General features: G+C 44.2%; 6 protein-coding genes and 1 non-coding gene across 16 annotated transcripts in view; 4 read left to right on the plus strand and 3 right to left on the minus strand.

The window, feature by feature from the left end:
• Positions 1-6,472, minus strand: part of AKAP14 (A-kinase anchoring protein 14) — a 15,608-nt gene extending 9,136 nt beyond the window's left edge. Inside the window, exon 1 of the mRNA XM_033943928.1 lies at positions 6,135-6,472. Within this exon, the coding sequence (XP_033799819.1) occupies positions 6,135-6,188 (54 nt within the window). The 5' untranslated portion in view covers positions 6,189-6,472. The remainder of the gene's footprint in view (positions 1-6,134) is intronic.
• Positions 6,473-17,737: 11,265 nt separating this feature from the next.
• Positions 17,738-23,903, minus strand: NDUFA1 (NADH:ubiquinone oxidoreductase subunit A1). Its single transcript, XM_033945538.1, has 3 exons — positions 23,719-23,903; positions 21,180-21,269; positions 17,738-17,870 (listed from the first exon to the last, which is right to left on the minus strand). Exons 1-3 carry the CDS (start codon positions 23,818-23,820, stop codon positions 17,832-17,834), a joined length of 231 nt encoding a protein of 76 aa, XP_033801429.1. The 5' UTR covers positions 23,821-23,903; the 3' UTR covers positions 17,738-17,831.
• Positions 23,904-23,971: 68 nt separating this feature from the next.
• Positions 23,972-70,337, plus strand: UPF3B (UPF3B regulator of nonsense mediated mRNA decay). 3 transcript variants are annotated; one of them, XM_033945537.1, is made up of 11 exons: positions 23,972-24,121; positions 25,083-25,200; positions 39,160-39,266; positions 40,574-40,680; positions 40,774-40,872; positions 42,485-42,595; positions 55,169-55,212; positions 55,835-56,026; positions 64,282-64,442; positions 65,521-65,821; positions 69,125-70,337. In XM_033945537.1, the coding sequence occupies exons 4-11, from the start codon at positions 40,587-40,589 to the stop codon at positions 69,269-69,271; spliced, it is 1,149 nt and encodes a 382-aa protein (XP_033801428.1). In that variant the 5' UTR covers positions 23,972-24,121; positions 25,083-25,200; positions 39,160-39,266; positions 40,574-40,586; the 3' UTR covers positions 69,272-70,337. The 3 variants fall into 3 exon arrangements, with proteins under 3 accessions (XP_033801428.1, XP_033801427.1, XP_033801426.1); XM_033945536.1 differs by lacking the exon at positions 25,083-25,200 and having other exon boundaries at positions 23,976-24,121; XM_033945535.1 differs by lacking the exons at positions 23,972-24,121; positions 25,083-25,200 and adding an exon at positions 34,537-34,746.
• A 10,028-nt stretch (positions 70,338-80,365) lies between these two features.
• On the plus strand, positions 80,366-85,278 carry RPL39 (ribosomal protein L39). The gene is made up of 3 exons (XM_033947285.1): positions 80,366-80,430; positions 80,635-80,738; positions 85,061-85,278. The coding sequence occupies exons 1-3, from the start codon at positions 80,428-80,430 to the stop codon at positions 85,107-85,109; spliced, it is 156 nt and encodes a 51-aa protein (XP_033803176.1). The 5' UTR covers positions 80,366-80,427; the 3' UTR covers positions 85,110-85,278.
• On the plus strand, positions 82,717-82,846 carry LOC117361690. Its single transcript, XR_004539724.1, has one exon. It is a non-coding gene; the product is annotated as a small nucleolar RNA SNORA69 (small nucleolar RNA).
• Positions 85,279-92,163: 6,885 nt separating the features above from the next.
• SOWAHD (sosondowah ankyrin repeat domain family member D) lies at positions 92,164-94,151 on the minus strand. Its single transcript, XM_033944392.1, has 2 exons — positions 93,995-94,151; positions 92,164-93,698 (listed from the first exon to the last, which is right to left on the minus strand). The coding sequence occupies exon 2, from the start codon at positions 93,625-93,627 to the stop codon at positions 92,833-92,835; it is 795 nt and encodes a 264-aa protein (XP_033800283.1). The 5' UTR covers positions 93,628-93,698; positions 93,995-94,151; the 3' UTR covers positions 92,164-92,832.
• Positions 94,152-129,004: 34,853 nt separating this feature from the next.
• Positions 129,005-143,667, plus strand: part of SEPTIN6 (septin 6) — a 97,595-nt gene continuing 82,932 nt past the window's right edge. For 3 of the 8 annotated variants that reach the window (XR_004539512.1, XR_004539511.1, XM_033945100.1), the window contains exon 1: positions 129,066-129,455. Coding sequence is in view for 4 of the 8 variants with exons in the window: in XM_033945100.1 (XP_033800991.1) it covers positions 129,426-129,455 (30 nt within the window). In the remaining 4 variants the exon portion in view is untranslated. Of the gene's footprint in view, positions 129,024-129,065; positions 129,456-143,667 lie in introns of those variants that run through there. The other 5 variants (XR_004539513.1, XM_033945102.1, XM_033945103.1 and 2 more) reach the window with 3 other exon arrangements.

Raw genomic sequence — 143,667 nt, forward strand, 5'->3', positions numbered from 1 at the left:
ATGCAAAAGCGGTTACACAGTTGTTATGGGAGACTTCAACTATCCTGGGATAGACTGGAGTCTTGGAAGCTCAAGATGCGCTAGGGAGACAGAATTCCTGGAGGCTATACAAGATTGCTTCATGGAGCAGCTTGTTAGAGAACCGACGAGAGGAAATGCCACTCTGGATTTAATCCTAAATGGACTAAGGGGACCTGCAAAGGAAGTGGAAGTAGTGGGACCGTTGGGAAACAGTGATCATAATATGATCAAGTTCAAGGTTGAAGTAGGCATACCGAACGGAAAGAGAACCATAGCGACATCTTTCAACTTCAGGAAAGGAAACTATGAAGCAATGAGGGAAATGGTAAGGAAGAAACTTAGGAACACTTCCAAAAAATGGCAAACAGTAGAACATGCCTGGTCTTTTTTCAAAGACACAGTGAGCGAGGCACAAAATCTGCACATCCCCAGATTCAGAAAGGGGTGCAAAAAGGGTCGAACAAAAGACCCAGTATGGATGACTAAAATAGTGAAGGAAGCGATAGGCAATAAGAAAAATTCATTTAGGGAATGGAAAAAGGACAAAACTGAAGGGAACCAGAAGGAGCACAGGAAGTATCAAAAAGAATGTCACCGTGTGGTTCGAAAAGCCAAAAGAGAGTATGAAGAGAGGCTAGCCAGGGAGGCGCGAAATTTCAAACCGTTCTTCAGATATGTTAAAGGGAAACAGCCAGCTAGGGAGGAGGTAGGACCGCTGGACGAAGGAGACAGGAAGGGAGCGGTGAAGGAGGAGAAAGAAGTCGCAGAAAGACTCAACATGTTCTTCTCGTCTGTATTTACAAACGAAGACACAACCAACATACCGGAACCTGAACAAATATTCAATGGAAATCAAGCAGAAAAATTAACATCCATGGAAGTGAGCCTTGATGATGTACACAGGCAGATAGAAAAACTTAAAACTGACAAATCCCCGGGTCCGGCGGAATCCATCCCAGGGTTCTGAAGGAATTAAAGGAGGAGATAGCGGAACTACTGCAGCAAATATGCAACCTATCCTTGAAAACAGGCATGATCCCGGAGGATTGGAAGATAGCCAATGTCACGCCCATCTTTAAAAAGGGATCAAGAGGTGACCCGGGAAATTACAGACCAGTGAGTTTGACCTCGGTTCTGGGGAAACTGACGGAAGCACTAATTAAAGAACACATCGATGAACATCTGGAAAGAAACGAACTTTTGAAAACAACCCAACATGGTTTCTGCAGGGGGAGATCGTGCCTAACGAACTTATTGCACTTCTTCGAAGGAATTAACAAACGGATGGACAGAGGAGACCCCATAGACATCATATACCTTGATTTCCAAAAAGCCTTTGACAAGGTGCCTCACGAACGTCTACTCCGGAAACTGAAGAACCATGGAGTGGACGGAGACGTACATAGATGGATCAGAAACTGGTTGGCGGGTAGGAAACAGAGGGTAGGGGTGAAGGGCCACTACTCGGACTGGATGGGGGTCACGAGTGGGGTTCCGCAGGGCTCAGTGCTCGGGCCGCTGCTATTTAATATATTCATAAATGATCTAGAAACAGGCACGAAGTGTGAGATAATAAAATTTGCGGACGATACAAAACTATTTAGTGGAGCTGGGACTAAAGAGGAATGCGAAGAATTGCAAAGGGACTTGAACAAATTGGGGGAATGGGCGGCGAGATGGCAGATGAAGTTCAACGTTGAGAAATGTAAAGTATTGCATGTTGGAAACAGAAACCCGAGGTACAACTATACGATGGGAGGGATATTATTGAATGAGAGCAACCAAGAAAGGGACTTGGGGGTAATGGTGGACATGACAATGAAGCCGACGGCACAGTGCGCAACAGCCGCTAAGAAAGCAAATAGAATGCTAGGCATAATCAAGAAGGGTATTACAACAAGGACAAAAGAAGTTATCCTGCCATTGTATCGGGCGATGGTGCGCCCGCATCTGGAATACTGCGTCCAATATTGGTCTCCGTACCTTAGGAAGGATATGGCGTTACTCGAGAGGGTTCAGAGGAGAGCGACACGCTTGATAAAAGGGATGGAAAACCTCTCATACACTGAGAGATTGGAAAAACTGGGTCTCTTTTCCCTGGAGAAGAGGAGACTTAGAGGGGATATGATAGAGACTTATAAGATCATGAAGGGCATAGAGAGAGTAGAGAAGGACAGATTCTTCAAACTTTCGAAAAATAAAAGAACAAGAGGACACTTGGAAAAGTTGAAAGGGGACAGATTTAAAACGAATGCTAGGAAGTTCTTCTTTACCCAACGAGTGGTGGACACCTGGAATGCGCTTCCAGAGGGAGTAATAGGGCAGAGTACAGTACAGGGGTTTAAGAAAGGATTGGACAATTTCCTGCTGGAAAAGGGGATAGAGGGGTATAAATAGAGGATTACTGCACAGGTCCTGGACCTGTTGGGCCGCCGCGTGAGCGGACTGCTGGGCATGATGGACCTCAGGTCTGACCCAGCAGAGGCATTGCTTATGTTCTTATGTTCTTAAATCGGTTTGCGTACCTTAATAAAAGGACCCCCTAGTATGCTTTACAAAGTCCAAGTAAAAAACCAAAAATCTGAAGAGTGAAATAGATAACCACGTTAACCCCCCTCTTTTTTTTTCTTAAACGATATGTACCAATGACAGGAGCAATGTTACAATATGGGAATTAAAACAAAGATTAAATTGAAATTTTGATTTAAAATTTGAAGCCTCCTTTTACAAAGCTGCGGTAAATGCTCCAACACCCATTCAAATCCTATGGGCATCGGAGCATGTACAATGCTAGCCCGCGCTCTCGAGCTTGATAAAAGAGGTCCTTAAATTTTTGAAAATATCAGAAGAGCCCTGAGTAGTGACCGTTAGTCTTAAACCATGGCCTTAGAAGCTTTAAAATTGGGTACCTCTGATGGGTATAAAAGCATATAATCCAGTGCCATATGAGTTCACTGGAGCCCACTAGAAGCCTACAAGTCAGCTGTTCTAGCCAACACAAATATAATTGCTCATCTCATGCAGCAACTAATCACACAGGAGCCCTTTTACTAAGCTGTTTGAAGTGTAAATGCACACGGCACAAGGTGTGCTAAAGCGTTCTGCCTTAGTTTTGCCATTTAGGGGTGCTAAGTGCACTTTTGTTTTGAAGGGGGCATATCAGGGGTGGAGAATAGGAGTGGAAGCGCTATTTAGTTAACTCGCTGACATTACCACTGTACTAACTGGGAAATGCATCTATGACAAGGAAGCCCTTAGGGGCTGATTCTGTAAGTGGAGCCAGCCGTGGCAAGCATCTAGAAAATAGTTCCTGCTGCAGGTCGATCATGGACAGGTGCTGCTTACAGAATAGATGTCTGCACGGGAACAGGGATTGTGGGAATCCCGTGGGTCCCACAGGACTCCCGCAGGGATCCCTCCCAGGTCTATGGGACTCTCGCAGGGATCCCCCTCCAGGTCTATGGGACTCCTGCAGGGATCCCCCCCAGGTTCACGGGGATGGAACCAGGATTCCTGAGGCCTGGAAAGAGAATTAGTAGAAGATAGACAAAAGCAGAAACTGGGACCAAGATGATGGAAAAACAAAATGTCCCACCAGCTACAGCAAGGGAGATATTCGTTTTGAGGGGGGACTAAGATCTCATGATTATGCCACCAATTGTGTTTAGTACAAAATGAAGTACTGTGTTTCCCTGAAAATAAGACCTACCCCGAAAATAAGCCCTAGAATGATTTTCGGGGTAGGTCTTAATATAAGCGCTACCCCCAAAAAATAAGCCCTAGTGCCTCTCAGTTCTGCTTTAAATGATTTTGATGTTGTATTGTTTGATTCTTTACTCATTGCTGAATTAAAAACCATTTGTGGATCTTAGAAGGACCTCTCACAAGTTACCGCTGCCAGATGGTGGAACCAGCTTTGTTCTACAGAAATGAGCTTTTTATTGCCAAAAAATCCAACTCTTTTATTTCTTTTAACAAGACATGGTCGACTCTACAGTCACATGACCTGTCTATTCTAATTCTTTCAGTGATGTATTTTCACTGTTATTTTGTTTATATTGTATTTTATTGTTGGTTTAAATAAACTAAGACTAAAAAAAAAACCAATCAAAACCGTTAGAAGTAATTGCTGCTTTTTATGGGGGACAGATAACTTTTATGGGGGGACGGGTGAAGACAGAGGAGATTCCTCGCAGGGTCGGGTGGGGACGGAGGCAATTCCTTGCGGGTTAGGCAGGGACGGACAGGATTTCTGTCCCTGCGCAACTCTCTATTACAGAACCATGGCTAGCAAGGACCCTGGGCGTCAGAAATGTAGCCCAGGGTTTTACAGGTCTACATTTGCATAGAGAATGACACAGGGACAAATTTGTCTCTGTCCAAACAGGAACTCAGTTTCCCCATCCCGTCCCCACGAGTTTAGTCTGTCCCATTTTAGAAAACTCTGCCTTAACCACACAAGCCTTAAATATTTATGATTTTTAAGTATTTGAGGCTTGTGCAGATGAGGACAGAGTTTGCAGACGCAGGGACAGGAAAACTTGCTGGGATGGGATGGGACAATGAGTACCCTTGGAGATGGGGAAAAATTTGTCCCAACTTCTCTACTCTAAATCAAAACCCCTTATGGAAACAGATACCCCCTCTGCAACACTAAAAGGCCTTAAGTACACACAAACCACCTATCACGCAACATATAACAGCAGGAAAAGAAGAAAAAAGAAGTGGAGAAAAGGCCTCAGTTCAGCTTCATCTGGCAAAAACTCCACTTCTTCAAAATAAACACTCCTGCACACCCAACAAAATGTAGAAAAAAAGCACTGTGGTAGCCTGTCCCCCATGTCATTCTCTACTTAGAACAGTATAGAAAATTGAATAAATAGTGTGTGAAGAATTTCAGCCTCTGATAACCAGGCCAGAGCTGGTATTGTGACATCATAAAGCCTCATTTCACCAATGCCTAAGAGCCAGCCTAAGAGTGAAGTCACAATGGCTTGATTGTCCTTTACTTGGCTCACTTTTACTACATTTTGATTTCTAGTGATGCAGTAATCAGAGAATGACACAGGGACAAATTTGTCCCTATCCCTGTGAGTTTTGTCATTGTTCTGTCTCTGCCCCATTCCAGTAAGCTCTGCCTTAACCGCACAAGCCTTGAACACTTATGATTTTAAAGTGTTTGAGGCTTTTGCAGATGAGGACAGAGCTTGCATGTTCTTAAATAATGAATGAGGGGGGGGGGCCTTGCTATATAATCTTGAAACTGTGCCCCCTGTATACAATGTTCTGATTGTGTATTTGTGTTAATAAGATATGAAACTTACTGAAGAATATTGAACTTAAGACACAATGGCAGTAATTCTGCCTCTTCTGGGGTGCTGTTGGTAACCTTTCTGCCGGCCCTCACTGGTGCCATGGGTCCTGCATGTATCAGAAGGGCCGCATTGAGGTGAAGGAAGACATCTTTTTTCTTATGGGTCCCACGGCGACAAAAGGGCATCTGCTAAAACTCAGGGGGGGGAAGATTTAATGGGGTCACCAGGAAATACTTCTTCACCGAAAGGGTAATTGATCGATGGAATGGTCTTCCACGTCAGGTAGTGAGGCCAGTAACACGCTTGACTTCAAGGGAGGATGGGACAGATGGGTGGGGGTCGCTCTAGAGGAATGCTTAAAAGATGGATTCTGGAAGGAGGGAGGGTTCTTGAGTGGGCAGAACCACCATCGGCGCTTTTCTGCCCTCATACTCTATGTTTCTATGAAGTGCTCTCCCTAGAGGAATTTACACATTAAATTTTATGGGAGAGATGAATCTTACCTAAAGATATTATATGCTCCGTTTGCTCAGCAGCTGCTATTACATTTCCTCCCTCCCCCCCCCCCATTAAGGTCTCATTGGTACCTTTCAGCGTTGTGAAACATGCCCCTAACTATCAAAAATATGAATTTACTATCACGGAAAAACCTCGGCTCTTGCTAGAATGAACCTATTAAACGGCCCATTTATCCTTAATTTTGTCTCTGCATTCTAGGAAAGGGTCTGACCAAGTTGTCCTTCTCAAGGCTAGGAACGCTAATCGATGGCAGAACAGCTCTAAAAGCGAAATACCCACCTGTGCCGATCGTTTGGCCATTTGGGTATTCTGCGCTGACGCCTGTCTCGCCATCGAGCCTTATTTTGCAGGTTACAGGGGGGGAAATGGTCGGATTCAGCAGTAACCAAGGCGACAGGACAACTATCCAACAGCAAACAATTGTGCCGGGACTGCGTTGAGCAGCAGAGGCGGCTGGCAGTCACAGGAGGGCCGTGGGAAGGGCAGGCGAGAAAGTGAAAGTGCTGACCGGGGAGCGGTCTCTGCTCTGGGGCACAATTGTGTTTTACGGGAGCGGGTGGCTCTGTTCGGGTTGTTCCAAAAAGTCTTTGAAATTCGGATCGGTTCCCCTCGTTCTCTGCCCCGCTGCCTCTTTCTTGACTTCAGAGACCTTTTCACTTTCTGTCCACCAGCTCCAATGTGAGGCTGTTCTGCAAAGCAGGGATTCTGAGTTTAATCCTTGGATTCTGATTTTCAGAATACTGTATACACAAGGAAATCATAGGTAGGGTGACGCTTTTTTGTTTGGGGGAGCCCCACAAGCTCCGCCCCATAATAGTACTAATTGGAATACCATTTTTTCCATATCTATACATAGATCTCCGGTATGAGGAACGGCTGAAAAGATTACAGCCATACTCACTCGAGAAACGGAGAGAGAGAGGAGACATGATTGAAACGTTTAAATATATCACGGGCCGTATCAAGGTAGAAGAGGATATCTTCTTTCTTAAAGGTCCCTCGGCCACAAGAGGGCATCCGCTGAACATCAGGGGTGGGAAATTTCATGGCGACACCAGGAAGTATTTCTTCACTGAAAGGGTGGTTGATCATGGAATGAACTTCCACTTCAGGTGATTGAGGCCAGCAGCGTGGGATATACATGTGGGAACTCTAGGGGGGTAATGTCATGGGGGGTGGGTCATTAGAGTGGGCAGACTTGATGGGCCATGGCCCCTTTCTGCCGTCAACTTCTATGTTTCTATGATATAATCTTATTAACAGTATATAATGGTTAACCACAAAATTAAACTACACAAAGCATACTGTATGTGTGCTTCTCAATATTCATTCCTACCAGAACACAGATAATCCCTATGCAAATATGGGACCATAAACTAAAAGTACTACTCTTCTCCCTCCATATTTACGGTTTCAGCAATTGCATTTTCTATTATTCACGGTTTTTAGGTTGCTGGCTCCTCCCCCCCCCCCCCCAAAAAAAAAAAAAATTACATCAGCTTGCAAAGAGAAATCGCTGATTCCAAGTGTTTACAGAGGTACTTTCTTCACCGTGTTTTGCCTCTCCTTCAGGAACAGGCCAGGTTCCCACCATGTTATTTGCGATTTCACCATATTCATGATGATTTTTAATAGAAAACATCGAATAACATATGAAAAAGTTATTCACAGTTTTTCTGTATTTTTGGTTCTGTTAATCCCCTATCACAGCGAATACGAAGGGAGAAGTGTAATATAAAGGAAACCCTAAGATTCAAGACCCTGCATGCAGTACAACCACAGAGAAATAGAAACAAATGCATTTCTTCCTTAACAGTACAAAATACAGACAGCAGATGCAAATTCTCAAAATTGACACAATTCAATCACTAAATTGAAAATAAAACCATTTCCCCCATCCTATATTACTTCTCTCTGGGGTTGGCGGTGGTCCCCGACACCCAGAGTATTATTTGGTTTCTATGATATTGTCACTCCTAAACCAAAAAGCCTTTCAGCTGTTGTGTCAGGAGCAATTTTGCTTGGAAAAAAAAGCAATTTTGACACAGTGGCTGGCCAAGGATGCTCCGACTTACAAGTCAGTGGAGATCTTTGATGATCATGCATGCCTCCTTGGAACGTAGACATTGTACTGATCTCGACACTGGGCCGGGTCAACAATTTACTTTGATCTGGGAACTCTTTTGGATGACTCTTACAGCTATGGCCCGGAGTATACTCTTGAACCTGTAATTTGTGTTGTGCTTCGCTCCCTGTGCTCACGGATTATTATGTTTATGTTTCTATTCGGGGGAATGGGGTGGGTAGGAAGGATTGTATTTGTGCACAAATGTAAGAACTCTGTTGTGTTTTGCTATGGATGTTTCTATGCACGTTGAAAATTAATAAATATATTTAAACATAAAAAACCATTTCCTCTACCTTTGTTGTGTGGTGATTTAATTAGTTTCTGGTTGGACTTCCTACTGACTGTACATCCAACATTTTTTTCTTTCTGCCTCCTGCATGCTTCCTCTCCTCTGGACCTCATTCCCTTCCCCAACCACCTCTCTCTGCCCCTCCATGAGTACAATTGTTCTTCCTCTCTCCTCCACCCCTATTGGCAACATGTGTCCCTCTCTCTCTCCTCTGTTATGATCTTGCATCTCTCTGTTCTTCCTCAGGGTCTCTCCCCTTCTGACTCGTCTGGCTTCACCTCCCATAGTCCAGCATCTGCCTCCTGTCTTTTCCCTTTGCTCCAGGTCTCTCTCTTTCTCTCTGTCTTTCTTCTGCTTACAACCCATTCCCCGTCCTATTGGCAATGTCTCCTCTCTCCCTCCTCTGTTATGATCTTGCATCTCAATGTTCTTCCTCAGGGTCTCTCCCCCTCTGTCTCTTCTTTTTGCATCTCCCATAGTCCAGCATCTGCCTCCTGTCTTTCCCCTTTGGTCCAGGCCTCTCTCTCTCTCTTCTGCTTACACCCCCCCACCCCCCAGCATTTGTTCTCCTTTCTTCCAGGTCTTTCTCTGCTTCTCTCTCTCTTTCCTTCCTCCCTGGTCCAGAATCTTTCCACCTCTCTGCAGTCTCTTTCTCTTCCCTCTATACACCCCCAAGTCCAACATCTGCTCCCCTCTCTTCTGCCTCCCCTTTGTTCAGGTTTCTCCCTCTATCTTCCTTCTGCTAACATTTTGAGTCCTCCCACCTTTGATCCTGGTCTTTCTGTCTCTCTCACTCTTTGTCTTCCCCCTCCCCAGGGCCTGGCATCTCCTCGTTTCAGGGTGTTTCCCCTCTCTAACCCCTCTAGTACAGCATCTGCCTTGTCTTCCGTTCAAGTCTGCTTTCCTGTCCCTCAAAGTCCTTTTCTGTCCCCACCCCCAGTGTCCAGATCCAGCGTCTCTGGCAATCCCCATCCTGCCAGGGCCTTACCTCCGCTGCTTCCCACGCTGTGACCACAGCCTCCTCTGACATAAGTGGCAGGACTGCAGCAGAGGGGATGTGCTGCAGAGACTGACGGCAGCCTGCTAGGTTCACTCTGCAGGCTGCCATAATTAGCTTTAAAGGGGGAGAATCTGGAGGACGCTGAAGGGGAAGCCGAGGAAGACAGCCTGAATCCTAGTCCACAGTCCGTGAGGCTTAGCCGCAGGAGGGAGGGAAGGAAGCTGGGGCAGTGCCAATTTTGGGGGAGGCCACAGCCCCTATGACCCTCCCCCCTCCGTTACAATGCCTATGAAAATGCATGAGACAAAAGTGATGTATGCAAATCTCTATCATGCATATTCCTTGAAGATATCCTCAAAACTCAACTAAGAACCACTCATCAGATTACTCCCCCTCTCTTATCTGATCACTCCTTGTTCCAAAGCTCCTTGTCCATTGTAAGAAGTTCATCTTCTGTGCCTTTATACATTAGAGGTGTTTAAATGTTCCCAAAGTATCTCCCCAATCTCAACCTCCTCTAGGACAGATGTTAGGGATGGGCGACCCAAACTTTTGCTACAATGGTGCAAAATTTATTGAAGTGTGCACTTATCCCCAATGGTTTGTATATGGTGGAAACAAAGCACAATATAATTTTTTTCACTTTAATGACATTTCCTATGTTATTGCAAATGACAGCCTATCCCTAATAACCATATTTAAACCTTTAAGAGTGTTTCAATTTGTTTTATAATGAAGATTGCTGAGGAGACCCCATCTAGTTTATATCCACTCGAAGGTATGATCTCCAGAAATGCACAAAGTACAGCAACTGAATGAGGTCACAGTAGAGACTTATAGAAGCACTATTACCTCCTTTTTCCTGTTGATCATTCCTCTTCCTATGCATCCAAGCTTCCTTTTTGGCTTCTACCATTGCCTTTGCTACTTGTTTGACCATTTAAAGCTGATCAGTCACTTCACAATCCTGCTTGTTTTCATACACAGAACTTAGCCCCATATAGCATACTGCTTCCTCGGGATTTATCAACAATGCTTGGCACTGCACTTATAACATTAAATCTTTAATTGCCAAATTTTACTGTTTTTCCAGGCTCTAGTGGATCCCTACTATTTTTCCACACTTGCTAGGGTATCTACCAAAATGCATTCCTCAGGGTAGGCTTTCTATTGTACTGTTTATAAAAATGTTAAAAAGAACCAGACCAAAAAGCAAGACTACTGATAATTCCATCTTTCCTTGAAATTATGGTGTGTGATGAGGGGACAGCACCAGAGGATTAACAGGGGCAAGAGGGTGCATGTGCTCACTCGTATCATGTACTGGTGTACAGACAAAGAACGAAGCAGTGCAGTCTTGGTGAGTTTGGGCATGCTATCTAAAGAGAGCCAGCCAATGGGAAGAATCTCTTCCATGTTCCGATAGCAGGGCTCAGGCTCCCTACTACCCTCTGACTTTCTATTTTTAAATTTTTTCCCCCCTACAGACTATCCACAATAGGCACTCATGTTTTTCTGTGAAATATACTTAAAAACACATTTTTCAATGTATGTTTGTACACCAGTACATGATATGAGGGCGAACTTCATGAAAAGTTTCCATCCTGACAAAGAGCAAGATTAGCATTGCAATCCAGCAGATGGCATTAACAAACATCTATGGTAGTGGCTCTACAAAGACCAATTGAGGAGGGGGGGGGTAAATTTCCCCAATTTTTATAGGTATCATCAGGCCTATATCATGCGCCAAGGTATGTATTGGGTCCTCCCAGAGCTTTTGGAACAACTACCAGAATGGTTATGGGTGGAGAGATCACTTATATTTCCACTCAGGCTTGATCTTCTTCTTAGTATAAAAATGCCTAGAATACGTAAAGACAATAGAGTATTAATGGATACTTGGAAAACATTAAGACTTATAGACAAATTAACTCCTGATTCTATTTTAAAATCGACACAACAATCTATTTGGGTAAACTCCAAGATACAAATAGGCGGGTTTAAGGTTGTCTGGAAGGATTGGATTAAAGCAGGTATAAGATCCTTAAAGGAAGTAATTGATAATGGTAAGCTGCTTGATTTTTCACAATTGCAACATAAATATGGTCTGAATAAAAAACAAAGTTATAAGTGGTTGCAATTGAAGCAGACTATTCAGGTGGGGTTCCCTGAATGGAAATCTTTAAATGTTCATTACAGCTTAGAATTCTTATGTTTCCAGGCAGATTTTCTGGGACACCAGACCGCAAAGTGGTATAAAATTATATCTAATTATTTGAATAAGAAACCTAAAAATGGATTAAGAGATATTTGGAGCATTGAGATTAAGCATCAGATTAATGCATCTCAATGGCCACGTATTTGGTCTTGGAGAATTAAAGGTACGATGTCGGCATCTATTAGGCAAACATGGTTCTTCTTGTTGCATAGAACATTCTGGACCCCTACTAGATTACAAAAATTAGATTGCTCTAAGTCTAATAGATGCTGGCATTGTAAAATTGAAGTTGGAACTTTAGACCATCTTTTATTCTATTGTCCATGTATTCAGGCATTTTGGTTGTCAATTTGGGATCAAGTTAACCTAATGATGGAAAGTCATGTGGCATTGTCCTATGACATAGTGGTTTTTGGAATGTGTATGAGGGCCAAATATCTGCAGCAAACAATAAATTACTGATGATTCTTACTGGTGTGGGAATTCAGCAAATAATGGCTAATTGGAAAGACTGTTCTAGACTGAATTGTAGTTTCTGGTGGAACTCAGTATGTAATATGTATAAGATGGAAAGACTAATTGCAGTACAGAAGGGTCATTTTAAAAGATTTCAGGAGGTGTGGAGGCCATTAATTGAATATTATAATGATTAAGGTTTATTCTTTATCCTTATGGGATAATTTGGAGAAATGGGGGGGAGGGGGGATAGGAAATTTTAATTAAATAGCGGTATATTTTAACTGATTAATGCATATAAGAAATATGGTATATATGTATGAACAGAAAAGGAAAGAGGGTAAATTTATTTGAAAATATTGTTAGGAAATTTTAGGGGATATATGTAATATAATGAGTTATATTTATTGTGCATTTATTTATATAATACAATGAACAAAGAGTTTGAGGAAGAAAGGGTGGGGGGAGGGATAGGTTAATGTAAGATTAATTGTAATATAGAAGAGAGATGTCGACATTGAAAAAGGAGATAGGTTGGACCAAAATGGCGGTGATGTAGAGGAGCTGCGAGAGACGCTCTCAACAAGTTCCTAATCTGCGTTTTTCAAATACCTTATACGGATGCCTCCTAAGAGGAAAGGGGTGCTTAGGGCTTCTGCCTCGTCGGCCCTGATGTCCACCCCGACTCAGCAGACGATGGACCGTTTCTTCGCGCCTTCTCCGGCGCTCACACAGGCTGGAGTGGAGAGCTCGGCGTTGGGCGGTGACGGGAGGGAGTCACTGGCCCTTTCGGGCATTGAAACATCGTTGTCTCCTTCAGCTCCCACGACGCCTCCGTGTCCGGCTACAGCCGTAACGCTGTGGCGAGAGACACACGCTTCCGGAAGTGAAAGCGTGGGGTCTCCCGGCGAGGGCTCAGCGTTGTCGGCGGGACGGCAGATGGAATCAACAGCAGAGAGAGGGGATTTTTCCCTCTCTCAAACGGAGGTTTCTTTGAACAGCATCTGGCAATTGTTGCAGAGGATGGAAGGGAAAATTGAAAAATCAACTGATGAGGTAACAAAATTAAATAAAAAACTGGAAATTTTGACTGGGTCAGTTGAATCTATGAAAATGGAATTTACAGGCCAAGCCAAGCAAATGCAGGGGGATATACAACAATTGCAACAATTCAAATTGGCTTCAATTAAAGATAGCTCTATCATTCATAAGAAACTAGAACAATTTGAAAATTTTAACAGGCGTTTGAACCTCCGCTTTCTAAATTTTCCTCAAATTTCAGGAATGTTACCTATTGATTTGCTGAAAAGATACCTCATTGAGAATTTGGAAATTTCTTCAAATTGTATTCCTCCAATTAATAAAATTTATTATTTACCAAATAAAAAGATGCCTGATGGAAATGGAAAAGGAAAGGTAAATGAAGATGGGAATGAGATTTGGAAAGTAAGAGAAGGAGAGACAAATGTGATAGATTTTGCAAATGTGACGGCTTTATTGGAACAAACGATAACATCTGAAATGGACAGAGCAACATTACTAGTATCATTTGTCTTTGAACAGGATGTGAATATGATTATGAAATTGTTTTTCAAAAATTCCCAAAAATTATTTGGGGGACGGAAAATATGGATATATCCTGATGTAGCTAAGACTACACAAGAACGGAGGAAAGATTTTCTTGCAATGCGACAACAGACTATAAATATTGGAGCAACATTTTTATTGGTGTATCCCTGCAAATGCCTGGTTAGGTACTTAGGTGTTAAATATGTTTTTTTCTCTCCTAACCATCTGAAGGAATTTCTAGATGTTAAGCAGATCATCAAGGATTAAGGATTAAGGGATAATAATAATTGGGCGCTAGATACATTATGCCTTTCTTTTTTGTATTATTCCTTTAAATTTCTCTCTAATTTTAGTTTTGGTCAACCCCTGTTTATTGTGGTCTAAGAAGGGGTTTATTATCATCATTATGATGATTGTGGCAAAAGTATTATTGCGTTAAAATTTTCTTTCCTGTATTCAATGTACAAGAATTAATTCTTGTAAAATAAGATTGTATAATTATAAATAAAAATTACAAAAAAAAAAAGAAGAGAGATGTCTAGATATGTATATGTTTGGATAGATTATTTTGTGGATATGGAGAGGGATGGGAGGTGGGTGAGGGGAATTAAAATATGTATAATAATGCTGTTTAAGAATGTCAAGTGAGTTATGTGAATCATTTGTAATAATATTGTACACTTGTTGAAAGAAATAAAATGAATAAAGATTAAAAAAAAAACAAAAAAAAAAACATCTATGGCTAGATTTTCAAGTCAGTTTGATGTCTAATTTTGTCTTACCAGCCTTTTAAAGTGAACCACCATTCCATTTTATAAAAAATGAACAAAATTGAGTATCACACCATGATAAAATTCCTCCATTTGAAGGGAAAATCATCTACTAAAATTAAATCCTGAGTTAAGATGCAATGTATGGTGATACATCTCCATTTTCAATGATGAAGGTGTGGGCTGCTGAGTTTAAATGTGGCTGGATAAGCATTATTGATGAAGAATGCTCCGGTTGTCCAAAAACAGCAAAGAACGATGAAATTGTTGATAAAGTTAAATGCATTGTGATAGAAGATTGCCAATTGATCCCAAGTTAACAAAGACTGCTGGCATTTCATTAGAACATGTACACATCGTCCTACATGAATATTTAGGCATGAGGAAGTTGAGTGCATGATGGGTGCTGCGCTTGCTAACTATTGACCAAAAATGAGTTTAAATGGACATTTTGAATAACCCCCCCAAAAAAAACAACAACCCCAAAACCAGTCCAAACAATGGACTACAAGAGATGAACAGACTCCCTAGAAAGCAAAAATTGCTTCGTCAGCTGGGAAAGTAATAGTGACCTTTTTTGGCATTTCCACGGGATATTTTTTATTGACTATCTGGAAAACGGAAAAACCGTTAAAGGCGAATACTTGCTGGATTATTGCAGTGTCTAAGCACCAAAATCAAGATGAAACCCTCATCTGATCAAGAAAGCTCTCTTCCACCAGGACAATGCAATGGCTCACACATCAACAACTGTGATGGTAAAATTGCATGAATTGTGCTTTAAAATTAATTCCCCATCCATCATACTCTCCGGATTTGGCCCTGTGCAACTTCTGTTTCCGAACCTGAAAAAATGGCTGTCTGGGAATAAATTTTCTTTGGATTCTGTGGTCATAGATGATGTAAATAGCTATTTTTCCAGTTTAGACATTTCATATTTTACTGAAGTAAAGAAAGGTTTGGAAAAACATTGGAGCAAATGTATTGAGTTAAAAGGAGACCATTGAAAATAAATTTAATTTCCTCCCCTAAAATATATTTTCTTGATTAAGCCGGAAACTCTTCAGTTGACCCTCATAGTTACCTGCAAGTATTGCATAAGCTTGACCTGTGCATTGTGACACATATCTGCTCAGGATCGAGTACATCTATTAGCTGATAGTTGTAAACCAGCACTAATCAGAACCTAGAAACAAAATACTATTATATACTGTACATAACCATTTGAGAAGATTGTATCCTATGAGGTAGAAAACATCCAGCAGTACTGGGAGAGAGTTCTCCATGCCCTTTCCTCTCCCCCTCACCCCATCCACACCAAGGCATCATGACCACCTTCCCTCCCCTGGCTTCCTTCCTTTCCCCTCTCTGAAATACTTCCAAATGACAAGAGGAATTAATATCAGGGAGTAAGAAGTGCTTCTTGCCCATCTCCTCTGCTGACTTTTCTCTGAAATCAAAACTATGCAGTGCTCCAGTCTCATCAGCTCAGAGGTAGACTATTAAACTACCCTCAGGAACCTCTCTAAATATAGATAAAACCTCCAAGGTCTCCAACCTAAGACAAAAAAACCTTCTATAGCATGAGACAACTAAGACTAATCAGATCCTTCTTCCATAATCATCACTTTGCCATACTGACATGGATGCTTGTTATCCCAATTAGACTACTGTAACTCTCTCTATGCTGCAATTAACTCTATACAATAACCTCATGTACAAACTACAACTGATACAAAAATAAAGCAATGAGACTAATATTCAAATTGATTCCATCTCACCTTACAACAATAGACTGCACTGACTATTAACATTCACATCACCTTCAAACTATTGTACAATGTTCCATATCTTACGTGTATATGCGAACTCCACAGAGCCACTTATAAACCTTTTCATCCACTCCTGGTCAATATCAGCCAGAAAACTTAAAACATTTCAATTGATCCTTCCCTCTCCCAAAGGTGTAAAATACAAGCACATATTTAACTCACTACTCACCTACCTCAGCATCCAGACTTGGAACAATTTTCCAGTTATCAAGACAGAACCTACCCACCCAGTTTTTTTTAAAAACCTGAAGACTTTCCTTTTTGAGAGCATATACTTCATCAAGACTTAGCAACTTACACAGCATTTCACCCTTCAAAAAAACCACAAGAGCTCCCTCCCCAAACTCAACATAATCATACAAATCTACTTGTATCTAACTCAACTGTATTGTACTTCAAACTGCTGTACTGTAATTCTAATGACAGCTTAATGTTCACCTCTATTGAATAATTACTACCCATATTATCTCATATCTCTCGTAACTACCTCATAGTATCCCTGCTTATTTTCATTGCTGTAACTCCTAAACATAATGTAAACTTCTTGATTTTAAGTCGTTTTGAACCTAGATAAGCATAGAGTGACCCAGAAATTGAAGATTAGATTACACTTCAGAGAAAAGCAAATAGTGGCACCAGGTAAAATGTGCTATTCACCGACTCCTACCAGCTGGAGGAGATAGCATAAGGAAGACCAGGAGAATGGCCACACCACAGGGGTCTTAGGGTCCATATTAGAAAATGACATGAGGAAGGGTAAACCACAGTAAATCCGCAGTAAAAAAAAAAAACACAAAAAAAAAAACCAAGTTTTTTACCGTAAATGGTTTATGGTTTATTTATAATCCGACTTGTGGGAGCAAAGCCTTGCCTTTCTGGGAGAGGGGCACCACACTTACCACTCTCCAAGTCTTCTGTCCTCCCTTCCTCCCTCTGTGCCTGCTGCCACGCATACCTTCCAGAGCCAGCTGATCCACAGGCCTGTTTGTGGCCTTCCCTCTGCCAGGTCCTGTCCTTATGATGCAACTTCCTTCAGGAGTCTGACTACATCCAGATGAGCTGCCAGCGAACCCTTTCCCACTTGAGCTCTAAAAGCTCAAAAGACCTGCGACTTGTACTTTAAGGGAGCTAACCGACAATCCCTCGTCAGAGCAGATCAGAAAACACCTTCTAAGTTTGCTTGCAGAAGGAAAAAAACTGAAGGTGGCAGTACAGTCCACTGAGGAGGCGAAGCTGAAAGATGCGATTGACATCCTTCTGCAACAGTTCGCAGAAAGTGGTATTCACCTATAGTCTGGATTCCTTTGCTCAACAAATTTAAATTAATCCATTTGAAACAATATTACATTTATTAATTCACCTTATACAGAGTACAACATTTTGAAAAACAGCCTCCTCTATTATTTTCAAATAATTTCCTGTGCATGAAGGGACAAAAAAGAACTAGTAGGAGAAAAAGCATGGACTTAGTAGTGTAAACCTTTCAATTTGGATGGCTATATGGACAGAAGATGTCAACTGCTTTTTAAACAGAATACCAGAAAGAGCTGATGTGATCCTCTTTCCTAAGCTAACTTGACTCCAAACCCACATGCCTCCTAAAATCACATACAAGTCACATAACTGAAACAGGTTGTTTTATTTTCCAAGTTTTATTAATTAGTTTATTTATTATTTATTTATAGAAGTGATGAACCATTTTGTTTGTTTCTTTTTATTTTGAAGAGTCTCCAAAGTCCAGGTTATCCAATCCCTAGAATACAAAAAAAAAAAACAGAAAAATTAAGAGAGATATCCTATACATCTACCTGGAACCTTGTATATAATCAAATTTCAAAAAGAGGGAAAACATTTAGCTGCTTATTTTATTATTATTTTTTTTTTTTTGGTGGGGGGGGGGGTGCAAGGAAAACAGAAATTAGGGGAGGGTAGTTTCTTTCTGCTCCTTTGGGCTGGGATCCACAAGTAACCATGATCTGGAAATGGTTTTCCTCTGTTTTGGTTTAAAAAAAAAAATCCCCTCCTAATTCACCTAGCTCAGTTATTGTATGAAAAGTCTTCAACTGGGGGACCATGCACCAGGCTTCATCTGGAGATCCTGCTATCATGGACCCTACATGAGACCACTGTACGGTGACCGACTGACTCCCTTCCTTTCAGGGGCTTTGACTACAGCTTTCCCAGTTGACCAGTTAAGAGGTGATAGGCTCAGGAGTAATCTAAGGAAATGCTTTTTTACAGAAAGGGTGGTAGATGGGTGGAACAATCTCCCATAAGAGATGGTGGAGAAAGACATTGTGTCTGAATTCAAGAAGGTATGGGATAGGCATGTGGGATCTCTTAGAGAGAAGAAGAGATAATGGTTACTGCAGATGGGAAGACTGGATGGCCATTTGGCCTTTATCTGCCATCATGTTACTATGTTTCTATAACCATAAAGTTCTATGACCTCACAATGTAGGTGTAAAATGCCTTAGCCTATAGGGAGAGGAGATAGTGGATGCTGCAGATGGGTCATTTGGCTTTTATCTGCTCTCATGTTTTTATATGGTGGAGCATAGCACTGCCACAGTTGCAAAGTCAGACTTCTTTATATTTCATATATATGTTCATTCTTTATATTTTGGAATAAAATGTTTTTTTCTTCTACAGTTGCAGATTTATTTAAACTTAATATATTGTACCAAAGGTAAAAACAGAGGTGTACAATCAATACAAAACCATAAAAGGGTGAAAGAAACACCATCATTGATAGGAAAGTACCCCACCCAAAAATCACCCCCAGAAACAAATTACACTTTCAAAGCACACTACTTGACCTGAGGAGACAGCGGAAGGCACCGCAGCAGGCGTCGGAGTCGAAGCCGGCATGAACAAGGCAGGCTTGAGCAGACTCGAGGCCGAAGATGTTGAAGCGGAAGTCGAAGGCGTGGCGCTCTGCGATGAGGGCAGCTCCGGGGATGCCTCCATGCTAAACAGCGACTCCCACAAAACACAGCGACCTTAAAAGCATGTGCTGTAAGTGTGGAGCAAGGCCGGCACGATTTCGGAAGATGTTGAGGGCCAAGACACTGAAGACAGTGTCGATGAGGGTCTGTCAACGAAATCGCGCGCTGGCACTTGACACTTTTTAAAACCGATAACAGGCCAGGACATAGGCCGAAAAAGCTCCGCGGCCACGCGACCTGCCCGGTCGAACGATCAAAATAAATTTTTTTTTTTAAAAACAAGAAAACGCAACGTGAGCCAACGATAATGAGCCCCAAAAAAACCTCAAAACCGCAGGCACAGAAGGCACAAGTAAAGAACTTTGCGCAGAGAGTCGAAGACAGACTTCTCAGCTCCGCGGAAGAGAAAGAAATGAGGAGACACGCCCGGTGCATCGGGCGGGAAGGCACTCGCGCATGCGCGATGTGAACTACTAGAAACTTCTAAAAGTTTCTACAAGCAAGTATGCTTGTGAGATGTCCGCATCGGGGCTCCGTTGGATGACGTCACCCACTAGTGAGAATACCTGCCTGCTTGTCCTGGGATAATGCACTGAATGCTACAGAAACAAGAAAATAAGGGCCCTTTTACTAAAGCTTAATGCTTTATTTGATACTTTGATTTTCTTAATATTTAGTGCACACTAATTCCATTAGCACACATGGAGGGGAATAATCAAAACAAACGTCTTAAGTCCGTTTTGGGCCTAGGATGCTAGTCATCCAAAGTTGGCAGCATCCAAAGTTCATTCTCGAAAAATATGTCCAAAAATTTTTTCACAAAAATCATCTACTTCTACATCCAGCCATTTGATTGTTCAGACTGCTAGTATGTCTATCTTTATACTACATTCTCGTATAAAAAATTGTCCAAGTCCCAAATGCCTAGAACAAGATGTTTTGGATGTGGGAGGGACCAGAAAAGTGATGGACTGGCCACCCAGTAGTGGGGCACCTTACAGGGCACTGCTGTGAATTTCATAAAAAGGTGCCACATAAACATCCTACCACAACTTCCTTGCAGGTCGTGGTGAGCCCCCCAAAACCTACTATACCCACCTGTCTACAACCCCAAAAGCCCTTATGGCTGCAGGTGCCACCTACATGGCAGTACAGTAGGGTTTGGGGGAGTTTTGGTGGACTCACATTTTTCATCATGAATGCAGTGGTTAGAGTGGCTTATGGGCCTGGGTCCTCCTCTCTATGGTTCACTAGCCCACCTCCCAGACTATTTAAGCCACCTCTTTACAGCTCTACTTGGCTTTCCTATGCTAGGTGCTGATGTTCTGGAGGCAGGTATATACATTTGTATTCTGATTTTTATGGCATTGGGGGAGTGGGGGGGGGTCAGTGATCACTGAGGGAGTGTGTGAGGGTCTGTACTTTGTCCCTGAAGTGGTTATCTAGTCACTTTGGATACCTTCTGGGCACTTATACCTGTTTTTAGATCACCTAAGTTGCAATGTATAAGTTCCGTCTAGGGCGCAGTGCCGTTAAACTTTCGATTATTGCTGCAGGAGACTAGGTCGGCCCACATCCCACTCTAACCACTCCTTCAGAAATACCCCTTTCAGCTCTGGGCACACAGCGGGAATCAGGCCTGCAAAGTCTCTGGATACGTTTAAAAACCTGTTTTGATTATCAGCACTCGGACAAGCTGTCTTTTAGGTTGTCCAAGTGCTGATTTGGGCAGGTTTTTAGACATATTTCTGCTTCAATTATGAGCCCCATAAGCTTTAGTAAAATGGCCCTCAGCAATTTATCCAGGTTTCATTCAGTAGAGGAATGGCTACTTTTTCTATCTGTTGTGAAAACTGAGAGTGCAACTGAACCTGGACTTACACAATAAAACTTCTGCATATAAAACTTCCAGATATTAGGCATTAAAAGTTTTGCAAAGATGCAAAAGAGTGAGCTAACTTGAAGACCTATTGGCGGGGAGTGGAAAAGAGAGAAAGAGGAGACTGGGGACAAGAGGGATTTCTGATTATTGTACAGTAAATAAATAAATAAAAATTATGCAGTTTTTGCATATTAAAAATCATGGGTTTATAAATTCAAAGGCACAAACTCACCTTTGATTTATAATATATGTTAACACCAGAAACTCGTCGATCTCTTTCCATTAGATACCACTGGTACTCAAATCGTGCAATTCTTTTCTCCTGTATGAAAAAAATACAATCCAGATTAATATGACTTATTCCATATAATTAACCTTCAAAATTTAACTGAAGTTGCTCAACCAAAGCAAAAGTGAAATGTAAAACTTTGTTATGTTCTGTTCTGTTATTTGTGATGTTATATCCTGCTACATCCTCTGCAGTGGAATTTGACACAGGTTACAGAGGCATTTCATTAGACAGAAATAAGCATATAGTGTGTAGTTGGAAAAGACATACAATGCATAGTTAAAATGAGATTAAAACTCCTAACATAGACGTCTGATATAACTACCCACTTCCTAGAGGTAGTTCCTAGAGATAGTTCTACAGTGTAAACCTACTTCCTAGACAGTGTAAACATCATATGCCAGTAAGCCCTTAACCAGGATTTCTGAAAAAACCTTGTTTTTAAGGTTTTGTTTTTTTAAAACAGATCATATTTGTTGGTAGTATGAATCTCAATAGGTAGAAGATTCCAGACTTTTGCAGTTTGATAGTTAAATTAATTATAGTGAATCTTCTTGTATTTTACACCTTTCAGAGATGGAAAAGATAATATCAAAGGATCAGTTGCAATATTCAACAGATATGCCTAGATCTGGGGAAGCTATAGGTGTCTTCTCCATACAGAATCTTAAATGTCCTGTCCTGCCTATACAGGAACAGGAAGTCGCTGCAGAATGAAGGCTTCTGGGGCAGGCCGACATCAGCAGACTCACCTTGCTACTCCTGCCAGCTGGCCCAAACATTAAATATTCGGCAGAAGAGGTAAGTGGGAGACAGGGGAGAGGAAAACCGAACAAAATTTAGAAACACATCTAGACACCCGGACAGTCCTCTAAAGAGGACATGTCCAGGTAAATCCGGATGTCTAATAACCCTACCACTGGGAATTAATGGGCTTCATGGCTATTGCCGTGTGGCTTTATACAAGGGGGAAGTACATCACTATTTATTTATTTGTTCATTCTTATAGTCCATCCTCCCCAGGAGCCCAGAACAGGTTACAATAAAATAAAGGGGTCCTTTTACTAAGGCGCGGTAGCCATTTTAGCATGCGAACATGTCCATGGAATATAATAGGCGCATTAGTGTGCGCTAATATTTAGCGGGCACTAAAACGGCTAGCGCGCTTTAATAAAAGGACCCAAAAATTTAGGTACTTAGAACGTGCCTAACTGTCCCGAAGGCTGACAATCTAGCTAAAATACCTGAGAAAACAATTATTAAATAGTATAACAATTCAAATATTAAAAAAAGAATAAAATTAAAGTAAATTTTAAAAAAAACCCTCAAAGTCCCAAAGCAGTTCAAGCAAGATAGAAGTCCAATTTAAATAATACCCATGACAATATTACATTACATTAGAGATTTCTATTCCGCCATTACCTTGCGGTTCAAGGCGGATTGTAAAAGAGCTATAGAAGGTGGGTTACAAAAGAAGATCACTGGTCATTTCTGGTGAAGATAAAGAGTAGATCAGGTACTATCGGTGAGTCGGGAAGAAGGAAGGTATTCGTGGTGTTAAGTTTCAAGTTTCAAGTTTATTAAATTTTGATTTTACGCAATATCCAATATTTCAATGCGTATTACATAATTGTAAAAGCCAGGGATGACAAATACAAATAAGACTATTATACAGACTAATCATTATATTCTATTATTACAAACTGAAACAAGTAGGTAAAAGGGAGAAATATTATTTATACAATTTATAAAATTAATTAAAAAAAGAATTTAAAAAAAACAAAACATTTAAGGTTTGTACATAAGGGTAGGGTCAATTTAGAAAAAAGAAAAAAAGTATGAAGAAAATTAATTGATAGAAAGAGCTTCAATTATTTTAAAATGATTCATGGAAACAGGTATTGTTAGGGATAATTAATCTGTTTAAAAGTAGATAATTTTAATATAAAGAATAAATAAAGATCCAGATTAGTATTAATGATCTTTGAATGAAGAGAAAAAAGAGGATTAAGATTAAAATTAAAAAAGCACTTATAGTATCCATGTTGATTTTTTTCAGGGATTTCTCGAAGAATATGGTCTTTATTTCTTTTCTGAACATCTTGTAGTCTGGGGTTGTTACCAGTAGAATGGATTCATGGAATTAATTTACCAAAAAATGTAAACATTGCATGAATATATTATACAGCCTCATGTTACATAATTAAAAACTAATCCTTATTTCATGATGAATAACTTTTGGACTATAATGAATCTTAAATGTTTTTTTTAAACCCTACCTTTAGATTTTCTCTAAAAAATCATTTTATTTAAAAAGAGATCCAATTTAAATTTAAAAAAAAAAAATCCGATTTCAATACCAAAAAAAGGCCGAACGTGAGTGACCGAATATCGTCGCCTTTCTGCTCTGCTGGCACCTACGGCTCAATGTGTTAAGAAGCTGGGCCTCGGCCTCAGGGGTCAGGCTCTCTCTCTCTCTCACCTTGCCGCCGTTAGTCCAGCGGTGAATGTAGGAAGTGGTTATCCCGGGGATCATTAAACAAATGGCCATGATGCCCATACCGGGCAGAATCTCATACCACATAACCTCCGGGATCCCCGCTCGCTCGCTCGCTCTGAGGGTCACCGTCCGGCCCACTGCGCCTGCGCCTCCAGCTCTCGCGAGAATTCCGGAAGCGGAAGCGGGGTATGAGAACTGGGGACCACAAGGCGCAAAATTGAGAGGATGAAACAGCCCGAAGAGACCAGTTCTGTGTCCGCGATATAACTCGAGGAAAGACTGAAGTATAGTCTTGTTTTGCGAATGCAGAAATCTGTGTGGAATGGAATTTGCCTTTCTTTGTAGCGTCTGGAAGAAATATGAGTAAATTGCTCGCCACTTACAGGTTAAAAGTCTCAGCTCAGAGGATGTTCGTTAGATGGATATCTGTTTTCTAACAAGTCTGTTTAGCTGACGCTCCTTCTCGGGTCCCTTCCCCCTCCCCAGTAGCAGCTCCTGTTTTATGGACTTTGGTCGAGATTCACTAAACTCACCGGTCTGGATCGTTGTTGGGCAATGCGCGGCCGACTTCTGCCGGGCGACTGATTCACTAAAGAGTCCTCATGCAAATTATCTGATCAAACGCACGCTCCCCCCCCCCCCCCCCGGATTGCTGCAGAGCGATCGCGACGCACGCGCAGACCATCCTGGTTGGCTGTAGATGGGATCCGCGCATGCGCTTGCTTTCCGAGGTCAAAACAAAGGGGGAGGGGGGGGCAATAGGTACAGACAGCAGCTCCCGAAAGGAATCATTTAAATTTGTGCAGGCAGAATGGAACAGAACACGTTTTAAACATGCGGGTTAAAACCGTGGGCTCGCATTGCGCTTTTTGCACAGTATATAAAAAGGGGGGGAGTATGCATATGTACAGTTTTTTTATTTTTTATGTTGATAAGAACATAAGAATTGCCACTGCTGGGTCAGACCAGTGGTCCATCACACCAAATAGTCCGCTCATGCGGCTGCGCCCAAGTCAAAGACCAGTGCCCCAACCAAGACCAGCCTCACCTGCGTACATTCTGGTTCAGCAGAAACTTGTCCAGCCCCGTCTTGAATCCCTGAAGGGTGCCCTCCCCCACGACATACTCCGGAAGAGCATTCCAGTTCTCCACCACTCTCTGGGTGAAGAAGAACTTCCTTATGTTTGTACGGAATCTATCCCTTTTTAACTTTAGAGAGTTTTCAGAGCGGCAGAGAGCAGGGAGATTTCAGGGCAGAAGAGTCGGCAAGGACAGTAACGACTGGTCCTCAGCAGTCGCTTCATTTAGGATTGGCAAACCCATTCAGTGTTCCTTCTTCTGTTTAGTGAATCAATGGCTTCCTTATGCATGGCATTTTCCCTCATTTGCGGATCGGAGATTGATTGCACAGCTGGTTAGTTAAACCATCGGTACACGATCGGCAAAACCATCAGTACACGATCGGTAAGTTTTGTGAATCTAACCCTTAAGACCACTAGCAAATGTATCGATCCACAGCACCCTATAACCTCCCCATGAAGTCAATGAGGAACATGTAAGATAAGTGAATCTTATTGAACATACTCTTGATTGTCTATGTAGAGCTATTTGATTTAGGAGGCAGGGAGGGTGTTGTGCCATGAGGTAACACCATCAATCTCATTTTGCCAGTGGCATCACATGGTGTTTATTCACTGAGCACAATTATTATTGTGTAGTGTATGATCTGAATTTATGAAATACTCTACTATAAATAGGGTTACTAGCTGTACGAGAAAATTCAAACATCTCTTTTTAGAGAACTGTCCAGTTACCCGGATGGACTTTCAAAACCTGGCAGTTTGGATTTTGGAAGGCCCCGAGCTCGGGGGCCACATCTGGAGGGCTTTCAAACAACTGCGGATGCAATGTGATAACATCACGTACATGTTTGCATGTGTGTGACATCATTGCATCACATCTGCACATGCTCGGAGGCCCTCCAGATGCGGCCCGGTCTCGGGGAAGAAGCGATGAGGTTTGTTGGGGGTATGGCTGGAGGTGGAATAAGGTTTGACCACATGTCCTCTTTTTTCAAGAAGAAATCTGGTAAACCTAACCATAAACAAATGTATTTCAGTTTCCCAAACAAGCTGAAAGTGCACTCTATTCAGCATTAGCAAGGGTTTTCAATGGGTGAATTGCACTGGTTGAGCAGAAAATGCTATGTTAAAGTTGCACAGGGATATCTGAATTTATGGTTTTAGCCATGAACATAATACAGTGCCATGAAGAAAAGTAAGTATATGTAAATTTTATGGACACAGAATTTTCATGCTAATTAAAGAAGGGGGAGCATTTTGGACACCTGTTCACAAAGGTTTTGTAGTAAATTCAGCTTCTTGTGCATATGGAATAAAAACAGAAGTGCCTGCACAATATATAAATATCAGCCTCGCAAAAAGTTTTTGTGCATAAAATTTTTTGAGACTGATACTTATGTGCAGACAAACTGGTACTGATGTGTGCTGATACTTTTGTTTTTGTTCTGGCATGCATACAAGTTCTGTTACTGACTGTCAGTCTTTTAAACTTGTTGTCAGAGTGGCACAAGGGATAGTAGAGCCCTAAGCCAACTTGCTTTGGCAGGCCTCCTCACCCCTGGTTCAGTCTCTCCCTACCCTCCTTTGACCCTCTCCTTGCAGGTCTGGCACTGCTCCCTCACCTCTCTCATTTCCCCCAGTCCTGTTGGTCATTGGTGGCGGCAGCAGCAGCAGCATGACAGGCTGCTTTTGGCCAGCCCCTGTAGCTTCCTTCTGCTGCATCCTGCCCACAGGACCCCCAGCAACTAATCTACTTTACAGGACCAAAGGGGAGTGAGAGGAGCAGTGCTGGACTGGTAGGAAGGGGGAAGAGTGAAGGGGAGAGAATGAAATTTGGTGGGAGAAGAGAGAAGCAGCTTTATCTATAGACCTGGTGAGGTCGGAGATTGGGTATTTGGGGCCAGAATCACACCTGGTCCAATAGTTGTTGGCTCTGCTTGCTGATACTTATTTCTGATTGCAGAAGACGACAAAACTGGTCATTAAATATTAAAAACTAATCTTAAATCCTCTTTGCTAACCCTTCTACATTGCCCTAAACATGGCAAAAAACTTCTCATGTTGTCTAAATGTCAAAACCACTTTTCCCTTCTCTGTATTACTGTAGGACACTTAATGGCCTAATTATTATGGGTCCCTTTCTATCAAACCACAGAACAGCATTTTAGCGCGGGCCAGCAGAGTAAATACTCCCAACACTCATTCAATTCCTTTGGGTATCAGAGCATTTACCTCACCAGCCCACATTAAAAAAAACTCTACTGCGGTTTGATAAAAGGGGTCCTACACATTTTAATGCAGTGTGTGGCTATGTCTGAAAGTTTTATCAGTATTTATTCTGTGAAGTTTTTAGTTTTTATTTAGTAAATTTTTATTTTGATATTTATGGTTATGTGTTTTTTGTTATACACTTTAAGTCGGGAGCAGGAGGGGTGCTTAGTCAGTCCCTCCTGCTCCTCCACCGTCAGCAATGTGGGCCTTAGGCCCCCCCCCCCCCCCCGGTGCATCATGTGATGCACGGAGAGGGTCCTAAGGCCTTGATTGGCTCAGGGGCCTGAGGCATCTGAGCCAATCAGTGACTTTAGGGAGGAGCCTAAGGAAGTCCCTGATTGTCTCTCTTTTCCTGTTGCTGCTGCCCCTTGCCTACCTGCCCCCTTGCCCAGGATCACAGTTCCACTTTCTTTCTATAAATAAGGAGATATTGGTAGTTCTTCACAAGGACCAAATTTGAACTGAGGCTTTGATATATTGCATTATTTTAAATTGTGCATAGATGTTGAATTTGTACATTTTCATTATGTATGTGAATTTGTAATCTGCCTAATTGATAGGCGGACTAGAAATTTTTTTAAATAAATAAAAATTAAAAAATAGTTGTTTGTATACCGCCTATTAATTGTCTAAATGGTTTACATTCAGGTGCTCAGTCATTTTGTCCCTATCCTAGTGGGCTTACAATCTATCTAATCTACCTGGGGCAATAGAGGACTGAGTGACTTTCCCAGAGTCACAGGGAACAGTGCGGGGCTTGAACCTATAAACTCAGAGTGCTATCTCCCTCTGCTATCACTAGTCAAATTATTATTTTTTTTTTTTAATATATTTAATTCTCTATTAAATTTTCAAAATTATTTTCCAAGCTTAAACATCTTGTACAGAAAGTGCAATCTAAGACAAAGCATTTCTTAATACACTCAAGTCCTCATAAGTGATCCAAGAAGTAAGAAATAATGAAGATATGTATATCTGCTGCTGAAACCAAAAGCATGTTTAATTATACAGGAGTTGTTACACCTTCATTCTCCAAGCGTTTTAGGGAGAGAAAACTAACTAAATGAGAAGGGTCTACAAAAACATATTTTAAAGAGCAGTATCTTATAATACACTTGCAGGGGTAACGTAAAAAGAAAACACCCCCTATTTGGGTTACCCCCTGGTTTCAAAATTAGAAACTCTCGTCTTCTCTTCTGCGTTTCTCTCGAAACGTCAGGGAAAATCTATATTTTGAACCCCAGGAAGTCCTTTGATCAATTTTTGAAGAACAATTTTAGGATCCAATCTTTGTCTAGGGATAAGGCAACAGTTATCAATAAAGTAGATGAAACAGCTGTTTCAGTGACGGATTCCTCCAAGATTGCGGTAACATCTAAGGGACCTTCCTGATGGTCACGATGCTGATTTTGAGTTTCTTGAAACTTTAAAGGTAAATAATAAGCCCTTGTTAGGGGAGGTAATGAATTTTCTGGTATTCCCAATACCTCGATAAAGTAACGTCTGATCATATCACGAGGAGTAATCGAGAGGACCTTAGGAAAATTTATCAGCCGCAAATTATTAGCACGATTACTGTTCTCAAGTGCCTCAAGCTTCCTCCTCGGGATAATATTCTCTTTCACCATTAAGTCTTGATTTTGTTTAATTGTTATCTCTTTTTCCCTTTTTTGACCATCTAATGTCACCAAAGATAAGTCTTGTTTTAAAAGCTTAATTTCTTCTTTCTGAGTTTTTAATTCTTTGTCCAAATGCTCTATATGTGGACTGAGAGTTACCTAAATTCATCACCAAGTCCCAAAGTGCATCTAGGGTAACCTCCGGGGGTTTAAGTACAGAAAACACTGTTGCAGGTGTAGAAAGATACTGTTCTTTGGATTGTTTTACCTCCTGAGGCGCTTGTGCCTCTTTAGCCTGAGATGTTCCAGCCGCAGTTCCGTCCAGAGGGGAAAAACCTCTCCGAGTTGTTTCCACTGGCAAGCCCTCCAAAGTACTGGCTTCCGAGAATGAGAAGACTTCCTCTTCTGTGCTAATCTCATCTTGCGGGGAGCTTGCTTTTTGCGGAGCCGGCTGCAGAGGCGGAGTCCTGATGTCGGGGCTCAGAGTAACATCGAGCCCAGGGATAGCCGCGGCGGCATTACTCTTTTCCGGTAGCTCCAGCGGGCGATTCCCTGACAATAATTGCCCTTGTTGGAGGCGTCTGAGAAAGTCGTCTATTGTAATCAATGGCGGTTCTGAGCGTCGGAAGGTTCCACCAACGCTTTTCCCCCTTCTCTTTGGCATAAATGAGAAATACTTCTCACCACTTGCAAGAAAATAGAGCCACAATCAGAGGCCTCCTCCCAGCTAGCAGGTAGTGGGGTCCATCTTGGATCTCCAGGCCGCTATCTCAAATTATTTTATATATTGCTGCAAACTGCTTAGTTGTTTTGTCAAACAGAGCTAAAGGAAATCTCAATAAATATGAACATGTGACTCACCATTAGCAGGGGCAATTCCTATCCTATCTTGGTGGTTCCTCAGGCTATCCACAGTGAAGCAGGTAGGAATAGCCTTGTGATTAGAGCAGAAGGCTAAACCAAAGGAAGCCAAGATTCAAAATTCCGCTTCTCCCACAGACATTCTTTGTATCCGTGGGCAAGTCATTTCATTCACTACTGCTTCAGGTGTAAACTTAGTGAAAATAGTGGGCTTGCAATATTTAATATGTTGATAATCTGCATTGATGTGTAATAACATGTTAATCCATAGTAGTACCATATTTTTACGCATATAATGCGCATACGAGTATAACGCGCCCACACATATAGTGCGCGGGAACAAAGCATTTATGTAAAAAATTTTCTTATAGCGCGCCCACACGTATACCGCGCTCCTCTCCCCTGTACCTTATTTTAGTTTCTCCAGTGCAGCTTGACAGGCCTGTTCCTCCATGTCCTGCCTGCTGTGGGGGCTGAGGCAAAGGGAGTCAGAGGAGTGGCGGTGGAGGTGGTTGAAGCCCAAATGTGCCGTCCAGCGCTGCCATGGGGGAAGGGAGGGAGGAGAGCGGGAGGCTGAAACTAGCCACTGCTGCTACTGTTGCCTTGTCGTAGCTGCTAACTCTCTTGTCAGGGCCGCCATGCCGGGACTCTCAGTGGCTTCTGGTTCTGAAGGCTGCTGCTTGGGTCCGGCCCGCGGGGAAGATGATGTTCGTGTGGGAAGCAGGACTCGCTGTCTCCAACTGCCTCCGTAGCAGCAGAGCGGCACGCAAGGCTGCCTGCCTGGTTGGCTGACGTGGCTGCCTCTTCCCTTCTCTAGCGACAGAGTGGCAATGTTAAAAAAAAAAAGTATAACGCGCTCACGGATATAACGCGCATGGTTATTCCGTGTTTGTAAAATTTTGTATAGCACGTGCGTTATATGCGTAAAAATACGGTAAATCTAGCCCTTAAATTGTAAGCTCTCTGGGTAGGAAATGTTTGCATACTAGTAACTCAAATTCAGCTTTTCTTGAGTTTGAATTTGGAAAGGTAATTTAAAATCCAAATCCAGTGAATATAAATGAATACATGTGTATATTCATTGTGGATATATATTTATTCTCTGCTGATTGCACCAGATGTAGATACAGTATCTGCTAAATAATTAATCTACGTCAAGTATCCCAGTGAATAGTTTAATTCTGAAATAAAAAGATCCCGGTGGGGTCTCAGGATTTTTTTTCCTGTATGATATCAAGACCCTAACCCTATGAACCCAAAGGTATTATTTCTCTGCCTAAACTGCAGTGAGAAACCCAATTCTGTGCAGCACCCAGATGTGAGCAAGTGCAAAGTGATGCACACACATATAGGAAAGAGGAATACAAACTTTAGCTAAAAGATGCAAGGTTCCAAATTAGGAGTCGGTGCCCAGGAAAAGGATCTAGGTGTCGTTGATGTTATGTTGAAACCCTCTTCTCGGTGCACAGCAGCAGGTAGAATGTTAGGATTTATTAAGAAAGGAAGGAAGAGAAAAAAACGTGAATGTTAACATGCCTTTCTATTGCTCCATGGTGCTACCACACTTCAGTTCTGCTCATTGCAGCTCAAAAAAGATATAGCAAAATTAAAACAGGTACAGAGAAGCATGTTGGAAAATGATAAAGGGGATGGGATGACTGCCTATGAGGAAAGGCTAAGTGTTTAGGGCTCTTCAGCTTGGAGAAGAGACGGTTGAGTGGAAATAAGACAGCAGTATATATATTGCTGTCTTATTTCCACTCAAAAAGGAGTGGTGTGGAACTGGTAAATGTGAATAGCTTGTTTACTCATTCCAAAAATACAAGGAATAGGAGACACACCTGAATGGTTGTGACTATCCTATAGAACAGTTCATAAAAATATTGGGAGTGATTTTAGATCGACACCTTACCTTAGAACAACACACAGATTTGTTACTCAGAAAATGTTTCTCAGTTCTTTGGAAATTCCGAACCATTAAGAAATATTTTGATACAGCTTCCTTTCATTTGTTAGTTCAGTCATCGATACTGAGTATCCTTGATTATTGTACCTGGGCGCCTATAAGAAAATCTTCATAAAACTAAGAGTGGCTCAAAACACTGCTGTCCAACTCTTTTTCGTCTGAACAAATGGGAGCATGTTACTCCTTATTACCAAAAATTACACTGGCTACCGATTGAGACTAGAATTTTATTAAAATTTGCATGTATTTGCTTCAAATCAATCTTCAGTATGTCCCCAGGTTACCTTGTTTCCCATTTCTCTTTAAATCACTCCAATAAGCCCACACGCGAGTCCAGTTATTCACATATCCTACTGTCAAATTGTGTCTCTTGAAGAGATTTCTCGAGAGAACTCTCTCTTTCCAGACAACCAAAATGAACGCCTAGTTTGGCAAAATCATGCCAGGAGTCTCATCCTATTATTTTTTTTAGAAAACTATTAGACACAATTATTTGACAAATATGTAACCCAAGCTTCCTAATTGCTTTTTAAATATAACATGTATTGTGTACATTCTAGAAATTGATGTATAATTTTTGAACTGTATATTCACTTGATGTTCAGCCTTATCTGATGTGAACCGCCTAGAACCATTCATGGTCTGGCGGTATATAAGAATAAATTATTATTATTATTCTAAGCAGTAAATTTAAAACAAATCAGAGAAAATATTTCTTCAGCATAGTAAAATCAGCTGCACAATGTTTAAAACAGGTTTGAACAATTTCCTAAAAGAAAAGTCCATAAGTCATTATTAAGATGGAGTTGGAAAAATCCACTATTTATTTGTAGGATGAATAGCATAAAAATGTTTTACTCCTTTAGGATCTTGCCAAGTGCTTGTGACCTGGATTGTCCACTGTTGAAAACAAGATACTGGGCTTAGAACATAAAAATAGCTATACTGGATCAAACCAATAGACCATCCAGTCCAGTATCCTGTTTCCAACAGTGGCCAATCCAGGTCACAAGTACCTGGCATAAACTCAAATAGTAGCAATGTTTATGTTCTTATGTGTTTGCAGGAACACTTAGACCCTTTTATCAAGCCATGTTAGGGGTTTTTAAATCACAGGCCGCTGCGGTAAAAGCTCTAATGCACATAGAAATTCTATGAGTGTCAGAGCTTTTAGCGCAGTGACCGGCGATAAAAACCCCTAATGCGGCTTGATAAAAGGGGGCCTCAGTTAGGGAAAGACTGAATATGAAGATAACAGTAGCCATGAGCTTGGAGCTTAAAATTTTAAATGATCTATGCTGCATATTAAGCAAAATACATATCTAAGTGGTTTATAATAAAATAGTAGGGGGAAAGGATTATGGGGATGAACACAGAAGGAGGCCTAGGCTGCACTTCAAAATAATCTACAGCATCAAACAGTTTACCTGAACATTAAAATAGTATTATACTTGTAAGAGACACAACGTAGGGCATGAAAGTCACACACCTGTGAAGAAAGGGAGTAGTGACACTGCTGCCTGTGCTTGGTCACTGAAAAAGGGTAAGTAGCATGTATGGGACAGCAAAATTGTGGGTAAATGAGCCTGCATGAAATAATAGATTTACAATGCTGTCTTAAATTTTAAGAAAGAAGTCTCAAGACAGATGTATGAAGGGGAGTGGTTGCAGAAGATAGGAGTCATCACACAAAAACAAGACTATCTTGAGAAATCAATCCGAGCATTAGATTAGGACAGAATTGCCACTAGATTATGACTAGAAGATCCAAAAGAAGGAGAGGAGACAAAAACAACAACAGATTTATTATGAAAAGAGGACAAACAGAAAGCCTGATCTGCAATTTCTATGAATTTTGTAGAGGAATGACTCATCTGACCAAGGTGATTGCTACAAGAAAGGGATCCTTGCAAGAGAGATATTTAAATGTTATTTACGCCATTAGTTTGAAAGGAGGATGGAAGAGTGGAGCAACTATCATCTTTAAAAGAAAGGCTCAGTTTGGACCTTCTGGTCTACATATTTCACTGACCCCAGCTGCAGCAATTGCCAAATGTATATTTATCAGGAGAGTCAGGTTAATAACTCCCACAGCAAATAACACAATGGTAAAAGGCATTTTTATTACAGCTTAGTAAGTATTCCTTATTACTTGTAAGCCTCTAGAACTAGGGAAAATCCTGAAATGTAACTTGCCATAAGCTACTAGTTATAATTACCAAAAAAAAAAAAGACAAATGAATCCCTGAACATTTATTTAATCATTCATTTATTCCACACTTTCTATACCGCTATAGGACAAACTTATTTACAAAACTAATAAAGGAGTGCCAGTGGTAACTGATCCAAGGTAAGCTTATCTCTCTTTTAAGTTGGATTTATTTTTGCAACCAAGAAATTTGGTATGAATCTTTAAAAGAGCCTTAAAACTTTTGGGATTAATTGCTCTTGAAGGATTTTTATCTCCCTGATCTTGTATTTTTGGTCACGGAGTTATGTTACTACAGACCAGCTATTTAAACATCCAGGGGGAGAGTCTGCCTCGAAGCTACTCGTACACACAAGCTTCTTTGCTGCTTGTCTTAGAGAGACTACTGCCTGGTTGCTTGTACATGAATACCCAAGATCCAAACCCAGGTAGAACATGGGAGGTCACTAGAACAAACTGGTTGAACAAATGAGCCCTTTAAAAACTCGTGTGATCTCACTCAATCGGTGACTGGGAAGTGAGTGAGAATCTGTTCTGGGGAAAGAAGAAAACACTCTAAAAATTGACAGTCCAGTTCACTGTTGAATATCCCCAAAGGCTTATATTTAGAAGCAAACTACTTGAACAGTCTTATCATTTGGAAAGCAAAGCAGGTTACATTTCAAAGGCGGCTAGACCCCCTTGGCTCGGTTTCCAGTAAATGACTACCCCACTAGGTTTTGGGAACTCCCCTCCACTGAACGTGTTCATGTCCCTTTAAGAACCAAGTCTCGCGCGATCTTGTATTCGCAGGCTAGCGCGATGGCGGCTCGGACGAGCGGGCTCGATGCCTGAGCCCACTGCGGACCCCACTCCAGCGGAGGAAAAGCGCCCCTCTGTTGCAACGCAGCCATGAAGGAAGACAAGGAGAACGCGAAACCCAAAGAGAGGAGAGCGGAGGTGCGGGTCGAGGACCTAGAGAAGCCGGAGAGGGTGAAGGAGAAGAAGGAAACTCTGAGTAAGGTGAGCGGCGGGCTGAGGCGAGAGCAGGCCGTTCCTCGGTGACGTCACGGAGGGGGGCGGAGCTAGAGGCGGAAGATTCTCTGGTAGAGCCTTGGGGGAGCAATCAATGGGAATTAAACAAGAGAGAGCACGCACTGGTCAACCATAATAGTGATCGCAGTAGCACTGTGTTTGTTGCTTTGCACAAGATAAACAGCTGATTTCACAATTCAAGCTTTTTTTTTGTGGTTAACTTTTCTTTCGTTTAACTGGGGATTATCCAGTTTTGGCTTTCGGGGATGGGATGAGACACGATCTTGACTGTTGGAGGGAGACTTCTGGCTAAAGCTGGGTTTCCGAATTTCCTGTGATTGCGTGTGATATTTAGAGGCCTGCACTTTCAGTGTAAGCCCAGTGTGTCCTAAGTTGTCTAATCAGGAGGGAAACTTAAAAGTATATAAATATCCCTTCAAAAACGGGGATGCGGTGTCTCCTCCCTGTCTCTGAGCTCTGGCCCTGTCAACTCTGTCCTTATCTACACAAGCCTCAAACAGGAAGGCTTTTTTTTTTTTTTTTTTTGAATTGGCATTTAACATATCGTTGTCCTGAGGGGTATGGTTGCTGTGGGGGGGCCCCCGTAACTATAGTATGACACAGCCTTGTTCTTGAGAGATTGTCTACTTGTGTTATATGACTGGTCTCTTTCTTTTCTATCTGAATTGGTGTTCTTTTCTGTTTTGTTTTGTTATTATTTTTATTTATTTTAAGCATTTGCATACCACTTATAGCCTAAATGGTTTACATTCAAGTACTCGAGCATTTTCTCCTACCTGTCCTGGTGGGCTCATACTCTGTCTAATGTACCTGAGATAATGGGGGATTAAATGACTTACTCAGGGTCACAAGGAGCAGCACAGAATTTGAACCCACAACCTCAGAGTGCTGAGACTGTAGCTCTAACCCAGTGGTTCCCAAACCTGTCCTGAGGGACCCCCAGCCAGTCAGGTTTTCAAGATATCCCTAATGAATATGCATGAGAGAGATTTGCATACCTGTCACTTCCATTATATGCAAATCTCTCTCATGCATATTCATTAAGGATATCTTGAAAACCTGACTGGCTGGGGGTCCCCCAGGACAGGTTTGGGAATCACTGCTCTAACCACTGTGCCACACACTCAGTCACGGAGTTATGTTACTACAGACCAGCTATTTAAACATCCACTTAGACCTTTTTAAGCATATGCAGGATATCAAATATTTTAATAAGCATAAATATAGCTTATATTTCATTAATTTGCATTACATTTTCTTATTGTGCATATTATGTTATATTTATGTATTCATATTTCCTAGTCGCATATTCCATAACAGGAAAACCTATGGTTATAATGTTCTTATAAGCCAAGCTTCTAGAAAGTACAGATTCCCTTTTTTATTCATAAATGCACACATGACACAGCCATTGGTCTAAGTCTAACAAGTTCTCCTATATCTGAAAATCCCTCATCTCAGTCTGGAAGTGTGGTTAGGCAGTGAAGTGAATGCTGGAAGGATCTGTGGGATTTGGCCTCTGAGGCTCCTGCTTCAGGCTGCCTTAGGCACCTCTCTCTGTATCCAGGATACTGAGGGAGATACCTAAGGCCTGATTGACTCAGATACCTAAGACTCCTCCACTTGGGAGGGGCCTTAGCAACTGAACCAATCAGGGCCTTTGGCTCCTTCCTATGCATCACATGATGCACCGGGGAGAGGAAGGCCTGTCATTTAGGACTGGTGGCCTGAAGCAGGAACTTCAGAGCGAGCTTCTTGCTTCCAACTTTTTTAAAAAGGTTCTGGGGGGCAGCTGCGGCTGGTGGCAAAAGGGAGTGGGCATCCCTTCTGCCATTTTTGGGGGGTTTGGGAGGGGACAGTGACTCAGGGATGCCTGGCCTGGTGGGGTGGGGGCTTTTTTTTTTTTTACTGGGACAGATTGTGTAACACACATTTAAAAAAAAAAAAGCTCTAACAGCAGTGACAGGAGGCTGCTTCCCCTGTCACTGCTGTTAGTGCTGTGCGAGTGTGTCAATCGCTCCGTGCAAATCATTTGCATGTAAACTGGAAAGCAAATCGATTGCTGTTGGAGAATCGACCAACAGCGATCCAGTCAGTATCTTTAGTGCATGTAACCCATAGTGCAAGGGATACAGGATACAGTGCTGGGATCAGTGATTAAATGTTGGAAATAACAGAAAGCTTATGATTTACAACTAAACCTAAGTGCACACATGATGCAGATTAGTGGAGGAGTGGCCTAGTGATTAGCATGGTAGGCTGAACAAAGGAAGCCATGGTTCAAATCCCACCAACATTCCTTGTGATCTTGGACAAATCACTTTAACTCTCTATTGCGTGTGGTTCAAATTTAAAATTCTAAGTTCTACAGGAACAGGGAAGTATTTACTGCATGAGCACAACTTGTCCTGAGCTGCTATTGAATAATTATGAACTAAATCCAAGTAAATAACTGGATATATATTTTTAAATTGATGATGGATATCACAAGAGTAAAGTCTGAGGACTTGCTAATTTGTGCAAGAGCACAACTCAAATCTCTTCCCTCTGTTTGTATACAAAATGTTTAAAAAGGTTTGGATAATTTCCTAAAACAAAAGTCCATAAGCCATTATTGAAATGGTTTGAGGAAATCCACTGCTTATTTCTAGGATAAGCAGCTTAAAATCTGTTTTACTCCAGGTACTTGTGACCTGGGTCGGCCATTGGTATGTCCCAGTATAGCAACTCTTATGTTCCTGAGGACTATTTCTGACTGAGTAAGGTTCTGCACTCTGCTCCATGGGGCCTTTATTCTTCAGACATAGGCATAGAAAATAAAACTCTGGTCACAGATCATAGGGGCCTGGCAGCAAGTGTCCGTAACAACCTCTCCTCAGAGACTTGACAGGGTGACTACTGTTGACGTAAAGCTAGTCTTATGCCAGGCTATTTATCTTCCACTGCTCTGCCTTGCTGAGTTAATCATTATAGAGTTCCTGTAGGGGACAAGAGATATATAATTAAGCAGAGGCACAGGTTTGAAATCTTTGGACTATATCAGAATCTGGAGACAACAGATCCCTTTCTGTGCTCTGCTTGGTCAGTAGCATAGTACAATTCTGTGAGAAAATATCAGGCTGAAACAGCTATGTGGAGAAGGGTTGTAGGTGTCCTTAAACCACAATTAATTTCATGGCTGCACTTGATGACAGACATGAAAGTATGAGGTGATTACACAAAGAGCAGGGTAGGAGGGTACTATATTAGGAATATTGCTTTTTACAGGGCACATTTGTATCCCCGATGATCAGGCTATAATTAACTTCATTCTAGGTGTTTAAGCTTGAAAAGGATGAATAAGAAAAAAATCTCTGAAATTGTATAAAGATGCAAAATCTGTTTCATACCTCATGGATAATCAGATCTTATTTGTACTGAGATAGAAGAAACATTCAGTCCCCATCGTAACTGTATAAATAAAAAGAAGGACTCACTGATTATAAGTTGTCTTTTGTTCCTTTGATTTCTCCTGCTCCTCGGTCAGACCCAGTCTGTACTTGGGGTGGGGGGTGTCCTCCACTCCTTTAGCTCAGCAATCAAACTGCAGCTCTTTTTGGAACCTCAATCTGGTCACCAGGTATCCCTGTCATGTAGTGCTTGAGACAGGGGGTCTCTCAGGGGGTTACCTCAGCAGTAATCTCCATCAGCTCAGGGAACAGAATCTGGGTCTCCTGCATTTTGATTCATAAACATGATTCATTCAAATTGTATCAGATTTACACAACTATTACATAACCTATTACAAGTATTCCCTTGACACAGATACCAGAGGAATTAAAATACAACTCATCTTGGACACTTTTACTTTTACAAGGTGCCTCTGTAAAAGTGTCCAAGATGAGTTGTATTTTAATTCCTCTGGTATCTGTGTCAAGGGAATACTTGTAATAGGTTATGTAATAGTTGTGTTGGTACAAGTTAATGGAGATTCTCCTTTGGTCAAACTGCACAACTGTCCGTCTGTCTTATAAAAATTTATAAAGCCTTTCGTTGACATTGAAAAATGTCAATCAAGATGGTGTACAATCATACAACTTTAACAACACCAGTTAACCTTATGACAAATGAGTGACAAGCTTAAGAACTTGCTGAGAAAGTTAATTTATTGTGGCAGAAGTTTATTAGTAAAATAAAAACTGTACCAGATTTACTTCAAGATGGAGACCAACATTTCTATTTTTAAAATGCACTTCATTTATAATAAATCAAAGCATGACTATAATGCCAGGGCACACTTCCTGCTGGAGTAGTTGTTTCTGTGAGTTATCCGGAAATGACTTTTAGGACAGAAAAAGAAACCATGCTCTTTCTTACCATTGGGTGTTTTGTTTCATGAAGGTGGTGATTCGGCGCTTGCCCCCCAGCCTGACCAGGGAACAACTTGAAGAGCACCTCCAGCCTTTACCTGAGCATGACTACTTTGAATTTTTTTCTAATGACTCAAGGTAAGCAAAAGGTCTCTTGGCTATCATGAAATACAGAGGTAGAAGCAAACTAAAAATGTGTGTAGTTCAAGCAAACATAGAAAGATACACAGAGTAATGGTAATAACCAAAGACTGAATAGAGTCTCAGCCTCTCAGGCAGTGTCTTGCAAACCGTCCGGCAAGCGGCATACTAAATCCAGTGCCCTGGCTGGAAGTGCACGAACATTGATGAGATAATGTCATGTGCATGTGTGACATCATTATGTTGACGTTCGCACATGCGCAGAGGCCCATCTGGCTGCGGTGCAACCCGCTTCGGTGGAGGGATCCAGGAGGTGCGGGGAGAGGAGGAGAGAAGCTGGCCAGGAGGAGAGTCATCTGCACCAGCTGACTTCCTACAGGACATGCCTCACGCCACAAGAGGCACGTCCTGTAGGCAGTCAGCTGGTGTGGACGACTCTCCTCACCAGTGTGTGTGCCACACACTGGTCTAAGGCAATGGTTCTTAAGTTGGTCCTTGGAAGACATCTAGTCAATTGGGGCTTCGGGATATCTACACAGTGATTTATTTGCATGTATTGCCTCATCTTGTGCATATTCATTGTGAATATCATGTGAACCTAACTGGATGTGTTTGTCCCAAAGACTCGGTTGAGAAGACCTGATCTGTGGTGACAAGAGTGACTGGGCATGGCTGGGTGAATCAAGGTCTCAAAATCTCACTCATTAGTGATTTGAGCAGGTTACAAGCTTGGGAACCAAAGATCTCTGAATATTATGTTATGTATTTGAAAGGATTTTTTCCCCTTTCTTCTTTGCCCCCTCCCTCTCTTTTTCTGTTCAGCATATGAAGAGCATTGTGGCAACAGCAATTAGCAAATTCCTTAGCATCAGCACCAGATCAGTCCAGAAACCTGTGGATGTTGTGTCCATCAGCTTGTAGGGTGGATACAACATTCATAGGTTTTTAGACAGATCTGGTACTACTAAAGGAAAGAAAATTAGGAAGTAAGCTTTAATTTACCTTCTATAAAGCAGTTTTTTGTGTTGGTGGGTTGTTTTTTTTTTTTTACCAAAACTAAAGTAGGGCCATGCACAACCTCCTCCCTATTCAGTGAAGTATAACAGATCCTTTCTGTTGTGTTGCTGTATTGTTCATCCACGGATAATTTTCAGTCAAACATCTCTTGATTGTTCCATAAGAAAACTAAGGACATGGCCATTTGTTGTGTTAAATCTTTTAATGCTGCCTTTTTCAGCTTACGAATAGTGTCCATCAATAAGATTGTTTTGCAGTAGTTCTAAAATGTTGATTTCTTTCCACAGCTTGTTTCCTCACATGTTTTCCAGAGCATATATCAACTTTAAGAATCAAGATGACATTGTTTTGTTCAGGGATCGCTTTGATGGATATGTTTTTATTGATCAGAAAGGTAAACTTAGAGTTCAAGAGTGTTAACATTTTGAGATTGGGAGGTTGTGTAGGACAGTGGAATATCATCTGGATTTGAATGTTTGTCTAACAGGTCAGGAGTACGCCGCCATAGTAGAATTTGCACCATTCCAGAAAGTTGCCAAAAAGAAGAGTAAGAAAAAGGATGCCAAATGTGGAACCATCGAAGAAGGTATGATGATATTGGATCGTAGTGAAAAGAGCTTCTTTACCTGTTTTCACATAGATGGTATTCTGCTGTGACAGATGCTTTACTCTTGCTAAAAGTGTCCTCTGTGCTTGGCACAGAATATTAAAGGAATGCTCCAACACGGCTAGCTTTTTCTAGATTTAACATTATATCAAAAATGATGGTAGAACTCCTTCATATTAAACAAATTGTACCGGGCTGTGGTGAGTTTGAACCTTGACAGGAGAATTGTGATTACCTTGATAATCTACTTGGATAAGTGGAAATGAGTCAACAAACAAGTTGTACATCGTACTGTTTTAGGATGTAATACTTTTAGTGATATAAACCAGCACCCTGGATGAAACAAGAAAAAGAACATTCAACATAGTTTTTAAGGTAAAATCAACAGCAAGTTTAACAGGGTTTAAAAAAAATTGTTTTCACACCCTCCCCCCCTATATCTGCCACATAAGATACAAGAACTTCCCCATTGCCTCTGAATCAATGGAGAATACAGTTGGTGCAATCCTTATTGGAGAAATCCAGACAGAAAATTCCATCCAAGTACTCCCCCCCATCTAGATACAAGAGAACCCTTACCCACCTAATACCAAAACCATTGAAGGTTGGATTCTTATGCCCTCCGTGATAAATCCCCTTTCCCACCTCACCTGATCTCTACTCCCTCTTCTCTCAAGTATCCCTACCTTCTTCCCCCTTCCATTTTTCATTCCTTAAGGTCTCTGGTAACTGCAGTAAAGGAAGGCTCTTTGTGGTGTTCTGAGAGGCTCTCCAGCTTATTCAATATCTGTTATCAAATATAGGATTTGTATTTAGGGTTCCCATATCTTGAAAATACTGTTCCTTCGCTTAAAGGACCACCTCGTCTCCTTCCAATTCTTACATCACAACACAATGAAACATATTCCTCCTGTACCAATAAGAGGGAAGATCCTTTTTTATTGGACTAACTTAATGTACCACCTTCAACTTGGTGGTTGACTCATTTTTGCCCAGAATTGATAGAGGAAGAGAGGCAGCACTGATCACCATAGTTTTCTTTTTTATGCTAGTAAAAGAGAGTATGTAAAAGGGAGTGATGGATACTAGTGTGATAGAAACTCAGCAAAGTGGCTAATAACAGAGTACTGATTTGGCCTTCTTTATGTTGTGGCCTTTGACTATCAGGTTTGAAAGGTAACATGAGAAATCTATTGGCTAGCTGATGAGCATTTCCTCCGTTCTAGATGATGGGAAAGAATACTGAAATTTCTCATAGCAAGAAATGTCAGCTAAACATTAACCTTTTTTTTCTTGAATCATTATTAGGCACGTTAACTGTTTTAGTGCTTGCTAAATATATGTAAATGCTAACGCGTCCATAGACTAACATGCATGCGTTAGCATTTGGCGTGCCTTTGTAAAAGGACCCCTTTGTCACAGTTTAGGCTGATAAGAATATATTTATGAAGTAGGTTTGCCTCGGCATTTGTCACCCCCCTCCCTTGAAGCTCCCTCGTTTTGAGAATTTCTTGTGGATCACTACACGATCATGTTAGAGCGTCTTCTGCCTCTACAGGTCATGGTAAACTGTTGCCATTTTCCTCTGTAGATCCCGAATACAGAAAATTTTTGGAGAACTACAGTGCAGATGATGAGAAGTTGGCCTGCACCCCTGAAACTCTGCTGGAAGAAATAGAGGCACGAAACAAAGAACTAATAGGTAGTTTTACTATGAGATGTTAATAGATTAGATTTTATGTATGTTTTCTCTTCACTATGTTCTTATTGGAGGATGATTTTTTTTTTTAATTATTATTATTGTAAATTTATAGGCAGTATATCAAGCCAATAAACGAGATGAAATGATCTAAAATGATCTTGCAGAAGGGGAAATAGGTTGCTTACTGCCTGAGTGTATTTGGTTTTCTCGGACTGCTATGTCCTGTATTAAACATTTGAGAGAGAGGGCCAGCTGACCAAAGTATTCATTCATTGCCATAACATAGAAAACCCTTGGTATGCCTGGCTCTGGGTAATTTGCAAATGTTAACCCACATGGAGCAGGACTTCTGAAGGATGGGCGATCTGTTGTAGATAAAGGATCTGCTGCATTAGTAGTCGTGAGACTTTCGTGATGCAGTCATCCTCTGTGAAGGTCTCCCTTCAGCCTGAACTTTCTTATCTCTATTCTGTTTTTTATAATTGCAGTTTATAATTCAGCTGTTGTGTTGTGGTGGTTTGTTGGGGTTTTTTTTAAATTAAATTTAATGTCCCCAGTCATCTGTTATACTTGGTCCTTTATCTGATAATTCTGTTGTGCTGTTTGCTTTGGCTTGTGCTCTACTTGATTAACATTACCAAGCAGATGGGGCAGAGCTTTAGCTTTTGCTCTGCTTTTGGGCAGAACTGGATGGGGAGGTTGGAAGAACTTTGTTGTGATTTTTAGTTTTCACAAAAAAAAAATGTTTGTGTGAATTTGCAGAGTTTAACACAAAATCTATATCCCTCAGAGCTATTTGAATATACTGTAGGCACTATTTAATACCGATTTGGGGTCTAAGATATTTGACTTTGTTATAAGTGATCTCATGTTAAGCCATGTTATTAGGTCTATATTGTATTTTATTTATTTTTATTATGTTTTATACAATCGCCTCACAATGTAATTCTTAGAAATACAGAAATATGGTAACAATAATTCAGCAAGTGAAAATTAATATTCACTATCGCTCACATATCAAAGGCAATTGAGACCAAGAAAAGGAAATTTAAATTTTAAAAGATGTTTTTTTTCAGAGCAGAAACCTAATTAGGGAAAATGTCTCAGCCAGCTCTGCAGTATACATTATGTAGAGACAATCATGCAATCACTTTCAGTTCTTTTTTAGAAACCACAAAATTCAATAAATGTCCTAAAAAAAATATAACAGTACAAACAAGGAAATCACAAAGACATTCCCAGAACCTGCACCATAAGGCACAAACCCAGAAACTTCTGCTGTCTTTCTGGGTACACTTAGAAATATCAGGAAATATTCTGACTTTGGAACCCAAAAACATTTGATTCATATAACGAAGAAACAATTTCAGAACAACATTCCTGTCCAAATCTAAAGCAAAGGTCACAAAGATGACTCCAAAAATTCAGTTAAATTTAATCCCATTTCAGATGATACATTTGGGCTAGCTCTGTCCCATGGCTTTGACAGATAAATAGTAAGCCTTTTCCTTGTTATATATGTGAACATGAACATTCAGAGCTCTCTTCACATTAGAAATCTCAGAAGAAATATTAGTAGCCACTTCTATCGAAGAATTCAACATTTGTATGGCATCCCATAGTGCATCCAAAGTCACTATATTCGTCCTTGAGCACAGACACCACTTCTACAGTCATTCCTTTCTCTGAGGGAGTTGGTAATTTCTGCTCCTCTGAGTCTTCCCCTTGTCCAACGATGTTCCTGGGTTGAAATCCAAAGTCAGAAGGCCCTCCAAGTGAGACCCGGTAAAGATTCCTTCCTGGGCAAATCACTACCTCCACTGGCACTGGAAAAATGTCCTGGTTGTGGCAGGGCCAATACAAGAGCGGGGCTCAGGGAGACCCTGTCTATACTGCTGCCAGATGAATCCCACCAACAGATGAGCTGAAGAGTCCACTTTACCTGAACAAGTCGAAGTACAAAAGCCTTCTAAATTGAACTGCTTCAGCTGCGGGGTAGAAGTCTGTGCAGGAGGGAACTGACACACTTTCCCCCTTCTCTTCCCCATCACTAAACAAAAGGGAGGCCACCAAAGCCTTCAACTTCGATAAGCCATGGAGCTCCGGCTCGAGCAACTGTTCATAACACCATCTTAGTCTTCATGTGGGACACTCTTCATCCCTGAGGAGAAACCAGTCTAATAATGGGAGCCCTACAACATAACCCTCCGAGTCATTGAAACACACAAGCCCCTCCACCACTACAAGTAATGCCAATATAATGCCGATATAAGAAAAAACACCACCATAAAAAAACCCCTTCGGAGGGGTCGGTAGTGTTTTTAAATGAACCAGTAACATGTAAAAAAAAATTTGCATATTTCCACAACATCTTACAAGTTAGTGAATCCTCTTCCTGGTGATAAATAAATAAGATATATATAAAAAAATAAAGGGAAAGCTAAGTAAATAGCAAGAGACATCTTTGAAAGTACTAAGTGCCACTACCTGAAATGTAACTGTGGCCTTTTTTCCTCCAGAATAAAGAAATTTTGCTTTACTAAGGGGAAATCACAGTGTCTTTTTAGTAATTATTAGATATTAATGGTCCCATTGGATATAAATTAGACTTTTAGAGCAGGCTGAAAAATCCTGATCCCTTGGATATCTGTAATTAACCCAGGCATATCCTGGAGAATGAAATTCGGTGGGTTATACCTGAATTTGATCCCAGATTTTTCTAATATTCAGAGTAGACATTTTCAGTCTCTGGGTTCCAGGGGACTTGTAAGAGAAGAATAAAAGCATGGCTATGGTTACTAAATCAGGGTGCTCAAAAAGGATAAGGCAGAGCAGCAGGATGAGAGCTGTGTGTGGCTTGTAGCATTAACGGTAGGGAACAGCACATACTGTACTGGAAATTTGTGTGCTGGGTACTGTTTGGTTATAGTTGGAGAGAGATCTGAATGGAAACAGCAACCACAGATTAAGGCACAGGTGTCAAACTCAAGGCCCGTGGGCCAAATCCCCCTGGTCGTTGTATGCAGCCCTCGGTCTGATGCCCCCAGTTTTACCTTGTGACTGGCTCCCTCCTCCTCACAGCCATAATGTGCACGGAGCCACGTGCAGCGGCTCCTTGTGCGTCCCACATTTCAGAAGCATTCCCTCTGATGTTGCAACGTCAGAGAGAAGGCTTCCGATTCAGGTGCAGGACGCATGAGGAGTCGCATGCGGCAATGTGCACACTACGGCTGTGAGGAGGGAGCCTGCCATAAGATGACACCGAGGGGCATTGGACCGTGGGCCGCATAAAACGGCCAGGTTTGAGCCGGCCAGAAGGTTAGACACCCGCCGGAGGGAGGCACAGCTTGGAGGGAGGGAGACAACAAAGGTAGGGGGAATGCTTTTACTTTCAAGTTAGTGTCTGAATTGAGCTTTGAACATTTTAATCTGCTATCTTTTGCACTGCTCAGGAAGAAATAAATTTGTTTCTTTTTCTCTGGGGGTTGTACTGCATGCAGAATCTTGAATCTTAGGGTGTTTTTTAAAATATACAGTCAAACCTTGGTTTGCGAGTGTTTTGCAAGATGAACAAAACATTCTCGCAAAGCGTGACTCGCAAACCAAGCGTTGACATGATTTGTGAGCATTGCTTCCTCCCGCGCGTGAACCTGCATGCCCCCCCCCCCGTTCACGAACCAGCATCCTCCGCTCGCCCGCCCGCCCGCCCAGAAGCCGTACCTCATCTGGCACCAGCACGCAGCCCACAGAATCTCAGAGAGAGCAAGAGCCAGAAGGCACTGAGCATGCGCAAATGCTCAAGGCCCAGGCAACAGGAAGGATCTTCATTCACCGGCACCAGCATGTCCTGGGGCTGCGTGCCGGTGCCAGATGGGATAAGGCTTCTGTTTGGGCTGGCGGGGCATGCTGATTTCACGCGGGGGAGAGCGATGCTGGTTCTTTGGGGGGGGGGGGAGCAGCGCTGGTGGCCTCGGGGGGGGGGGGGAACGAATCAAGCGAGTTTCCTTTACTTCCTATGGGGAAACTTGCGTTGATATACGAACAATTTGGTTTACGAGCATGCTTCTGGAACGAATTATGCTTGTAAACCAAAGTTCCACTGTATTAGTACTTTTATTTTTTGGTCCCATATTTGCATAGGGGTTATCTGTGTTCTGGTAGGAATGAATGTTGAGAAGCATACAGTGTGCTTTATGTAGTTTAATTTTGTGGTTAACCATTATGTGTAATAAGATTATGTTGTGTGTGTGTATGTATATATATATATATATATATGAAAAATGAATGGAAAAAATTGAGTTATAATTAGTATTACACTTCTTCCTCCGTATTCGCAGTTTCAGCAATCGCGGTTTCGATTATTTGCGGTTTTTAGCTTGCTGGCTCCTCCCCCCAAATTACATCAGCGTGCATAGTGAAATCGCTGATTCCAAGCGTTTACAGAGAAAATCGCTGATTCCCAGCACTTTCTTCACCGTGTTTTGCCTCTCCTTCAGGAACAGGCCAGGTCTCCCACCATGTTATTTGCGGTTTCACCATATTCACAATGGTTTTTAATAGAAAAACAGCGAATAACATGTGAAAAAGTTATTTGCGGTTTTTCTGTATTCGCGGGTCTGTTAATCCCTTATCACAGCGAATATGAAGGGAGAAATATATCATGGGGGCGGGGTCTGGGCAGGGTCTGGCCCGCGACTTAGCCTGTGTTTGGATTGAGTTTGACACCCCTGGATTAAGGCATCAGAAACTGCCTCCACTCCATTCGACAGTACCCTGTCTGTTCCCATCTGCTCGGTTTCTTTAGATGAACTCTTATTTATAGTCTTTAAATAGTATGATTTGTGCAAGCATCTATTTTACTTGCATGCCCAGCTTCATAAAGGTTTGCTTAGAAAATGATGAGAATGTTATAACCCAGTTTGATGTTTTTGTTTATTTGAAATTCGTCCTGGAAGCAGTTTAGTATTTTTGCTTGTTTTATTGTGTATGTATTTTTTGTTTTTTGGCTTGGGTAAAAGTGGTTTCTAAATAATAAATATAAATCCAGTGATCAGTGATGCGGCAGGGGGAAGGCCGCGCTGCTGCTGTTTTGGAGGCCTCGGAGCAGAGGTATGTCAGTCTCCTGGTGGGAGGGTCAGTGGGGTTCTGCTGCACAGGGGGATGGGAGGGAGGGAGGGATAGAAAGATGGTGCAGAGGGAAGGGCTGGCCCCAGTGAGGAAAACTGCGAAGCAACCCGTTCACAGTGCTGCTGCCGCCGCTGTTTTTGGAGGCCTCAGAGCGGAGGTATGTCAGGTCTCACCGGGGTGGGGGTTGCTGAATTGATGAGCCTGATTTTTTTTTTTTTTTTTTACAGTGAATCAGGCAGCACTAGTGTCAGGGATGGAGTCAGGTGGGAGCTTTAGGGGGTCGATCTTAACTAGGGCTTATTTTGGGGGTAGGGCTTATATTAGGTGCATCTTTAAAAATCATGCTAGGGCTTATTTTCGGGATAGGTCTTAATTTTGGGGAAACACAGTAGTAATGTGGCATTTCCTTTCCAAAGTGGTTAATAAATCCCAATAGATTAGGATTTATTTATCACAAATGCAGAGAGACCAATTACATGAACCAGTAACACCCACTGAAGTTCTAGGGGCTATCAAATCCTTATCCCTTGGGAAAGATCTGGGTTTAGATGGTCTGTCAGTAGAGGGGGGGGTTTGGGGGGAGGGGGTTAAACTAGATCTTCGTTGTTGAATTAGTCCCTCTGCCTTTTAGGATAATTTACAGAATACAGTCTGATGAACCCATTCCCAGATCAAGTGGGATTAGACGCACTGTGGCAGGCCTTGGACAATATTTGCAGAATGATTGATTTAATAGACATTTTATAGAAACGTCTTATCTTACTAAGAATTTGAGGCAGAAAAAGCATTTTATAAAATCTACTTGGAGTTCCTAGATTCTGTTCTATCAAAAGTAGGGTAGTTGATTAGTTCAGAAAATGGGCATGTGGACAGTATTTAGACTCTAGAGCTTATGTTAAGATAAATGGGAAACTGGAGGATGGAACATCTAGTGAGATCATCAAGTTCGCAGATGACATAAAGCTATGCTGGGCAATCAAATCACAGAAGGATTGGAGCCGATTGGAGAATTGGGCAGATAAATGGCAGATGAAGTTTAATGTGGAAAAATGCAAAGTGATGCACTTAGGCAGAAAAAACAAGGAACACAAGTATAATATGCAACTCTGGGAAAAACCGAACAGGAAAAGGACCTGGGCGTATTAATCGATAGGACCCTGAAGCTGTCGGTGCAATGTGCAGCGTCAGCGAAGAACACGAATAGAATGCTAGGCATGATAAAGAAGGGAATCATGAGTAGATCGGAGAAAGTAATACTACCGCTTTATAGAGTGATGGTCAGACCACACTTGGAATACTGCGTCCAACATTGGTTTCCATACCTAAAGAAGGATTTAAAAATACTCGAGAGGGTACAGAGACGAGCAACGAAGCTAATAAAGGGCATGGAGAACTTGAAATATGAGGAACGACTTAAGAGATTAGGATTGTTCTCCCTTGAGAAGAGGAGACTACGAGGGGATGTGATCGAGACTGTCAAAATACTGAAAGGAATCGACCAAATAGAGCAGGATAAAAAATTATTTACAATGTCCAATGTGACAGTTCAGGACAAATATTAGGACAAGTTCAGGACAAATATTAGGAAGTTCTGCTTCACGCAACGAGTGGTGGACACCTGGAATGCTCTCCCAGAAGAGGTAATTGAGGAATCCACCGTTCTAGGGTTTAAGGGTAAGTTAGATGTACATCGCCTTATGAGAAGCTTAGAGTGATATGGGGACTAACACTATGCCAGAGTACACCTGGCAGGGCCTCCGCGTTTACGGATCGCCGGACTTGATGGACCTAGGGTCTGTTCCGGAGATGGCACTACTTATGTTCTTATGTTATGTTAAACATTGGTAGTTCAGATATGTCCTCTCTTAGGAGGCATCTCTGTCTAATCTCCCTTCCATCATCACCAATTCACCCTAGTAATGGATTCATATATTAAGGGGATTCAATTTATGTATGCAGGAGTTCAAGATGGGTCCATTTGCAGATGGCATTTTGTTGTCTTTAACATCCCCAACAACCAGCCTGCCAAATTTGATTAAAGATACAGATAAGTACTTTAAAGTCTCTGGTTTCAAAGTCAGTAAAGGGAAAGCTGGAGTGTTTTATTCTAGACACTGTTGGGAGCTTTGTTTGACACCATAGCTTAAAGTTTCTGTTGTACATTTTTTATGTATGTTGATTTTAATTTTTAAGCGATTGGTAAGGATATGGATTTTCAGTTATCTTGACCTATGCCAATCAGTGAAAACCTAATCTTTCAACCAGGTTTGGGCCTAGTGTCTAAAAATGGTGAGGTCAAGTTAATAAGTGTGAGAAACTTTCTTGCACCTGTACATCCAGATGACAATGGACCCTGATGCAGGTAGACACTCTGAAACATAGCCTGTTAGGTCCTTTCTTTATGAATCTTATGTACATGATTGAATTCTCAGTAAATACTGCTGAATCACATAGACCTTTTTTCAGAGGTTTTTTTGGTTTGGTGATCTCTGCTCTTTTTTTCATTTATATTAATCTAAATGGAGCCACACTACATATTGTGAAGAACTCATTCCCTTTCAGGTGAATGAAGATCATAAAATCCCTGGGGATTCATTTGACCAAAGCACAGGCGGGGTTGTTCAATTCTAACTACCCCAAACTATTTAAAGAAATGGGAACGACTGATGTTATATCTTGGTTTGGTAAGAACCATTATTAAAATGAACATACTTCCTGAAAATGGTACAGCCGTCTAGGATCTTCCAGTTTCAGTTCCCAGGAAGAATGTCCTGTTTTCCCTTCAGGACAAGCAGTTTAAATTTATTTGGAACAATAAAAGACCTGGAATTTCAAGGCAGCTACTTTTTTAAAGATAGGAAATTGGGGTTTGGATTCCAGACTTGTATCACTATCATAAAGCAACAGTCTAGAGCTGTGATGAGTGATTTCAGAACCATGAACATAAGCAATAGATAAAAACTGTTGTTGGTGGTGGACACATAACATTTTTTTTGATAAGGCTACCTAAAAATTACAGAACCTTTGAAGGAGGGAATCTGCCCCACAGTTAACCATACCCTGGGATAACTGAAAATCCATATCCTTACAAATTTTGTCTTGACCTATGCCATCGGTGAAAACCTAATCTTTCAACCAGGTTTGGGCCTAGTGTCTAGAAATGGTGAGGTCAAGTTAATAAATGTGAAAAACTTTCTTGCACTTGTATTTCTACGCTCCTTAACTAATAGCATAGAAAAACTGATTGCATAGAAAAATAAGGCCATTTGTAAGTAGGGGTGGTGGTGGTTTGAAGGCCCTTTTAGGGGAACAGATTAGAGATGCAGCAGTTTACTTAATGAAAGATAAATGTGTCTGCCGTCGGTTATGTGGGAGTGTGGGGTAGTGGTTAGAGCTACAGCCTCGGCACCCTGAAGTTGTGGTTCTAGCCCTGCGCTATTCCTTGTGACCCTGGGCAAGTCACTTAATCTTCCACTGCTCCTGGTACATTAGATAAACTGTGAGCCCACCAGGACAGATAGGGAACATGCTTGAGTATCTGATTTGTAACCCATTCTGAGCTCCTTTGGGAGGATGGGCTAAAAAATTGAATGACTAAATAAATTATATCCTGCCAAATCCTCACAAGTGGAGTTCTAGGCAAGTTACAGATAAGTCTAAAAAACTACAGTGTTAGTATATTCCCCTGTGTTCAGCCTGGACAATTGGACTCCCCATTTGTGTAACATTGGTAACTTGGGACATTTTTTTCTCTTTCTTTCTTTTTTTTCTCCTGGTCTTACATATTTACTTAGTTGTTTAGCTGTAATAGAGGAATGGGATGGGAACTTTAATTGGGATGAATAGTCTTTGTATTCAGTAGAGGATTTTTTTTATTTTTACAATCCTAACTTTGTTGCTTCAAGGACTATAGGGATATTAGATATACAGTAAAACCTTGGATTGCAAGTAACTAGGTTTGCAAGTGTTTTGCAAGACAAGCAAAACATTTTAATAAATTTTGACTTGGTATACAAGCAATGTCTTGCAATACAAGTATATACAGTATACAAACATCACAACTGAGCCGATGGTTCGTCTTTCTCTGACGCTGCAAGAGTGTAGTGACTGTTCTAAACGAGCAAAGTCTTGCAATACGAGTACATACAGTATACACGCATCACATCATCACAACTGAGCCGATGGTTCTACTCTCTCCGACGCTGCAGGAGTGTGGCGACAGCTATATTAGTGACAGGAAAAGAAACAAAGATGGGATAGTACGCCTGAAGCAATCGGACGGTAACTTTGCGGAATCAGATTCTGAGAAGGCAGAACTACTAAACAAATACTTTTGTTCAGTGTTCACTGGCGAAGCGCCGGGAGCTGGTCCACAGCTGCAGACGGTAGATAACCAGAAAGACCCGTTTCAAGATTTCGAATTTACGCCCAGTAGCGTCTATGACGAACTATCAAGACTCAAAGTAAACAAAGCCATGGGACCGGATAACCTACACCCCAGAATGCTCAGGGAGTTAAGGGAAGTCCTGGCAGAACCATTATCTGTTCTTTTCAATCTTTCCCTAAGCACAGGAAGGGTCCCCTTGGACTGGAAAACCGCCAACGTAATCCCACTCCACAAAAAGGGCTGCAGGACAGAGACAGCAAACTACAGACCAGTGAGTCTCACGTCTATAGTGTGTAAACTCATGGAAACACTGATCAAACAGAATCTTGACACAATCCTAGACGAAGAAAAACTGCGTGATCCACACCAACACGGGTTAACCCAGGGTAGATCCTGCCAATCCAATCTGATTAGCTTTTTTGACTGGGTTACTAGACAACTGGACGCCGGAGAGTCACTGGACGTGGTATATTTGGACTTCAGTAAAGCATTTGATAGCGTCCCTCATCGAAGATTACTGAACAAGCTGAAATCGATAGGATTAGGAGACACTCTAACTACATGGGTTGAGGATTGGCTGAGCGGTAGACTTCAGAAGGTGGTGGTGAACGGTACCCCATCCGAAGCATCGGACGTGATCAGTGGAGTGCCGCAGGGCTCGGTCCTGGGCCCGATTCTATTTAACTTATTCATAAGAGATATGACGCAAGGACTTAGAGGAAAAGGTATCACTGTTCGCCGACGACGCCAAACTTTGCAACATAGTAGGCAAAAGCTTATTACCTGATAATATGACACACGACCTACTGTTGCTGGAACAATGGTCAACTACTTGGCAGCTAGGCTTCAATGCTAAAAAATGCAAGATAATGCACCTGGGTAAGAGAAACCCGCGTAGAACTTATGTACTAAATGGTGAGACCTTGGTTAGGACCACGGCGGAACGCGACCTAGGGGTGATCATTAGTGAGGACATGAAGGTTGCCAATCAAGTGGAGAAGGCTTCCTCCAGGGCAAGACAAATGATGGGGTGTATCCGCAGAGGTTTCGTCAGCAGGAGACCTGAAGTTATGATGCCTTTGTACAGAGCCATGGTGAGGCCTCACTTGGAGTACTGTGTTCAGTTTTGGAGACCACACTACCGAAAGGACGTGCTGAGGATCGAGTCGGTTCAGCGAACGGCCACCAGGATGGTCTTGGGGCTCAAGGATCTCACGTATGAAGAAAGATTAAAAAATTGCGGCTGTACTCACTTGAGGAAAGAAGAGAACGGGGAGATATGATTGAAACATATAAGTACATCACGGGACGCATCGAGTCAGAAGATGATATCTTCTGGCTCATGGGACCCTCGACCACCAGAGGGCATCCGCTGAAAATCAGGGGAGGGAAGTTTCATGGCGACTCCAGGAAGTACTTCTTCACCGAAAGAGTAGTGGATCATTGGAACAGACTCCCACTCCAGGTGATAAAGGCCAGCAGCGTGACGGATTTTAAGAGAAAATGGGATCCTCACGTGGGATCTTTAAGGGAGTAAATTCAGGGGAGGAGATACTTGGAATGGGCAGACTTGGTGGGCTATAGCCCTTTTCTGTTGCTTTTTTCTATGTTTCTATGTTCTAAACGAGTGAGGTTTGCAATATAAGTGCATATAGTATTTTGTATTAAAGTTTTTGGGTTGTAGAACGAATCGTCTGAGTTTCCATTATTTCCTTGTTTTTGAATTCTTTATTCATTTTTGCATAGTACAACAAGTGTAGTAGATAAAATCATATGAACTTATAAATACACACTTGATTAACTCTCATATAACACTTTAAGTACAACATTTCATTACAAATTCATATTCTATAATATTTTGAATATTATGTAATACACCTAATATTTAAACTATTCTTATTAAATAGAAAATCCTCCCATCACAGTATTACATACAAGTACCATTACAATGAAACTATTGATATATTCATATATTAAAAAATAAAACCCACCCAATTCCCCTCTAATCAAATATCTTACCTTGGGAAAAATTTATCATTCATAACAAAAATCTGTTAATGTTCCCCAATGGTCTCATATTTTTCCATTATTTCCTATAGGGAAATTCGATTTGATATATGAGTGCTTTGGGTTACAAGCATGCTTCTGGAACGAATTGTGCTCGCAAACCAAGGTTTTACTGTAGTTTTGTTGGTGTTATATGTGTTAATTAAATGTACAAGCTTTACTCATTTTGAAACTTTGTATATTTTGCTGAATCTAAATAAAAAAGACCTCTTTAAACGTTTTTTTTAAAGGTAGAAACTTGAAAGAAACACCTACCTTATCCTCTACAGAACTCCTTTCTCTGCTTCCATGTGCACGAAACTAACACCCACTCCCTCCATTTACTAAACCACACTGAATGCTCCACGCTGCTTCCAACACTCATAGAGTTCCCATATTAACTGAATAACATAACATAAAAAATGTCTTTATATACCAAAAAACTGTGAAGTTCTATATGGTTAACAAAACAGAAAAAATACTGAACAATCTCAGCAAAAATACAAAGCATTAAACTTTTAAAAATTTAGCAAATAAATAGGTCTTTTAACAATTTTTCTAAAATGCAGATAAGAAAAAAGAAAATGTCAAACAACTAAAATCTTTATCCCAAGTTGCAGTCTGGAGTGAGAGTATCATTGAAAATGGAAAAACAAATAAAGCAATTTTACACTGTGAGTGTCTTGAAACTAGCGAATACAAAATGAGCCACTAAATAATTAGGTTCAAGACCATGCACCTTATAGCATAAACAACCAAACTTAAACATAACTCTCACCTCAACTGGTAACCAATGCAATTTGAGACATGATCTGTTGTTTTTAAGATTACACATTATTCATTGCACTGCAATTTGCTTGATTTTTAATCTGTGAAGATTTTTTTTGATTGCCTGCAAGATGAAATTATATTGCAGTATTCCAGAATGCTAAAAGATTGTACCAGTAGTCTAAAGGAAGAAGTGTTTGAAATATGATCTAATCATTGATTTAATTTGTTTTCCTTTTATGTAGCTAAAAAGACAACACCACTTTTGAACTTCTTGAAGAACAGACAGGTATGATTTCTACAGTAATGCCTTTCCAGTTTGCAAAATGTATGTATGTGAGAAACTGGGCCTTTTCTCCCTCGAACAGAGGAGATTGAGAGGGGACATGATCGAAAACATTCAAGGTACTTAGTAGATAAGGACAGGTTGTTCACCCTCTCCAAGGGAACGAGAGGGCACTCTCTAAAATTGAAAGGGAATAGATTCTGTACGAACATAAGGAAGTTCTTCCTCACCCAGAGAGTGGTAGAAAACTGGAACGCTCTTCAGCAGTCTGTCATAGGGGAAAACGCCCTCCAGGGATTCAAGACAAAGTTAGACAAGTTCCTGCTGAACCAGAATATACACAGGTAGGGCTAGTCTCAGGGCACTGGTCTTTGACCAGAGGGCCGCTGTGTGAGTGGACTGTTGGGCACGGTGGACCACTGGTCTGACCCAGCAGCAGCAATTCTTATGTTCTTATTAGGCAGTGTATGTCTATTTATTTTAGCTCCATTTGTGGGATATTAACTTGTCACCAGTTTCCTTTACAAATAAGTTGAACAAACTTGTATGACATATTTTACTAAACCTTGTAGACGTTTCGTTGTTCACATGTCAGTATCTACATCTCTGGTTTTTTTTTTCTAAGAGAATAAGAGAAGAAAAAAGAGAAGAGAGGAGGAGGAGGGAACTGGAAAGAAAACGACAGCGGGAAGAAGAGAGGAGGAAATGGAAAGATGAAGAAAGAAGGAAAAGGAAAGAAGCAGAGAAGCTGAAGAAAGTAGAGAAAGGCCTGGCGGAGACAGAAAGAGAGAAATCAAAGGATGAACCCAAGATTAAGGTCTGTATTGTTTTCCTTTTTGAAGAGGTCACTTGGTAGAACATTGTCTCTTAGCATTAAGGCTCAAATTCTGTAACTGGCGCCTAATGTTAGGCACCTATTTTGGAGGCGCCTAAAGCCCAATTAAGCTTTTTAATCAGCAATAATTGAAACTTAGGCACCCATCAAGAAAGAGCGATTCTGTAACAAGGCACCTAACATGCATAGCGCCTATTTGAAGGTCGCCTAAATTTTTAGAGGCGCCTGTTACAGAATCGCTGCTCTTAAGCGCTCGCATGGGCGCCTAAGTTGGCCTATTTATTGGGGGCCTCAAAAATAAGTGCCGCTCAGCGTGATTCATTAAACAGCACCCAATTTTACTTGAATTGCGCTGAACGGTGCCTAATTCGGCACCTAACTTTTGGGCGCTTCTTATAGAATTTGCCTCTCAGAGCCAGCCGTGTTTGATATCCAGGTCCCTTGATCCTCAGACTGGCTGAACTTTTGGATGTTACTTGCAGAATCTGTAGCTCCTATGGAGGAAGGGCTCCTGACCCATTGGCTAATATAGGACACACTGGATTGGGCCCCAGTGGGATTTTGTTATGAGGGCTAAGAACAGGGGTCTCAAAGTCCCTCCTCGAGGGCCACAATCCAATCGGGTTTTCAGGATTTCCCCAATGAATATGCATGAGATCTATGTACCTGCGCTGCTTTCAATGAATATTCATTGGGGAAATCCTGAAAACCCGACTGGATTGTGGCCCTCAAGGAGGGACTTTGAGATCCCTGGCTAAGAAGGTGAGCTGGGGAGTGGAAATATGAGGAAAACCTGCTGGCCTGTGTATGAAGGCTTACAGTGCCCAGCCTAGTACACTTCTCCCTCCGTATTCGTGGGGGTAGAGGCAGAACCGGCCTGCGAATGCGGAGAAATTGCAAATAACTATTTCTATGTACTTGCCCAGACTCTGCTCAGCTTTGCACTCTTCGCCACCCTCCTCAGCAGCTGTTTAAAAATACGAGGACTGTTTCTAATTCCCCCTTGTGCCATGGAAGGGGAGAAAGGGAGGCAGGGGGAGGAAGGAAGCTTTGCTGTTTGTCGCGTGCACCTCAGCCCTGTTCCAGGAAAAACCTGCCTCACCGCGTGCATGCTGCATTCTGGGAGCCAGCAGGGAGAGGGAGACGAAACGGGCTGTTTGGACATAGCCAATCAGAGACGGAGAGCCAGGGCCGGAAGGGGCGTGATGACACCGATTGGCAGCCACCCTAGCCAATAAGATGTCAGCACTCCGGGGCTAACTCCACGACAGGAAGGAAGAGGGAGGGATGAAAGGCTTGACAATCGGAGCTTTCTGCAAGCCAAAGGCAAGAGAAACAGCGTGCCGTCCGACAGCCAGGCTAGGAAAAAGAAAGCTCATTGCTGTGGGCGTGGGACCAGGGCGGGGGAAAGCCAATAAAACAAAAAATGTGACTAATCAAAATTGCGAGTGTAGAAACCGTGAATACGGAGGGAGAAGTGTAAACCTGTTCTGAGCTACATGCTCACATTGCAGTTGCTGGGCAAGAAAGCACAGTTACTTACCGTAACAGGTGTTATCCAGGGACAGCAGGCAGATATTCTTAACGTATGGGTGACGTCACCGACGGAGCCCCGATACGGACCTTTTTAACTAGAAAGTTCTAGTTGGCCGCACCGCGCATGCGCGAGTGCCTTCCCGCCCGACGGAGGAGTGCGTGGTCTCCAGTTAAGATAAGCCAGCTAAGAAGCCAACCCGGGGAGGTGGGCGGGTCGTAAGAATATCTGCCTGCTGTCCCTGGATAACACCTGTTACGGTAAGTAACTGTGCTTTATCCCAGGACAAGCAGGCAGCATATTTTTAACGTATGGGTGACCTCCAAGCTAACAGAGAGGGAGGGGGGATGGTTGGCCATTAGGAAAATAAATTCTGTAACACAGATTGACCAAAGTGTCCATCCCGTCTGGAGAAAGTATCCAGACAGTAGTGAGTGGTGAATGTGTGAACTGAAGACCAAGTGGCCGCCTTGCAGATTTCCTCAATAGGCGTGGAACGGAGGAAAGCCACAGAAGCAGCCATAGCTCTGACCCTATGGGCCGTGACAGCTCCTTCCAGTGACAGGCCGGCCCGAGCATAACAGAACGCAATACAGGCGGCAAGCCAATTGGATAGCGTCCGTTTAGAGACAGGACGACCCAGGCGGTTGGGATCGAAGGACAGAAAAAGCTGAGGAGAGGAGCGGTGAGCCCTGGTACGGTCAAGGTAGTATGCAACGGCACGCTTACAATCCAGCGTGTGTAACGCTTGTTCCCCAGGATGAGAATGGAGTTTTGGGAAGAAGACAGGCAGCACAATGGACTGGTTGAGGTGAAAGGCTGAAACCACCTTGGGGAGGAATTTAGGATGGGTACGCAGAACCACCTTGTCATGGTGAAAAACAGTGAACGGTGGATCGGCGACCAGTGCATGCAGCTCACTGACCCTCCTGGCAGAGGTGATGGCAATGAGGAAAAGCACCTTCCATGTGAGAAGTTTGAGCGAAGTAGTAGCAAGAGGCTCAAAGGGAGGTTTCATGAGGGCTGACAAAACCACATTGAGATCCCAGACGACCGGAGGAGGCTGTAGGGGTGGTTTGATATTGAAGAGGCCTCTCATGAACCGGGAAACCAGAGGGTGAGCCGTGAGAGGTTTTCCGAGGATAGGCTCATGAAAAGCAGTGATGGCACTGAGGTGGACTCTGATTGAGGTAGACTTGAGACCAGCATTGGACAGAGAGAGCAAATAATCCAGTACGGTCTCCACCGCCAATGAGGTGGGATTGTGATGATGCAGGAGGCACCAGGAGGAAAACCGGGTCCACTTCTGATGGTAACATTGGAGTGTGGTGGGTTTCCTGGAGGCATCCAAAATGCGACGGACAGGCTGAGACAGGTTCTCTGGAGAGGTCAGCCCGAGAGAAACCAAGCTGTCAGGTGGAGGGAAGACAGATTGGGATGCAGTAGAGACTGACGCTGCTGTGTAAGCAGAGTAGGAAATACAGGAAGAGGAATGGGCTCCCTGGAGCTGAGCTGAAGCAGGAGGGAGAACCAGTGCTGTCGGGGCCACCGAGGGGCGATGAGAATCATGGTGGCCCTGTCCTTGCGGAGTTTGAACAAGGTCCGCAACATCAGAGGAAGTGGAGGAAAGGCATAAAGGAACCGATCCGTCCAGTCGAGCAGGAATGCATCCGGGGTCAGACGATGCGGAGAGAAGAGTCTGGAACAGAACTGGGGCAGCTGATGGTTGTGAGGAGCTGCAAATAGGTCCACCTGCGGAGTGCCCCAGCGAGCAAAGATGGAGTGGAGTGTGGGAGGGTCCAGAGTCCACTCGTGAGGTTGAAGGATGCGGCTGAGATTGTCGGCCAGGGAGTTCTGTTCGCCCTGGATATAGACAGCCTTGAGGAAGAGACTGCGGGCCGTGGCCCAGGTCCAGATGCGGAGGGCCTCCTGACAAAGGAGGTGAGATCCGGTGCCGCCTTGTTTGTTTATGTAGTACATGGCGACTTGGTTGTCTGTGCACAGGAGAAGAACCTGAGGGCAGAGAAGGTGCTGGAAGGCCTTGAGAGCATAAAACATGGCTCTGAGTTCCAGGAAATTGATGTGATGCCGACGCTCCTGAGGGGTCCAGAGTCCCTGGGTGCGGAGATCGTCCAAGTGAGCCCCCCATGCATAGGGGGAAGCATCCGTGGTTATGACCATGGAATGAGGGGGTAGATGAAAGAGAAGTCCCCTGGAAAGATTTGAGGAGTTCAACCACCATTGAAGAGATTGCTGAAGAGACGATGTCACAGAGATGGGATGAGAAAGAAGATTCGTGGTCTGTGACCATTGGTTGGCAAGGGTCCATTGAGGTATCCTGAGGTGGAGTCGCGTCAGAGGAATCACATGGACTGTCGAGGCCATGTGGCCCAGAAGGACCATCATTTGCCGAGCAGGGATGGATGGATGGAGGAGCACCTGTCGACAAAGGTGAAGCAGGGTGCGGCGCCGGTCGGCAGGAAGGAATGCCCTCATCTGATTGGTATCGAGAACTGCTCCGATGAACTGAAGGCGTTGTGTGGGGAGCAGATGCGACTTGGGATAATTGATCTCGAATCCCAAGAGATGGAGGAAAGAGATGGTTTGATGAGTGGCTTGCAGTACAAGTGGGGATGTGGTTGATTTCACCAACCAATCGTCCAAGTAGGGGAACACCTGTAGGTTGTGGGACCTGAGAAAAGCCGCTACCACAATCAGGCATTTGGTGAACACTCTGGGTGATGATGCGAGACCAAAGGGCAGTACTTTGTACTGATAGTGGTGATTCTGTATCTGGAATCGAAGGTAGCGACGCGAAGCCTGATGGATTGGAATGTGAGTGTAGGCCTCCTTGAGGTCCAGGGAACATAGCCAGTCGTGTTGAGATAGAAGAGGATAAAGTGTGGCAAGGGAGAGCATTCTGAACTTTTCCTTGACCAAACACTTGTTGAGGTTCCTGAGGTCTAGGATGGGACGAAGATCTCCCGTTTTCTTGGGTACCAGGAAGTAGCGGGAGTAAAATCCCTGACCTCTTTGGTCTGGAGGAACTTCTTCGATGGCATTGAGGAGGAGGAGGGATTGGACCTCCCTGAGGAGGAGTGGAATTTGGGAGGAGTGAGAAGCAGACTCTACGGGAGGATGGTCTACAGGAAGAGTCTGGAACCTTAGTGAGTATCCGTGACGGATGATGTTGAGAACCCACAGGTCTGATGTGATGGCCTCCCAGCGGTTGAGAAAGATGGCGAGGCGACCTCCGATAGGTTGAGGAAGAGGCATCGACGGTTGAAGACTGGCTATGCCCTGGAGAAAGGAGTCAAAAGGGCTGAGGAGGTTTAGTCTGAGGGAGAGGCTTGGTCGCCTGGTGAGACTGAGAGCGAGCCTGGGTGTGCTGTTTTTGGCGAGGCCGACGGGATTGCTGTTGAGGAGGATTAAGCGGCCTAGCAGAGAAGCGACGTTGGTAAGAGGACTGAGGTCTGTATGGTCGCACAGGTGGAGTCTTCTTTTTAGGCTTAATGAGGGTGTCCCATCTCGTCTCATGAGCCGAAAGTTTTTGTGTTGTGGTATCTAGAGACTCCCCAAAAAGTTCATCACCAAGGCAGGGCGCGTTGGCGAGGCGGTCTTGGTGGTTCACATCAAGATCAGACACCCTCAGCCAGGCAAGGCGTCGCATGGCTACTGCCAGTGCAGAAGCTCGGGAAGTGAGCTCGAAGGAATCATAAATCGAGCGCACCATTAATTTTCTGAGCTGAAGGAGGGAGGAAATTTGCTGCTGAAATAGTGGGACATTGCGTTCAGGTACATATTTTTGTAAAGCAGAAAGTTGTTGTACCAGGTATTTCATATAAAATGAAAAATGAAAGGTGTAGTTGTTGGCTCTGTTAGCCAGCATGGCATTCTGGTACAGGCGCTTTCCAAATTTGTCCATTGTCTTTCCCTCTCTGCCAGGAGGGGTGGAGGCATAAACACTGGACCCTTGAGATTTTTTGAGAGTGGATTCTACTAGGAGGCTCTCATGGGGCAATTGGGGTTTATCAAATCCCGGAATAGGGATGACCCGGTATAAACTGTCCAGTTTCCTAGGGGCACCTGGAACAGTAAGGGGATTCTCCAAATTTTTATAAAATGTTTCCCGTAGGATATCATGTACGGGCAGTTTAAGAAATTCCTTGGGAGGTTGGTCGAAGTCCAAGGCTTCTAAAAAGGCCTGGGACTTCTTGGAGTCGGACTCAAGTGGTATGGAGAGAGCCGCAGACATCTCCCGAAGGAATTTAGTGAAGGAGGATTGCTCGGGCTTGGAGGTGGATTCAGCCATGGAGGGTTCCTCATCTGTAGAAGAGGCATCCTCCTCGGTACCGAGTGGGGATTGCTCCCATAAGTCTGGGTCCCTGATGGCCGGCTCAGTATGGCGGGTTTTAGAAAGGGACTTGCCAGATCGCATGGATACGGTGCCGGGAGATGAAGACCGGCGTCGATCCCTGTCCTGGGAGGAGTGGTGCCGATCCCGGTCCCGAGACGACCGGTGTCGATCTAGGGGCCGGGAGGGGTCCTCTGCAGTGCAAGTCTGAAGTGCAGGCTGGGCAGATAAGACCGGCATGGAAGTGTCCATCGGTACCGAGGGGGTGGACACCGGTGGAGTGGTGCGAGGCTCGGGCCGGACCGGTACCGGAAGGAGCGGTGCCAGTAGGGTCGGAAGGAGCTGTTGGAGTTGCTGTTGAAGCTGCTCCTGGAGTTTGTCCTGGAGAATGGCCGAAATGCGGTCCTCCAATGGGGGCACCGGTACCGTTTTAGTTTTCTTCGGTACCACAGGTGCTGCTCAACGCTCCGGCGATGAGGAGGCCGATGACGAGGCACTCACCGAGATCGGAGCGGAGCGTTTACGGGGTCGGCGGGACGCCGGAAGGACCGGGGTCACCGCGGTAACTGGAGGGCGCTCAAGGGAAGTGGAAGGCTTCTTAGCCGGCTTACCTGGCGCTGTCGACCCCGAAGGAAGATCAGGCGTCGTCGATGTGGTCGGTGCCGATTTAGGCGGTGCCGTCGACGTCGGGGCCTGATCCATGGTAGAACCGGTACCGAAAAGAATATTTTGTTGTATTTGCCGGTTCTTGAGAGTGCGTTTCTTAAGGGTAGCACAGCGGGTGCAGGTGTCAGCCCGATGCTCTGGACCCAAACACTGAAGGCACCAGTTGTGTGGGTCAGTTAGAGAGATCGGGCGTGCACACCGCTGGCACTTCTTGAAGCTCGGTTGAGGGGGCATGAAGGGAAACACGGCCTCCGCGAAATCAAACCCGGAGGCTTGGATGATTACAACAGGCCCCGCCGGGGCCGGCTGCAAAAGCAAAGAAAAAAGACACGAGGTTTTTTTTTTTTTTTTTTTTTTAGGAAATTAAATCGAAAGACAAGAAAAATTAGAACAAAAAGGAATCAAAAATCGCGAGCGGGAAGGCAAAAATAGAGTTTTCAACGGCCGTTGAAAGCACATGCGTCTTCTTCGCTCCGCGGAAACGAAGAAACTGGAGACCACGCACTCCTCCGTCGGGCGGGAAGGCACTCGCGCATGCGCGGTGCGGCCAACTAGAACTTTCTAGTTAAAAAGGTCCGTACCGGGGCTCCGTCGGTGACGTCACCCATACGTTAAGAATATGCTGCCTGCTTGTCCTGGGATAAACAAGTTTTTTGGTAAAAAAAAAAAAATTTTAATTGAGGGGTTCATTTAGGTTTTGGGGGTTTTTTTGTTGTTGTGGTGGTGGTTTTTTTTTCTTATATCGGCATTACTGTAATATGTCAGTAATCCTTTGCTGGATAATCAGGTGTTACACCACTGAACTTATCTTACAGTCTCAAGTTTCCTCTTTAACTTTTAAATATAGCTTTCAAATTTAGAAAATACCAGCCCAAGCAGCACAAAGTTAATCTGGTGCTTAGAAATTTTGTGCTAATAAATGGCTCAGTTATGATTGTTCTTCCACACTTCTATTTTCTGTGCCACCTGGGCACTAGACGTTATCACGATGACATACTGGCCAGTTCAGTTTCTTGTGCTGCAGGAGTGTTGTAATTATGCAACTGAATTAAGCTGAACAAGACTTGCCTGCTTAGTAGAACCTTATCTAATCTAATCTAGTCTTCGATTTATATACTGGGTCATCTCCCAACGGAGCTTGACTCGTTTACAAGTAATTAAAGATCAGCAAAAAAACAAACAAGAGTATAGGAGAAAATAAGTATTGTAGGGCAATCAATTCGTTGAATCTTTAGGTAAACGGTTCAAGTATTGTGTAAATAATAAAGTTTTTTGGACTTTACAAAATTGTTGTAACTGACCTATCAATCTGACAGTCAGGAAGCCCATTTCACATTTCTACCAGTTTATAAGCAAAAGATTGACTGAGTTTCCTGGCCGATTTAATTCCTTTGAAGGAAGGGAACAGTAGTTTATATCTCTGTGTATTCCTCGAATGGCAAGATCTAAGGGTATTCCAGTATAAAGGGACCAAATGGCCAAATATTCCATAGAGAAGCTTATGGCAGATTGCTGTTCTCTAGTGTGATACTTCTAGGGCAGGGTTCACTCCTCATTGTGCCTTCTAGTCAAGATTGTTTTATAATGCCCCTTATGATATTGTGCTTGAAGAATTCATTGCAGGATTGTGTACAGGAACAAGTCTCAGTCCTGTTGTACTTAGAATGCATGCTTTTCTTACAGCTGCTGAAGAAGCCAGAAAAAGATGATGAAAGGGATTTGGAAAAAAAAAATAAATCAAGAAAGTCTGAAAAGGAGAATCTGAAAGAGGAAAAGATTACAACTGGACAAAGTACAACTCTGAAGCGATCAGATGGAGAAATGAAAGAAGAAAAGATAAAGAAGTTAATATCTCTGCACTTCCTAGTGTTTTCAGCAGGCTGTATAGAGCTTTGAGTGTAGGGCTGTCAAAGAAATGACCAAATGCAGAACAGAGAATAGAAAGGTTTGAAAGCATGGATTCCCAAACCTGTCCTGCAGCCAGGTGGGTTTTCTTAAAATCCACAATAAATATATACGAGATAAACCTGCATACACTGGAGACCCAGAAAAAGCAAATTTATCCACTATATAGTTAATGGGGGTATTCTGAAAACCCAACCAGATTTGCTGTCGCCGAGATGAATCTGGAGTTTTGTTTTTAATTTCTGAGTGCGTTATTTGCCTGAAGTACTATTCTTGTTGCATGCTGAAAGTTCCCCACATCTCCCAAGATGGTGTTGGCACTCACAAAGCATATTTTCTGGGCTGCTGTTGTAGGTCAGTGGACATCACAAGAAGACTTTGAATGTTTTTGTTTGTTGAGCTTCCCAAATCTGTTCTAATGATTCCATAGCCATAGTAAATATGCATGAGAGAAATTTTGCATATGCTGGATATCCAAATATACCGAATACAAACTTCCATCATGCATATTTATTTCGGATGTCCTGAAAACCCCACTGGTTGTGGGATCCCCACGACAGGTTTCAGAATCACTGTTCATCTGTGAAGTGGCATTTTGCTGTAATATAAAGAGCAAAGTGCTTGTTGATGCTTTCAGTAGAAGTCCACCAGTGGTGAATAGAAGTTTTTGTTTGACTAGTGAAATAAGCCATTAGGTGTTTAGTCCAGAGAGTCAGATTTAGCAGCTTGGGTTTTTCATAAAGATTGTTCAGTCTTTTTTTTTTTTTTTTGCCACTGACCTGTCTCCTCAGTTGTTAGAGGAATGGAAATGGAGTGTACGTCATATCTGCTGTGAATGTTTTCAGTTGGTGTTGACCTTCCTTCCCTGCCTTTCAATAACTCATGGTGCCATAACTCGATGGCCATCATAGGCAACAGGCTCCCGTGCAGTCCTGATTTTCGTGCAGTGCAGCATGCTTCCATCCCCAGGCTAAAACCATCATCTTCCCAAATCCACTCATTTTATTGTATCCACAGAACTGAAGAGGACTATGGAAGAGATTATCGGGAGAAAGACTATGAGCGGGAAAGACGCGTAAGAGAGAAAGAGAAACTGAGACGCCTAGAGGAAGATCGTCACAAGCAGAGGGAGCGATATGAGCGAGACAAGACGTTCCGAAGAAGAGAGGAGGAATTTAGAAAGGAAAGGGACTTCTACAAGGAAAGGCCAAAGAAAGAGGAGTTTGCAGACTTTACAATAAACAGCGATAAAACTGAAAGAACCACCAAAGACGACAGAAAAGAAGAAACAATTAAAAGGGATCGAATAAGAAACAAGGTGCTGTGCTTTCTAGTTTTCTATATGTACATTAAGGAAATAAGCTGTTTTTCTATAAAGTTTAAGGCTTTTGATGCCTTATATTTTGTGCTTGTATTTCTGGGAGAGAAGTTATGCTAGATGAACCATTGGTCTGACCCAGTATAGCTGTTCTTATGTTCTTGTATATTACTAATGGCACTGAAGCTTAACTTGCCCTATCCCAGAAAAGTGGTTGAGGTGACTAAGATGGTATATAATCAAAAATAATAGAAAGTAGAAATTCATAAAAAAAACAAAAAACCGGGCAACACAACCTTTCAACAATGCCTTGTGGGGGTGGATGGAGAGGCTTCTATGTTTTGCAGAGAAGAGCGAGAACAAAACAAAATATCTTTCTAAGCTGCCAGGATAAATGAATTATAGTGATTTGGTTCTGTACTTTTCTATGGACATTCACTTAGGAGCCACCTCTCTACCCCTAACTCATTCAAGCCTATATATCACCAAAAACTAGCAATCAAAGACAAGCAGAGCTTTTAGGCAAATTTATTTTTTGTCTCCAGGTATTTGACCTTTAGCATATACATCTGAGTCGCTGGTTTGAGGTATTGCATGTAGTCCCTAGAACTGTGTTTCTCAACTTTGTCCCAGAGAGCCCCCTTGCCAATCAGGTTTTCAGGATATCCACAGTGAATATGCATAAACTTGATTTACATACACTACCTCCATTATATGCAAATTTCTTTCAAGCATATTCATTGTGGATATCCTGAAAACCTGACTGGCACGGGGGTATTCGAGGCATGAGTTGAAAATCACTGCCCTAGAATATATCAGTATGAGCCCTCACCTGTTCACCAAGGGGCTCATTTTCAAAAAAGATAGATGTCCAAAAGAAAGCATAGATTGGCACTTGGACATCTTGCTAGTTAAAACGTCCAAGTGGGCATTTTCAAAACTGACTTTCCAGATGTCTCTCTGGTTGTTTTGTCTCCAGTGCATCTAAATCTTAAGGGGGGGGTGTTTTGGGTGATCTTAGGACTTAGATATTTTGCAGGGATAACCAAACCATTAACAAAACGCCCAGGGCTTTTTTAAAGATGTTTGGCATTAGACCTGCTTTGAAAATGAATAAGGGTCAAAAAGGTGCCCAAACCGACCAGATGACCACTGGAGACATTAAGGTATGATCCTTCCTTACTCCCCCCAGTGGTTACCGACTCCCCCTCCTACCACCCAAAGATGTGAACCTCCCCCCCAGTACATTCTAACCTGTATTACGAGAGGGTGCTGAAAAGTTCTCATCCCTAGCAACCAACTTCCTAAATTGAGAGTTATTTTGCCACTGTAGCTGAAAAGAGTGTTTTCTTATTTCGTTAAGTGCCAATTTGCAGAAACAAAATTCTGTGTTTTGATATTGTTTCAGATCATTGATTGAAACGTCCATGTCATTCTCTTCTTGGTTGGGCTGAGAACCTTTCAGCACCCCCTCTTACAATTTCAGGTAGCCACACAGACAGCTGAGCCAAGCAGATGGGCACTCTAGTGGGTACTGCAGCGAATGTTGCATTTAAAAATCCCAGGTACACATGTCACTATAACCTGCTTATGCTGTATATAGTGAGCCCTCCAAAACCTACTGTACCTACATAAAGATGACACCTGCAGGCATAAGGACTATTGTTGTGTACAGGTGGGTACAGTAGTTTTGGGCGGATTATAGTGACACGTGTACCTGGGACTTTTAAATGAGACATTCACTGCCGTACCCCCTAGAGTGCCCTTTTTATCTGCCCGGATGTCTGTGTGGCCAGTTTGCTAAGAATGCTAGCTATTTGGATGTCCCAAAAGCTTAAGTTTGTGAGTGTTTTATTTGGACATCTTTGTATTTGAAAATGGTCAAAACGTCTAGACCGGTCATTTAAAAAAAAAAGACGTCTTGCTGTTTTGAAAATAGACATTTTCTCTACTGGATTTCTGGATGTCTCTCCCAAAATAGTTGTTATAAGAAATCTGTGCTAATCCTGTGTAAGGTAGAATTAGACTCTGAAAAGATACATGGCCATAATAAAAACACACATCAGAACACACTAAAAATATGAAGAAAAGTTGCCAGTGAGCAAAAAGGAAAGGAGACCTTGACATAAGACAATGGAGGGGCATTTTCGATAGGACGTCTTAAGTCTGAGTTTGGACGATATAACACCACCCCAGTTAATGAGACCCACTGGGCAGTACATCTTTACAAAATCTTAAAACAATTATCTTCTTAGAAATGTAAAAAAAAAAAAAAAAAATTATAAAGAATTTTATTTGTCTAAGGGGCATTTTGCAAAATCAAAACGGTAAATGGAGGATGGCCCTCTGATTCTGATCTGATAAATAAATTGAGGAAAAGTTGGGTTGTCCTGCTTTGATTCCTAGCTCCAACAAGAGCTGTGTCTATAGTCATGAGTTGTAAGATGCGAGGGGAGAAATGCCTGCCCTGAGGTTCCTTTCTATATATTTCTGGCATTATTATAACACTGATAGCATGAAGCCTCATAATGTTATTAAATCTCAGTCCTTCTGTCGTCTTTGCTTGGAAATTGTATTGAAAGATCAAATGTGAGCAATACAGGCAGCCTTTAATCTTATGTATCCATTTAAGAAGCAAAAATAGAAACCCAAATTGACATGTACATATAACAAATGGCCTTGCAATGTATTCTTATCAATAAGTAACTCTTCACAAAGACAATGCAAGATGTTTATGAAATATTTACTACACCGACAGGCCTGAAATATAACCCCGGGGGTGGAAAAACCCTCAGATGACGGACCCTCCCACCATCCACAAAGTGGTGTTAAGGTGTTTAGGCTAAACCTCATTGTACCGATCATCTTTCTGAGATAAGTTGATTTTTTTTTTTTTCATCTATCTTTGCTTGGTTTCTCATTTTGCACCGCACAGAGCCTGTTTTTTGCAGTCCAGGGGTGGTTTTTTTTTTATACCAATTAAGTTTAGCCTGAACATCTTAACACCACTTTGTGGATGGTGGGAGGGTCTGTTATCTGAGGCCTTTTCCACCCCTGGGGTTATATTTCAAGCCTGTTAGTGAACATTTCATATACCTCTTGCATTGTCTTTGTGGAGAGTTATTTATTGGTACTGTTGGATTTTCACTATATCTGAGTTATTTTGGCTTGCAATGTATTCTGCAGTTCTGTCCATTTCAAAGTATGTAGTCTATGTAATTATGAAGGTTTTGAATTGGCTGTGTAGTTTTTTTTCTTATTTCCTGCAAAGCTTGTGGTACTACATGTATTTGTTTCTTGTAGGATCGTCCTGCGATGCAGCTTTACCAGCCTGGGGTCCGGAGTCGGGGTAGGATAGCACACTGTGAAGAGAATGCCCCTAAGTTGGCAGAGCAAGGTGCAGACAAAAAGCAAGAATGTGAGACACATGAGATAAAAGAAGAAGAGTGAGGACCTGAGAACTTGGCTTCTTCCACAGGTTTACACTGCCAGACACCATGGACACAGCGAGCCAGAAGTGCCTTCAACAAGAAGAGAAGAGGAAAGAGGCAGGCAAAGATGTCTTGCTGCTCGGAGCCCTACAGAGGAAAGCGTAAAGTGCTCTAGAGATGACGTGGGAGTAATATGAATCCTTAATTGTAAAAGTCGGCATTTGTCAGCCTTTGGAGCTTCTGGCTTTGCTATAAAAGCAAAAGAAGTATTTTCAGGGTGCAACACAGAAATCTTATGTGGCCTTAACAAGAAATGCTAGTATCCTCAATCTTGGCATTAGGATCTGACAGCGGGCTCTTTGGATTGCTGCATTGTGAGTCAGTGCTCGGTACCCTGAAAATGTAACATTTCTGCAATGCTGAGCAGCACTCTCTTACAAAGTACTTTGCACTTGGGCCAGTTTGGTCCTTTTGGGGTAGTCCATTTCCATACATGTAGTTGCCAGAAAGAACTGAATAGACCACTCTGACCAGTAGAGTCTTCTCCAGTGTGGAAATCTCCTCGGGGGATACAAACCAGGCCAAACTATCAAGTCCAGCCCAAAACATGGTTTCTTCCAGCCACTACAGTTTTACCAAATGAACACTATAACTCCTGCAGTAATCAGCACATGGAAATGTTCTTAGTAACATCTGAGCTTGTCAGTGTTGGATTCCTTAAAACTATTTCTTGTGTCTGAATGCTCATGTTATATACCTGCTTACTGTCGCCAGGTATCTGGGTTCATAGCCATGCTAGCAGTCGGCTTTTTTTTTTAAACCAGATAATTGTTCCCTTTCCAGAAGACTGAGAACTGATATTTTTCTGTTTCGTTTTTTTTCAGGTGGTACATTTTGCAGTTTTGTTTTTATAGGTGGTTTGCTGTTGGGCAGGATGACAGGTTTTGTTTCCTGCTTATACTCCTTGCTAAGTACTTCACAGCCCAGGGAAATGTTACTGGTATTGACATTCTTTACTTTATCAAATACTAGCTTTAATAATTTTGTACTACATAACAATAAAAGTTATCTATAATATAAAAATACCAGGAAGTTGTTCATTATTTCTGCTTGGCTGAGCTAAAATAGGTATTAAATGTTATTTTCCATAGTTACACATTTGTTTGAGGGTTGGTTTGTTTTTCAATATAGCTTTTTTGGCTCAATATTCAAATGCTGTGTTCACTTTTTTGTTCCTATGTGCTATATCCAGTGCCTCTGGTTTCACAAATCTGATGATGCAAAAAGGCCTGCAAAATTCAGCCATTGCCATGAAATTTCTTTTTTTTTTTTTCCAGTAAATTCATGCTAGGGAACTAAGGACCAGTTAGAACTGGGATGGCAGCAATGCTCTGGGAATTAGAGAATGACATGGTGACAAAATTCATCACCGTTCCCATCCCCGTGGATAACTGCGGGAAATAATCCCATGTCATTTTTTAGTGTCTATTTCAACCTCAGTCCTTCTACACCAGCATTCTTCAAAGCAAAGCTTGTGGGTCAGTGGTTGTGGCCATTCATACTCTGATTCTTATGTGAGCCAAGGATAATGAAGCCATTGTGACATCACTGATGTGATTGGCTCTTAGGCACTGGTGGAATGAGGCATTATGACATCTCAATATCTGCTCTGGATACCAGAGACTGACATTCTGTAGTGTCTGTTTCAACCTCGGTCCTTCTACACCAGCATTCTTCAAAACAAAGCTTGCGGGTCAGTGGTTGTGGCCATTCATACTCTGATTCTTATGTGAGCCAAGGATAATGAAGCCATTGTGACATCACTGATGTGATTGGCTCTTAGGCACTGGTGGAATGAGGCATTATGACATCTCAATATCTGCTCTGGATACCAGAGACTGACATTCTGTAGTGTCTGTTTCAACCTCGGTCCTTCTACACCAGCATTCTTCAAAGGAAAGCTTGCGGGTCAGTGGTTGTGGCCATTCATACTCTGATTCTTCCCTCTCTCCTTAAAGAATGTCATGAAGATGGTTTCCCGCGGTTATCCGCGGGGACGGGAACGGTGATGAATTTTGTCACCGTGTCATTCTCTACTGAGAATCTCTTCCCTCATCTGTGTTGCTGTAAGTCTTCAGGCTGTTTTCTCTTCCTCTGCTGCCTCTGTGTACAGTTCAAAAACTTCAAGTCCTTGGCAGAAGAGGAGGCATACCAAGATGCGGTATAATTGCTGTCCCTCTATCGCCAGGTGGGGCTGGGAATAATCACAAGGAGAGGAGAGGATGAGAGCGATGGGTTTTAATGAGTGTGTGAGATGACAGGAGGCAATGAGACAGTGGACCATTTCTCCTTCCATTTCCTGATCCAATGACCCTCCTTTTTTTTTTTTTTTTTTTTTTTACTTCTCCCTTTTCTTTCTGGGGTGCACAAAATGTCAGAAAAATGTTGTGAAGTAATATGCACATTTTATACTAATGTGCAAATCTAGGCAAATTTAGTGCAAATATGTCACTAGCCACCAATTTCAGAATTTTTTTTTTTTTTTTTTTTTTTTGTTAACCTTTATTAACACCCTCTCTGGGTCATTGATCCAACTCCTAACATCAACCCAGAAACCCTCTTCTATGGCTACTACTGCTACTTATCACTTACATAGCGCTGAAAGGCGCATGCAGCACTGTACATTTTCAAAACAGAGAATTCCAACTGGTCTGCAGTCAAAGGCAGACACAGAACTAAAAAAGAGTTAATTATTTGGATTACAATTTTATATATAGTTTTTGAATAAACATTCCTGAACCTTGTACATTCTTTCTGCACTATACATTTTGACATTTATAGACGGTCCCTGCTCGGAAGAGCTTACAATCTTAACTTGGACAAACAAACATGACATATAGGGTTGTGGATGCAGAACCCAAGGTGAGAGGCGTTAGGAGTCTAAAGCACTCTCAAAGAGGTGGGCTTTTAACTGGGCCTTGAACACTGCCTGAGATGGAGCCCACCATAGAGATTCAGGCAGCTTGTTCCCACATACTCAAACTATCTTTCCCCTCGTTAAAAGGCATCATGTATGCAGGTAAATTTGGGAAATCCCTTTTCTTCAAATTCACTGAGCTTTGGAATAACCTCCCTGCCCCGCTGTGGAATCTAGGCTCATTCCAATTATTCCGAAAGCATCTCCAAAATGTAAAGCTATCTATTTAAAATGTAAAGCTATCTATCCTCTTCATAACCTCTAATTTCTTTTTATGTCCTTCCCTCATTTATTGAATTACCTGTAAACTGTTCCACACTCTAACTTTATGGAGATGATGCGATATACAAACTTAAGGTTTAGTTTAGTTTAGCAAGGCAGAAGGGACAGAGTCTGGAATTGGCAGCTGAAAAGGGCACAGAAAGGAAGGACTTACCAGTTGAGCAGACTCATAGGTGGATGGGGGGGGATCATAGGGGGAGATAAGTGAAGAGTGTCTGTGGTAGTGCTATGCTATTGTTAGTGACATGCAGCAAACGCATCCCTTGCTGTGTGATAATAGTCAAGTGCGCAAAACCTAGGCCTATTGTTAAGGAGATGGAGCACTGGAGGTCTGGAAGTGTGTGTGCGAGGTGCAACACTGACGTCAGTGGCTCAGATAAAGACAATATAGTATACAGGCAAACTTTGGGGTTTTAAGAACATAAAAATAACCTTACTGGATCAGACCTATGGTCCATCTAGCCCAGTATCCTGTCTTCACGGAGGCCAATGCAAGTCACAAGTACCTGGCAAAAAGCCAAATAGTAGCAGCATTCCATGCTACTGATCCAGGGCAAGCAGTGGCTTCTCCCATGTCTGTCTCAACAGTGTATAGAGTTTTCCTCCAGGAACTTGTCCAAACTATTTTTAGAACCAGCTACGTTAACCGCTCTTACCATATCCTCTGGCAATGCATTCCAGGCAAAGTGCTGTGTATGCCAGAAGTGTTCACGGTGTCTCCTAGGTCCATTTTTCAGCAGGCTGCAAGTAAGAGTTTATAGTGTCACCCATTGATAAATATTTGCTACTGCCTAAATTGCATAATGGTTACGGCTATGCCCAGCCGACATGCAGACTCGGGTTCAAGTCCCACTGCAAGTTCCACAAACCCACCTTAACTGTGAACTTACATGTATCCAACCCACCCACTGATAGATTATGAGACACCCACTGATACAGAAATGACTCGCATGCAGCTTTACATTTTCTATGTGCTACTTGTTAACATGGCCATGGTGTGGGTGCCTACATTTGAAGATGTCAATTTGGCATATGCACAGTACCATTAAGTACTTGTTAACATAAACAAAGGATGATGTGTCTATGGTATGGGCACCTACATTTGCTTTGCTTGTTGAGTTTAAAATGTTTTATGCAGTGTGTAGAGAGAAGGGTTTTCTCTATGTTGACACCAGTGAGAAATGGCCCCAGTAAGTAAGTTTCCTTCCATTTCTCAAAATCTAAGTCGATTTCCCCCCCACCCCCTCTTCCATGATCTCTCACATCACAGCTTGCTTTGCATGGGTGAAAGCTTCAGGATACCAGCCTCGACACATCATGATAACCTGGGACTTCTGTAAAGAGCATTGTATGAGGCAGGGCAAAGAGTGACTGTGCAGGCAGTGAAATCGCTGAACCTACATTGATCCCCATTGGACGATGAAAGCAATGCTGTAGGTCCCATAATGCACTAAGATGAAGTGGGCATAAATCCTGGAACAGACCAATGTCTCCTTACTGGAATGGGTCACTTCACAGCTTTGTGAACAACATAACTACATTGTGTTCCATACTATGTGTACATAGGAAGACGGGAAATTTACAACCTAGGTTGTTAGCAGACAAAACACAATTCATCCTGCAGAGATCTCACATCAGAAGCATTGTACACCTATGTCCCGAGGTAAGCGAGGTTCATAAGCTAAGGATATACTGAGTATAGATATCAAAGCAGTACTAATTGTTAGGAAATGTTCACCATTTCACTTACCTATGGGTCAACTGTACCCATGCCTGCCCTCTTCAAATTGCTGGAAGGGGGCTGAGTGACACAGGATATAGAAATCATGAGTGGACCCTGGAAACCTAGTGTATGGTCAAACATTTTTATTGAAGGAATAAAGTAAAAATACATTCATATAATACATAAATATATTCCTACAAATTATTTCACATATTTTAAAATTCTAATCCATATAATCTATAAAATATGATCATTTTTCCAAACATTTTATAAGACAAACCATAGTCCCCCATTTCACCCCTCCTTCCCCTCCTTCCTACCCTTTCCCCCTTCCCTCCCAGGATGAAAGGTGACAAAATCAGCCAGGTTTTGGAATGCAATGAAGGCAACCATAGCTTCAATGTAATTCATTAAGAGTTAAACTTCTTGCTCTAAACTAAACCTTAAGTTTGTATACCGCATCATCTCCATAAAGACAGAGCTCGGCACGGTTTACAGGTAATTCAATAAATGAGGGAAGGACATAATAAGAAATTAGAGGTTATGAAGAGGATAGATAGCTTTACATTTTAAATAGATAGCTTTACATTTTGGAGAAAAACCAGGTTTCCAGATGCTTTCAGAATAATTGGAATGAGCCTAGGTAAAAGATTTTGAATATATGGGTCCCAAGTTTTCAAAAAGAAATTAGTTCGTCTAGGTCAGATCGATGAACCTCCCAAACCTCAAATAAAAGTATACAATAAAATTGATTCCTCCAATGCCAAAAACTAGGAGGTTATGTCTTTAACCAATATTGTATAATACATTTATGACCTACCATACAATCTTTCTGAAATAACAGGCATCTTCCTTGTCCATATGCCCCACAATCCCCCCCCCCCCACATGCCTTACCAAAAAGTACTCCCCTTGGAGATACCACCACAGGACTATCCCATAATAAACCCAAATATAAACCTAGTGTAAACCCCCTAGTGGTGATCATCACAATTGAATTATTACAATTAAAAGTATGAGGTGTTATAATCACGGTCACATGTTTCAATAGGTTTCCCTTTTAATTCATAGTAACATAGAGGTTAAATATTTGGGATTATTTGTTGTAACTTAAATTTTAAAAAACAATAACTATTGAGGGTGAAAGGAAGCTAAATAGGTATGTCCCCAACAATTGTTAGATGTTGTTTAAACATGGTAAATTAAATTTAAATGAATAGCAAAGCTAATTTACTATTCATGTGTGATCAAGTTGATAACACCATTATAGTTAGTGATAATATTCAAACCTCAAATATGTCATGCCTTTCAGTTTAATACCAACTTTGTTCTAGGTCAGGATATCCAAAGCCAGAGGTAAGTATTTGACTAGGACTAGGTGACTAAAACTAGGGTTACCATATGGCTTCAGAAAAAGGAGGATGGATTGAGACATCTGGGTTTTACTTCCATTGCTTTCAATGGAAATAAAGCCTAGCTGTCTATCTGTCCTCCTTCCATTGTTTTGTTTGTTTGTTTTTTTTAAATTCTTTATTCATTTTTTAATCTTACAAGTGTACAAATAATAAAACATTTAAAATTAAATACATCACTTGAATTTCTTTCTAGTATAACATCAAATAAATAAATTTATTCCCTTCCCACCCACCCTTTCCTTTAGCATTCAATCAAAAATATACAAATATAAATATTCTTTACTATTGATTAAATCTATAGTAAAAACTTTAATTCATCCTCCTCCCCCCCATTTGCAAATATACTTTCAATAGAAAATGGTGTCTACTCATTACAATAAGTCGTCAATGGCCCCCAGATCTTTTTAAATTTATTATAATACCCTTTTTGAATAGCAATTTTGCTTTCCATTTTATAAATGTGACATAACGAATTCCAGTAGAATTTTCAGTAGAAGTAAAACCTGGATGTCTTAATCTGTCCTCCTTTTCCTGGAACCATATGGTAAATCTACTTCAAACCAGAGAGTGTTTCTCAGTCCCAAAGTCTGCTAGATTGGCTGCTTACTTCCCTTCTCCAAGTTGGATCAGGTTCCTTTCTGGCAGGCCCATCTTCTCTTCTGGGCTGCTACTCCCTCTCGAATTGACTTCATCTGCTACTCCTTTCAGGCGCATGGTGTAATGGCTGCCGCTGCCACTCCCTCTCCTCTGCTGCTGGCTATGGCTGCCGGTCCCTCTCCTGCTGGCTCCTCCAGCCACCAGCAGCTTGCATAGTAGACCTCCCTTTCTGCCTTCATTGCCTCCTCTCCCCCCTCCATCACCCGGGGGGCAGCAGCACTTCTGTGTTCATGGGGGAGTTGCCAGCAGTTTTATTCTTTGTTTCAGCTACTGGCCCTGAAGGTGGCAATCCCTCCCCTTTCCTATTTACATTAGCATCATTATAAACCACCTGCACATTTAGAGAATGAAAATGTTTATAATTGTGACAGATCACTTCCCTTTCACTGGGCATGCAATCAATTGCTCCCATCATGTGTGATAGCCCTGTGATATTGTGAAACTGGTCACCCAGGGCCTCCCACTGTTGTCTAGTGTAGATGTAGTTCCTAACCTGGCCCATCATGGCATGATGGAGACAACGAGACACATAGGAAGAACCCATTTCACCAACTGTGGCCAGAGATGGTTGAAAACTGCTGGAGCAAAAAAAAAAAAAAAGTAAGATGATCAGTAGTTTTGCAAGGCCTGGAATAGCATGGAACCTGTCTGTAATGCAGGGGTGTCAAAGTCCCTCCTTGAGGGCCGCAATCCAGTCGGGTTTTCAGGATTTCCCCAATGAATATGCATGAGATCTGTTTGCATCCACTGCTTTCATTGTATGCTAATAGATCTCATGCATATTCATTGGGGAAATCCTGAAAACCCGACTGGATTGCGGCCCTCAAGGAGGGACTTTGACACCCCTGCTGTAATGGGATCAAGCTCTGCCTGGGTCCACTCCTTTTCAACATATTCATAGGGGATCTGACTCAAGGGCTTCAAGGTAAAATAACACTATTCGCCGATGATGCCAAACTATGTAATATAGTAAGTGAATGCAGTTTACAGAATTATATGGCGCAGGACCTGCTTACATTGGAAAGTTGGTCCTCAACCTGGCAGCTAGGCTTCAATGCTAAGAAATGTAAGGTCATGCACCTCGGAAGCGGAAATCCATGCAGGACGTACTTCTTGAACGGAGAAACTTTAACTAGGACTTCAGCAGAACGAGATTTAGGAGTAATCATCAGTGCAGACATGAAAACTGCCAATCAAGTGGAGAAGGCTTCATCTAAGGCAAGGCAGATATTGGGTTGTATCAATAGAAGTTTCGTCAGCCGAAAGCCTGAAGTCATAATGCTGTTGTACAGGGCCATGGTGAGACCTCATCTGGAGTACTGTGTGCAATTCTGGAGGCCACATTACAGTAAAGATGTGCACAGAATTGAATCGGTTCAACGGATGGCCACCAGGATGATCTCGGGGCTCAAGGGTCTCTCGTACGAAGAGAGACTGAACAAATTGCAGCTCTACACTCTCGAGGAACGTAGGGAGAGGGGAGACATGATCGAAACATTTAAGTACCTCACGGGACGTGTCGAAGTGGAAGATGATATTTTCTTTCTCAAGGGATCCTTGGCCACAAGAGGGCACCCGCTCAAACTCAGGGGCGGAAAATTTCATGGCAACACCAGAAAGTATTTCTTCACAGAGAGAGTGGTTGATCATTGGAACAAGCTTCCAGTGCAGGTGATCGATGCAGACAGCGTGCCAGACTTTAAGAATAAATAGGATACCCATGTGGGATCCCTACGAGGGTCAAGATAAGGAAATTGGGTCATTAGGGCATAGACAGGGGGTGGGTAAGCAGAGTGGGCAGACTTGATGGGCTGTAGCCCTTTTCTGCCGTCATCTTCTATGTTTCTGTTTCTATGTTTCATACAATTCCCTAATCGCAGCTGAGCTCACCCAGTACATAGTAACCACCTGATCTTCCCACTGCCCTTGCAGTGCCCTACGTAGGGGAACATGCGAGGGTGACGTGGATGTTCCTCTCACCTACGAAGGTGGCGCTGCCTCTGCACCAGCTGCTGCTTCTGTCCCTGTTGTGCTGGTGCTGCTGCCTGTGCCTAGACCAGTGGTTCCCAATCCTGTCCTGGAGGACCACCAGCCAGTCAGGTTTTCAGGATAGCCTTGATGAATATGCATGGAACAGATTTGCATACCTGTCACTCCATTACATGCAAATCTCTCTCATGCATATTCATTAAGGCTATCCTGAAAACCTGACTGGCTGGTGGTCCTCCAGGACAGGGTTAAGAACCACTGGCCTAGACTAGTGACTAGCCCTAATCAGGTACTTAAGTTGGGGCTTGCCCTGCAACTCAGCATTTTTTTCAGAAAGAATAATGGCCAGTGGCCCAGCATGACTGTATCAAGCCATAATGGGAAACTACATTGGTGGGTATCTACTTGCCTTTTATTGGCTGAAAACTGTGTATAGAGGTGGAGCTGTTTGGCACACGCTACCATGCACTATTTTCCAGACATGTAGTGTGGCTGAAAATACATTACCAACACGCTAACATACTTTTGTACATGCCTAGCCATACCTATTTCTCCACCGAACTCCACCCAGGCATAGGTAGCGGAATGCTTTTTTGTTTGGGAGGGGCCCAAAAGCTCTGCTCTAGACCTCTCTCTCTGGCTCTTGGCTCCTCCACATACCTTCCCACCCTTGTCATTTTAAATCTTTGGGCAGCCATCAGCAGCAATGAGCAAGCCTGCTGCCATTAGCCTGCCCCAGAAGTCATTCTGCAGCAACGTCCTGTTCCCATGAAGGCGGAATGCTGCAGAATGAAGACTTCCAGGGCACGTTGACGGCAGCAGGTTGACTCGCCACTGATGTCTGTCCAAAGATTTAAAATGACAGTGGCCAGGGAGGAGTTAGGTGGGGGAGTCGGGAGAGCTGCCTGCCAATTTTTGGCGGGCCTATGGCCAGGGCCGGATTTAGATGAAAAAAGGCCCTAGGCTATTCCACTTATGAGGCCCTTTCACCTCCCATTTTTAAGTTTGTAAATTACATGAGAGATAATAAAATACATCATTACTGTGATATATATCAATATGTTAAATGAAACATATTGTTATTGGTACTAACCTTTATAAAAAATGTGACACGGATAATAAATAAAAGTCGAGAACACTTATTTGGACATTTATTCTCAGCACCATATATAGTACTTGTAACAATAACTAATCAAACATAACACACAACATTGCCCCTTCCTATGTCCATAGTGCCCCCAGTGCGTCCTTCCTCACCTCACCCCCCTCTCTGATGCCTGCCTGCCTCCCATCCCCCTTCCATTGAACACCCCCCCCATGCATCCTGCCTGCCTGCCTTCCATTAAAACCCCCTCACCCCCCTCCGATGCCAGCCTGCCTGCCTCCTATCCCCCTTCCACTGAAACTCCCTCCCCCCCCCCCGATGCCAGTCTGGGCCGCCCTGTCCTGACGGATCCACGTTTTGCCTCTCTCTCCGCAGGGCTGGGCTTTGCCCAGCTGTTTCCGGACTAACGTCTTTCCCTCCCCGATCCTCCTCCCAGGGCGAGAAAAAGAAAGGGAGAAGCCGAGTCGGCGCTTCGTTGTGGCCGGAGCCGGTTCTGATCCCGAAGCGTAGAATTTCTCCTTATTTTCAGTTCAGTGTTTTAGTGTTCACTGTTTTTAGAACAGTGTAATTTTAATTTTGCTAACAATTTGAATGTAGGCCCCTCTTGATCTTGAGGCCCTAGGCTAAGCCTAGTTAGCCTATAGGAAAATCCGGCCCTGCCCATGGCCTCTGTGGCCACCCCCGTTTCAACACCTATGCGCCCAGGGAAGTGTTATATGCATGTGCATGACACGTGTTAATGCACTTTTTACCACAAATATTCCCTAAGGCGGACAAACACAACAGTTCTCATATGCTAATCCCTGCGCTTATGGCCTAACACAGCTTAGTAAAAGGAGGCCTTCATCATCGCAATATTTTGCGCCCTTTCTCAACACAGTGGGTAAATACCACTAGGTGGCGCGCTTCTCGCCGGTGCTTGCCCATCAGAGAAAGCTCTATGGCCCATGCTTTAACCTTTCACCTCCCGTACGTTCTCTCTTTTCAGGCTCCGCCATTGTGTTGTGTGGCTGGGGGGGTCGTTCGCTATGGTGAGTGAATCGGTGTCCATCCTGTGCCCTTGGTAGTCCCGGTCTTGCTTGAAAGCCCCAGTTAGATTCTTCCCGCTGTCACTGACGTGGCCGTTGAGGAGCCGAGGCAGGAAATGAAACGCTTTTCCTGTGCCGGGCTGGGGCCTACGGCCTGGAGGTTTCGAATGCTGCTCTTTTATCTCTCTCTGCTTTTTTTTTTTTTAGTCGTCCCACAAAACCTTCAAAATCAAGAGGTTCCTGGCTAAAAAGCAGAAACAGAACAGGCCAATCCCTCAGTGGATCCGCATGAAAACTGGCAACAAAATCAGGTAATGCCAAGAACATCCATCTGCTGCTGCTCTTTGCCCGCAAAAGGTCCCCTTTTCTTAACTGGAGACTCCTTAACTGAGGTCTGCCTTGATGGTTGTTTCTTGTGCTTCAGTGGCGTTTTCTTTTGCGCCTTGTGAACTCGAACCCTTTGCAGGGCCACATTTGGGACTTGTAGATACTTGGAGGGCCTCAGAAAAAAAAAATAGTTAATATCCTAGCTTGATTTTAGAAAATTGTTAAAGACTCAACTCTTTGATAGGCTGGTATCTTAATGCATTCTGCTTCATTTTTTCAATCAAGTTCCTTATATTCAATTTGATGTATTTTATCTTTTCTATGTATTACTTCTTTCCGGTATGTTCTGCATTGTATTGTAAATGCTTTCTGTTTTTAAGTCCATTATTCTAATTTGTATTTTATCTGTATCCCATGTATTAGCTCACCTTGTTGTGAACCGCCTAGAACTTTTTTGGTATGGCAGTATATAAGAATAAAATTATTATTATTATTAAAGAAATTACAATTTTGCATGAGGTAAAACTCTTAATAGTTTATAAATCTTTCCTTTTGGCTAAGTCTTAATAATAATATTATTTATAGCTAAAGAGATATATGATCAAGAAACTGTTTTATTTTACTTTTGTGATTATGATAAACATACTGAGGGCCTCAAAATAGTACCTGGCGGACCATGAGTTTGAGACCACTGTCGTAAGACATCCCTGAGTAAGGAATCAAAAGTTGTAAATCAGAAACTATCTAGAACTGGAGCTCATCATGCAAAGTCTCTGGAAAGAGTACTGAATTAAGAGCCATTAAGGGTTACACTAGATATTTTTCTAGGAGTCACACTATGGCAAACCCACTAGTACATAGGTGTTGGAACTGGGGTGGGGGGAAGCCATGGGTTGCATGGCGCCCCCCTCCAAATCCAAATGATCTCCACACCGACACCGCAATTGGAACAAATAAACACCAAAACATGACAGACCGTGGGGCTAGCCGCCGCCAAGAGAAAACGATACTGGTTGGGGTTTTTTGGGGGAGTCGCAGCCCTTGTTCTCCAAACAAAAAGGGGTTCCGCTGCCCCTGCACCAGTATATCTGACCTTTACTATTAGCGCTATTCTTGTTTTATGAATCAGGCCAACCCTTTAATCTGCATTCCTTATTTTATTAGACATTGTTATTCCCATTTCACGCCTGTAGAATAATCTTTATAACAAACTTGTTTACTCATTACTGGACTCAAGATAGGCTCAGAGTTTTCAAGCCTGTGGTTGTTCCATAAGTTAGGAGCCAGGAAATAAAAAAATAATCTTCCAGGATTCATTTGTGCTAAGCCAGTCCCACAGGAAGTTTAACATTTTTACTTAAGATGCAATTTTTAATGGCATTTCTTGACTGCTTTGTAGGAATGGTTCTTTCTTGGTTTAACCATTGGCATTCTTTTTATTTGTAAACAGCATTGTCCTGCCTGTCAGCTAAAATGGTATATCAAGACTGGACTAAATAAAATAAAACACATTGCATGTAAAGAGCATTCATAACCACTGTGAATTACTCTGTGACTGAGAAAACATTTCATTGATGCATAAGTTACACATGGTACAACACTGTTCACAGCAGATTAACCACCACCCCCTCCCCCAACTGTATCCACTCTGGCTTCCTGTCTTGTCTGTTTAGATTGTAAGCTCTTTCAAGCAGGGACTGTATCCTTCATAGCTCTGAACAGCGCTGCATGCATCTGGTAACACACTAGAAATAATTAATAGTAGTAGTAGATGTGAGGGCCACAAATTATTTGTTTAGAAGCTATTTTGTAATCTGCTCCTTCCCCTCAATGATAAATGCACTGCTGCCTTTCTGTTGATATATTCTCCTAGGTCCTCTAAATGCCATAATTGCTGAGCAAATAGATGGGAGCTCACCCCAGCATTATTGGGGTATTATGTTTTTCTGGTCCATTCCTGTTAGAGCAGGTTGCAATTACAGTGCTTCATCTTGTGGGAGTACTGCCATTAGCCTGCTAAGAGTAAAGCTTCCACTACATGCTGGTTTCACTTTTCTGTGGGTGGAATCATTGGTTGTTGGTATCTACAAGTAGGTTACAAGAAAAAGTTGTTTTAAAATAAGAAAACAGTTCAGTTTACAAACTTTCCAAGCCTAAGAGCAGTTTTTCCTTGGAAGGTCAGCATAGAAGGGTTCGTGTCCTGTATAGAAACTTCTAGCTGCCTATTTCCATTGAAGATAGAGAAAAAGCTGCATCATAATCCTTGGACTAGCCAAAATTTATTTTGTGGTATTTCTAGCAATCTAGCATAATGCTTGTGATTAGAGAATGACACCGGGACATATTTTTCCCTGCCTCACAGGAACTCATTTTCCTGTCTCGTCCTAGTGAGTTTTTATTTCCTGTCCCTACCCCATTCCTGCAAGCTCAATCCTCATCTGCACAAGCCTCAGATATTTAAAAAATCATAAGTGTTGGAGGCTTGTGCGGTTAAGGCAGAGCTTACAGGAATGGGGCAGTGACGGCGACAAAACTTTCGGGGACAGGGAAATTGAGTACCTGCAGGGATAGCGATAAACTTTGTCTTTGTGTCGGAGTTGAAAATTTTCAGCATAGTAGGCAGCAGGGTGGATTTGATTTAAATCCATATTTTTACAGAAAGATTTATTCTTGCTGGTATAATCTTAATATTTACAACAATATTAAGGTTTGCATTTTGCACACATGCCTGCCTTACCCATAGGCAGAGGAATTTCATTAAAATGTTCCCAAACTGGTTTTGGTTTACAGCCTGCTGCCATCATAGGTTTTCTTCTTCAAGAACAGAATAATATGATAAACATCAGGCTATACACACAAAGATCCCAAGATTTGTGGAGTATTCTGCTCAAAAGGTTTCACTTTTATTTTTACTGCTTGCTCCTCCCTCCTCATATTTAACTCCATGAGCAGATACAATCAAACCTCGTTTTGTGAGTGTTTTGCAAGACGAGCAAAAGACTCAAGCAAATTAACTCGCAAACCGAGCATTGACTCGATTTGCAAGCCCCCACCCCGGGAACTGGCTTTGTTGCTCCCCCGAGGCCACCGGCGCTGCTCCCTCCCTTTGCAACCGTGATCTCCTCCTCCTCCACTGATCGGCCCTGTCCTTACCTGTGTGCTGGTGCTGAAAGTGCCTGCTACCAGTTCTGTGCTGGGCTGCTGCGGGGCCTTGAGCATCTGCGCATGCTCATGGCCTTCTGCCTCTCACCTTCTCTGAGATTCTCATGATATCTTGAATCTCGGAGAGGGTGAGAGCCAGAAGGCCTTGAGCATGCGCAGATGCTCAAGGCCCGGCGGCAGGCACGTTCAGCACGGGTGAGGACAGGGCTGGTCAGTGTGGGGGGGGGGGGGGGCGGGGAGCAGCGCTGCTGGCCTCGGGGGAGCAACAAACCCGGTTCCTGGGGTGGGATGTCAAAGTGGAAGACAGCAGTGGGAGAAGAAAGAATGGGTCAGGTGTCGGCTCAGGCAGCTGTGTGGGGAAGTTAAAAGCACACAGTGAGCTGCCACCAAGGCTATGGAGTCGGAGTCGGAGGAAATTTCGGGTACCTGGAGTCTGAGTCAGAAGTACAAAAAACTGAGGAGTCGGAACATTTATCTACCGACTCCGTTTTTGAACTTGGCATACCAATCACGAACGATTCTTTCAGCTATAGCACCCACTATATACACAGCACAAATGTTGCGAGCAGCTTCTGCGGCCTTAGAACCTTGATTAAAAGCAAAAAGAAGGTGGTGTCGAAAATGCTCATTTCTCTCAACTTGACATTCCATTTTAACGATCTGAAAATTAACCAGTGCTGTGGAGTCGGAGGAAATTTTGGGTACCTGGAGTCGGAGTCGGAAGTACAAAAAACTGAGGAGTCAGTCGAACATTTTATCTACCGACTCCACAGCCCTGGCTGCCACTATGGAGAGGTACTGCTGAACCAGTGATTCCCTCAGGCAGCCTCAAGGCCTTGGCTAGGCTGGCCCACCTCTGATGATGCAAAGGGCACACTTTTTAAATGTAGAGTTACATAAAATACATTGAATAATATCCTGCGCTATTTTTTTGATCAATTTTGTAATTCTGTAAGAAACCTAGAGATGGTTTTCTCTATTAAGGTTCTTCACTCTCCACTGACGCCTTGACCCTCTCTGTAGGTGATGCCAACAAGGCAACTGAACTCTACCTCACTCTTGTGTTAATGGAAGTTTATGTTGGACAAATTGCACAGATTCTTTTCACCTCTTAACTTTGCTCATAATTTTTCTGTTTTTTTAGGTACAACTCTAAGAGGAGGCACTGGAGAAGGACCAAACTTGGCTTGTAAAATATTCAACATTTTGAATGGCACATTATGTCCTCTAAACCATATGATCTGCTAGACTTGTCAAACTACAGAAGATAAAAAGACAATGCAAAGTGTCATTTATATTGGTGACCTCTTGTGTGTAGTAGACCTTGCAATTGAATCCTAGTAAATTGTCCTTTGTATTCTACACCTGGTAGTCTTCTTGCTAAGTGTGAAAGAACGTGTGGCTGTGTGTGTACCTTAGTGGAAATTCACTGGCTAATTAGAACTAAATGCTGAAATAATGGGTAACAAGTAAAGCTTAAAACCTGAATGGATGCTGGAATTTAATCCTCTGCTGAATGCTAATCTCTTTAATTTCTGGAGTAAAAAAAACTATGTTGATTTTTATGAGTCAAATTCTCCATCATAGGTCTTTAAAAACACCTATGAACTATGAAGTTCCATTTATAATCATCAATCGTGAACTTACAAGAACTTTCCAGTCTATATATTACATTACATTATATTCCGCCTTGCAATCTGTCAATTCTGCCGTCGGAGAGGAAGTTCTGGGCCAGCCAGGCAGCGATTGGCCCGAAACTTCCTGTCCGAAATTAGAATGGACGTCGGGCAGAGGAAGGCTGGTTGGCTTGGACCATCTGCATCCTGTTTACCGCCTCGGGATGCAGGTAGAATGCAAAGGCAAGGCGAGTCTATTACGGAGCCTGGGATGGGCTCAGCAATCGACTCGCATTGCCTTTGTGATCTACTGGTCGATTGCGATTGACCTTTTGGGCACCCCTGGTCTAAATCCACAGCACAGCTCTTAATGAACCAGGGCAGCATATGCTGTGGGTTTTTTTTTGTGGACTTAAGAAAGAAAGGAAGTTAATCTTGCTAGCAACACAAATTTTAAGTGACTTTGGGCTAGATTCACTAAGCTCACTGATCAAGTCCCGACCTGATTCACTAACCTTCCTCCTGATCTGTGCATGCAAATGAGGGGAAGGGCATCCAAAAGTAGGAAGGCAGCCATTCACATTAAAAAAATTAAGAAACACCAACTGGGCTGCCTGATCAAAAAAGAAGTGACTGCTGAGGACCAGTCATTCATGTCCTTGCTGACTCCTGAGCATTTTCTACTATGGGTCCTCTGGTATCTCTCCTACTCTCTGCCGCCCTTCCCCGCAGTGCGAGCTTGTGGTTTTAAAGCGGGGCTGCACTGCGGGGAAGGGTGGCAGAGAGCAGGAGAGTTGGGGTGGCATGGTCATTTTGCTCTTCTTGCTTCGGTCTCTGCTTAATGGGCAACTTGCATTAACCATGGGCTCGCGAAGGAGCACGGAGTGCATGCGCAGACCAGCTACAGGCAAAGAAGATGGTTTGCGCATGCGTCGGGATCACTCCGCAGCGATCTGTGTGGTCGGTGGACCAATAGTGAATTGGTCGGCCTACCACGGATCGCACAGGTTAGTGAATCTAGCCCTTTGAGACCGTAGTTACCGATTCATCAAATGGAGAAAGCTGTTGAGAAGGAATGGAAAGTTGGCTGTTAGGATAACTAGTAAACTGCTTCATTTTACCAAGGATCCATCCAAAAACTCTTTATTGCCTATGTCTATTCAGAATAGTCATATTTGTGAAAAAGTGTCGCCTCAGGGAGAGAAGATCATCATTATGTCCCAGGAGTGGCATTGGACAATGTAGAAATGGGAGGAGAGTGTGGTGCAATTGGTTAGAGCTAGAGCTTCAGCACCCAAAGGTTGCGAGTTCAAACCCCAAGCTTCTCCCTGTGACCCTGGGCAAGTCACTTAATCCTCCACTGCTCCATTGTGAGCCCACCGGGCAGATAGGGAAAATGCTTGAAGTACCTGCATGTAAACATCTTTGAGCGTGGTGATAAAACTACAAAAAGGTGGTATATAAATCCCAATCCCTTTCAGTTACTTCAAGGTTGGCTTCCGGGTTTGGTACAGATGCTTTTAAAAGTTTTCTGAACCAGAGATAGTGATCACACGATCATAGTGGCTCTCTAAATATGAAACCAACTGAGAAATGATATGAAGGCCATGGAATCTTGACCAAAATAATATGGGCTAGTGAGATGTGGTGCCTTTCTCTCTTCAAAGGTATCTAGTAATAATAACTTTATTTTTATATACACTTCTCCCTCATTCGCGGGGGATAGGGGCAGAGCCAGAGTGCGAATGGTGAAAAACTGAATATCCGGCTCTGACCCACCCCCGCCTCCCCCTGGCATCCCGGCCTTACCTGGTGGTCTAGCTGGTTTTTGGGGCAGGAGCGATCTACGCTCCTGCCCCGTACAGATAGCCATTAAGAAATGGCTGTGGGGAGTTCCCGTAGTCTCTCAAGAGACTACGGGAACTCTCCACAGCCATTTTCTAATGGCTATTTGCACGGGGCAGGAGCGTAGGAAGATCACTCCTGCCCCGAAAACCAGCTAGACCACCAGGTAAGGACGGGATACCGGGGGGAAGACAAAAATATGGGTGTGTTTTTTCCTCCTCCTCCCCCCCCCCAAAAAAAATTGCGATTATGTGAAATTGCGAATGGGGAGGGGGAAGTGTACCGCCATACCACAAACAATTCAAAGCGGTTTACAAGGGAAGAGACTGTATACAGACAGCGACATTACAGAGAACTTTTGAAATTACATTGGCATGTTAAGATAACTATTTATTTACATACTGCAAAACCGTGAAGTTCTATGTGGTTTACATTTACAAATACGTAGTTTAATATACAATAGACTGAAGAGAATTGGAAAGTTAAAACCAATGAGTAAAAAAACCCTAAAAGATCTGATTATTGCATAATAAAAATTTTACAAATTACCTAAATATTTCAAAAACAGATGTGTTTTTAAATGTTTTCTAAATTCCCCATAAATTTCAGTAAGCCTAAGCAGTTGATCTAACTCTTTGCCCCTGCCTGGTATGAAAGAAGTTTACATTTCCCCCTCCGTATTTGTGAATTCCATATCTACGGATTCGCTTATTCACGGTTTGAAACCAAAAAAATTCATTTTCATTTTTCAGGCTATTTTAAGCCCTGTAACACCCCCCCCCCCCCCTAAGCCTTACCTAGTCAAGTTTATTTGGAAGTACATCGACGTTGAAGAGGGGTCAGAGAAATTTGTCAAAGAGAGAAGTTTTGATTGACTTCCTACACATTTGAAAGCTACACTCTCTCCATGCGAATAGTAGGCAGAAACCATGCTGCTGTATATCCAGCACCTTCAGTAATGGAAAACCACATAATCCATTTGCTCAAACATGGAACCCTGGCCCGCGAGTGGTAGTTTGATAGTTCAGACCAATTCTTTGAGGGATATTTGTGCATGTTTCAACATCAAGATCTGGTCCTCAAAGATAAATGAATAATCCAAGTTTTATATATCTTCTCCAAGTAAATAAACAACAAAACATGAGCTCTTACTGCCTACCATCCTAAATCTGATTTATGCATCTTTATTTTGATTAAAACCAAAAAAATAAACAGTATATTATTTGCATGGGTTATCTGTAGACTGGCCCATCCTCCACATTGCTCTGGTTTTCGTGCTATAGCTGTGAATATTGGCCTGGGTTCTCAAACTGGCGCCAATATCAGTGGCTGCCACTTGTGTGTCAATCGCGCATCAGCACCAGTTTCAGAATCATACCGACGTGAAAAATGGGAAAAGGTTTTCTGGACCTACATTTCCAGCACTTATCTTTGTGTGAATCACATTGGCCACACCTACTTTGGCGGCCATCAGCCTAAAGTGGCTACATAGGTAGGGAGAACGAGAGGGCACTTTCTAAAATTGAAAGGGGATAGATTCCGTACGAACGTAAGGAAATTCTTCTTCACCCAGAGAGTAGTAGAAAACTAGAATGCTTTTCCAGAGACTGTCATAGGGGAAAACACCCTTCAGGGATTCAAGACAAAGTTAGACAAGCTCCTGCTGAACCAGAACGTACGCACGCAAGGCTAGACTCAATTAGGGCACTGATCTTTGACCTAAGGGCCGCAGCATGAGCAGACTGCTGGACACGATGGACCACTGGTCTAACCCAGCAGTGGCAAGTCTTATGTTCCTAATTCACATGCCAATTTTCAAGGCACGGGTATGCACCTCAAATTGCAGTTAAAAACACCAATTGGACTTTGGTTTTTTTTTCTAAGTTCAAGTATTTTTATTAAGTTTAAAACAGAAAAAGTATACAAATATTGAATAAAACAAATCAACTGTACAAATGCGTATTATATGTATAAAATGTATATAGCAGATATATAAAACCAGTACACGCATTATCAGTAAATGGTATGCATGCAGACATAAGTGGACTTTGTTGTTTAATGGAGGTATGGGCGCCTACCGATGCCTAGAAAATCAGCGCCAGTTCGAGAATCTGGGCCATTGTGCCTACATCTGGAAAGTTACAGGACTTCACATCCATGTAGTACAGAAATAATCCTGAACAGCCCAAAATGGTCTGATTCTCAGAGGGGCAGTTATCATTGAAGGCAGTCTAAGGGACATAGGAGAGGGAGGTCAGACTCCATATAGGAATCTACCCAAAGTTCCCAGATCACTGCTAGGGCTACCGTGGCTATTGGTCTGATGCCGCAACTGAGTTTACATGACTAATTTTTCAGCTTTCTTCAGGCTTAAACATCAGTCCAACAAACTCAGGATTAGAGAATGACACAGGGACAAATTTGTCCCCGCAGAAACTCAATTCTAAACCTACCATGACAGACAAACTTCACCAAACACTTGAAGCAGTCACAACCTGGATGGAAAATCACAAACTAAAACTCAACCAAGACAAAACCAAATTCATCCTCCTAGAAACTGACAAGATCCAAACCACAACCAGCCTAGACATAAACACAACCAAATACCCCATCCAAACCACCATAAAACTACTAGGCATGACCATAGACAGATGCTGCACAATGCAACCGCAAATAAATAAAACAATTCAAAAATCATTCGCAATCATGAGAAACCTGAGACAAGTCCGAAAATTCTTTGAAAGAACACAATTCCAACTTATAGTACAATCCCTAATACTAGGTATATTGGACTACTGTAACATACTCTTCCTTCCATGTCCTGCAACCACGATAAGACAACTCCAAACAATCCAAAATACAGCTTTGAGACTCATCTACTCATTGAAAAAACATGACCACATCACTGAAGCCTTTGTCAACTCACACTGGCTCCCAATCCAAGAAAGAATCCAATTCAAATTCTACTGCATATTATTTAAAACCCTACACGGAGACAGCCCATCATACCTGAACAATCGCCTCATTCAAGCACCCAGTACCAGACACAGAAAAACGCACTCCCCATTCATACCCCCCCCAATCAAAGAAGTAAAAAGAACAAAACTACACGACGGCCTCCTGGCCACCCAAGCCGCAAGACTGGACAACCAGATCTCCAACCTTCTGATGACCACCCCAGACTATAGGACGTTCAGAAAAGAAATAAAAACCACACTTTTCAAGAAATTCCTGAAACAGCAATAACAACACGACCTCTAAATGCTCCTAAGATCTACAACTTACCTCTCTAGCAAATCAATGTAACTCTGTCTTTTTTAAATTAACCTTTTGTAATCCGCCTTGAACCGCAAGGTAATGGCGGAATAGAAATCCCTAATGTAATGTAATGTAATGTAATGTAATTTCCCTGTCCCATTTCTGTAAGCTCTGCCTTAACTGCACGAGCCTTGAACACTTATGAATTTAAAGTGCTTGAGGCTTGTGCAGATGAGGACGGAGCTTAGGCATTGGTGGAATGAGGCATTATGACATCACAGTCTGAGCTCTAGAATGTTGCTACTTAGGATTTTAAAGGGTTTGAGGCTTGTGCAGATGAGGACGGAGCTTAGGCATTGGTGGAATGAGGCATTATGACATCACAGTCTGAGCTCTAGAATGTTGCTACTTAGGATTTTAAAGGGTTTGAGGCTTGTGCAGATGAGGTCGGAGCTTAGGCACTGGTGGAATGAGGCATTATGACATCACAATCTGAGCTCTAGAATGTTGCTACTTAGGATTTTAAAGGGTTTGAGGCTTGTGCAGATGAGGACAGAGCTCGCAGGAATGGGACAGGAAAAGAACATGCGGGGATGGGATGGGAAAATGAGTTCTCGCAGGGAGAGGAAAAATTTCACTGTGTCATTCTCTACTCAGGATGTAGCATCTCCCAGGCAGCTGCAAGAATCACTGTAGGGAAAACTGGATAGGTTGTTTTAATATGCAACTACTGCAGTATAACTATGGAATCAAAGTCCAACACTGTAAAATTAACACCAATTGGGCATATAATGTACAAGTAGGATCCTACTTGTACTCAGGCTGCACCTCAAAGGCTCTTGAACTATGGATGGAGGATTTGTAGGTATCAGCCAGGCCCTGAAAGGGTGTTTTTATGCAACCACTGCAAGAAAAGTCTCATTACCCACCCTAGGCCTATGGTTGAAATGCAGAACACGCACACAGAAAGAGGCCCCTACGTCGTCAAGATGGGGCTTTGACTGTGCTCATGCTCTGTACTTGTGAACTTGGTAATGAGGATAATAAAGTCAGTGGTCAATTTCTTAAAGACAATATCAAGGGAGAAGAAATCTATACAAACAGGTGTAATAGAGCAAATACAATGAGATTTAACTCTGTTGCAAACAGTAGAAATAAAAGAAACTTTGATTTTAATGTATTATCTTTGCTCCTGTCTATCAAGTAAAATACGTTTCAGACCCACTTAAATTCTTCACAGTAGTTTTAAGAGACGGTGCCAGTTTGTTAGATTATTTTTTTTTTATCTTTATTGATTTTAAGCTTTGACAGTGCAATACAATTAATTGAACATAAAATACTGCATAAAATGCACTAATAATTAATTACACAAGTAATACATAAAACAATCATTTTCTCCCACCCTCCTCCCTATTATTAATACAATAAAACATATGTGACTACAATATTATAATTAAGTAATTTTAATCCTCAAAATACACTGCCCTCCCCCCACCCACCCTGGATGTGTAAGGAAATCTAAGAAAAGGAGAAATACATGACCATTACTGTGAGGTAACAAATGCATAGTAAACAGAATCTTCCACCCTCCCCCCCCCCTTCTCTCAGTTTGGTAGGAATTTTGCAAGATCCAAAAAAAAAGACAGAAATGTACACTCTAGAAAGAGTGGAAAAAGTCAGTGTAATGTCATCATTGTTAGTAGACAGAGAAACACAGAAGCTGCACTGGTTATTAGCACCAGAGCTAATGGAAAAAGCTCAATGCAAGCAAAGATCACAGAACAACCAAAATCATATGGTAGCTGGTCCAAGACAGCGTCTTCCCAAAGGCTATCCAGCTTGTTTAGAACTGTGGCTTTTCTGCTGGCTTCATCCTAAGAGGATGCATCTTCTTTCGGCTGATTTTGGCAGGCTCTCTCGTCTTACTTCCTCTTTTTAACATTTCACACATTGACTATTTTCCAAAAAGGAAGAAGGCTTTAAATGCTGTGCCCCTCCCCCACCCTAAACCATTTTTCTGCACGATGTCCTCCTACCCGTTCCAAATTTTCAAGGGGGGAAGGGGAGGACACGAAGATCTCGACTGGAGCATTGTGAGGTGGATTCTACCGTAGGGCAGAATCTTCTTGATGGAGAGTTGAAAGAAGGTTGACAGGAGATTTCCTGCCCCCAGCCACCAGTCCCTTAACTCTGAAGCTCACCAAAACCGGAGAGTGGCCAGGGCCCGGCCCATTAGAGAGCGCAGGGTAGTGGACGGCCCTGAGCCACTGGGGCAGTTGTTATTATTGCTGTTGAGGACTGCCAGGGTGATGCTCCGCCCACGCGGAGCCGGCTCCTCGGGGGCTCCGGCCAGTTCGCGGAGCTCTGGGGGCGCACCAGCCCGCAGGTACTGCCAAGCCTGCCGGCCGCTATGATCTCGCCGGTGCACGTCAGCCCCAAAGGCTCCGATCAGCAACTTGAGGAGCAGGTCGTGGCCCTGCATGGCGGCCAGGTGCAGCGGAGTGAAGCCCCCGCGGGCCGTCGCGTTCACGTCCAGAGCCCGGCCGCAGCTCCGGGCGAAGGTGAGCAGGCGGATCAAGTCCTCGTGGCGGCCGTGCTTGGCGATCCAGTGCAGGGCCGAGTAGCCGGTGACAAAGTCCCGCCGGGAGAGCAGAGCGGGGTGGGCGCGGAGCCGCTCCTCCAGGGCCTCGTAGTTGCCTTCGGCCGCCGCCAGCATCCACTCGTGCTCCGCGGGATCCAAGGCCAGCCAGGCGGCCCCCTCTTCCTCCTCCTCAGCTTTCCCCTGGGTGGCCGCCGGGAGCCAGAGCCCAGCCAGGGGCAGCGTTCCCCCCGCGTAGCTCAGCAGGCTCTCCCGCAGCCCCCGCCGCCTCAGGCTCATGCTGCCCGCCGCCGACTCCCGCCACCATGGCGGCGCACCGCGCTGGCTCTCCCGGAGACTTCTGGCTAGTGGCCGCCTGGGGGAGCTCGTGGCCGCGGAGCCCACCTGTGCCATGCTGAGCTCATGATCTCTAGCTGCGCCCCCTCCCGGCCGGTGCCGGCATGGCTCCTCCCCGAGAGCGCTTCCTGCAAGAAGCAAAGAGGAACTGTGAGCTCCGAGCAAGAACATTTGAACAACAACCCCCCCCCAAAAAAAAAAAATAGAAAAAAGATAACGACGTTGTGTTTTGCAATTCTTTACTTTTCAAGGGAAGATCGGAGAGGAGCAGCTGCGGGGTTTTGCCCTCTCTTGAAACGATCGGTTCTGTCACCGTTTCTAGGCTATTCTCAAAAGAATCCCAATGTGCACCATTAAACCCAACCCCGCAGGACAGGACAAGCCTTGAGTGGCCTTTTGCTTCCGGGACTCCATCTCGTCTTACCTGTCGCCTTTGCTCGTTCACCTCCGGGCTTCTGCCAACCCCACCCGGGCACCCGCTGGACTGCAAGTGACCAAACTCCTCCTCCTCCCCGAGAGCTCTGCCACTTTCCCTTCCGCTTTCCAGGTTGCCATTTGAGGGCTATTGGCCAGACGTCTTGGGTGACTTACAGCGCCCTCCCCTGGCTGGTGCCAAAACGACCTTGATCAGATCAGACGGCGAGACTCTCACCTAACGACACAGAAACGACAAAGTTGCTCTGTCGTGGGAAGCCAAAGAGGGGTCCTGAGAGCCCGCAGGGCCGCTGTCAAATGTACTATTTCAGCAATTCCTAAGACTTTTGTTTTGTTTTGTTTTGTTTCTTTAAGTGAGCAGCTGGTAGAAAGAGGAGGGGGGGGAGGGGGAGTTGGGCCAGAATCACCACCACTTGATTTGCTTTAATTATTTCTTTCATATACCACCTAGGGCTCCTTTTACTAAGGTGAGTTAGGGCCTTAACACGTGGAATAGCGCACGCTAAATTGCCGCGCACGTTAGACCTGGCGTTAGTCTAGAAGCGTACCATGCAGTTTAGTGCACGGTAATTTTGTGCGTGCGCTAAAAACGCTAGCGCGCCTTAGTAAAAGGAGCCCTAATAATAATAATTATTTTATTTTTTATATACCGCCATACCCGGCGAGTTCTAGATGGTTTACATCAATTATAAAAGGATCTACGTTTTCAAGCAGATTTACAAACAAATAAAACAATTCAGTAACAAGTAATTCCGAAATTGACAGAGGATGGAGGGAGGTTGTTGAAGACGGGGAAGAGAGGAGCTGTAAAGGAGGGGTGAGAGCAGGGGGGGGGAGAGGAAAATGTGAGCGGGTGGGGCTGCTAGGGGTCTTGTTTGCTGAAAAGGTAAGTTTTGAGAGATTTTCTGAAGTCAAAGTAGGAGGGGGCCTCGAGTATCATTTGGGCCAGCCATGTGTTGAGCTTGGCTGCTTGGTAGGCGAAGGTTTTGTCTATGAATCTTTTATAGTGACAGAATTTTAGCGAGGGGAAGGCGAACAGTTGAGTTCTACGGGATTTCTTGTTTGTGTGGTAGAGGTTAAAGTGGGGGTTGATGTAGCTTGGAGTAGCACCATTAACCGATTTGTAGCAGAAGCATGCGAATTTGAAAAGGACTCTTGAATCGAATGGCAGCCAGTGTAGTTGGTGACATGTTCCCATTTCTTTAGGCCGAAGATGAGGCGCACGGCAGTGTTTTGGATTATTTTTAATCTCCTGGTGGTTTTCTTCATGGCGTTTAGGGAAATGATGTTACAGTAGTCAAGAGTGCTGAGGATGGAAGATTGAACCAGTAGGCGGAAAGCGGAGTCGTCGAAGTATTTTTTTATTGTGCGTAGTTTCCATAGTACGGAGAAGCTTTTCTTGACCAAGTGTTCAGTGTGGGTTTTCTAAGGATAAATTTTTGTCCAGAGTGACTCCCAGAATTTTTAGGGTGGGTTCAAGAGGGAAAGTAATTCCTTTCAATTGAATCGTAGTGTTTTTGATTTTGTCATTGGGGGTGGCTAGGAAGAATTTTGTTTTGTTGGGATTGAGTTTCAGTCTGAACGAGAGCATCCAAAGTTCAATCTGGTTAAGAATATTTGTGATGTGCTACTCGACTTTAAAAAAACGAATACAAAAACATCACACTGTATCAGATAATTTCGTGGATTAGAGAATGACATGGTGGTTGTTACCCGCGGCTAGCTGCGGGTAACCCGCCAAAACGGTGACCCAAAAAAAAGGTCACCGCGAGTTCGGAGACGAGGCCATTCACCGCCCCGTATAGCAGTGAATAGTAGCACGGGGCGGTGAACAAGTAGTGAACGCGCGGTGAACGAGCGTTCGATCCGGCAGCCCACTCTCTCCCGCTGGCCATCCATGCATCTCCCTCCCCCCTTTTCCCTTACCTTTTCTTCTTGAAACTGGCGATTTCTATAAGGCTACGAGCTGTATTACAGCCGGAGCCTTGAAGTCATGTCGCGTTGCCTGCTGGAAAAAGTCTCCTCTGACGCAACTTCCTGTTTCCGGTTGCATCGGAGGAGACTTTTTTAGCAGGCAACCCGATGCGACTTCAAGGCTCCGGCTGTAATACAGCTCGTAGCCTTATAGAAATCGCCAGTTTCAAGAAGAAAAGGTAAGGGAAAAGGAGGGAGGGAAATGCACGGCTGGCTGGCGGGAGGGAGCTGCTGGACCGCATGAAGGGTGCTGGGGGTGGGGGGATGGAGAGGAGAAGACGCTGAAGACGGTGACGGGGCAGTGAAAGAGAAATGGGGACGGGGCGGTGAAGGGGAAGGCAGAGACAGGGACGGGGCGGTGAAAGGACCAGCGAAGACGGAGCGGTGCAGAGGATGGTGGTCCGGGGACGGGACGGTGACGGGGACAGAATTTTTCCCCGTGTCATACTCTATCATGGATAGCCTAAATAGCTGTTGATTTCAATTTCTTTAACCCAGGTACTAATCTTTAATCTGAAAAAATTTGACCACATAACTCCGTTCTACCAAAAACTGCATTGGCTTCCTGTAGGGAAGAGTTCTCTTCAGATTTGGATGCCTTGTCTACAAAGCCCTACATGGCCTACTGCCTAACTGCTCAATACTTGTTCTCGTCGCCAAGCCGCTCCACACGTTCTCGATCATTCAAGTTTTATGAGGTGTTTATATACCGCCTATCAAGATTTCTAAGCGGTTTTACAATCAGGTACTCAAGCGTTTTCCCTATCTGTCCCGATGGGCTCACCATCTATCTAACGTTCCTTTTGTGTGATACCCTTATACATCGAAATAGAATAGTTGAGCCTTGAGATGACAAGAGAGTGTATTAGAATTTTAATAGAATGAGATTCGAGGAGACTTGAGAGAGAGCTTATCATACGTAGCCTGTAGAGACCTTTCTGTACGACAGCACTAACTGATCATGGAAAGTTAACTTATTGTCAAAGATGATACCTAAAAGTTTGATGGTTTTCATGAAGAGGGCTCGAAGCAAACAGGTGCGGCATTAGGATGTGCGAAACCTCCTTTTTTTTTCTTTAAGCCCAGCTTAGTAAAAGGGCCCCTATGTAACTTGCCCAGGATCACAAGGAGTCTCTGGGATTATTTGAACCCTTGCGTCTCCGGTTCTTAGTCTGCTGCTCTCCTGTCTGTCTTTCACCCCCGTGTGCATTGTCCTTCCAACGGTAGGAGGAGTTGGGAAGGTAATAGGCAAGGAAAGCTCTTCACCATCTGCAGTTGGAACCACCCCCAACAACTTCTGCAAGAGAAAAAGGCAGCAGGAGAGGAGGCGGGACAGGTAAGAAGCAATGCTTGCTGACTCCTGAAAGCTGTATTGGGGTGGAGTAGAGGATAATATACAGTTTTGTGTTCACATATTTGCAGGCTTTTAAAAACATGTATTTCTAGTAGTGTTATGAGAGGGTACTAGAGATTTCTTTTTGCATGGGGCATCCCGAGGAGTTAATCCTGCCTTGAGCTGAGACTCTGCAGAGCTGGTGCAGGCAAAATCTTTAGTTAAGACATCATTTATTTCAATACTTAGTGGACCCTGAGATTCTGCTAATTAAAAATGACCGCACTCCCGCCACGCCCTGTAAAATGCAGCATTAGACATCGTATTTTTAAATATTAAACTTTCTTTCATGCATACTTAATGAGAGCAATTTCTAAAAGCCATTTACCCACATATATAAGCTCTCTGAAAGCTGCTCATCCTCCTTGTCAGTGAAAAGTACACACAGATGGTTCTTTAAGTGACTGTCGGGATATACTGGGAGGTTTTTTGACTGCAGCTGCTCTTTGCCACCCCTCACCGCCTCCCCAGAAGCTGCCACTCTAGGTGACTGCATGTTTTCTCTAATGGCTGAGCCAATTTTTTTTTTGGGGGGGGGCAGGGGAGGAAGAGGAATGACCAAAGTGCTACCTGGGGCCTAAGGCATGTGTAGTATGCCCCTGATCTGTGCTTGTCTCTGCCCCCCCCCAAAAAAACAAACAAACTTTAAAAAAAGTATTAGGAAGTAATGATCACTAAACCGCTTAATACTTTGATACAAGCAGTATATCAAGAAAATAAATCCAATCCAAAGAATGTTATGAGAGTCTATTTGGATTGATTTCTTACCTTATCTAGCAATGGAAACTCTGGAGGGTTACAATGAATACATTCCAGCAATCCAGTTTTCAGTTTACTAAGGTCACGTGGTGTTTATCTTTGATATAAAGGTCTTATCTCTACCCTGCTAGGGTTTGCTTCCTCTTTTCTGTCTGACTGTTGAGAGGTGGAGCCCGTTTAAAGTTCACTAAGGAAAGTTTGATAATTGCCCTGTCTGCTTTTTTATACCAGCGGGTGATGCACATGAATCCACAGTGGCTGAAACATACATCAGTGCCTGAATAAGTGAACACAAGACACAGTCGTTATTTAAATCCCCTGCACACTTTGACATTCAAAATAGCTGCGGCTTCCCCAGAGGGAAGCAGTCTTGGTCATGTGTCATCCGAACAGCTGGATGTAGGGCCCATAACTGCAGAAGGATTCCTAGGTCATGCCCCTCCCCCTAAGTTGTAATAATCAGGCTGTGTGAGTTGGGGGGGGGGATATAAAAGAGATGGAGAAGGGAGCCCCAGATAGTTGCAGATTAAAGACTTATGACTCCAAGTCCCCATTGTGTTCCAAATGACATAATGTTTCCAAAGAAGAAACTGCAGGGCCAACGCCACCCCCAACAACTCTTCCCTCCGCACCCCCTCTGTGTATAGGTACCAGCTCTGAGAGTGCCACGTCTGCTCGAGTACAAACACCTTTACTATGGGCTAGATTCACTAAGGGCACAGATGGGATCCAATCCTTGTCTGGGGGGGGGGGGGCTGTTTAACAAATCGCCCTCATGCAAATAAGGGCGATTGGAATCACTCCCCCAACCAACTGCAAGGATGCCCGGCAGAGCTTTTTACTTTTTTTACCACGACCTCATGGTTTTAACTCGCTGTAAACCCGCGGTGACAGGACAGGGATGGAGCTCACGGGGACAGGGCAGAAATGGGGACCAATTTCTTTCCACTAAACACTACAACTAGGGACCAGGGTCAGTATAGTCCAATAATTCAACTCAAATCAGAACCCTACACGGAAAAAGCTACAAACTCTGCAACACTAAAAGGCCTTAATCGCATACATTCATCATCCACATAACATAGCGTACACCAGCAGGAAGAAAAGGAAAAAGGCCTCAGTTCGGCTTCAGCTGGCCAAAAAAACTCCACTCCTTCAAAGACACCACTCCTGCGCGAGGAGCCACTGCAGCTGTGAGGAGGAGGGAGCCGGCCACAAGATAACACCGGGGGCATCGGACCGCGGGCTGCCTAAAACAGCCAGGCGGGCCGGATTGAGTTTGACACCTGTGCTTTAGGGAATCCTGTACATTCTACTTGGGGAGTTACTGCTCTCAGTAGCCTCTAGTGGTAGGAAACATGAACTTTTCTAGAATGTAATTTAAAGTAGGGATACCGGCTTGCTGAGAAAGCAGGATCTAAGGTCCCAGTCTAAAGAACCCCAGATTTGCTTGCCCTAGAACATGAACATTATATTTGAGTCTTATTGCTATATTTATTTATTTATTGTCCTAATATATATATTTAATTTCTTATATTTTTACAATTTAATTAACTAAAATGTGTTCTGCTTTTATTATGTCCCGTTGACCTTCTTTTTAAAACATTTCCTGTCCCAAACTCACTATTTTTGTATTTTATGGTATTATTATATGTGTCCCAAGTCAAGTGAAGAAAGAAGAAAAAAGGGCAACTAGAAAAGAACGCTAGCATCCTATCAAATTTCATAAACTGCTAACAGCTATAATTATACTGAATTGTCAGATATCTAGACAGGGCCTCTGGTTCTGTGAATCTAACTGCCGGCATAGTTTGCTTATTACACAATTGTCATGAAAGATGGGCCAGCTTCCTACTATACATTTCCAATTCCCTCCTTCCTTTGCAGATTCTCTGATTTGACGTCAACGTCTAACCTTCTTGCTAACCTTTCATTATGAATGTAAACTTGTAACTCATTCTGGGCTCTTTTTTGGGGGGAGGAAGTGCTAGAAAATCAACTCAATAAATGAATAAAGACTGCCCGGTCTTGGCAGGATGTAGATTCCTAGGCCAGCATCAGCGTCAAGTAGGGAGGAGGGGAGTGCTGTGTTTCCCTCCTCTGGTGCCGACGCTAGCCTTCCCCTTTGCAGCAGCTGGCCTTTGAAACCACATACTGCTGGGACTGGACATCAGCGTTAGGGTATCTTTATGGGCTGGTGATGTCATGGCCCTGGGCATTTGACACCCTTTAGCACCAGTGCCCTGGGCCACCTGATCCATAGGTTGAGCCAGCCCTGATTTTTGTAGAGGTGGTGAGGAACGTTTGCATTGCTTGCTGGCATTTGCTCCCTATTAGAGCATGATCTGGGAGACAATTTTAAAGGCACTATTATGGACCGAGTGGTCACTTCCCATCATTTCACCACCAGGCTCCTCTGGACACACTACCCCGGTCAATCTGGTCACCATAGATTGTGCTGTCTCCGCTGGACTCTCTGGCCACCACCGGTCACTTTAACAATCTCTGGACCTCTGGGTCTTCTGGCTGCTTCCGGTACCATTACCAGTCTCCCTGCTGGTTGCCATCGGTCCCTTCAGTCCCACTGCCATTCACTCACCAGTCACCTTCATCCAAGGAGCACTGGTTCTTCTGGCTGCTTCTGGTACCATTACCAGTCTCTCCACTGGATGCCACCAGTCCCTTCAGTCCCACTGCCAGTTACTCATTTGTCACCATAAGACAGGATACCACCAGTACACTTGTCCTCGCAGATCTTCCTGTCACCAGTCACTCAGATATTCTCCCTGAGCACACTGGTCCCTCTGGATGCTCTGGTCACTCAGATAATTAGACTTACTTAGGGTTAGGCTTTCACCAGCATTCCTCCCATGAAGGGGCACCTGAACTCCAGAAGGAGCTCTACTTCTTTGTTCTCGGAATCTTGCTTTCTAACCCTTTTTTCCATTCAGGGTGTGTAGAGAGCTCCCAGGTATCTTTGCAATATCCATATGCAAATTAAATCCTTCTTCTGATATTGAGTCTTTTCTGTGCTGGCTGATGATGGGACATACATTCCGTCACTAGCACATAAGTGCCCTGTTAGAAAATGAAAAATATTATTTGGATGGATGAATGTATATGTGTGCACAAAGCAAAGTTTAATACTTAAAAGTATGATATTTGTGTTTTTTTGTACTGGCTTATTTAGGGAGGGGTGGTAGTGGAGTGGCATGACTGTTGAGTTTAATGATCAGAATCTTGGTGGGAGAGGGGCTACTGGTGTGAAAACTAACTGGGCTGTGCAGAGCTAAAAGTTTTTCGAATACACTTGCTCTGGCCCAAGAGCCTCTCCTACTCTTAAAATTCATAGCACAATCAACAGCTTTTGTAAGGTATTGCAAGCTTCCAGTTTCCTGTTCATTGTACATTATAGAGGAGGGAGGCTGAGGTGCATACCCCACTCTGAACAGCAGGGAGCAGGGCAGCGTTCCAGCTGCTCTCAACAGTACATTAGATGCAGCCGTGCATGCTATGCAAATCTTTTCAACCTCCTCTGAAGGACAGTCACACAAGATAATTAACTGCAAATGAGAACATTTTGCGTCAGAGTCCCAGGGACAGAAAGAGCTGAAGGATCAAAAGCACGAGTTATCATAGTGGCTTCTGTATTTCTGGTGTTCTATAAATGGAAATGAAGGAAAAGCTGCTGCGATGAGCAGATAATGAATTCGACCCAATTTGTGTCTTGGCCTCGTTTTGGCTAAGGATAAAGTGCGGCTTCTAAGCTATTGAGTCCAGGAAATTCCCTTTCATGATTTTATAGCAGGGGTCTTAACCAGTCCTCGGTTATGGTACATGGGCTTGTCGTGCCACTGGGGATTTGCACACATCTGTGAAGCTGAAAGCTATGCCATCAGTAGTTTCACTACCAGAAGGGCCTCCCAAGGCGAGCAGGTTTCAGTGTTGATGTCAGACTAACGATGTACCACCCATATGGGCAGCAGCAGATGGGCAGTGTTGGAGACAGAGGATTGCGTTTGATGTGACAACGGTGACAACATCGAATTTACACTACACAGAAGAAAAGCCTGGCAATCTGCTTCTGTATTCTGCTACCAAAAAACAACTTGAGATCATTAACAATTCACTAGGACTCACACGAGTAAATAGCACTTTAACCAGTGGTGGGCCACACCCCAAAATAGGGTTAAATGGGGTGTGGAAGAAGGGCCATGAAAGTTTGATTGAAGTCTACAAAATCCTGAGTGGAGTAGAACGGGTACAAGTGGATCAATTTTTCACTACGTCAAAAATCACAAAGACTAGAGAACACTCGCTGAAGTTACAGGGAAATACTTTTAAAACCAATAGGAGGAAATTTTATTTTTCGCTCAGAGAATAGTTAAGCTCTGGAACGTGTTGCCAGAGGATGTTGTAAGAGCGGATAGCGTAGCTGGTTTTAAGAAAGGTTTGGACAAGTTCCTGGAGGAAAAGTCCATAGTCTGTTATTGAGAAAGACATGGGGGAAGCCACTGCTTGCCCTGGATTAGTAGCATGGAATATTGCTACACCTTGGGTTTTGGCCAGCTACTAGGGACCTGGATTGGCCACCGTGAGAACAGGCTACTGGGCTTGATGGACCCAGGCATTGGTCTGACCCAGAAAGGCTATTCTTATGATCTTATGGTCTTTTGGCTTCCCTGGGCCGCATTAGCTGATAAAAATGTTTCTGGGGCCGCACAAACACTGCAGCAAGACAGAGGAGGGAGCCGGCAAGACGGTAAACACCCAGGGGCAGCAGAGGAAAACACTGCATCGCCCTCAACCGGGGCCACAAAAAATACTTCACGGGGCCGCAGATTGGACACCCTTGGTCTAGAGAAAATCAAGGCAGTTATTAGGACAGTTATTTGGAGTATAACTGTAATGTTGGGGAAGGGGTAAAACATGGACCTCCCGGATCTTAACTGCACGTCCTTAAAAATCTTAATTTATTGACAGTTGAGGTTTCAGATTTAATGTCTGCAGGTCCACGTTTTAGCCCCTCATTCCACCGCTGTAATTGTTGCAATTTCTGACCCTACGGATCTGTGCTGATGGTCTTATTAATAATAATCAATCTGAGGAAACACTTCAGCTAAGGGAGGTCTGCGTTTTACCCCAGATCGTCAGGGCTCAAGACAGCTACCCTAACCTCTAGACTACTTGTAAAATAATAAAGTTTTGCCACTTTTAGTCTCAATATAGGTTATGGCTCCGACAGACCTGCATGACACTTTAGCTCTGATGGACGTTAGTAAAATCTGAACCCCCCCAAGTGCCACCCCCAGGCCCGCCCAGTGGCACAGACCTCACAGCAAAGGTTTTGCCACTTTTAGTCGCAGCATAGGGAGGGAGAAGCATTAGGGTCTGTCAGAGCGATTGGGGTGGGACTGGGGTGTAACGGTGGGGGGGGGGGAGACTAGGGGGGGTCTGGATTTTACTAAAGTAAGATCTGGTAACCCTACACATAGTATCAAACATAACATGCTCTCTCTCATTTATTGGCATTAATAAACTAATCCAACTTAACAGTAGATGTCTAATTATTACAAGGCAAAAGAGGCTATAAACAATGTGTCCTTTTATTAAAGTCACATTTCCTATGTCTGTCACCCTGTCCTGTAATAATAGGAATATTAAAATCTCTACATCCAATACCCAACATTAGCTGAAAACCAACAGATTTTAGATCAAAAACTCAACTAAATCACCAAATACCCAAAACAATTGCACAACGATGTCCAGGATCTCTCCATAGGGTTTGCTAAAGGGTGCATGGTTTTTGCTTGTGTCTTATGCAAGTCGCCAGCTGCAAACCGGGCAGAAATAGGATTAGGTATTGATGTCATCAATGGGTGTCCCGTCAGAATCCCTGTAGCTCTGCCCACTCCACAATTCTGATATTGCTGTAAAAGAATGAGGGAAGAGTTGCATCACAATTCTCTGTTCTGGGCTCATAGATGCTTTATTGCTGCTGGCGTCTTACCGGAGCAGGGGGCCGGCTCAAAAGGTTATGGTGCCCCTCACTCCAGACCTACTTTTTTGGTGCCCCATTCCCTGCCCCCAGGCCAGTTCCCTCCTCCATCCTCTCACACCACTGCCCAGTCCCAACAGAATGCGGCTTCCTAGGCCAGCTGCTGAGAGGAGGGAAGACCAGCAGCAGTGTCAGGAGGGAGGAGGGACCTTCCCCCCCTCGCAGCAGCTGGCCTAGGAAACCACATTTTGTTGGGACTTGGTAGCAACATTGGAGGAGGGAGGAGTTGGAGAGTGTTCAAGCCATCTCATAGTTTAAGTTATGGACCTGTGACTTCACAGCACTGGGCGTTTGACGTCCTGGGCCAGAGCCTCACCTGGTCCATAGGTTAAGCCAGCCCTGCTAGGGAGTGAGGTCAAAGGGCAGCCAGTTACAGACCCTGTAGTTCCACCACCACCACAATCTGTGGCCCACCATTGAATTTTATGCAACCTGTGAAACCAGAAAACCTCAATAACCAGAATTTTGTTGATTTTTAAATACTGTATTTCACAAATATTTTCAGAATAGCTACTCTAGCAGTTTCCATCATTTATTCCTGACAATGCCTTATACTAGAAGCATCCTTATTTTTTTATTTTATTTCCATTATAAAATCTCAAATATATAAATATATGAATAGCATCCCATAAATGATATCAGGGTTTGCATATATTCTAGCATAAGGATGTTTATTATTTTCTCTGTTGGCTGCCACCGGTTTTCCCTCTGGATGGAGCATAGAATCTGTCACAATTAGTTATTGTCATCATATGTTTAACACTATTATGTATGTAATTTTGTAACCAATTCTGGGTGTTATCAGGAGGACGAGCTAAACAATGGAACAAATAAAGATTGCCCACCCCTGTCTTAGAGCATTTAGCCTTGCATAAATTTCAGATTAGTATGATACCAATAATATTTCCAGGACAACTGGTGGTCATTGGCCAAGAGGCTTCCACTGGCTTCAGTAAGCTTTGTGGCGGATTCTCTTCTCTCTGGTGGGAAAGTAGGAGATCTGTGCAAGCAGAAAATGATTGCATTGTTTCTTTCATGTATTATGACTGTAGCAAGGAAACAGTTCTGGAATGCAAAATCTGAATTTTGAAACATTCTACTTGAGTTAAAATGTTACTAAGAAATAGCCAAGAAATTTCCCTGTTAAAATGTATCGAGCTTCAGAACTCAACAAGTGTGTCAAACCATTGTTCAATATTTGATGTACCAAAATGGAATAAAAGAGGAGCCTGAGAGCTTGTTTCAACGGGCGTATAGTAACACGGGGCTGGGAGGCCCTCGTGTCGCCCGTAAGGCAAGCTTGGGGGAAGGGGGGGGGGAAGAACCGTTAGGAATATAGAATGAGAAAAAGAATAGGGGAGGGGCCCACGCCAAAAGGAGAGTTATGGATTGGCTAGATTAGGGAAGAGGGGCGGTTCGGGGAGTTGATAAAACGAGCCTTGGAGGACTAAGTTTGTTGCAGGTCCTCCAGGGCGTTTTTTTTGTCCCACCCGCCCACCCTTGGTTGGAGGCCCTAGTGACTTGGGAAGGCGGGTCTCCCGAGCTACTGGGTGCTGGGGCTCATCCGGCGATGAGCGGTGGGCCAGCTGGGAGCCATGCCTTGGGGGTCAGGTGACCCGGGTTAAAGGGGCATGAGGTCATGCCACCCCTCAGACACTTGCTGTTTGTGGCTGGTCGGGGGCAAATGTAATGTTTACAAGGGGTAGCTTGCTGATGTTGATTGTCAATTGATGTTCAATATGTTAATAATGTTAATTTATGCAAGTTAATTTATTGGTTATTGTGATTAAATAAAGAGCTGCGGCTATCTACTATAATGAAGTGTGTTGGTTTTATTTAAGGTTGGGTTAAGGAGAAAAGGGGGGTGTTTAAGGACAGCAGCAGGGATTATCATTATCCAGATCCCGATGTTACTATACAGATTTTTTTTTAATTATCAACCTGATCATGCTTTCAACAAAATCTCTTGCACTGAAAGTTTATTCTTCCCAAAGAGCCACATTTCTACAGAACACTATCTTGCCAGAGCATTGCTTTAAAAAAAAAAAAAAAAAAAAAATCAACAATTATTTGTCAATGGTAAAAACAGACAGTTATCGTTGATTTTTAAAGATCCCGTGGCCTGCCTTCGCATCAATTGAATGTATACTGAACACTTTCCTTTGGGTAGAGGCACTTGTCAGGTACCCAATTTTCTTTCTGCTTGTCCTCTCTGATTTTTGCCTTAGTAATGGAGCCGGGATCATTGTATGTATTTCGGGATCATTAGGCTAGCAAGGGTACAGTTCAGGGGGGGGGGGGGGTCAGGACCATAAAATTTTGCTTTATGCAGATGACCTATTTACAATTACTGATTCCCTGCTTTCCCTGCCAAAGGTCTTAGACACGCTGCAGCAGTATGGTCGCTTTTCGGGATTTAAGCTTAATGTTCCTAAGTCCGAATTGCTCCCTACAAATGTCCCAGCTTCACTGTTAACCATCTTGAAAGGCTGTTACCATTTTATGTGGACAACCTGGTGTGTGAAATATTTAGAAGTCTCTGTACCGGCGGATTTGGGGAAAATTGTTTGCTCTTAATTGCCCTTCGCCGCCCGGGTTTTTGATGAGGTGGATCGCTGGGAGAGCTTTAATGTGTGGGCAGGATAAGTACGATTAAAATGGCTGTTTTGCCTCGCTTCCTCTGCCTTTTTCATTGTATTCCTCCACCTCCTCCCAAGACTTATTTGAATAAGCTTCAATGGAGAGGTTTCGTGCACATCTGGAGGCACCGACCCCCATGGGTGCAGAGGGCCCAGATGTATCTGGCAAAAGATCAGGGTGGGAGTACCTGACTTTCTTATTATAAAGCTGCCCCCAGTTGAAGGGCCTGTTTGAATGGGCTGCTTATCCTGGGAAGAGATGGGTACAATTGGAGCAGGCGTTGCTGGGTCTACTATCTTTTTTTTTTTTCTTTTCTTCTATGGAAGCTTCTATCAGACCTGCGACACATAATGGTGCATCTTGTTATATGGTGGGCAGTTTGCTCATCTCTTTCCTCCCATCAGCAATATTTTTATGATACTCCCATACCGCGTGCACCAGGGTTTGTGCCGAAGGACAATACAGCAATATTTGCTCGCTGGGCAGGGAAGGGTGGCGGGAATTGGGGCAACTAATGGTTCAAGGTTCTTTTATCGCCTTTGATGCAATTTGTGATGAGTATGGGACTGAACGAACGGAATAGTTTTATTATTGTCAACTGAGGGATTTTATGTTCCCATTTGGAAGTCAGGGGATCTGGTAAAAGTTTTCTGAAGTGGAGCTGGGGCTGGGCCTCGTCACCCAACTTTATAAAGGGTTAGTATATAGTCATCCGGCTCTTCGTAGTTATGAACAAAAACGGGAACTAAAATGGACTGCAGTTGTTGGGAAGCTCTGTAGGTTAAGTTGTTAAAAATTTCTATTGGGGGGGGGGCAGGATAAGTATGATTAAAATGGCTGCTTTGCCCCATTTCCTTTACCTTTTTGATTGCATTCTTCTACCATCTCCCAAGACTTATTTGAATAAGCTTCAATGGAGAGGTTTCGTGCACATCTGAGTTTCAAGGCGCCTACTGGTGCCTAAAATATCGGTGCCAGAATCATGCCTCCGTAGGCAGTTTAGGCCACCTAATGCCAGAAGTGACAATAGGTGGTCTAAAGCACCTACTTAGACACAATTCACAATAGAGAATGACATGGGGACAAATTTTTCCCTGTCCCCGCAGGAACTCATTTTCCCATTCCATCCTGGAGATTTCTCTTCCTGACCCTGCAAGCTTTATCTTCATCTGCACAAGCCTCAAACACTTTAAAATCCTAAGTAGCAACATTCTAGAGCTCAGACTGTGATGTCATAATACCTCATTCCACCAATGCCTAAGCTCCGTCCGCATCTGCACAAGCCTCAAACACTTTAAAATCCTAAGTAGCAACATTCTAGAGCTCAGACTGTGATGTCATAATACCTCATTCCACCAATGCCTAAGCTCTGTCCGCATCTGCACAAGCCTCAAACACTTTAAAATCCTAAGTAGCAACATTCTAGAGCTCAGATTGTGATGTCATAATACCTCATTCCACCAATGCCTAAGCTCCGTCCTCATCTGCACAAGCCTCAAACACTTTAAAATCCTAAGTAGCAACATTCTAGAGCTCAGACTGTGATGTCATAATACCTCATTCCACCAATGCCTAAGCTCCGTCCTCATCTGCACAAGCCTCAAACACTTTAAAATCCTAAGTAGCAACATTCTAGAGCTCAGATTGTGATGTCATAATGCCTCATTCCACCAATGCCTAAGCTCCGTCCTCATCTGCACAAGCCTCAAACACTTTAAAATCCTAAGTAGCAACATTCTAGAGCTCAGACTGTGATGTCATAATGCCTCATTCCACCAATGCCTAAGCTCCGTCCGCATCTGCACAAGCCTCAAACACTTTAAAATCATAAGTGTTTGAGGCTGTGTAGTTAAGGCAGAGCTTACAGGAATGGGGTAGGGAAAGGGACAGCAACAGCGACAAAACTCATGGGGACGGGATGGGGAAATTGAGTTACTGCAGGGACAGGGAAAAATTTGATCCCGTGGCATTCTCTAATTCACAACAAATATAGGCACCAGAAATGTAGACCTAGAAAACCCTGGCCTACATTTCCGGCGCCTATCTTTCCCACAAGTGTGATTTTCAATATGGTGCCATCGCATGATTGGCACGCGATTGGCGGTCGCTTTTTAGGCAGCCTCCGATATCGGTGCCGTATAGAGAATCCGGGCCTAGGTGCAGTTATGCACATGAATGACATCACAAATTGGCACACTGGTAGCATGACACGTAACAGCAAATGGGCTGTGCCAGTAGGCAGAGCATGGGCGTGCCACCGAACAATGTGTGTACCTTATACAATACTATCAGAGGTGTGCCAGCTTGTGCCTGTTATCATTTGGCATAAGCTGTGGTGCTTAAGTTTCAGTGCACCAAAGCAGCTTTTATAGCAGGTTAGACATGCTTTAGTGCTAGTAAAGAAATGACATTAAGGGGGGAATTCATGAAAGGGCATCTTTAGCGGTTAGTACGTGCTAACCTGCTTAATGCCCTATCACAAACTCCACCCTCTGTGCGCCTACATGTATTTAATTCTGTTACATGTAGGTAACCCATTATAAATTTGTCACCAAATTGACCAACAGATTTAAATTGTGCAGCATCGATGCAGCAAAGAGAAACCCCCAAAGTCAGGGTCCTGAGGAGGGCACCTGGGTACTAAGGCTGTTGGGCAGGTTCCGCATTATTTCCCTTAATGCCATAAGTAGACCATGGAATTTTAACATAGACAAATGCAAGGTGATGCATCTGGGAAAGAAAAACAAAGAATACAAGATGTCGGGGGTGACAATGGCCAAATGCGAACAAGAAAGGGATTTGGGGGTGCTGATAGACAGAACCCTAAAGCCATCGGCTCAATGCGCGGCGGCAGCGAAGAAAGCAAATAGGATGTTAGGTATGATTAAGAAGGGGATCACGAGTAGGTCGGAAGATGTTATAATGCCACTTTACAGAACAATGGTCAGACCACACTTAGAATACTGTGTCCAACACTGGTCTCCATACCTTAAGAAGGATAAAATTCTGTTAGAGAGGGTGCAGAGGCGAGCCACGAAACTAGTCAAAGGCATGGAGAATTTAAGCTACAAGGAACGACTCGGAAAACTGGGACTGTTCACACTCGAAAAGAGAAGACTGCGTGGGGATCTGATAGAGACTTTTAAAATATTAAAGGGATTTGATCAAATTGACCATGGAAGCAGCATTACTGACATTTTCAGATGTGACGCGGACAAGAGGTCATAGCCTAAAACTGAATGGCAGCAGGTTCAGGACAAATGTCAGGAAGTTTTGTTTCACACAAAGAGTGGTGGGCACTTGGAATGCTCTCCCGGAGGAGGTGGTGGCAGAAAATACTGTGCTGGGTTTCAAACGCAAGTTGGATGCACATCTTCAGGAAATCTGGGTCTCGAAAAAGGAGCACCTAAATGGGCCTCGCCGGACTAGATGGACCTTGGTCTGATCCGGTGAAGGCGTTTCTTATGTTCTTATGTAAAAGTGAAATGTACTTCTTCAAAGCAACGGGCCCCTTGCCTCTCTGGTGACTCAAAACACGACGATCATATGGGGGGAGGGAGTTATTCAACTATGCAGAACATATGGGTTTCCCTTTTTCATGAATCATCTGTTTATACAAAAGCTGAGCCCTGCTTCTAGAATGGCTCATGGCTTCCTCTTTCCTTCAGTGCCGGTAGCACAGCCTTGCAGGGAGTGAGGAAGTCAGGACTGAGCTGTTTAGACCTGTGAAACCTTTAGTTGTCCTATGTTTAAAAAAAAACAAAAACCCACAAACAAAAAAAAGGGCTGCAGGAAGATTACAAATTTTAATCGTGAATAATCACGCTGTGCATTAGCAAGTAATCACAATGAATATGTAAGCTATTTTTAAAAAAGAAAATGCCCCCCCCCCCCCAATATCTTGAAATCAAGTTGTGGTATAAACAGATAATGAAACTGGGGAAATCTGTTTTATTACTAGGGATCTAACTAGGTACTTGGGCTTGATGGACCTTCAGGCTTCGCCAGTATAGCAGCTCTTATGTGAGCCAAATATAGGACAATCAAGCCATTGTGACATCACTGCTGAGGCTGGCTCCTAGACATTGGTGGAATGAGGCATTATGACATCACAATCTCAGCTCTGGAATGTTGCTACTCTTTGGGTTTCTGCCAGGTACTTGGGACCTGGGTTGGCCACTGTTGGAAACAGGATACTGGGCTTGATGGACCTTCAGTCTTCGCCAGTATAGCAGCTCTTATGTGAGCCAAATATAGGACAATCAAGCCATTGTGACATCACTGCTGAGGCTGGCTCCTAGACATTGGTGGAATGAGGCATTATGACATCACAATCTCAGCTCTGGAATGTTGCTACTCTTTGGGTTTCTGCCAGGTACTTGGGACCTGGGTTGGCCACTGTTGGAAACAGGATACTGGGCTTGATGGACCTTCAGTCTTCGCCAGTATAGCAGCTCTTATGTGAGCCAAATATAGGACAATCAAGCCATTGTGACATCACTGCTGAGGCTGGCTCCTAGACATTGGTGGAATGAGGCATTATGACATCACAATCTCAGATCTGGAATGTTGCTACTCTTTGGGTTTCTGCCTGGTACTTGGGTCCTGTTGGAAACAGGATACCGGGCTTGATGGACCTTCAGTCTGTCCCAGTATGGCAATTCTTATGTTCTTAATTCTGCAATCGTAAAGGGAGGGAGAGGGTATTAAGGGGGCAAGGTCAGTGGAAGAGCAGCTGGAAGTGTAGTTTGGTAGTTGAATGTCATGTTGGTTGAAAATGACATAATGAATTTCCATACAAAAAAATATTTATGGATGTGGAAAACCATAATGAAAGCAATATGACAATTATGAATGTACTGTACATGTATAAAACGAATAGGACCTCAAAGGATCCACTAAGCAGTGAATGACATAGTGAAAAAAATTGTCCCCATCACTGCCCCATCCCCGCAAGCTCTAACCCCGTCACCGCCCCGTCCCTGCGAGCTCTGTCCCCATTACCACCCTGCCCCATCCCTGTCACCCCCCTCCTCCCTGCAAGCTCCGTCTGAGTTCAAACACACAATCTTCACATAGTTATGATTTTATATTGAAATCATTTTATTAAAGTGCAAAAAGAAACAGTATTTTGTACAACTGTCACTTTATAAATCACAATTGCAGAACAAGGACCAACAAAACCCCTTTTTTCCCGTCCCTTCCCATGTCTGGAATTGTCCCTCTCTGTCCGTTTACTACCCCCATGCAGCAATTCCCCTTTGTGTCCTTGTCCCTATGCTCCCATCCATGCCCACCATCTCCCCTCCTTTCGCATATCTCCTTGTGTCCAGCTTCTCCCCTCTCTTACTCCCTTACAACAGTGTGTCTCTTGCCCTCTCTCTTTCCTCCCTCTCTTCGCTGTGTTCAGTATTCCACTTCTACTTGCTCAGCATCTCTTTCACTTCCCTTCTCTTTCCTCCAGCTCCAGTCCCTTCCCCCCCTCACACACACACACTGAACCAGCACCTCTCTCCATTCCCTCCATTCCAGCTCTGCAGACAGCCAGAGAGCCAACATCCCTCCATGGGTCAAGGTAGCAGCAATAGAAGAATCTACGCCACCCCCACTCAAATGTATCGGCATCTCTGTGCCTTCCTCCCCAACTCCCCTCTGCCCTGCACCTATTTTCCCTCAAGCAACCTCGGCCATGCCACGGAGTAGAAGAATCAGAGGCCTGCTCTGGTGCCTTCCTTCTGCCGAATCTCTTATAGAAAATGCATATATTTCCTCTCCATTTCAAAACTGAGATACAGTGGAAATGCAAAAAAAAAAAATAAGAACAAAGGAGGGCAACCAAACTGCTTGAGGGGACTGGAGCAGATCAGCAGTGAAAAATGTGGAGAAGAGATGACTAAAAGAAGATACAGGTTCGCAAAATAATTGTTGGACCGTGAGAGGAGAGGGAGGACAGTGGCAGCAAGGGGTATGCTGGCCCCTGGAGAGGGAGATGCTGGCCCCTGGAGTGGGGGTTGTGGGAGAAAGGGAAGAGAGAGACAGGGATGCAGGGAAGAGTTGCTTGTGAGCATTGGGGAAAAGTCAATTTTGCTGTTAGATTCCACCAAGACAAGGGAACACCCGAAAGAGGGTCTTCAGCTGGGGGCCGAGGTTTTGCAAATATCAGGGAAAGCATTCTAACCAAAAGGAGAATTAGCCACCAGGTGACAGAATCTCAAGCCATGAAAGTTTATGTGAAAAGGATGCATAAAGGCGCTACTTTTCAGTCCGTGTGTCTTTGATGCTGTAGGGGAGGCGAGAGACAGATGGATGGCTCAGCTATGAGTAACTGATTGATTCCCCCCCCCCCCGGGGGGGGCAGCAGCCTTCATACCCCGGGATCCCGCTCTACGCTTCACCTCCCTGCCCATTGCAGCAACGACAAGGAGCATGCTGCAGCTCCGACACTCACCACCAAGTCCTGGGGCATCGCTCCCCTCATGGCCCAGATGATTCCGCCCTGCCAGAGCCGTTTCCTGAAGGCTGGACTGTCTCCCCGCTGCACCATCCACAAATAGAAGCAACAGTCACTTCCCAACCAGGAAGACCAAGTCCGCCATGGCAGCTGCGCTGAGGGGATCCAGCGTCTGGTCTGTCCCATCCACTGCCTGCCTTTGAAACTGGAAGTTGCATCAAGGAGGGATTTGGCAGAAGGAAGGCAGCGGATTAGGCATCTAATTCTTATTTTATGTGCCATGGCTGAGACTGAGGTAAAATAGGCACAGGGCACAGAGCAGCTGGGGAGGATGGCACAGAGATGCCGACCCAGGCGCAATTTTTTTTAACTGTTGGAGCAAGGTTTTTTACTGCTCTTATGGGACGGTAAGAAGGCCTTGTTCCCGTTCCTGCAGTATGCCGGGTGAATTTATTTTCTGGTCCTGCGGATTTCGCGGGAAATTGTCCCCTTGTCATTCTCTGTCACTGAGTCAAGAGCACGTTAGAGCTTCAATCCAAGAAAAAGCTTTAACAACAGGATCTGGATGAGCTCCTTTGTTCCCTGTGACCCATACCCTAGATCCCCTGACACCCATCCTAACTATTCAACAAAACACGCCAACTCTATTTTTGGTAATTAGCCGCAGCTCAGTTTATTAATAGTAAATTAACATATTATAATATCATCACAATTTTAATTAACATAAAACCAAGAGCTCCCCCTGAGCTACCAAAACAAAACATTCTGTGCCCTCGACCCTGCCACTTCAACAAGGGTCAGAGGGGTGGCATGTCCCTCATGCCCCTTTATCCGGGTCACCTGACCCCACCAGGCACGGCACCCCGCCGGCCCACCGCTCATCACCCGATGAGCCCCAATGACCGAGTAGCTCGGGAGATCCGCCACAGGCCTGTGGCCCCACAGGCCCCCCCAAAAAAACCACAGAGCAGCGGCTAACCTAAACCCAACACGCGCTCACAACCCACCGCGAAATCATCTAAAAGCAAATCCCACCCAATGTCAGACAAATGCACCCTGTCTTTATGGAAAAGCCCACCACAACCGACGTCAACCCACCCATGCAACAACTGTGTACCGCCCTGCGACTCGACCCACTTCCCTACCTGACGGTTGAACTTCGCCAACCCCCTAGTCCACTGCCGGGACGCAAGACACCGCGGGCATGGAATAACATCCGACCAAAGCACATGCGTACCCGGAAACCAGGCAAAAAGAACCCGCAAATCATCCTTAATGACGTTAACTAACTGTCTGGCCGACAGCGAATCAACATCATTACCCCCCAAATGAATAATCAGCACATCCGGACGACGAGGACAAGCGTGTAAATGCGACAAAAATGGCAAAAGCTGATGCCATCTCATGCCGCGCTGACCCCACCAAGATACCCACACACCAAGATGGCCAAGTCCAAGATGTCGACCTCCAGGGCGCAACAAAGACCTCTCTTCTGCCCAATGAACAAAGGAATGGCCGATTATCCACACAGAACTGCTCCGAACAGCACCTGAAAAACAAAAACAAATGAGCCACAAACAGAACAAATACTCACCCCATCACCCCACGATACTGTTACCGATCCACCGAACTACCCCCACGTCCCAAAACCGAACCCGATGGGCGAATGTAACCGCGGAAAGCCCCAGACACCCAGCGACCCAACCGCCGAATGCCTGCCTCCGACATACCAGCGGCACGAGCACTAGTGGCTGCACCAATCCGAAACGAGTGAGTGCCATAACGCCTAGGGTCCTCACCACAATGAACCAAGGCCAAACGAAGGACAGCCAAGAACTGAAACCTGGAAAGAGGGGACCCGTTCGCATGAACAAATAATATAGGAGAAAACGCAACTCGCACCGACAAAAACTCGTTCAAACAAGCCACTGGACAAGAAACACAACCCACAACCCGGTGGAGCACCAACCACTGGCCACGACCGGCCTGATCCGTCTTAGAACTAGCCACACAAATCCGGACCTCACTGGCTCCCAGCTGCACATGTTGAACCAACAACCCGCGCCCTCTAGCCCTATCAGCTACACTAACCAACAACTCCACCACCCGTAATGCCCCAAAAAAGGCTAGAGAAAAAGCCGCTCGAAAAAGGGACGCCTCGTAAGAAGAGTGAGCTAGATCAGGTATCACCAACAAAAGCTGAACGAGCAAATCATGCTGACTAGGCAAGCGAGAATCAGGCCTGGAAGGCACAACCCTCCCCAGAGCACGCAGCAAATGTTGAACCACGAAACCCGAGGAAGGACAATTCCAACCCAGAGCCCGACAGAAAAAGGCAAACCCTGCCAACCGCCCCTGCACCACCCCTTTGGAGACCCCAGCCCTGCTAGAATCCAGCACAAAATCCTCAAGAAAGGACTCGGCCACATGCCCTGGAACCCAACCCCTGCTGAACAGAAAGGTAGAAACCACACGAAAACCAGCTGAGTAATGCGACCAGGTAGCAGGCGCTACCGACAGACGGAGCATTTCCCACACTCCTTCTCGACCAGGCTCCACAAATGCTCCGGCATCGCCGAACCTTCCTCGTGAGCCTCCGGCGCCAGTCGTCGAAACTGCGAAAAATGGAAACGAGAGAGAGCATCAGCAATGCCATTCTGCAAACCGGGCACATGCCGAGCCCTGAGAAACACATTGAGACGCAAACAGTGCAAAACCAACGCTCTGACCAGCACAGCTGCCGACAGGCAGTGAGCCGTCTGTCTGTTAACCACCTCCACCACCCCAAGGTTATCGCACCAAAATAATACACGCCTATCTCTCAATTTGTCGGGCCACAGGTCACAGGCCACAACGAAGGGAAACAATTCCAAGAGCGTGATATTACGCGTGATACCCCTCGCCACCCAATCCTGGGGCCACCGCTCAGCACACCAGGCACCCTGACAGTAAAGGCCAAAACCGACTCCCCCCGCAGCATCAGAAAATAACTCCAAATCCCCATTAGACACTTCCGGAGCCTGCATAGGCAAGCAGCCATTAAAGTCTCGTAAGAAACAAGCCCACATGCGGAGATCCGCCCGCACCCCTGCCGACAGTCGCAAAAAATGTCGCTTATCCCGAACCCCGGCCGTGGAAGCCGCCAGCCGACGCGAAAAAACACGACCCATGGGCAAGACCCGACAAGCAAAATTAAGGGAGCCAATCAGGGACTGCACGACATGCAAAGTAGTCTTTGGGGCGGATAACACGCGCTCAATAAGATCGAGCAACTTGCGAACCTTAACCACCGGCAGGCGAGTCACCAACGCCTCAGAATCCAATTCAATACCCAGAAAAACCAGGGACGTAACCGGACCCTCGGACTTGTCCAGCGCCAAAGGTATTCCAAATTCATCGGCCATTGCCTCGAAAACCCCCTTAAGGCGCCCACATTCATCCAAATCCCGAGGACCTATGAACAAAAAATCATCCAGATAGTGGACCACGGCATCCAACCCAGCACGCTGAACCACCACCCAATGAAGGAACGTGCTGAACATCTCGAAATAAGCGCACGAGATAGAACAGCCCATCGGTAGACAACGATCATAAAAGTAAGCACCCTCAAAACGAAAACCCAACAAAGGGTAAGACTGAGGATGAACGGGCAATAACCTGAATGCAGATTGAATATCAACCTTCGCTAACAGAGCCCCACGGCCAGCCCGGAGGATAAGCCGAACGGCAAAAATTCAGAGAATAGCCAGCGTGATGAGTAGGGGGGGGGGGATGGATTCACTGGGAGGGGCATAGTGACTCCATTAGGAGACCGAATTCCTCTTCATAGGAGTTAGCAAGTGCTTCATAATAAGGACAGAAATCTCCTCAAATATAAAGCTTGGGAACAGAAGAGGACACGTAAGTAACGACAAACAGAAGCTTATTCTATACTGCACAGGTTAAAGGGGAAGGATGATGAAGCAATAAGAGGAACGCTAGGGTGGCCTCTGGATCATCTAAGTCAGGGGTAGGCAATTTCGGTTCTCGAGAGCCACAGGCAGGTCAGGTTTTCAGGATATCCACAATGAACATGCATGAGATAGATTTGCATCTCAAGGAGGCAGTGCATGCAAATCCATCTCATACATATTCATTGTGGATATCTTGAAAACCTGAGCATCAGGAGCAGCGCAGAGCATGTAGCGTGCTGGCTTGCGCTAAAAAACGCTATCATGGTTTTGTAAAGTGGGGGGGGGGGGAGGGTTTAAATCTTCAGCCTTAAATTTTTTATTTTTTTATTTTTTTGTAAAATGCTAAGATCTGCAGGGCTGAATTTATGTGTGTTATGGTCCTTAAGCTGTAACATTTAAGAGGCTCTCCTTCATTAATTAAGGAATTAATTTTACTTTTGTCCATATGAATGAGGCAAGATTAAGAAGCCCTAAACCAGGGGTGTCCAACCTTTTGGCTTCCCTAGGCCGCATTGGCCGGAAAAAATGTTTCTGGGGCCATGCAAATGCTGCAGCAAGACAGAGGAGGGAGCCGGCAAGATGGTAAACATCCAGGGGCAGCAGAGGAAAACACTGCATCGCCCTTGACCGGGGCCGCACAAAATACTTCTCGGGGCCGCAGGTTGGACACCCCTGCCCTAAACTGTAACTTGTCTAGCTTATATGTACATCCAGCCCTGCCACCTTGAATAATTTTTTGCTATGTAGCCAATTGTAGAACTTTTAATGAGGGCACTTTAGTAGAAAGTATTCCTTTGAGATCTCACTGTTTCTTATTTCATTTTGGGGAGGGATAATGCCTGAAACTCAAATTCTGTACCAGTACAAGATTAATGCTTGAAGATTTTGAAAGCTCTTGCTGTATACCCACACATATTGCCATAAATTTGGGTAAGTCAGGGTGTTACTGTTCTGCTTTTAATTAAAATTCCAAGCTGTTAAAGCATATGTAATGCATTTGAAGAAGGGACGCGAGTGTTCACCAAAACTCAAGCATGGGTAAGCCAGAAGGGGCTAAATGAGGGAGTACAATGACTGTTCTCCTCTTCATTGCAAGCTGATTGGAAGGGAAGGGTTAGAGCAGACCACCCCGCTGCTTTGGAATCTGAAAAGAAAGGGGTTGAACTGTTTTCCAAGCTGTGCTCCCACAAATTAAGCCCAGCTTTAAACCCTAAAGAACTGGAAACTGCCTAAGAGGAGGGAAAAGGGAAGAAAAGACATGGATGTGGCCAGATCTTGGAGTCATTGTGGATAATACATTTAAATGTTCAGCCCAGTGTGCCACATCTGCTAAAATCAAATAGAATGTTACAGATGATTTCACAAAGGAATGGAGGACAAAGCTGGGGAAAACACCCTCCAGGGATTCATGACAAAGTTAGACAAGTTCCTGCTGAACTAGAACGTATGCAGATAAGGCTAGACCAGGGGTGGGCAACACCAGTCCTCAAGGGCCGGAATCCAATTAGGTTTTCAGAATTTCCCTAATGAATATGCATTGAAAGCAGTGCATGCAAATAGATCTCATGCATATTCATTGGGGAAATCTTGAAAACCCGATTGGATTCCGGCCCTCGAGGACAGGAGTTGCCCATGTCTGGGCTAGACTCAGTTAGGGCACTAGTCTTTGACCTAAGGACCGCTGCATGAGCAGACTGCTGGGCATGATGGACCTCTGTGTCCATATACCACCCCATGCACCATTCTCTTTTTTGTCCCTATTCCTATGTTCCCATCCATGCCCACCATCTCCCCTCTTTATGTATATCTCCCTGTGTTCAGCTTCTCCCTTCTCTTACTCCCTTACATCAATGTGTCTCTCATATTCCCTCTTTCCTTCCTCCCACCACAATGTTCAATATTTCACTCACTCTTCCTTCATTTCCTTGGTTCAGCTTTTCTCTTTCCCTTCCCTTCTCTCTCTTCCTCCCTGCAGGTCTTGCACCTCTCTCTCTCTTCCATCTAGCCCCCTTCCCATGGGTCCAAAACCTCTATCCCCTCCATTCAGCACCCAGGTGTGGGTCTGGCACCTCTCCCTTCCCTCCAGTTTCACTCCACCCACCACACAGGCCCACACAAGTTTTCCTTCTGCCCCCAATCCCCAGACCAGATCCAGCAATTGTCTCCCTTCCCTTCAGCTCCAGCTGGTCCAGCAGCCCAAGCAACCCCATCCTCCCTTTGCGAGTGCAGCAGCAATCCCCCCCATTCAGTCTAGCATCCCCTGTCCCTCATGCAGGTCCAACAGCCCCCCTCACTCGCTCCTGATCATGGCTACCGGAAAAAAAAAAAAACCCCAACAAACAAATCTGCGACTCCCCCTTCAGTCCCTTTCTGCCTCCTGGGGCAGGCCTATCATAATAATTTTATTGTAAGCCATTTAGCTGTAATATGATTTGCAGGATATCAAGAATAAATAAACTTGAAACTTTGTAGGACGAAGAGGCAACATCGCATGCAAATCAGGCCTTAGGCTCCTCCCTCTGTATCCTAAGGCATCTCCCTTTGGGGGGGGGCTTAGGCATCTGAGCCATTCAGGGTCTTAGGCCCCTCCCCATGTATCACATGATGCACCAGGGAGGGAAAGATCCCCCAAATAGGACTAGTGGTCCTCAGAGCAGGAAGGACTGAGTAGCCCTTCTGCTTTTAACCTCACAAAGGTGTGGGGGAGTTCAAAGGAGGTTCAGGAGAGCATCCGGGGCAGGAAGGAGTAGACATCCCTCCTGCCTTTTTTTGAGGAGGGAGGGGATGGCTTGTGGGGCACCTAGTGTGGGAGGCCTCTGTTGGCAGTAAAGAGTGGGCGTTTCTCCTACCAATTTTCTTTCACATGGGAGGGGTGGAGGGCACCATGGCAGAAGGGAGTGGGCATCTCTCCTGCCAATTTTCACTGGTGGTGGGGGGGGGATCCTGATGCCGGTTATACATTATATTAATTTCAGGGCTGAACTATCGGTAAGACATGTAAGCGACTGGTCTTGATCAGTCACTATTTTCAGATCGCTAAAAGTGTTTGCTTTTTTTAGTACCTCGCAAAGCGATGTTAGAGCATCAGTCATTCAGCTAGTTCACATGGCATTTAAATATTATTGATCTTATTTGCATAGCCGGATCGGAGAATGAGTGATCATGCAGAAAACCACGCAGTGAGCCATTTTCTGCATCGGGTATGCAAATGCGATTGTCGCTAAACCAGTCAAAACTGGTTTAGCGATGATCGTTGGGTGATTGCTGACTTTAGTGCATCTAGGCCTCAGGCCCCGTATTGAGGCATTGGGGGCACAAACGATTAAACCTTCTGTTTACTGCTACTATGAGCTTACAATCTAATAGTGATAGACAAACAAGACAGAAAGGGTGAATCTATACACCCTGCTCAGGTAAGAAATTACAGAAAGAAAGATAAGGTAGATAAGGTGGGGAACTCTAGAGGGAATGGCAAATAGGTATGGGTGCTTTACAAGTGGGTTGGAGTTAAGACTTAAAAGCAGCTTTAAAAAAGTGGGCTTGTAGCATGGATTTGAATACTGACAGAGAGGGAAATTTGTTCCAGGCATACAGTGCAGTAAAGTGGAAGGGGACGATCTGGAGTTAAGAACATAAGAAGTTGCCTCCACTGGGTCAGACCAGAGGTCCATCGCGCCCAGCAGCCCGCACCTGCGGCGGCCCATCAGGTCTATGACCTGTCAGGTGTTCCTTGACTTAGCCCTATAATCCCCCTTTTTCTTCTATCTATACTCTTCCTAACCTATCTCTACTTTTATCTGTACCCCTCAATCCCCCTATCCTTCAGGAATTTATCCAATCCTTCTTTGAATCCCCGTAGCGTACTCTGCCCTATTACAACCTCCGGGAGCGCGTTCCATGTGTCCACCAACCTCTGATTGAAGAAGAACTTCCTGGCATTGGTTCTAAACTTGACCCCTTTCAGTTTAAAAGCATAATCTTGCAGAATGACTTTCTCTCTGATGTAGATGCTTATTTTTTATATATGTTTATTCACTAACCTTTGTTCTTTGGGCTAGATTCACTAATCTGCTTGAATCAGAACAATCCGTTTCCAATTCAGGCAGGTCCGACGAATATAAGCACATAAGCACATAAGCAATGCCTCTGCTGGGTCAGACCCGAGGTCCATCGTGCCCAGCAGTCCGCTCACGCGGCGGCCCAACAGGTCCAGAACCTGCGTAATAATCCTCTATCTATACCCCTCTATCCCCTTTTCCAACAGGAAATTGTCCAATCCTTTCTTAAACCCCAGTACCGTACTCTGCCCTATTACATCCTCTGGAAGCGCATTCCAGGTGTCCACCACCCGCTGAGTAAAGAAAAACTTCCTAGCATTTGTTTTGAATCTATCCCCTTCTAATTTTTCCGAGTGCCCTCTTGTTCTTTTATGTTTTGAAAGTTTGAAGAATCTGTCTCTCTCCACTTTCTCTATGCCCTTCATGATCTTGTAGGTCTCTATCATGTCTCCTCTGAGTCTCCGCTTTTCCAGGGAGAAGAGCTCCAGCTTCTCCAATCTTTCAGTGTATGAAAGGTTTTCCATGCCCTTAATCATTCGTGTCGCTCTCCTCTGGACCCTCTCAAGTATTGCCATATCCTTCTTAAGGTGCGGTGACCAATACTGAACACAGTACTCCAGGTGCGGGCGCACCATTGCCCGATACAACGGCAGGATGACTTCTTTTGTTCTGGTCGTAATACCATTTTTAATAATACCCAACATTCTGTTCGCCTTCTTCGCGGCTGCTGCGCATTGCGTCGTTGACTTCATTGTTGTATCCACCAGTACACCTAAATCTCTTTCAAGGTTACTTCCCTCTAATACTAGTCCCCCCATTTGGTAGCTGAACATCGGGTTCTTTCTCCCTATATGCATGACCTTGCATTTCCCTACATTGAATTTCATCTGCCATTTATTTGCCCACTCTTCCAGTTTGCTTAGGTCCCTTTGTAGGTCCTCACACTCTTCCGTAGTTCTGACCCTTCTACAGAGTTTAGTGTCATCCGCAAATTTTATAACTTCACATTTCGTCCCCATTTCCAGGTCATTAATAAATACATTGAACAGTAGCGGTCCAAGTACAGACCCCTGCGGAACTCCACTCGTGACTTTCCTCCAGCCCGAGTAGTGACCCTTCACTCCAACCCTCTGTCTCCTGCCTGCCAACCAGTGTTTGACCCATCTGTGTACGTCCCCTTCCACCCCGTGGTTCCACAGCTTCCTAAGTAACCGCTCATGGGGTACCTTGTCAAAGGCCTTTTGGAAGTCAAGGTAGATGATGTCTACAGGTTCCCCTTTGTCCAAATGGCTGTTTACCCCCTCGAAGAAGTGCAGTAAGTTTGTTTGGCACGATCTTCCCTTGCAGAAGCCATGTTGGCTCGCTTTCATCAGCCCATTTTTTTCGATGTGCTCACAGATGCTGTCCTTTATCAGTGCTTCTACCATCTTGCCTGGAACCGATGTCAAACTTACCGGCCTATAGTTTCCCGGGTCTCCTCTTGACCCCTTTTTAAAGATAGGTGTAACATTTGCTATCTTCCAGTCCTCCGGTATCTCTCCAGTTTTCAAGGATAGGTTGCAAACTCGTTGGAGTATTTCCGCTATCTCATTTCTTAGTTCTTTTAGTACCCTAGGGTGGATTCCGTCTGGGCCTGGTGATTTGTCGCTTTTCAATCTATCTATCTGTTGGAGGACATCCTCATGGCTCACCTCTATTGCCGACAGTTTTTCTTCTTGATCACCATGGAAGATCACGTCGGGTTCCGGTACATTGGATGTGTCCTCGCTTGTGAAGACTGACGAGAAGAATTTGTTTAACCTGTCAGCTACCTCTTTTTGTTCCTTTATCACTCCCTTTTTATCTCCATCATCCAACGGTCCTACTTCCTCCTTCTCCGGTTTCTTCCCCTTAACATATCTGAAGAATGATTTGAAGTTTTTTGCCTCCCTGGCCAGTCTCTCTTCGTATTCTCTTTTCGCTCTCCTAACCACTTGGTGACATTCTCTTTGGCCTTTCCTGTGTTCATCCCAGTTTTCCCCAGTCTGGTCCTTTTTCCATTTCCGGAATGATTTTTTTTTGTCTCCTATCGCTTTCTTCACCTCATTGTTTATCCATGCGGGGTCTTTTGTTCGGTTTTTTTTTGCACCCTTTTCTAAATATGGGGATGTACATATGTTGTGCTTCTTGCACTGTGCCCTTGAATAGAGACCAGGCTTGCTCTACAGTTTCTGTTTTCCTTGAGCTGTTTCTAAGTTTTTTTCTTACCATTGCTCTCATAGCATCATAGTTCCCTTTCTTGAAGTTGAGCGTTGTCACTGTGGTTCTTTTCCCTTTTGTTGTACTTACTCCTAATTTGTACTGGATCATGTTGTGATCACTGTTTCCTAGTGGCCCTACTACTTCCACTTCTTTTGCAGGTCCCCCTAATCCGTTGAGGATTAGGTCAAGAGTGGCATCTCCTCTTGTTGGTTCCTTGACAAGCTGATCCATAAAGCAGTCCCTCACAGCCTCTAAGAATTCTGTTTCCCTCACACAGTTTGAGTTTCCAATACTCCAGTTTATCCCGGGGTAGTTGAAATCTCCCATTACTGTCACATTCCTGTTGTTGCCTTCCCGCCTCAATTCTGCCGCCAGATCTTTGTCGTTTGCTTCCGTTTGTCCAGGTGGACGATAGTATAGACCCAATCTTATGTCAAGGCCACCTTTTCCTGGTAATTTGACCCATAATGATTCCAGTCCTTCCGCCTTTGGTTCTATATCCACTCCGGACGAGGGAATGGTGTCTTTTATGTATAGTGCTATTCCTCCACCCTTCTTGTTGGTCCTGTCTCTTCTATAGAGTTTGTACCCTGGCAGCACTACGTCCCATTGGTTATCCTCGTTCCACCATGTTTCCGTGATTCCAATGATGTCTAGGTTTTCTTTTATGGCTATGGCTTCTAATTCTCCCATTTTGGACTTTAGGCTCCTTGCATTAGCGTACAAGCAATTTAAGTCCTGGTCTTTTCTTTTCTCTGCTGGTTTTACATGTGTTTTGCTCCCCATACCATCCCCTATTTGGGCTGCCGGTCCCTCATTTCTGTTCCCTTCTTCCTTATTTTTTGGTGTATCTTTTCTGTTCCTTTGTTCCTTATTTTTTGGTGTATCTTTTTCGTCTGCATCCTGATTTCCTGATCTCTCCTGTTCCTCTAATTTTATCTGATTGTCCTTTTTGTTGGTCAACAGCTTCTGTTGTTCGTCTCTTGCCTGTTCCCAGCATTTTTCCCTCTCAGTATCTTCTTTGGATACTCTTGTCCGAACCGTCGACGTCAGGTCAACTATCGGCTTTCCCCTTTTTCTCAGTTTAAAGCCTGCTCAATTCCTCTCTTGACGTTGTTTGCTAGCAGTCTCGTTCCTGCCTTGCTCAGGTGTAGTCCGTCCCTCCTGAAGAGCTTGTTCTTCCCCAAAAAAGTTGTCCAGTTCCTTATAAAAAGGAATCCTTCTTCTTCGCACCATCTCCTCAACCATGCGTTTATTGCTTGTAGCTCGGACTGCCTCTTCACGTCTGCCCTCGGTACTGGCAAAATCTCTGAGAATGCTATCTTCTGTGTCCTCAGCTTCAGTTTCCTTCCCAGGATCTTGAACTGTTCAATTAGCGTAGTCCTGCTGTAATTTCTCCTGTTGACATCATTTGTTCCCACATGGATTATCACTGCTGTCTCTTCTGTTTCTGCTCCGTCTAGGATCCTCTCGACTCTGTCGGTGATGTCCTTTGTTCTTGCTCCTGGGAGACAGGTCACTAGCCGATCCTTTCTCCCTCCTGCTACGTGACTGTCCACTTCTCTCATGATTGAGTCTCCCACGACGACTGCAGATTTCCCCTTCTTCAGCTTCCTCACAGGTCTCAAGTCTGTATCCACGGTGTGGTTTAGCTCTTCTCTTTCGGGGCACCCTCCAGTCTTCGTCTCAGTCTCTGCTTGCACGACTCTTCCATGTGATCCTTCATCCTCGGCGTCTGTTGGCCCCTGTCTTCCATCTGTTGGCCCATGTCCTCCATCTTGTATAGCTGTAGCTTCCTCGCTCCAGTGCTGCTGATGATCCTGCTCTTTTGCCTGCCTGTAGGCCTCCTCGATGAATCTTTCGAGCTCCCTTACTTGCTCCTCGATGTGGCTTTCTCCTGCGGGGTCCTCAGTTGTCTTGAAAGGTGCTTCTGAGATGTGGAGTCCCTCCAGTTCTTGAACCCTGCACTGCAGTCTACCAACTTCCTTCTTCAGGCTTTCCAGTTCCTGACACCGACTGCATATGTATACCTGCCTTCCCGAGGGAAGGTAGTCATACATATGACACTCTGTGCAGTACACTGGGAAGCTCCTCCGGGTTCCTGCTGCTTCCATTTCTCTTTCTTCGGAGTCCACTAGATGTCCTCTCCCTTGTCTTATGTTCTTCTGTGTGCGAGCTCTGTGCTCTCTCCTGTGTTTGGTTCTTTCCTGTCTACTTCTTCTGCCGCTTTTTGTATTGGTGGGTCTGTTAGCCTCCCTTGGGCTTCTTTCTTGTCCCCGAAGCCCGCTTCTTTATCCTTTGCTGTCTTGTGTGTGTCTTATTGTGTGTGTTTTCTTCTTGTGTGTGTGCTCTCCCTACATGCGTGCACGCTTCTTCCTTACCTGGTGTTCTGAAGCCCTTGGCTGTCTTTTCTCGACCCTTCTCAAGGCCCTTCGCAAAGGTGCTCTCGCTAAGGCGAGCGCCTTTGCCGCTCGCCTTCGCCGCGCGCCGAACGGCCGCGCGCCGTTGGCTCCCTTCCTGTTAAGGGGGAGTCGGGGCGATGACGCTGCTGACGTGGAGGGGGTGGGCGGAGCTTCCTCTCGCCGCTACCCGCTCCTCTCTGCTGCCTCCTACAAAAAGAAAGAAAAGAAAAAACTCTTCCGGCTTCTCTCACCGGCTGTTTCTCCCCTGCCTCCGCTGCTTCTGCTCCTCTCCTCGCGGCTGCTAAAGTGGTCTTCGCGCCCTGGCTCCCTTCCTGTTAAGGGGGAGTCGGGGCGATGACGCTGCTGACATGGAGGGGGTGGGCGGAGCTTCCTCTCGCCGCTACCCGCTCCTCTCTGCTGCCTCCTACAAAAAGAAAGAAAAGAAAAAACTCTTCCGGCTTCTCTCACCGGCTGTTTCTCCCCTGCCTCCGCTGCTTCTGCTCCTCTCCTCGCGGCTGCTAAAGTGGTCTTCGCGCCCTGGCTCCCTTCATATATATATGTTTATTCATTCACACACACACACACACACACACACACACACACATATATATATATTCACATATATATGTTTATTCACATCTGTCTTGGAGAAGTTCATGGTGCTATACAATTTTTTGCAGAAAACAAAGGGCTAGATTCACTAAGCAAACCGATTGTGTACCGATCGGTTTGCGAGCCCTTAGCGACCAGATTTCCCTCCTGCAGTATTCACTAACCTTCTGGTGCGCACATGCAAATGAGGGGAACTGCATGCAAAGTAGGCAGGGACGCGATTCACTAAACTTTTTTTCGATCCAGCTGGGCTCGCAAAAAGCGACTGCTCAGGACCAGTCGCTGAAGCCCTTTGCGACTGCCCTACCTTCTGCCGCCCTGCTTTCTAACCTGTCAGCCCCATCTCCTGCAGCCCCGAACACGCCTGCCTGCTTACCTGCCCCGATCTCTCCTGCCTGCTCGCCCCGACTCTCCTGCTCTCTGCCGCCCTTCCCCGCAGTGCAGGCCTGTGGTTTTAAAGCGGGGCTGCACGCCGCAGTACTGCGCCAGCTTTAAACCCGCGGGCTCGCACTGAAGGGAAGGAGGGAAGAGGATGCCGCTGCCGCAAAAGTTTAAAGTTTAAAAAAAAAAAAAAAAGTTGCGGTTAGGACGGGTCTGTGCATGCGTGCGGATCGCGCATGCGCGATCTGTGCAGGCAGATGGAGGCATTCCTCCGATTGCCCCCCCCATCTGCATGTTGTAGATTAGTGAATTCATCGGCCCTGTCTGAATTGGAAACGGATTATTCCGATTCGGGCAGGTTAGTGAATCTAGCCCAAAGAACGAAGGTGACTGATAGGTGTTCAGTCTAATTTATTAAATAAAATGACTCAACACGATGGTGTTTTGGCCCCAAAAGGGCCTCTGCCTCAGGAGTCTGGGTGTATGAATGAAGAGACAATGAACCTGAAGATACACAATCTTCTGCTCTTCCTCCTATAATCCAATATGCATTCACTCGATGGTTATAGCAATAAACATAAAGTAAAGCAGAACAGCAGATGGTAGCCAGAGAGAAATATTATCCACATATACTGCCTGCGGTGCGTTTTTTTTGTTTTTTTTTATCAGGCACTTTAAGTGTACTTCTAAAACCTTTTCTATTTGGATTGTAACTGCTTTTGAATAAAAGCTTGAAGGCAATTAGGCTGTCCCTTGAAAAGGCGGGGAGGGGGTTAAGTGGAGCATTTAGCAAGATGAGAGCGAGTAATGAAAGTTTTTTTTTTTTTGGTTTGTATGTTTCTGGTAAAGGTCAAAAGCATGTATATTACAGTAATAGTTATTGCAGTGCGCAGCCATCCTAAAAATTGCTCACATCCTGATTTCTATACAAGACTACAAGGTGCATCAGCAAGTTGCATTCATGTCATCTGCTTATTTGTAGGCGCCTTGAGAATAAAGGCATTAAAGGAGTGAGTTTTGGTCCTTCTCCTTTCCTGCGGTATATGGGCTCTTAATCGCAACCCTTTCCTCAGGCACATTCAGCCAGTGGGGTTTTTCACCGTATATTCGTAATAAATAAGCACGAGGCGAATATTCATTGTGGACATCCTGAAATCCGACTGGCTGAATGTGTCTAGAGCAGGGGTGTCAAAGTCCCTCCTCGAGGGCCGCAATCCAGCTGGGTTTTCAGGATTTCCCCAATGAATAGGCATGAGATCTATTGGCATACAATGAAAGCAGTGCATGCAAATAGATCTCATGCATATTCATTGGGGAAATCCTGAAAACCCGACTGGATTGCGGCCCTAGGAGGGACTTTGACACCCCTGGTCTAGAGCAGTGATTCCCAACCCTGTCCTGGAGGAACACCAGGCCAATTGGGTTTTCAGGCTAGCCCTAATGAATATGCATGAGAGAGATTTGCATATGATGGAAGTGATAGGCATGCAAATTTGCTTCATGCATATTCATTAGGGCTAGCCTGAAAACCCAATTGGCCTGGTGTTCCTCCAGGACAGGGTTGGGAACCACTGGTCTAGAGCAGGGGTAGGGAACTCTGGTCCTCGAGAGCCGGATTCCAGTCGGGTTTTCAGGATTTCCCCAATGAATATGCATGAGATCTATTTACATGCACTGCTTTCAATGCATATTCATTGGGGAAATCCTGAAAACCCGACTGGAATAAGGCTCTCGAGGACTGGAGTTCCCTACCTCTGGTCTAGAGTAGTGATTCCCAACCCTGTCCTGGAGGAACACCAGGCCAATCGGGTTTTCAGGCTAGCCCTAATGAATATGCATGAGAGAGATTTGCATATGATGGAAGTGATAGGCATGCAAATTTGCTTCATGCATATTCATTAGGGCTAGCCTGAAAACCCAATTGGCCTGGTGTTCCTCCAGGACAGGGTTGGGAACCACTGGTCTAGAGGATGGGGTTGAGACCCCCCCCCCCCCCAATACAGAATGATCGGGTTTGCATTTGGGTTCTCTTGCTTTCTACTTATTTATTTAAAGGGTGAGAGATCGTAACACCCCCTTGGACTTGGGCACAGAAGGTAACCATCACCGGGAAGAGGAGGGACTAGGGGGAAACTGACCGTCTTTCTGCCCCCTCCCTCAGGCCAAGCCCAGCCATTGAAGGGCGTGGGGCGGGGAGGAGTTCTTACCAATATTCTGAGGTTGGGGAATGTTCCATTCCATAAAAAGGAGTCGCTTTTGTTATGGGATGAATCGATGGGACAAATAGAAACCAGGATTGGGGACTTCGTGTGTAGAGCATTAACTGTCATCCTGCCAAAGCCGCCATCAGAAACGTTTCAAGTGAAACGAGTCCGATTGTGAGGACCACTGCTTCACCCCCTTCCGCTAGATTTGGTAGCGCCCAGAATCGAATGGGTTCTCTTTGTCGGCTGCGCGCGGTAGCTTCCTGGGCTGTGACTGGCCGCTGAGCACCGAGTATGGCAGCCACGGAGATCGCGCGCCAGATGGTGAGTCTGGGGGCAGCTCTCTGGGTTGGGTTGGGTTGGGTTGGGGGGGGGGGGGAGGTGCACACAGAACGCGGAGATTTGGCGCGCGCAGCGGGCTCTTTAGGTTCTAATGCTATTCGTATGGGGTGCAAGCGAACGGGCAAGGCGTGCGTTATCTTGGGGGGGGGGAGGGTTGGTGGGGGGCGACGACGAGCTTTGTCCTAGGGTTCAGATAACTTTCAAATGGGTATTTGGAGGGTCACGTTAGGACGGCCACTAAAGCCTGTTACAAATAGCATCGTACTGTCTGCCCACGGCTTTGCAAGGCAAGAGTGCACCGAATGCTTTTCCTGGGTAGGGCGAGGGGCTTCGAGCTTCTTGGAGACCCTGACACGGATTCGAAAGGGTGGAGGGGGGAGGCTGGTCATGGGTAAGCAAGAGGCTGTTGCGTCCCAGCAGCGATCCACCCCGGCTCTTATCTGATACCATGTTTCATTCCTCCAAATCCAACCTGCTCTTGTCATTTTGTTTCCGTTACATTTGCAGGAAGCCCCTTGGGCATTGGTTACTAATACTGTATAAATATTACACACACTCTCTCTGATTTAAAATCTAAATTCTACAGAGCTTGTAACACATGGAGTGATTTATTTTTATTCTATTGGGCTATGGGAGATGAGGGGTGACTATATTGTAGCATAAGCATCCTACCCTCATTGAATCTTTTATTGGTGATTTGTCTAGCACAGAAGCCCCGCATGTTCTTTTCCTGTCCCATTCCTGCAAGCTCCGTCCTCATCTGCACAAGCCTGGAACACTTTAAAATCCTAAGTAGCAACATTCTAGAGCTCAGATTGTGATGCCATAATGCCTCATTCCACCAATGCCTAAGCTCCGTCCAAATAAAGGGGCCCCTAATTCTGGACCTAGTTGAGACCATGTCCCCAAACTCTGGATATCTCCATTAGAGGTCCCTGAAAATATTTCACCAATTTCTGAGATAGCCAAGTGGAGAGAGTTCTGGACCACTTGACATGGAATGACCCAAATGTAAGTTCTCAAAACTTGCATATTTCAGTTACTAAACTGAAAATGAATTAATTTTTCTTACCTTTGATTTAATTTTTCCAATCTTGTTTCCTGTGTCTGGTTCTGCTCCTCTCTCTGTGCTCTGAAGTGTTTCAGGACATCCTCTCAACTCACTAATTTCTCTTCTTTCCTCCTGTCTTCTTGCCCTATATACATCTTTCACATTCAGCTTTCCTTCCATTAATTCTTTTTCCTCATAGCTATCTGGTTTCTGTCTCTTTCCTTCCATTTCGTCCATGGGCAACATCTCTGTTCCCTTCCCCTCCATGGGCACCAAATATTTTCTCCTTTCCGCTCTTGCCTTCCTCTGCCTGTCCCTCTATGAGCACTATCACCCCCTTCTCTTCCACATCATGGGCACTATCTCCATCTCCCTTTCCCTCCTCGCCATGGGCTTCATCTCCCTCCCCTTTATGGTGACCACATCATCCCTCCCCCCCCCCAGTGTAGTAAGGGGGACAAGGGTGAACATCTTTGCAAGGGGGGAGCGCTGATGTCTCCTTTCTGCATCCCTATCCCCCCCTCCCGCATCTTCCACTTACTGCTTGTGCTGACCTCAGCTCCCTTCTGATATCACTTCCTGGTTGCGGGACCAGGACATGATGTCAGAGGGGAGCTGAGGCTGGCGCAAGCAGCAGGTGGAAGATGGTGCTCTCACCGGCAAACATTTCAAGAGATACACAGGGGAGGGGGTGCCCAAGCAGGGAAGTGTGGGTGGGCTCGCTATGCCACTACCTCTGCCCTGCCCTCCCCTCCATGGGCACCATGCTTTGATCTGAGTCATCTTTTTATTCCCCCTGACCAGCATATTTTCCTCAGTGCCGTGCTCACTCCCTCAACTGGCATATCTTTCTCTCTGGGTGTTCTTACAGCTCCCCCCCTCCTCCCCAGCATTCTTACCTTTTGTCTCCTGCTGCTCACGTTCTCCAGTATCTAATTCCCCTCTCCCTGTTGGCCCTCTGATCTTGCCTGTATACAGTCTGCTCCACTCTAGCCAGAGTCTTCCCACTCTGGTGTTCTGCCCACAGGAAGTAGAAGTATTAGAGGAGGAAGGATACCAGAGAGGGAGGACTCTGGCTAGAGCAGAGAAGCCTATATGCAGGCAAGACCAGAGGGCTGTCAGGGGGAGGAGGATGAGATACCAGAGGGATCTGCAGGCATCGGGAAACAAAAAGTTGTGGAAGTGTAGGTAAGCGAGGCGGGGTGGAAGCTAAAGGAGAGCCCGGGGCAGCGGTAGGAGAGGAGGAAATGGGGAGAGAGAGTATCTCGATGCAATTAACACTTTAACCCCCTCCCTCTTTTACAAAGCCTCGTTAGGCTTTTTTTATCGCTGGCCGCAGCAATATTAGCTCAGACACTCATAGAATTCCTCTAAGCATCGGATTTAAAAAAAAAAAAAAGCGAGCCTTAACTAGCCTTAATAAGAGGTCATAAAAATATAAGAACATAAGAATTGCCGCTGCTGGGTCAGACCAGTGGTCCATCGTGCCCAGCAATCTGCTCACGCAGCGGCCCTTAAGTCAAAGACCAGTGCCCTAACTGAGACTAGCCTTATCTGAGTACGTTCTGGTTCAGCAGGAACTTGTCCAACTTTGTCTTGAAACCCTGGAGGGTGTTTTCCCCTGTAACAGCCTCCGGAAGAGCGTTCCAGTTTTCCACCACTCTCTGGGTGAAGAAGAACTTCCTTAACGTTTGTACGGAATCTATCCCCTTTTAACTTTAGAGAGTGCCCTCTCGTTCTCTCTACCTTGGAGAGGGTGAACAACCTGTCCTTATCTACTAAGTCTATTCCCTTCATTATCTTGAATGTTTCGATCATGTCCCCTCTCAGTCTCCTCTTTTCAAGGGAGAAGAGGCCCAGTTTCTCTAATCTCTCACTATACGACAACTCCTCTAGCCCCTTAACCATTTTAGTCGCTCTTCTCTGGACCCTTTCGAGTAGTACTGTTTCCTTCTTCAAGTATGGCGACCAGTGCTGGACGCAGTGTTCCAGGTGAGGGCGTACAATGACCCGGTACAGCGGCATGATAACCTTCTCTGATCTGTTCATGATCCCCTTCTTAATCATTCCCAGCATTCTGTTCACCCTTTCGCTGCCGCCATGCATTGCGCGGACAGCTTCATTGAGTTGTCGACCAGTACTCCCAAGTCTTTTTCCTGGGAGGTCTCTCCAAGTACTGCACCGGACATCCTGTATTCGTGTATAAGAATTTTATTACCGACAGGCATCACCTTACACTTATCCATGTTAAACCTCATTTGCCATGTCGCGGCCCATTTCTCGAGCGTGTTTGTCACGTTGCAGGTCTTCGCAATCCTCCTGCTTCTTCACTACTCTGAATAACTTCGTATCATCTGCAAATTTAATCACCTCACTTGTCGTACCAATTTCCAGGTTGTTTATAAATATGTTGAAGAGCATGGGTCCAAGCACTGAACCCTGCGGCACTCCACTTGTGACGCTTTTCCAGTCCGAGTATTGTCCATTTACCCCCAATCTCTGTTTCCAATCCGCAAACCAGTTTTTAATCCACGTGAGTATTTCACCCTCGATTCCATGGCTCGCAATTTTTCAAAGTAGACGTTCATGCGGGACCTTGTCAAACGCCTTCTGAAAATCTAGATATACAATGTCAACCGGGTCACACCCTTGTCTATCTGCCTGTTTACTCCCTCGAAGAAGTGCAGCAAGTTTGTCAAGCAAGATCTCCCCTTGCTGAAGCCGTGCTGGCTGGTCATCATCAGATTGTGTCCGTCAAGGTGATCAATGATGCGGTCCTTTATCAGCGCCTCTACCGTCTTTCCCGGTACCGAGGTCAGACTCACCGGTCTGTGGCTTCCCGGATCTCCCCTCGAACCTTTCTTGAAGATCAGCGTGACATTCGCCACTTTCCAATGCAACTTAAACTTTTTAATGCATTAATTGTGTTAAAATGTGCAGCCCTAAGTAAAACTCTATCAGAGCTTCTGTTGATTCTCTGCTTGCGTTTGGAAGCCATCCCAGGAATGACCGGTTTGGGGTTGGAGTGTACACAAGAGTATTTCTGGGTTTTCTTGTGAGATAGCTTTTAAAATTTCTTGCTCCAGTGGTTCTCAACCCAGATCTTTGAACATAGATAGCCAGTCAGATTTTTAGGTCACTCATAGTGAATATGCTTGACATAAATTTGCACTAATACTTTATCACTAATATTCTGAGAACTTCATCTTAGCTGAGAATGTTTTCAGTTGTTTGGTGGTATTACTCTGGAAAATGTTGACGTAATGTTATGAAATGCTGCTGAAGTTTTTTTTTGTTTTGAAGAGACCTGTTAAAGACGTGTTAAAACTGAGTGGTGTCCTTGATGACAGTGTTCCAAAATTCACATTTAGTTGACTTTCTTCAGCCTATATAGGGCTAGATTCACTAACCTCAATTGAGTGGCTGACCCATGGCTGATCTGTGCAGGCCCGACGAATTCCCAAAACAAAAAAATTTAAATGAGGGCGATCGGAGGAATGTCCCCCCCTCCAACCGCACAGATTGCTAGTGTGTGATCCCGATGCATCTAAGACCCATCTAAGCCACGACTTTTTAAAAAAAAACTTTTGCTTTACTTTTTCTAGCCCAGCGAGCTCGTGGTTTTAACCCGCTTTAAACCCGTGGGTTAAAACCACGGGCTCGCAGTGTGGGGAAGGGCAGGAGAGATTCGGGGCAGAACAGGGCGGCGATTCTGGGCAGAGAGATAAATATTGTCGGGGCAGCAGAGAGCGGGGCATGCAGAGAGCAGGGCGGCAATGGAGCTGGCGAGTTGGAAAGGATGTTTGCGACTGGTATCCAGCACTCACTTCTTGTGTTGATCGGCCAGCCCAGTCGGTTTGCTAGATTTCTTTAGTGAATCAGGTCCCTGCCTACTTTGCATACCGTTCCCCTCATTTGCATGTGAGGATCGGAAACAATTTGTGACCTCACTTTAGTAAAACGTAATGATAAGAGTGAATGTCATGATAATCAATAATATTGTTATCTAATTAGAGCTGATGAAGGTTACGATTTAGCTTGCATGGCAAGAATTTTATTGCGTTCATGAGATTTCTCTAGGCTCGAATGCCTGTTTACTATATATTTATATAATTAGATCAACATAAAATAAAGCAACCTACAAATCCAGACTACAGATGGGAGTTTGCATCTGGATTTAAGCCTGATCCTAGGAGATCTTTATGTGTTATGATCTAAAGTGCTGGCTTAGGGTACAGTGCAAATATGTCTGCTAGGGATGTGTGTGACATGTGGCTAACAGCATTTCAAAACCACAGGTGACTTGAGAAGAAGCAGCAGGAAGTGAGATGCAGAATAGACCTTGTTCTGCCATGCATGGTAAAGAAAAAAGGCCTTGGCTTTTGCCTTACAAAACTGCCTGGGTCTGTATTCAATTCAATTGCTTTACCACAAAGGGTCAGTGGCTTGTTTGAAGTACAGAATTCAGGGAACATGAGAGGAAAACAGTGGAATTGTGTAAGGTGAAGTGCTGAAACACTTGTTAGTACAGTAAATGAAATGTCTCGTACTGTTCAGTGTGCTCTTTTTAAATTGAGAAAAAATTGCTCTCCCCCCTCCTTCCTTCCTTCCTGCCTATAAAATAACCACCTTTAACTCTTATCTATGGTTTTCTTTTTTAACTTTTTTGTTTCTCGTTGTGCTTGTCTCTGAGAAAATATAATCAGTCTGAAAAGCTGCAGCACCAGGAATCAGCTGATGCTTTTTCCTGGTTATCATCTCTGCATTGTAACATAGTAGATGATGACAGAAAGACCAGTTGGTTCAACCAGCATGCCCAGTTATTCCCATCTGTACTGCAGGAATATATATCCCAGCTGCCCTAGAGCAGTGGTTCCCAACCCTGTCCTGGAGGACCACCAGGCCAATCGGGTTTTCAGGCTAGTCCTAATGAATATGCACAAGAGAGATTTGCATATAATGGAAGTGACAGGTAAGCAAATCTGTTCCATGCATATTCATTAGGGCAATCTTGAAAACCCGATTGGCCTAGTGGTCCTCCAGGATAGGGTTGGAAACCACTGCCCTAGAGAATGATGGCTGGTAGAGTATCAACCTTTGCCAACATGGTGTTTGTCACCCTATTCCTTTTGTACTCTATTGGGGTAGGTGAGCTTAAAAGATCCACAGCTTAGATCCAGCTTAAAAGATCCAGCAGCCCTTTCTTTTCATGTTTAAAAATGATACTTAGTTTTTTACAGAGTAACTAGTGGAACTGGTGTGGTTATTGCCTGAAAGTGTTTAACAGCGGAATCTGGAGCGGCCTGCTCTCACATCAAACCTCCTACTACCCCGCCCATCCTGGGTCCCAATAACACGCTGTCATTGGTGAAACCTGATCAAAATATAATGGCTCTCAGTCTCATAAATCTGGAAACAGACAAAAAATATAGACTGATGTATCAAATGTTTATACCCGTGGACTTCAACGGACTAGGGGGGACAGCAAAGGAGGTGGCGGTATTACCCCCACTAGGTAACAGCGATCACAACATGATCCAGTGCAGGCTTGAAATTGGATCATCAAAGGGGAAAAGAACCACAACGACGGCACTCAACTTCAAAAAAGGAAATTATGATGCCATGAGAAAAATGGTGGGAAAGAAGCTCAAAGGCAACATAGGGAAGACGGAATCCGTAGAAAAAGCCTGAACCTTATTCAAGGAGACTGTGCACGAAGCACAAAGCATATGCATCCCCAAGTTCAGAAAAGGGTGCAAAAAAAATAGAACAAAAAACCCAGTGTGGATAACAAGTGCAGTGAAGAAGGCGATAAGCGACAAGAAAGCATCGTTCAGAAAATGGAAAAAAGACCAAACAGAGGAGAACCAAAAAGGGCACAAAGAACACCAGAAAGAGTGTCACCGAGTGGTTAGAAAAGCAAAAAGAGAATACGAAGAGAGACTGGCAAAGGAAGCAACAAACTTCAAGTCGTTCTTCAGATACGTCAAGGGGAAGCAACCGGCGAGAGAAGAAGTGGGACCATTGGACGATGGAGACAGAAAGGGAGTTGTAAAAGAAGAGAAAGAGATAGCTGACAGGTTAAATGAGTTCTTCACGTCAGTCTTCACGATGGAGAATATAACCACCATTCCGGAACCCGAGGAGATCGTAATAGGACACCAAGACGATAAGCTGGTCGATTTAGAGGTAAGCCAAGAGGATGTACTCAAGCAGATTGACAGACTAAAGAGCGACAAATCGCCGGGTCCGGATGGCATTCACCCAAGGGTACTCAAGGAACTAAAAGACGTAATAGCGGAGCCACTTCGACAGATATGCAACCTATCCTTAAAAACCGGAGAGATCCCGGAGGATTGGAAAATAGCAAATGTCACGCCCATCTTCAAGAAGGGCGCAAGGGGGGACCCGGGAAACTACAGGCCGGTGAGCCTGACCTCAGTCCCGGGAAAGATAATGGAGGCACTGATTAAAGACAGCATCTGTGAGCACATCGAAAAAAATGGGCAGCTAAAACCGAGTCAACATGGCTTCTGTAAGGGTAGGTCATTCCTCACAAACTTATTGTACTTCTTTGAGGGAGTGAACAGCCAGGTGGATAAAGGGGAATCTATAGACATCATTTACCTTGACTTCCAAAAAGCCTTCGACAAGGTGCCACACGAGAGACTGCTTAAAAAGATATGGAACCACGGGGTACAAGGGGAGGTCCACCGATGGATCAAAAACTGGCTGGCAAACAGGAAGCAGAGGGTTGGCGTAAAAGGCCACTACTCAGACTGGAAAGGGGTCACGAGCGGAGTTCCGCAGGGGTCGGTGCTGGGACCGCTCTTGTTCAATATCTACATAAATGACCTAGAGGCGGGAACTAAGTGTGAAGTCATTAAATTTGCAGATGACACCAAACTATACAGCAGGGCTCAAACCAAGGAAGACTGCGAGGATCTCCAAAAGGATCTAACGCAGCTAGAAAAGTGGGCCGAAAAGTGGCAGATGAGCTTCAATGTGGGGAAATGCAAGGTCATGCATGTGGGGAAAAAGAACCCGATGTTCACATACAAAATGGGGGGAACACCACTAGGGGTTAGTAACCTGGAGAGAGACCTGGGAGTGATGGTAGACGCAACACTGAAGGCATCGGCGCAATGCGCCACAGCCTCTAGGAAAGCAAACAGAATGCTGGGTATCATTAAGAAGGGTATTACGACCAGGACGAAGGAAGTCATCATGCCGCTGTATCGTGCAATGGTACGGCCGCATCTGGAGTACTGTGTCCAGTACTGGTCGCCGTACCTCAAGAAAGACATGGCGGTACTTGAGGGAGTACAAAGAAGAGCAACCAAACTGATAAAGGGAATGGAAAATCTCCCATATACCGACAGATTGAAGCAGTTGGGACTTTTCTCCCTGGAAAAGCGAAGACTTAGAGGAGACATGATAGAAACCTTCAAGATCCTGAAGGGCATAGAAAAAGTAGACAGGGACAGATTTTTCAAATTAAGGGGCACCACAAACACAAGGGGGCATTGGGAGAAATTGAAAGGGGACAGGTTTAGAACAAACGCTAGGAAGTTCTTTTTCACTCAGAGTGTGGTGGATACATGGAACGCGCTTCCAGAGGCTGTTGTAGACAAGAAAACATTAAATGGTTTCAAAGAAGGTTTGGATAGATTCCTAGAAGAAAAAGGGATTGGGGGGTATAGATAGGTATAGACCATTGCTCAGGTTTCAAAGAAGGTTTGGATAGATTCCTAGAAGAAAAAGGGATTATCTTATCTTTACGTGGTGGCTTTTGTGTCATGCCAAATTCACACTGTGCCCAATTCACTCTGTGCCCAACGGGACCCGTTTCGCCTTAGTAATGGCTTCTTCAGGGGTCTGAGGCTTTGTGCTGTTCATACAGCGTCTTTGACAAAATGACGTTTTGTCAAAGACGCTGTATGAACAGCACAAAGCCTCAGACCCCTGAAGAAGCCATTACTAAGGCGAAACGGGTCCCGTTGGGCACAGAGTGAATTGGGCACAGTATGAATTTGGCATGACACAAAAGCCACCACGTAAAGATAAGTGCTTTATTTAAAGTTGATTATATTTGCACTTTATAGCAATAAAAAACAAGTGGAGCTCAATGATTGATACTCATACCTATAAAAGCCGTTTGAACAATCGTATATGATTTGACGGTGTAGGTATCTGAGAGCTCCACGGGTATAAACATTGGTGAAACCTGGCCATAGCCCTGTTTATTGAAATAAACAAATAACTTCAACTACTGCAATCCCTTGCTAATATGTCAATTAGGACCAGACGGATACCAGAGGACTGGAAGATAGCGAACGTCATCCCAATCTTCAAAAAAGGATCAAGAGGAGAACCGGGAAACTATAGACCTGTGAGTCTCACATCGGTCCCTGGGAAAATGGTCGAGACTTTGATTAAAGATAGCATAGTCCAGCATCTGGATACCCATGACCTTTTGAGAGATAGCCAGCACGGATTCAGGAAAGGGAAGTCATGCTTGACGAACCTACTTCAATTCTTTGAAATGGTGAACAAACATGTCGATAGCGGAGAACCGGTGGACATAATATACTTGGACTTCCAGAAAGCGTTCGACAAAGTACCACACAAGATACTTCTCAGAAAACTATAAAGTCATGGAATAGAAGGGGATATACTAAGATGGATAGGAAATTGGCTGGAATACAGAAAACAAAGAGTAGGCATAAATGGGGAGTACTCGGACTGGAAGCAAGTAACTAGCGGCATGCCTCAGGGCTCGGTTCTTGGGCCTATCTTATTCAATATCTTCATAAATGACCTGGATGAAGAAACGACCAGCCTCATCACCAAGTTTGCAGATGACACAAAGCTTTGCCGGGCAATCAGATCACAAAAAGACAATGAGATTTGAACCAACTTGAGAGATGGGCAGAAAATTGGCAGATGAGTTTTAATGTAGAAAAATGCAAAGTGATGCACCTGGGCAGGAAAAACAAGGAGCATGAGTATAAACTGCTAGGTATAACATTGGGGAAGAGCGAACAGGAAAAGGACCTGAGGTTACTGATAGACAGGAATCTGAATCCGTCGGCGGCGAAGAAGGCTAACAGAATGTTGGGCATGATAAAGAAGGGAATCACGAGTAGATCTAAAGAGGTCATAATGCCGCTTTATAGAGCAATGGTCAGACCACACTTGGAATACTGTGTCCAACACTGGTCTTCGTACCTGAAGAAGGATACAACATTGCTGGAGAGGGTGCAGAGGCGAGCTACCAAGCTAGTAAAAGGTATGGAGAACTTGAGCTACCAAGAACGCCTCAGAAATCTGGGATTGTTCATCCTTGAGAAGAGAAGACTGAGAGGGGATCTAATAGAGACTTTTAAAATATTAAAAGGAATCGACAAAATGGAGCAAGCTTGCTCACCGACAAGGGGAAAGGATGGAGAGCAAGAATCAGCGTTATTCACTTTGTCAAATGTGACGCGGACAAGAGGTCATGGACTGAAACTAAGAGGGGTCAAGGCCATGCCAAATGTCAGAAAGTTCTGCTTCACACAGCGGGTGGTGAATGCCTGGAACTCTCTCCCAGAGGATGTGGTGGAGGAAACCACCATTTTAGGATTTAAGGTAAAATTAGATGCACATCTTCTTGCGGGACACATCGAGGGATACAAATGATTAAGGTATTCACCCAGGTAAGCCTGGCTGAGCCTCCGTGTGTGCGGACCACTGGACTGGATGGACCCCAGGCCTGATCCGGTGCAGGCATTTCTTATGTTCTTATATTTAACAAACAGGCATTGTAAATAACATTGTAACTAAACACAACTTGACCCCGAGCTACTATGGCCATTAAATAACCCCCCGACCCCGCCATGCTAGCAAGGGTCTGTAATATAATATTAAATGGCCCCCGACCCCCCCCCCCTTGCTAGCAAGGATCTGGGGGGTGACATGTCTCCACATGCCCCATTGTCCAGGGTCATCCGACCCAACAGGCACGGCTCCGCGCCGGCCCACCGCTCATCCCTTGATGAGCCCAGCAGCCAGTAGGTCGGGCTACCACCCCCCACCCTACACCAGCCCTCAAAATTCAGGATAGCGGGCATGTGGGTGAGAAGCTGCCTTGGAGGACCCGGCGACCGTTTGGGTCCTCCAGCTCCCCCTCTTTATCTGCTCTCCCGTCAACCCCCTCGCTGCGGCCTCAACCAATCAGGAACCCTCCCCCCCCCGGCGGGAAGATTCGATTATTCCCCTACCCTAACCCTTTAGCAACCCTGCCCCCTCCTCCCAACGGGTGCTCTCTCACGGGCCTCCAGCTCTGCGTTAGATGCGCCCATCGAGACAGGCTCTCAGGCTTTCTAATAAAGTAAAACCTTGGTTTGCGAGCATAATTTGTTCTGAAAACATGCTTGTAATCCAAAACACTCGTATATCATAGCGAATTTGCCCATAAGAAACTCCACAACCCAAAAACTTTAATACAAAATACTGTATGTACTTGTATTGCAAGACCTTGCTTGTATATCAAGTTAAAATTTAATAAAATGTTTTGCATGTCTTGCAAAACACTTGCATACCAAGTTACTTTCAATCCAAGGTTTTACTGTACTTGGTCCCCAGCATAGCCTGTAGGACATAGTCGTCTACAGAAATGCCTGTTTTGGTTAGGGCTTCCAACATTTTATATAGTTTGCTTATCCTTCATGCATGCTGCCAAGTTACACTGGTGCTGCCTGTCTCCTGTTTTTCTGGCTAGTGATCCTCTGTGCTTATCCTGTGTCCCCTTGAAGTTTGCTATCGTTAAGTCCAACTCATCCACCAAAATTCTGATCAGCAGGACTCGGTGCGGCATCCTTTTGGTTTTGAATTTCATATCTCCATACTTTGTGTAGTGTTTCACACCTTGTAGTCGGTGTACGATTGGTGTTGACTCGCTGGTGCCTTATGGCAGAAAATATTGCTTTATCCCTTAAGGGGACCAGTAGTATAGGCAGCATAGTAAAGGGACTTTGGGACTATGGCTTGACTAATATTTTGCTCAATACAGCATCGAACTTGGGGGGGGGTGGGGGGGTGGATCCGGAGATTAGTTTCTTGGCCCATACAACAAAAAAAGGCATTTTACTGTCCCTGAGCAGAAGTAAAGAATAGAGGGTATTTCTTCTAGAGATTAATCATTAGTGGAAGGGGATAGATTCCGTATAAACATAAGGAAGTTCTTCTTCACCCAGAGAGTGGTAGAAAGCTGGAACGCTCTTCCAGAGGCTGTTATAGGGGAAAGCACCCTCCAGGGATTCAAGGCAAAGTTAGACAAGTTTCTGCTGAACAAGAACGTGCGCTGGTAGGGCTAGTCTCATTTAGGGTGCTGGTCTTAGACCAGAGGGCTGCCATGAGCAGACTGCAGGGCATGATGGACCACTGGTCTGACTCAGCAGTGGCAATTCTTATGTTCTTATGGAGGTATTTTCTGTGTTAGTGGTTAACTGGAAAAAGAGAAAAATGCCTGCTTAATCCAATTATACAAACTTGCAAAGATGCATCACCCCTTATCTAAAGATGTCTGAATATTCAACTTGCCCAAAAGGCATTTTCCTACACTTGGTGTGAGGATTAAGTTAATTTCCATAGTTTGATCAATTAAACAAACAAACAAACACTTCTGATACTGAATAACTGGATTTGTGCACCTCAGTGTTGGAGTAGGAAAAATCTGTTTTTCTCCATGGACAAGCAGTATAAGTCAGCCCCACTTTTGGTGACGTCATCTACGTTCCCAATTCGGAATTGCTCTCCCAGAGCTCAGGTGAGGCTTTAGGGAGCCTCATCTGAACATGTGCAGGTAGCCCTATATATACCTGTGCTGTCTCTCACTAATCCAGTTTAGTTAATCCGCCCTTCCCAAACGGACGGATCACAGCTCTCCATTCTCTATTTCCAGAATATGGCCCTCTCAAATATCATCCCCCCCCCCCCATCTGCACCTCTTTCTCCCAGCAAATCTTTCTGAGCTCCTACCCTCTCCCTCCCAGTATATTATTTAAAAGGACACAAGGATGGGAAGGTTTGTATCTTGAAAGACATTTACAAAAGTTTATTGTTCCATTAATAGGAGTCTATGTTTATTGTAACAAGCCTAATGCATATCATCATGAAGGATTATAACATTTTTTTCATAATTACCGTATTTGCCGGCGTATAAGATGACTTTTCAGTACCTTAAAATCCTCCCCAAAGTCGGGGGTCGTCTTATACGCTGGGTACTGTTTACATGCCCTTACTTTACATTAGAGAGCTGCACGGGGACGCCCCTAGGATCGCGGGGATCCCGTGAGGACGCCCCCTAGGGTCGCGGGGATCCCATGGGGACGCCTCCGAGGGTCGCGGGGCTCCTGCGGGGCTGGATGTACTCAGTCTTCTGGATGTACGCGGCTCTTCTTCTCCCTACCTTCTCTGCTTGTAGCACAGAGCCGAATGGAAGTCTTCCCGACGTCAGCGCTGACATCGGAGGGGAGGGAGGGCTTAAACAAAGCTTAAACAAAGCCCTCCCTCCCTCCGACGTCAGCGCTGACGTCGGGAAGACTTCCGTTCGGCTCTGTGCTGCAGGCAGGGCAGATAAGGAGAAGGAGAGTAGCCTTGCGGTTCGAGTGGCTACCAAGGGAGAGGGGCGGCCCGCCCCGCCCCGGTTGCAGCACAGCCGGCCAGGGTCCCTTACTTTTGTGGCACTTCCCCGACCGACCGATAACAGCCCGGGTCCGACAATCCTCCCTGCCCTGTAGCCGCAAATCTAAATTACCTTCTTACAGCAGCTGTAAGAAGGTAATTTAGATTCGCGGCTACAGGGCAGGGAGGTTTGTCGGACCAGGGCTGTTGTCGGTCGGACGGGGAAGTGCCACAAAAGTAAGGGGACCTGGCCGGCTGTGCTGCACCCGGGGCGGTAGAGAAGGAGGGGGGGAGAAGGACGCTGAAAGGCCATGGTGAAGACAGGAGGGGGGGAAGGACTCTGAAAGCACATGGGGGAATACAAAGGGGTGGAGAAGGACGCTGAAAGGCCATGGGAAGGGCGGGGGGGGGGGAAGGACTCTGAAAGCACTTGTGGAAGACAGAGGGGGGAGAAGGATGCTGAAAGGACATGGG

Source organism: Geotrypetes seraphini, chromosome 5 (genome assembly GCF_902459505.1).
Source record: "Geotrypetes seraphini chromosome 5, aGeoSer1.1, whole genome shotgun sequence".
NCBI lineage: Eukaryota > Metazoa > Chordata > Amphibia > Gymnophiona > Dermophiidae > Geotrypetes > Geotrypetes seraphini.

Bases quoted from the DNA above. Each gene is read 5' to 3' on its own strand.
- NDUFA1 (XM_033945538.1), bottom strand. From the start codon at position 23,820: ATGTGGTATGAGATTCTGCCCGGTATGGGCATCATGGCCATTTGTTTA. The intron at 21,270-23,718 runs GTGAGAGAGAGA...TTTTTCATACAG, and splicing joins GCTGGACTAACGGCGGCAAG to GAGAAAAGAATTGCACGATT. The intron at 17,871-21,179 runs GTGAGTTTGTGC...TTTGTATTCTAG, and splicing joins ACATATATTATAAATCAAAG to GGATTGGATAACCTGGACTT.
- UPF3B (XM_033945535.1), top strand. From the start codon at position 34,636: ATGAAGGAAGACAAGGAGAACGCGAAACCCAAAGAGAGGAGAGCGGAG. The intron at 56,027-64,281 runs GTCTGTATTGTT...CTTTTCTTACAG, and splicing joins AGGATGAACCCAAGATTAAG to CTGCTGAAGAAGCCAGAAAA. The intron at 65,822-69,124 runs GTGCTGTGCTTT...TGTTTCTTGTAG, and splicing joins GGGATCGAATAAGAAACAAG to GATCGTCCTGCGATGCAGCT.
- RPL39 (XM_033947285.1), top strand. The intron at 80,739-85,060 runs GTAATGCCAAGA...CTGTTTTTTTAG, and splicing joins AAAACTGGCAACAAAATCAG to GTACAACTCTAAGAGGAGGC.
- SOWAHD (XM_033944392.1), bottom strand. From the start codon at position 93,627: ATGGCACAGGTGGGCTCCGCGGCCACGAGCTCCCCCAGGCGGCCACTA.